Here is a 120,740-nt window from a genome sequence, read left to right as displayed (position 1 = left end):
TGACAAGAAAGGAAAGGACAAGAATGGTTTTGCATTTTGTGGAAAAAAAGGTGGGACACAGCACTGTCGATTAATCCCCATTCCAGGGCGCCTGCATCTTGCAGCATGTGTCTTCCAAACCCTTGAAAGTACGTATATAAGGGGTTATCTGTTTATTGTTACCCATTTATTCTGAAGGCATTTTGACACCTTGACGGGCAGTCTACGGTCTAGAATCACACTAAATGGGTCACAGTAATGTGTATTATTCCCCATTCCATGGGGTTTGCGGACGATCTAGAATGGCACAAACTGTAAAGATGTGTTAAATCACATTAGGGTTTGTTCAATTCAAGGCGGCAAGGCTTCAATACTTGAGTGCCCATTTAAATGCTGCATTTAGTTTGCGGCATATACCGCATCAATTTGTGTTTGAATGTTCAACAGCTTCAAGGAAAAATTTTCAAGTTTTAAGCAATTTAAACAATGAGGGCACTAAGGGAGAAATGGCAACAACAACACCTTGCTAATCTATCTCACATTACCATCTCATAGGGCTTCGAGAGTGAGAAACACATAGGGAGGTTGATTTGCAAGCGGTTGGGGGGGGGGGGGGGTGTCATATGGGGTAAGGAGGAGAGGCGAGGTGGAAATCTGGTACCCTCTTTGACAAAAGCGACAAGAGCAGGGCTGAAGACGGCGGGGTGGTACCCATCACATGACAGGTTACACATAGAAACAAATCACGTTGATTTCACCCATCCCTTATTACCAGTAGGAATCTGAGTGTTCAGTCCGGCATTGGTATAACACTGGAAAGCCATAAATACCACAACCTTAAGGGCTAAAACACCTAAAACACCAGTTCCAAAAGAAGTGCGTAACAAATACTACATGATTAGAAAAACACGTTAATGTAAATAAAATAATATGCCCTGGTTTAGGTATTTAAATGTAAAAATATAGAGAGACCTCTACTGCGTTTGGGACAATATGTCCATGAACAATAGTCGACAAAGTGTGAAATAATCAGGTGAAAATATCCTGATTCTTCATTTTAAATGCTTTATGTAAATTGTTTAGACGTTAGGAAACCGAAGTTGAAGGCGTTTGATGGAGCACCCTTGACATGAATGAAAATTAAATACACTGTATGGGTTAAAGGCGATGGTTTTGGGTATTTAAAGGTAACGATAACTATAATACAAAGCTGTTGATATTTACATACACTGTATGTAATACAACTCGTAAATAACTGCATGAACGATACAGCAATGCAGGACGGTTGTGTCATACAAGTGATGAATTTTTACAAACTCTAGTAGTCAATACTCGTAGACTTAAAAATTCACTAAATTTTCATACGTCAGGATCTGGTTCTGCTTGGCATGTTTTTGATTTTAGTTCTTTGTGGGTTTGACAATGAGAATAGGGAACAAAGCAAGAATCCTGAGTCTAACGGTTACCTTGCCTGTTTGGCACATTTGTCTACATAAGTGTTGTTAAGTGGAAAGCACTCAGCAACAAATGTGGTTGCACTGTCCATGTTGAATGGGTAGATGTCTGTATGACACGGTTGTCTTTTCGGACCTGTCACGTTTCCCTCTCATAAATTTCGCTGCTTGTCGCCACGTGTATTTTCTCGAAGGCTTCTGTCAGATCAGGGAAGTCACAGCGACTGCACTGGTGGGGTGCTCCTGGTTCATTGCATCGTGTTGGCGTGCTAACCGCTTCGGTCACCCACTGGGGCCTCTCATTCTGTTCTGTAATTTGTTACTGTGTCTGTGTGGAACCTGCTCCTGGGGACGAAAAATGTTTTGCGATCACCACCGTTGAAAGAGTCAGGGTGTACGTGAAAACATTTTTTGTTTGATTTTTTTAAACTTTGTCGGGTTTGTAAATGTTGTCTACAGGCATTAACTACTTTATTGTAAAGAGAAACCACGGTCGCTACACACATACACTTTATTTGATACCTTGCGTTCACATTAAATATTTATTGCAGTTAGATTCGATGTTTACCTCTATGTGTTACCCTTGGTATATCGTCTGGCTAGGTCTGGCCGATAACACGTTAGCTCTCCAAGGCAAACTCGTAAAGAATGAGTGTGAAGTATTGGTTTTTTTCCCATCTTGTTGTCACCGATACATGTCGTCTGCAGTAACCACGGTAAGATCATCTAAAAGTTTTTCTATCATATACACAGATGGAAAAAGCTCTGTCAACGCGTTTTAACTGTAAGTGGCATAAAACGCGTCGTAGTTATCACCCACTCCGCCCCAACCCGACGCTAACAGACTTGCCCATGGACGAGGCTACCACTAGGTGACAACTGTACAGGCTTAGGTTTTACTGAGTAAGCTGATGTTAGCAAGTTGGTCACATGGAAACATGTAGCTTCTAAACGTACACCTGCTTCAGGTAAATGGTATATAGACAGGATAAGTGAAACCGAGTTAAAAACCATAATGTTTAAAGTTTGAGAATAGAATATAAAACAGAATAGTTGTTAGGTTTATTTATTTGTTTATTTGATTGGTGTTTTACGCCGTACTCAAGAATATTTCACCTAAACCGACGGCGGCCAGCATTATGGTGGGAGGAAACTGGGCAGAGCCCGGAAGAAACCTACGACCATCCGCAGGTTTGCTGGAAGACCTTCCACGTGCGTTGTTAATTTTAGAAAAAAATACCCAGGATGTTTTGCCTGATTAAATAAAGAAAAGATCTGTTTTAGTTCAACAAGGGATCAACTGTTGAAATCCCAATTAATTAAGGTAATTTGCATTTTGGCAACATGGACATTTAATACTGAAACGGAAGGTGGTGAATTCCCAAGTAAATTCCTGCAGGCATTGTGTTCTTAATTGCCTTGGTTGAAATTTAACCAGTTAAATACAGATTACATAATGACAAGGTACAGTGAACGTCCTCTGGTGTTAACTCGATACCGATTTGCTTTGAATATTTTTTACTATACCAACTTTCATCTCCAGAGTGTTTTTTTTTTGTCTAGGTTTAAGAATGAGGAAAACAAATTCGACGGAAAAAAATGACAAACTCAACAAGTTTGTGGTAGCTAAACAACTGTCTTCGCTTCTTGACCGATTTTTAAAGAGTTGTTCATTGGTTGGATATTACAGTTTACTGTCGTACACACACCTGCTGAATTCAACCCCCCACTTGTAGTGTTACTTTGGAGTAAACGCATCTCCGGAAGGGTATAATACTTGTTGGTAGAGATTCAAAACATCAAAATATCTGGAATGTCAAAACATGTTGACAACCGGTGTTCCTATGTTTATGTGAGAGACAGCTCGTTGGCATTATCCAGTATGGAAATATTTCGTAGACAGTTGTGCTCATCCAGAATGGCACATTTAAAGTTATTTGTCTTTTGTTTTTCAAGCTGATCTTCCAAATGAAACATTTTCAGTAGCACTTTTTGTACACTTTGTTCACGGTTTACGTTTAGTTTAATTTGCGCTGTGCCCAGGTGTTCATTGTGCCTTTGTACATTGTTACCAATTTTGAAACTCAGATTTATTGTAACTACGATAAGTGTTTACTCACACATTGAGTTTAAGAGCAATCCGTTCTTGACAAAAACATTTTTAAAGGTTTTGTTCAAAGTTCAAGATAGCCACCAACCAACGCAACCGACGAAAGAAACAGTTCTGTCGTTCAAATCCACGAAATTACGGTCTAGGGTGTAGCCGGATCTCAAAAGCCGGGTATTCTACACGAAGGTAATAAATAGAACAGACGGTTTCATGGCATCCAAGCCGTCCTATCGGCAGCATTAACCTCATTGTAGATCAGTTTCGAAGTGTGTTTAACAGTCACAAATGTGTTGTTGTTATAATCATTCATATATTTACTCTGTTCCCATTACCCTGAGTTGCAGACGTGGAAAACGGCAGCAGCACAACTCTAATCATTGCAACCCTGAACTTGTCACTGAAGTTGCTCAAGTTGGGTCGATATTTACGTGTAGAGAGCTGTATGTGTTCCCGATTGTCTGAGTATGCTGTTACCTGCTTTAAACCATACATGTACATGCATATAATAAATGTAGTATTAGCTATATTATTGATTTTCAGCAGCCAAACATTCTGAACCTAGTATTAGAGCTGTCCACTTGGAAAGGCTGTTTACTGTTATCTACCTTGATCTCCACAGAGTCAATCGTGTCTGGTTTCATGATCTTTAACTATATACCCCCCTTCCCCGCACCTCCCAAAAAATGCGCGATTTAATTGCAATTTGCGGAAAAAGCTATACTGTAAAAAAAACTTCCACACGGCGATAATATAAGTAGCTAAACCACATACGACTTGTTCGCAATAGGTCGTCAAGTGACTTAATTTACCACAGGACAGCACATATTCGTGGGCTTTCGTGTTCACCTATTTTGAGCCGTAGCAGTTGTCTGTGACGTGACTTTCAAAAATGTGAAAAGCTCCCATTCTCGATTTTTATTTGCAGCTTACAAAAAAACTATACATTACATCAAAGTTGTCATTTTTGTCGTGTTCGACTGAATCGATTTTTTCACAACTTTCTGTTATACACTGTTTCACTTCAGCAAATCAGAAATGTTCTTTTAAACACCGTTTCTATAACCTCGGGTGACGTCATAATTACTTAAATAAGGTGGCGTGCTGGATATTAGACGAAGTTCAATATGTTTTGACGAGTGCGACATCAGTTACCGAAACTGCTATTGTCCTGAAAACCTGTTTCTGACACTGCTATATTGGAAATCGTTCGCACGTTTTAGTATAATATAACATCCATACATGCATTTTATTTTATCTCTTGTAGTATACGATCTCCCGGAAATATGCATATATTTTAGGGTTGGATGCTAGGAAATTCTGTTAAGAGGTACAAGCTGAGACAGCAGTATAAGCTGTATTGCTCTGTAGAGTTTGTTCTAAACGCATCCGTAGGTGAAGCTGTTGCAAAACAAATTATGCTCCACACCCATTGTCCAGCATGCCACTTGTTTTGTTTTGCTTTTTTTTTGGTTGTTTTTTTACTAATATGATGTCACACAAGGCAATGCGTTGTTGGTGTTAAAACCAGGCTTCTTAACATTATGAATATTATATGTGGTGGTATGTATGAGCTTTCGATCGCAACTACGGCCATCATCAGATAAGACACACAACCGTGTTTTTAACGAATATGCTAACTCCATCGTCCTTGCAATAATATAGACGTACAACATGGCAATAAGGTGAAAGGTTTGTGGTGTTACGTGTCATTGACGAAAGGCAATTTTGGTAGTGAGTATGGATGATTTTACAGGCAGCTGAATATATTGTACTGGCGAAAAGACGACTACAATACAGACTTTTCTTACTCCAATTTTCAGAACCTCGTCTTCACAGCAACTCTGTGGAAGATTGGTGTTACAGCCTTAGAGGAATGAGGAATGTGATTTATGGGGACATGTGTTACACCCTAAACATGGAGCCTCTCACGTGGTCGGCTGCAGTCCGTGAGTGTAGAGCCATGGGAGGCCAGCTGTTTAAGCCGGACGATATGGTAAAAGCGGCTGCTATTGGGGTTATGGGTGCGCCTACAAAAGTATGGGCTGGTGCAAGCGAGAGTGGTGGCGAGTTTTACTGGATAGATGGTAAGATACTCGCTCTCTCAAGTGGAAACACATGTACCATGTCCGCGTTGCACGTGTTTATGACACCAGATGCTGAGATGAACGTCCATTTGTGACCTACAGGTGTGTCATCCCTGAATGAGTTTCTATTGCCTATTTCATAAAATGGCGCACTGACCCCAGAGACTCTCACCATCGCGGTCGCTGTTAGTTCACGTTTGAAGATCTTCGAGCAATTTTGGATGGTCGCGGGTTGAAATACTCTTGAGTACGGCATAAAACACCAATCAAATAAATAAATAAATTTAAATACGATTTATTTTTTCAATTTTTTACGCTTTTGTGATAACTGCATGGTTTGATTTCAAAATTTTCTAAGCGGTATTTTGAATTATGTTCTGTGTGTTTTTTCATGATTAAAAGCACAATGGAAAAAACATCAACATAATAATGTGGCCACAGGGTATAAAGATATAAGAACTTTTGCACGTAATAAACACTTTTACAATGACCGGAAATTAAATTCCCAACCGATGAGATTTTTAAGTACTTTACCGCTTAAAGGTTTGATTTATTTATTTGATTGATGTTTTACACTGTACTAACGAATATTTCACTTATACGACGACGACCAGTATCGTGGGAGGAAACCGAGCAAAGCCCAAGGAAAGCCACCACCATCCGCAGGTTGCTGGAAGACCATCTCACGTATGGCTCTGAAGGAAGCCAGCATGAGGCTGAACTCACAACGGCATAATTGGTGAGAGGCTCCTAGGTATTTGTGCCGCGCTGTCGTGCTTACCATCTCTGCCAGGAGGCCCTCCTTAAAATAATATGTATTGCACTTGAAAACTCGGGTGTGATCGAGATGGGTGCGATCGTAAGTCATCCGGCATGAGATGGGTGAAACTGACAATAAAAGTTGTAAATAAGTGTAGTTTTCTGTATGAACTCAAAAATAAGCCTACTTTTAGTCACAAATACTGATATGATAAATATGCATCCACATTTAACTGTCCAACTCCAATGACATATTGTTGTTCTTATTGTCACAATGTGTGTGATTACTGAGTTCTAACAGTGTCTGGGGTCGACCTTGTTGCATACCATTGTATGCCAATCTGTGAGGTCGGCTAATCAATACGACATGAAGGGCATGGATATCTCTAGCTTGTATATCATACCGGATGACACATCAACCCTCGTGATAACCCTATTTTATTTTATCTCATAGTGTGATTCTTGGTTTCCATTGGTCAATGCGCGGTCATGTGATATTCCGCAAAGCAAGATGTACAACTACGACGCACTCCAGCAAAGCGATGTCAGGCTCACAAAGTAATATTTCACGTTCACGAAGCAATAGCCAACGATCTCGTGGTAATATCCAACGATCACGTGCGTTTATTCTCCTGCAGTTACCTCCCCTCGTATGCCTCTCTGACACCTGGCCACAGACCCCCATTAGTTTTCCATAAGCGACAATGTTAACGTTTAGCGCTGTAGCTCAGTCCCAAACATTCCGAGGCCAATAAGCTTTGGTGCATACCTGGCCCAGCCTGTGGGAAAGAAGCTGTAAAAATCTTGACATAGGTTGACCGTCAAAATCTGGACCTTTCCATGCCGGCAGCTGGGAGGGGTGCCTAGCAACGCCAAGGGGACGTCACTCGCAGCCTCATCACCACCTGTCTCCTTGTGTCCTCTCGCCCAGAATTTCAAACTTTCACCATTAAAACTCATACCTGCCCAAAGCTTAGACAATTTCCATCATTTTGATACCAAGCATGCACCTGTACACCAAAAACGGCAGGCTGGCAGCAAAAAAAGACTTTACACCCTAAAATACACAGAACTACAATCGTCCCTACTGAAAAACGGAAGTTGTAATGGGGGTCTGTGTCCACCTGCCTGTTTGAAAGCAAACAAGCTGACGATGGCTAGCTCCCGTATCGATGTACACATTCAGCGACATAATATCAATAAAACATATAGTGCAGTGTTAACGCATTATTCTACGTGTATTAGGTCCTATCCCTGAGCGCACAGTACGTATAGCGTGTATTACACTGCATTGTATTCTTCTGTAGATACTCCTGTGGTTGGCGATCACTGGAAAGCTTTGGAAAACATGTATACAGAGTTCAAAATGTGGTTTGAAGGAACAAAGGCGTTATGCATGACTCTGAAAAATAGATACGAGTTCGCATCTGATGAATGGATATATTGGTGGAAAAAATCAGTTTGTTCGCATGAATACAGCTATATCTGTGAACATGGTAAGATATGTTTTTTAAACTTAGATTTGTCCATATCCTGACATATGAGCACTGGTTGACTTGAAGTCAGATTTTAAAGATTATAAATAAATTTAAAGAAGTTGGGATGTTACTTGAAAATGGAATATACTTCCATTTCAGTAATTTCAGAAATACATGTGCGCATTACTTAGTAATAACGAAAAATTCAATATTGCCACTTCTTGTAAAAAATACGGGTCTATGACGCTTATTCGACCGCTTGTGTACTCGTTAGGCTCAGGCTAACCCCCATTGTATCACTATAAAGTTCTTGAATTCAGCATTAAGCATCTATCACAAAAATAAAACCAAATGTTCACCATTGCCATTTCGAAAACATAGCATACTGTTCGAACAGATCAGCTTTCGAGAAGCATAGTTTCCGTTCACTATTTAAAGGTTGACATTGTCTCCTTCACAGGTCTCTTGTGTGGCTCTCATGGAGGGTCGGTCATATTGTTAGGGTTTTGAATAGGATCCCACTTAGCAAACGTCCAATATTACTCCGTGCATGGATTTTCATTGTCTCGTAGGCATTTCCGCCATTGGATTGCCTTCCTGATAACTGATCGAGCAAAGTGTGACGAGATAGGCCGGGTGGTATTTTGAAAGTAAAAAGTATTCACTTGTAACTTTGTTTTTTTTTCACTGTTTCAATATATAAACGGCCTGCTAATTTTGACACCGAGATGAAAAGCGTCTACCAGCCCTGTCCATTTCTCATGAGTATTTCGCAGATTTAAACTCATGGACAAATTCTAATCACGACCATTAAATCATCCGTATTTTTCGTCATTTAAATACTTTCCCCAGGCTTAGCCCGGTATCCTCCCACCATAACGCTGGCCGCCTTCGTATAAGTGAAATATTCTCGAGTAAGGTGTAAAAAATCAATCAAATAAATAAATAAATCATTTAAATACTGGTTATTGTGTGGTTCTAATCTTTCAGAAATCAACGATACCCTCAAAGGAGTGTCAATCCCGCCAGAGGTTCAAATTAAAACCACACCTGACACAACACGATTGCTAGGTAAAGCACTTTAGTAATTGGCCTCACAACAGAAGAGTTTTCATTCATCAAGACTGCCAGCATGAAGCCGCATTATTTATTCAATGATCATGTGGTTGTGGGGCTGTGATGCCTATACTTTCATCGCTCACCAATGGTCAATAATTCTGAGGCTGTTATAGCAGTCTCACATTGTATGATGAATTCGTTGGAAACCTGGTGTTAAACACCAGTCAGTCAACCGACCACCCGAATGTCGAATCTGCAGAACCCTGAATATGATTCCATCTTCTGCGCTAAAACATGGCATTTATACGACTGGGCGGCTGCTCTGGGAGGCATGACTTCGCACACTGACGGCATACGCCGTCTTCGTATTTGCGACCGGCGTAACGTTACGGCCTCTTTGAGAAACAGTCCGATGTTTCGCTGTCTTTTAGTTGAGCACTTTTTTCAAGCAATAATTACTTTTATGTAGACTTAACAAGTAGTATTTAAACTTTTGTCAGAAAAGTGGTATATTTATTGCAATCGTTTGCTATCGCTCTCTTTTTTGTCTTTCGCAGACATGTCCACATCTTCAGTGTTGGTAAAACCGACTAGTTCATCTAACAAGGCAGTCTATAAGGGTGAGACTTGTCATTTCAGTTTCGAATAGCAAATGTTTTTTTTTGTTTTGGCATATTTCATTATTATTTTCGGACTCATCAGAAAATTTATATAATTTAATTTCAGGTTTAAAAAACATCATTACCCCTTTTTGAAGCAGTAGCCGAGGACGAGCCTTTGACACATCAGTTACCTAGAGTGCTATCAACTTTAACTTAAACATTCTTTTTGACACTGCTATATTTGACATTCCTCTCACGTGTTGATGTAATATAATCTTCATAAATGAATTGTATTTTATCTCTTGTAGTATATGATCTTACAGCAGAGTGGTTTTAGTGTTGGATGTTAGAAAATTCTGTTATAAAAACAGACAGTAGTAGTGTAGATGCGATACTGCGTGGAGTTTGCACTAACTGCAAGTTGATGGAACTATAGAACAACAAACTACTCTCTACGCCTAGTGCCACTGGTTGCAACTTGTTTCTCAATAATTATGACGAGTTCTTAGTGTTGAAAACATTCTTCTGCTGTTTAACATTATGAATTAGAAAAAGTATTCAACAGCATTTTTCTTGCAATAATATAGACGTATTTTTCAATGTGTAGGGCTTGTGCTGTTACGTGTCACTAAAGAAAGGCAATTTTGGTACGGATTTTGATATTAACGAATTTCAGAGAATAAATGAAAACTTGGTAATACGACTATGAAAATAAGGTGGTTTAACTATAGGTTGACAACTGCAATGACAAGCCTATTGCCTCTAAAGCTTGCATTGGGGATCAGTATATTCATACTACATATAAGAATGCTATTAAGAACATGTATTGATATTCTGATGACATTCGCATACATTTACGCCCGAATTTTATTCCAATTTTCAGGTATCAAGCACATTAACATGGTGTTTAGCCCAAAGCTTAAGGCCACACCAGATATGTTACTGAATAACACAGATGAAATACGTTGCGCACAAGCCTGCTCTCATGATAAATGCTGCGAACTTTTCAACTATTTTCCACCTAATACGTGTGCTCTGTATTGTGATAAGAACGCAGCGAAAGCCAAAGGAGCTAACTTTGTCCTTGGTTCAAGCATCTGGGCAGAACATTAGTCTTAACTGTTTTAGCTTTTGGTTTGGGCCAATGCGTATTACATGTACATGTTTTGCTGTCAAAGCGTCTCATGATATCCGTAATGAGATAGTGGAAGATGACACAGAGATTTTCTCCCAAAAGACACGAAACAAGACTGCGGTACGAGCGACACTTGCAGATGTATGAAGAATGCTTTTTAGCCAACGATGAAAACGATTTGACTGAATTACACCACGTTGTATTCAAAAGCTTATGACATACTTTATAGATTGCTGTATTAAACAAATTTAACTTTGGACAATTGTTTAAAAAAAGTCAGTACTATGGAATACAATTTAATGCTTCAGTAGGTATTAATATTATTAATCATTGTCTTATTGTGATAATATACGAGATCTGTCATGGCTTCAAGTTTTTGTTTTGTGTAATTATCTAATAACCGCAAAAGGGCATATTTGTATATAGGCTGAATCTTAGAACATTCCAGATGAATTGGCTATTTTTGTGGTAGTACTTGATAGTCTGATGTCTTAGACACTCGTTGCTGTCTACGCCAATAGGAAGACGTAAACTTACCCACACATTCGTTATTTATGGGTATTAATTTATTTAATTTTTGTCTATGCATGGAAGAAACCGGACTAAATATTTTTATGTTCCGTCCGAACCTGTTACAGGAGGTTTTCATTGTTTTTGCTAAAGTTCAAGTCATTACAGTCTTTAAAGATGTTCATGCATTATTTAAAAACATTCGTGTATATTGTCTGTTTGAATTCAGTATTAATGTACTTATGCACTTGAGATTTACGCAGAGTCAACTGTAGTTGCTCAGGCCCTATTGCTTGTCTTATTGTTTTGTTCTCCTTATCTGGTAATGCGGCACCCCTCGTAATAATTAATGCTCTTCTCACGGACCCAGGTCTATAGACACACTCCACACATATCCATTCGTTTAATCTCTTATAACCTGGTATGAAGTCCCAGACATGCCAGTTAACATATAACGTCTGACAAACATATATCAAAAACTACCCTGACACAACAAATGGGTTGCCATGTGCATGGAAATTGAAGGGCTATAGACTGTCGTCCAGCCCTGTACCTAATCACTAGCTAGCCCAGCAAAACAAACACACTCTATCCCCAACTGATACTCCGTGTTGCGACTTATTCACATGACATTTGACATTTTGTAATAAGGTAGGAATAGTTATACTGTGTAGTAAATGTTGTTTTTATATTAATCTAAATGCCTCCATATATAACCGGATTTAAGGTCAATGATGTCAACATAATGGAATTATTCTTTTATATATATAAATATGTGTACGGTCTCGTGTGAAAGATTTTTATCTGTGCATTTATGGTTAGGGTTATTAGCTGTCTGTAAATGTTATATCCGCCCTTGTCCTTCACAATAAACGTATTACCTATACAACTCTACATAGGGCTTGTTTGGGTTTTTCTCGTATGTCTCAAGCTCATTATTTCTATATTACTTAATTCTTATGTCAGTTTGTTCGATATTTTGGTACGTCTGGCCGTTAACGCAGTTTAACGATCTTTGAAGAGCACTTCCACGAATATTGTCTGCATATCTGTCAGCATTAGGGACAAGTTATATATTTAAGGGTGGGGAAAAACGATCAAAAATGGATAGAAATCCACTCCAATAGCCAGACACCCGACTCGCCTGCTTTAATAATGTGACGTTTACCGATCGTGCTTAAATTTTTTAAATACCAGTTAAACAAATATCTTATATTTGAGACGATATCTTATGTACATAGGCCGAAAACCTGAAATCAACAACAGCATCAATATGAAAGACTACATGGAGTAAGCCTAGAGCATCTCTCAATATGTAGTAGATAGCAGGTGGCAGCATGTAACCTATCACTTCAAAGGCCTGGAAGCGGCTGAAGATGTACATATATACGTGAATTCAAGAGGTTGTCATGCAAGTACTGTCTAGCCTCAGATGATAAATGGGGGTAATTTTATCTACACCAATTTAGTCTACAGACAGGACGAAAAAAAAAATAAAACAACAGAATTTCAAGTTGCAAAAGACTTTACTGCATCGCACTCTAAAAATACATCCATATATATATATATTGGTAAGCCCAATGTTTTTGATCGAGCAGAAAAGCACTTGGAGATTTGAATGAATATAGCACTATTCAGCGAAGAATTTCGTGCATTCTATAAAAACACACGTTGAGAACAAGGAAGATTCTTTTATAAAGAAACAAAAATCCAGAACCAACAGGAATTCATTATCTTTGTTCACTGACTGGCTCTTTGCAATAAAAACGTGATATGTAAAACAAGCAGCCAATATTTCTCAAAATAATTTTACCAAATTATGTTCCTTGCTAGCTCCTACGATTTGCCTTTAGAGGATGGCATATTCACAGCAGTCGTGTATAATAGTGATGTCCAGTCTCAGATTTATATTCGGCTATGACAGAGGCAATGGGCGAGGCATCTCCTGTTGAAACTTTTCCAATCCACTCGCTGTCCTCCACCTTCTGTAATGGATGTTTCCCCAAACTGATGACAACGAAGACCTTCAAAGCTTTCTTTACACTCAGGCTGAATTGTGTGTTCCGTGTCCTGTACAAGTTCTCCGTGCAAAAGGGATACCAATGAGCTGTCACGCCAGCTATTGTAGGATTTGGGAAAGCTCAAATAACTTAGGTTATGAGAAGGGCAGGTTACTGACTGGGGCAAGTAAGAGAGCTCAGAATCTGTCCTGTTTCTGAAAAAAAAAAACATACCCGTCAATGTCCACGAGGGAGTCGCCATGACTGCCGTAGTACTGAAGCCTATGTGTGAATTTCAAACCCTCTCTGACGTTAAAGTCAATCCGAAGGGCGTTGCTGACCATGTTGATTAGATTTATTTATTTATTTATTTGATCGGTGTTTTACGCCGTACTCAAGAATATTTCACTTATACGACTGCGGACAGCATTATGGGCAGCATGAGCTGTACTTGAACTCCCAGCGACCACATTGATGAGAGGCTTCTGGGTCATTCCACGTTTTTAATCTGTTTACGTGGTGACTCGCACATTTCCAGTCGTGATTCTACCTTCACGCAGTCTGGTGCATCTAGCTTTAAATCAACAAAATTATTTCCAGTTTTCAGAATGGAGGATGTAGAAAACGAAAATAAGAGATCACGCTTAAAAATGACGACTTCACAGATCACAGGTTGGGGAATTCGTCAAGTTTCAATGGATGATCAAGAAGCTGCCACTTCGGGTCATCTGGAAAAATACTGATAAATGTGCACAATGTCGGTGAGAAAATAGAACTCGTCATATTTGTGTAGAAGCTGATCAAAATGAATCCGTTGGATTTCCGGTCTTGTGACGAGCGGACCACGTGCAGCTGTGACGAACCTCCAATACAAGCTGTCAATAGCTACGAAGATTCCAGGAGTTCCTGTTTGATTTGTGATCAAGGGGTATACCGGGTCTGTGACCGTCTCCTTTTGTCTAGTCCAGAATGATCTCTCAATGCAGCCAGTTTGTCTGAAAGAATAAGAAATCTTTCATCACACACCAGACATCAGATAATATACATGTAATTAAAGACACACATCACAGAGAATAAAACCAGAGCAGCGACGACAGTGTGATGGCTTGCAAATGGCCACACGTAAGCGATGAAATACGGCCTCTTCTTAATTTTCCTCAGTCAGGGTTTCATTTTAACTATTCATGTAAATATATATAATATAATAGTTGCAAATTACACGCCTCCTAGCACCATGGCTTAAACAGAATTCGCTAAAAAACATCTAATCATTTTAAATGCAATTTACTAGACGTTATCGGCCTAGATTACTGAAATTGTTGTGTTGTCATCACATTTAACATACAATCACATTAAAACAATGCAAAGTGACTAGGCCTCGGATATACTTAGTCCACCAGCAGTATCCTGGTTTATCGAGATATACAATATAATTAAAGGCTCACAACACAGAGAGCATGACCAGATCAGCGACGACATTGCGATAGCTGGCAAATGCTCTCACGTAACCGGTGAAATACGCCCTTTTGTTAGTTTGTCTCAGTCAGCATTTTACTCTAACTGTTTTATGTATAATGTCCATCACAGGCTAATTTTTCTTCGGATGTAAAACAGTGGTCTAGTTGTAATGTATTAAGAAAGTGTTTAGTTTTGTGACGAGCGTAGAATTGTGAGTGTGCTTGGGACAAAATTCAAATATTATCAGGTTCAGGGTTTTCAGTTGACTTCAAATATTATATGCTAACAAATTTTGGCACTTGTTTGTTGAAATGATTGGTTTAACGTAACTGAAAAACGATTCAGGACTGAATACTTTGGCATATTTCATGTCTCACATCCTTTCTTCCCACAAAAGCAAAATGCCGAAGTTTTAAAAAGCATTCTCCCTTGCTCAAAGGTTAACACTATTCGTGTACTGTATTAAATTTTGTAAAACATTTTGAGACATTGAGCAACCCCGGATCCGAGTTGGCTTTCTTCCTCAGATTTCTATCTCGTGCATTTTTCTGATGCATGGCAATCACTCTGCAAGAAGAAAATGAATACATTTTAATTGTAACAATACCTCAGAAAGACTTCACACAAATAACAGATGGTTTCTTATTCGACCGATATAATAAAGTCATCAAGCTCCAGCAAAGTGCGCGTTGCATCTCACAGTGCGTACCATAAAGCAAAATATTTTAGGGATTTTAGGGGCGCTTAGGGATTTCAAAAACAATATTAATTTCTTGAGAAAAAGAAGCTTTCCGTTAGGAAACAGTCGTGTATTATTGATGGCCTAGCTTCCTTTATGTAATTCAGAGTTGCAGTTTTCCGTCAAGCCTTTTTCAAGAGTTCACCACAATCAAATTGGTCACGTAAGAAAAAAAACAACCTTAGTGTACAGAAGTATCTAGGTAAAGGATAGTCTACCTTACTCGTTTGGCACATTTGTCTACATAGGTGTTGTTATTTTTGTTAAGTGGAAAGAGCTCAACAACATATGTGGTCGCACGGTCATGTTGAATGTGCTGACGTCGCCTTGACACGATTATCTTCTCGGGGCTGTCACCTTCCCTCTGATAAATTTCGCCGCTTTTCGCTACATGTATTTTCTCGAAGACTTCTCTCAGATGAGAGATTGGCATCGATGGCATCAGACAGACTTCACGAAACACGATATTCCTTGAGGAATTTGCTGGTGAGGTAGTTGGTTTATCTGCTGCTAATGGCGACGCTTGGAGGTCATAGCTACCATGGCAATCAACGGCCTGGAGTTGACAACATGTTTAAGCATAGTAACTTACCTAAACTAGAGATGGGCAGTATGTTACACAATACTAACATTATTTTGAAAATCGGCTGGAGACACTGGAAAACTGCATTGAAACATAATTCTTGGCTTAATGCAGTTCTTTCGGTGCAAGATATTATTTTCTGTTTATTATTCTGCTTCTATCTGTAAAACAGAAAATTGACAATTCAGTAAAATCGTCTCGGTCTTGGCTTTTGTGATTTCTGTCTGGAGTGACGAATGATGAGAAAGTTGCTCAGGGATTTTGGGACGGAAGGAGAAAGTGGGCAACTGCTACAAACAATTCTCACGAGTTCTTTTATAAGAAACGCGTGTGCTTGTAGGTATGAGTTGCCCGGCTGGAACAGGAAAATTGTGAGACGTAAGGCTATTTATTGTCATCTGTAACATGCCATGCGATTGTCCCCCTGTGTGGCACTGCAATCAGTACGTTATTGTCACCTGCGTCAAACAGTGGCATAACATTAGCTCACATCCACTCCGTCTCACCCCACACATCTTTCTCACCACATGACAAACAGACACTCCCTCACCCCCTACAATCTTCTCAAACAGGCTATCAGCCTCCCTTGATGTTCCTGTGTCTTATACCGGACAGACATGCTAAACATGCAATAAACATACAACTAAAGCATTATGCTGGGGAGAGCAAAATAAAGCAACTTAAGTGGTTTCATCTGCTGTAAAATGAATTTAATTGATTATTTAAATAAGATACAATTTTTTTCACAAATTCTCGTCTTACCCTGTTACTGAGGCAGACAAAACGGCTGATATTCATAGCGTTGTTTCACTAATTCCAATTCTGGTGGTTTCTTAAAACCTTCCGGATTCCTCTCCAGCCCTACGTGGGAAGGTCTATCAGCAGTCTGCGGATGGTTGTGGGTTTCCCCCGGTCTCTGTCTGGTTACATCCCACCATAATGCTGGCCGCCATCGTATAAGTGAAATATTCTTGAGTACGGCGTAAAACACCAATCAAATAAATAAATTAATTAAAACTTACCGGACATTTTCTTGCCATGCATGGATGAACTATGTATCTCTGTGAACATTTGTTAAGTAAGTTCTCGACTCGAGCAAATACGACAGGAACAAATAGAATGACACACAAAACAATCTCTGACATATCGTCAGTGGAATTTATGAACTCCCGCTTTGACACCACATCAATCACAAGATTACCAAACGTGCGGAACAACACATTAAAATGATATGCATATCGTTTATGAAGGTTTTTATTCTGTAGCGTACCAAATTAAATTGTTTATTATCAAAACATCCTGTCAAAATGTCCCACCAGATAACACTGTCATATTCAAAAATAAAACACACATCCGTACACAAACTCTACAATGTGAAAATGTGTTTGGATTTCCAGTTGTATGTAATTTGATACGTGCTCTTCTTGTCGTATACCAGTTGTAGGAAATCTGCAATTAAACTAGAGAAAAGAAGCTTTTCAAGATATAAATTGTCATGTTATAACACCCGATGTCACGATTTCACTGTAGGAAAGACTTTTTCTTTTATACTTGTAAAATGTATTCATTTTTTCCCCCAAATGTCACGGTGAGTCATGTGACTGATATGACAGATCATATAGCCCTACATGGTTTGACGCTGCCTTTGTTTTGCTGCCCTCAACAAATAAAATACTAGCTCCGCTTTCAGATAGAAACAAAAGGTATATTGCTAGGGGCCAAAGACCAAATACTACTACGCATGCGCAAATAATAGCGTGTAAGTTCCATAGAAACTGAGATTCTTCATTCTTTTGATAATTTTGTTTAAACATCGCCTTATATCTTATTAGTGTATTCATACAAGTTGGATGTTGCAGTCTTTTTTCTTTCCAAAAGCCTGTCACAAGCTGAACTGTGTTATGGTCAGACGAATATCGAACATAATATTGTTTGCACCCTACCAGGGGAGTATAAAGCTGGCCACCAAAACCATCTTGACGGACATAATCCCTGTCTAACAGATGTTGGTCCGTCATATTTTATGTGATGACATCTAAATCAGCTGTGATGTGCGAGTCACATTAGGTTTGGGGGGTGGTGCGGTGGTGGTAGAGCGTAGGGGATCGAATGAAGGGGTCAGCCTGCGATGACAGTACAATATAACATGGGTTCTAACACCTCAGGAGACACACCGGACTACATGTTGATCAAGCACATCTCCGCCTTGCTTTCTCACACTCTATCTTATGATGTTTCAAAATAAAAGGCTTCAACATAGAGAATAAAACCAGGACAGCGTCGACGATGCGAAAGCTGGCAAATGACCTCAGTTAACAGGAGAAACCCGGCCTATCTTCAGTTACAGTATATTCTAACTTTTCATGTTCATGCCTAAATAATAATAATTTAGACACGCGCCCAACTGACACCGATCCCAGTGGTTCTGTTTTTACTTCTCCTTCCTTTATATTTAGTGAATTACCATGTGTTCAAGACAGGGGTAGGAAAGTTGGTAACAAATCGTTGCGGTTTTCACATACTTCGTTCTGAGATTTATTAAATGAAGTGTGTGTAAATAACAAAACATATTAATACCTATTGGTATTTTGTGTGTCATTGCCTTTAAATGCCAAAACCATTGTATGTAGCGCATGTTTAATTCTTTCATCCATGTTCAGGATGCGCCATCAACGCCTTCATTTTAAGATTCTTAAATTCCAGAGTGACTATAACAGTCTTGTTGACAAATAATCTCTGGCTACCTGAGTCATAGCTATATCAAATTAGGCTTATCTCAGGTCTCTAAGTGAGATAACCATCCGTGTTTAATTCTTCAGCATGTTGTTTTATAAACACATGCAACATCGCGATTTGAAATCGCGACCTAGAAATCCTCCACGAACTACGAGTTTAAAAGGTGCCACGCCTAAAACATCTTCCATGCATCACTGAAAACTGATGGCAGGTGCTCTCCTCACCCGTTATCCGCTTATTTACTAATCATATTTATATCTTACATATTTCTACTGGTGTTTTACGGTTGTTTCGTAAATTGGCCTTAGGACTGTCGTTCTGGAGCACCCAGTTACGTTTTATGAGTGGTATAGGATTATCCGACCTTATGTTTAGGTTTAGGTGGCGTTAGAGAATGGATAAAGTCCCGTCATTTGCTTTCATGTGTAACCTGTAACGTGATGGGTACCCCGCCCTCAATCCTGTTGTTGTGTCCAAGCAGGCTCCTGCAGTGTCAAGCAGGGTACCAAATTTCCACCTCGCCTATCCTTACCCCAGATGACTCCCTCACCCCCCACAATGCTGTTAGCAGGCTATCAGCCTCCCTGTGCGTTTAATGTTTTGTGTGAAACACTAAAGGGTGTCTTTTCTCGAAGAACATCAAGATGGTAACAATAGATAGATCAACAAAGTGTTGTAGTTGTTAATATGATTTTAAAACTTGTCAAAACCTTCCTTGCACCTGGTAAACTTTGGTGCAGTGATCAATGTGGGATGTGTCGTAAATTGTATGCAGCACAGAATAGCCACTCAAGCATCGAAACCATGTTGGGTTTAACTGAAGAAACCCTATAGCGATCTAATTACATACAATAATTTGTTTTAGTGCAAGTTTTAGTGCTTTCTAATCATGGACACAAATCTGTTGTTACTGTATTAAGTTAGTTTTGTGATGAATTATAACCAGTGTTACAATAACATGTGTTTACTTATAAAAGTCTGACTGTGTTTATTTATTTATTTATACCCTTTTTTTAAATCTTGCGGGTTATTCTCCACAAGTATTAATGAATATGGTCAACACAAAGCTATGTGTACAATGGATACCTAATGACAGTGTCCAGTATAACGAACGCTGACAAATGCCCAAATGTCTGTTACATAGCGTCTGATATGTCTATTTAGGTAATGTCGCTGTAACACAACAAAGATCACAACAATATCAACAACGCTAATCAACTGATTGACAAAAACTCTTGATCACATAGGAGAGTCATATTAAAAAACCAAATGCAAATCCATGGAGAGACTTATTTAAAATGTGTTGATCTCACACTATTTTAGTTTTTACAAGATTGCAGTTGAACTTAAGAAAAGAGATTTACGGTGATTTTTTGTACGACTGAGTTAATATAAGTCTGAAATTCTGTAAAAAGTATGTATTTGTTTTTTATGCTTTCATTCTTATGAACTGAAACTCAAAGTTACAAACTCAAACGATGCGCGGCAACGTGCGGATGGTCGTAGGTTTACACTGGGTTCTACGCGATTTCACCCCAGCATAGTGCTGGCCGCAGTAGTATAAGTGAAATATTCTTGAGTACGGCGTAAAGTACTGATATAAATAAATAAATCGAGCACTGCATGTAGATAGTTGTGATAAAAATAGGTCACCTTTTTAAACAAAACGAGGGGGCCTCCGTGGCTCAGTCGGTTAGCGCGCTAGCGCAGCGTAATGACCCAGAAGCCTCTCACCAATGCGGTCGCTGTGAGTTCAAGTCCAGCTCATGCTGGCTTCCTCTCCGGCCATAAGTGGGAAGGTATTCCAGCAACCTCCGGATGGTCGTGGGTTTCCCCCGGGCTCTGCCCGGTTTCCTCCCACCATAATGCTGGCCGCCGTCGTATAAGTGAAATATTGTTGAGTACGGCGTAAAACACCAATGAAATAAACAAAACGATCCAAAATATTAATGACTACTTTTAGCACCTTCAGCCAAAACAGATGTTTGATACATCATCATATTTTATTCACTTCACTTTTTCTCACATATCAGGCGTATATTTTAAAAGTTGTGTGACTTTTTAATACAACCCGATTATATGATGGGCAATGATTGCCCCACTGTTTACAGAAGGTGATTGAAACCTGACCAGTACCCAAACCTTCAGCACAACCAGATGACAGCGGGAGAATGTGCTTCTCCAGATGCTTTCGAATGTCATATATGGCGTCAGCCTAATGACACTGTACCTAAACAAGTTAAAATAACAAGGTCTTCGAGACAGATAACTGGAAGAGTGAAGAGTTGCTATGTGTTTTAAATTATGTATCAACCGAGACAGACCATCTTCTTTGTAAACATATTCCTACAAGAGTTTAAATTTGGCCCGTTTTTCGGCGTGTCGTGCAGTCACACACGGCACCTCTCCACACCTCGAGTATCGCAAAGGCTGTAAAATGTCTGTATCTATTTTATGCATCTATTTGTGTGAGCACTTCGCACATCAGAGGCTACTGTTTGTGAAATCACTCATGTGCCTCTCACAACTGTTATAAATACGATTATCTCATTTAAGCATTTATGGTAATAAATGGTATTTGAACAACCAGTTTCCCTCAACCAGTCTGAGATTAATTTGTACATTTCAACGTAACTGGTAAATTCGCTCTGATGCAAATATGGTTTAAATCAATAATAATCCGTAAAGGAACAGGCTGTTGCCTAACAGCCATTCCAATGGCTGTTAAAACTCCAGAAACAAAACAGAGGGTTAATTTCTTTTTTTTTTCGCGACGAAATGTCCACGAGGCAGATGGTTTAATGATATCATACGAAGACGCTTGTCCAACAGCAATACTCAGGGCACAACAAATGATCAGTGTAGAAGTTTGGCAAGGATATTTCTATAACGTCCCTACATTTTATGTCACTCTTAATCACCACCAATCTTGGCACCTGCTTCATGCCTCGCCAACCAATGAGCAACACCACGTATTATCAAGGGCAGATTTCTTTTATCTTTAAAATACTAATACAAATACTTGTGCCAGAGTTCTATCCTGCAATTATACTTTAAACTGTACATATATTGGGTAAATTGTGCGGTTTAAAAGGGAATAGTTTGTCTCTCAAGTATTATTTAAACGCGGATGACAAATGCCTCTATACTCTCGAGTAGGGTGTAAGACATCCGTGAATCAGATGCATTAAATAACTGACAAACCAATGTGTTCCACAATGCAGACAAAACAGAAAAACAAACGTTTCACCGAGTAAAAAATTATTTATTATACCACGCAGTAAATGTAAGTATTGCTTCGTTATAAATATAAAGTAAGGAATAGCAAAAGCACTAGAAGATTTAAATAAGTATGTTAAAATTGAGTGTCAAAGATCACCCATTCTAATGATGTCATTTGCTTAGAACACGTATTTAGGCACTCAGAAGCAAATGTAATTTCCTTATGGTTCCCATACACGACCTTGTCCGTGAATCAAAAACCTTACATGTCTCAAAGCAATGTTGTACCTTATATTCTTTGCTCAGCTTTGAGTTTAGAGGATGTCATATTCCAACAATCGTGCGAAAAATGGATTTCCAGTCTCAGACATATATTCGGCTATGACAGTGGCAATGGGCGAAGCATCTCCTGTTGAAACTTTTCCAATCCACTCGCTGCCCTCCACCCTCTGTAATGGATGTTTCCCAAAACCGATTACAACGAAGACATTCAAGGCTTTCTTCACACTCAGGCTGAATGTGTGTTCCGTGTCCTGTACAAGTTCTCCGTGCAAAGGGGATACCAATGAGCTGTCACGCCAGCTATTGTAGGATTTGGGGAAGCTCAAATAACTGAGGTTATCAGAAGGGCACATGAGTACGTATTGGAATAGACAGTCATACGTGTTGGAGTCTCTGGTGGCTCCGTACAGACTGAAGATGTAAGAGCCTTTTCTGGGACAAGCCACGGAGTAAGACAGGTTAGAGTGTGTCCTGATTGTAGGAAAGGCGTACCTGTCAATGTCCAAGAGGGAGTCGCCATTACTGTCGTAGTACTGAAGCGTATGCGTGAACTTTATATCGTCTCTGACGTTAAAGTCAATTCGAATGGTGTTGTTAACCATGTTGACTAGAGGGTCGTGGTGTGAGTTTGTGGACACACCCAGTGTGGACATCAGTGGAGTTGATCCCAGTGTCCACACGGGTGGGTAAGTAGTAGATTTAGGTGACTCCGCATACACACCAACTGGATCGTGCAGAATACGAAGGCAGAAGACACACTCCAATACATCAGATGTGCAGCTATCCCCGGCGTACACGGACAGGTAGTAAGATCCCGGCTGTGGTGGCACAACTGTCAAAATAATCTGACTCCCAACACGGCGCTGAAGCACATGGTTTGTAACCTGTTCACGCGGTGACTCGCACATTTCCAGTCGTGACTCGACCTTCAAATGGTCTAATGCATCTAGTTTTATTTCAACGAAATTATTTTCCGTTTTCAGTAGGGAGGGTGTGACACAAGAAAATTGCAGGCCATGCTTGAAAAATGGTGACTTTACAGACGGCAAATTGGTGAATTCCTCAAAACCCCATGTCTTATCAAGAAGCTGCCACTTTGGGTCATCAGGAAAATGCTGATAAATGTGTTTCTCGGGGTCAGTGAGAAAACAGAACTCGTCATATTTGTGTAGAAGCCGAGATGAACTCTTTTCACTTCCTGTCATGTGACGAGCGGCCCACGTGCAATTGACGAACCTCCACGTACCGTCAACAGCAACAGCGTTCCAGGAGTTCCTGTGTGACTTGTGATCAAGGGGCATGACGGGTCTATGACCGGCCCCTTTTGAGTATCCCACGATGATTTCTGAATGCATTCCTGCTTGTCTGAAAGAATAAGAAACCATTTGTCAGACACAACTTTTCAGGTAATGCATGGAAAGAGCTAATGTAATGAAATGCCCCACTTGTTATTTCAGACGTTTTAAAACTGCCTGACATCAGTAAAATACTGCGTTTGTTTGTTGTTGTTTTTAGAAATTCTATTAAATCCTGCATTTTGTTTTTTTTTCAGCAAATAAAATATCTCAGTGACTGTTCTCACCTGCAGAGATTCTTGAAAAGCTTCTGACATTGAACCCCTCCATGTCCGATGACGTTTGGACCACCCTGTGGTTTTTTACTTGCATTTTTCTGCTCCATGGCAATCATCCATCGGAAGAGAACTCTGACAGACAAAATAGTGAGTCTACATTTGTAACTGAGTGAAAATTTCAATAGAAAAGAAATCAGGCAACTGTAACACGGTCGTTGCTGCTGTAGATTTACTCACCAATCTGTAGTCTTTTGTAAAAGAGACAAGCAATACTAAAAGTTTATTCACCGGATATAATTATGCCCTCACGTAAGCGCAATGTCAATAGTAAATGTCAACATGTGCAATTTTATATGAAGTAAAACATGAATTACACGATTTTAAAACATACCTTGCTTTGTCTAGTTAAGTTTTGCAATTTTCCGTCAAGTCTCTCACCAGCTTGCTGCTGTCAGTGTAGTGATGCTTGGCCACCTGCAGATATGTTATTATTACAAAATTACTTGAAAGTCTGTGGTTTCATAAACAAATCCCATCACCCTAAAGTCACCAGAACGTTTAAGTCAGTATATAGGGCCGAGACAGTTTTCCTATCGTACGTTACACTGAGACCTAAAAACTTGTTCAAAAATTATGAAACGATTTTGCCATGGCAAACACTGCGTTATTTGCTGCAGAAGAGCGGCTCTTGAAAACCAGGTACAGCTTATGTACATTGGGATTTTAACTGGAATGTGACGATTTAAATACACACCTGTATTGCGTGGCTGTCTAGATGCTTAAACTTTGTGACATCTGAATAGAGATCCCTTTTCAGTGTAACAGATGGACGGACAGCAGGCTTAGATAGAGCGGGTTCGACAAGGATTTCCTGAACATTCGATGTCTGTAATAAAATTGCTAGCCGTTACCAAGCAAACACATTATCGATAATCATTTATTTCTTTGATTGGTGTTTTGCGCCAAACTCAAGGATATTTCCCTTATTCGACGCCGGCCAGCAGACCTTCTAATCATAACTTTATAAACCATGTCACCCAGTTTTAAACTATGTTACAAGGCAACATTGTCGATTGCCTCAACTTCTTTTGTTTTTGGTGCTATGTATGGTTGAGGAATATTTTTGTGATATTAGTGCAACAAAAAACGTTAGGATTTAGAATATGGTAAGTCACCAGTTGGTTGTATCACCTGTTTGGAACTTATGTCTTCACAGATGTTTTCGTCTGGGAAGAGCTCAACAACACATGTGGCCGTACTGTCATGCTGAAAGGAATGGCATTGCTTTCTCAAGTTTATCCCCTGCAACTTGTTATACTTCTGCGTGTAAATGTCCGCGTCGACTGCCACTTTGTCAAAGGTTTCAGTCAGATCAGTGGTTGACAGCGATTTCATCGCACTTTCAAGACGGTTTACAGTTTCCGCTGGTGACTCTCTCTGACCGGAAGTTGATTGTGTTAAGGCAAGTGGGGATGCTTGCAGATCATAACTACCATGGCAATCTCCGCTCTAAAAGTAAAAAAACCCCATAAAATATGACTAACATGGCAAAGCCTGGGATGAATACTTGATTAGAAAAAGTAATTGATAATGAATGAAATACCAGTTAGGCAGGTATAACACTTTCACCTAAAGACATACGTGTACTTGCAGACGTTTTTATCCTGATTGATTTTATTGACATTTAACAATGACATGTTGAGAAACAGAAATCAATATTACACTGTATATCTAGCTTTATTTATACTATACATGCGACGTTTCGTTATACATACTAACAGCGTTTTCAAGCGTAATGATCTTGCAGCAATGGGCTCTGTAATGGAGCAGAAATCGGAGTGAATGAGGCTGTATAAGTAGGTTAACATTACAAAATGAAGAAGAGGCTTCAAAGATCCCGTTCTACAGTGATAATTACTCCCAAGTTCTACGGTCAGAAATTTTCACAATCGTCTGTGAGTTTTGAGAGCATTTGTCAGGTAACCAAAAGTATTTTTCACGATTTCATTTCAGTCAGTATGAAACCACTTCATTCATCATATTTCAGCTTTAATTTTCACTCGAAACTAAAAAGTTTGAACCAACGTACCTTAGAAATAATAGGTGAATGACAGCAAAGGTCAACTGATTTCTTTTTGACAGACAAAGCCCGTCTTAGTTGCTTGACTTTAGCTCTGAGTTTTGAGCTCTGAAAAATGGCCTCAGTCACGGCTTTTGGGAAGCTCCTCTTCTGGTCTGGAGTGACGAATGGAGTGAGGAATTGCTCAGGCATTTTGTCGGGGAAGGAAAAAGTGGAAAGGTTACAAAACTTTAAAATCCCTGGAGCCAGGTCAAGAGAAACCCTGTGCTTGTGAGTAAGAGGTGTTTCGGTGGAACTGGAGAATGGGGTGATTTCAAGCCATTTATTGCTATGTGTACCTGTCACGTGGTGTGTTCCCCGTGTGGCATCTCCCCTTGTGTCTTACGTCAGGCAGGGTACTAAACTCTGCCTCTTCTTCGCACCAAACATATCCTTCTCTCCACATGACAAACAGAGAAAGACAACCCCCTCACCCCCGACAATCCTGTTAGCACGTCGTCAGCCACCCTGTGTTCTATAATACCCTGTGCTGGATACAGGAGGGGAGAAGGGGTGGCTTTCTCTTCTGGAAAGCTTTCAAGATGGTAAGGAAAGGTTGATTAACAAGGTGTTCTTTGCTGCAAAGTCTCTGTGGGTAGTGTCATTGTTTAAATAGCTTAAAACTTGTCAAATTCTTGTCTGAACCTGATCAGCATGTCCAAATGAATGAGGGGTACCCGTATACTGAATAAAGTATACAATGGCCCACTTAGTATGGAAACCTTGCTGGGTTGGACATCTTCTGATGTTGTTTAATTGCGTATTATTTATCCAACATATTTGTCGTAAGATAATTCTCTTTCAGAGAAAAGGATTATATTGCTTTCTGATGCTGCAGGTATATCTGCAGTTATGGAGAGAGGTTGTTTGTTTATACTGTATGAGGAGCTCCTCTTCCAAAATTACAATAACATGGGTTAAATTATAAAAGGACGATAGGACACTGGGCTGAAGAGGCAATATGCCCTACGAATACATCGTTTATCAAATAATTTCTGTAAGATAATTTCAGGTTTTCATCGTCAGATAAACCCATTTATAGTCGCGTAGATTCGCCACCAAACAAATACACGTTCATAAGGTGTTATAAAAGTTGTCACTTTCAACAGACAGAGCAGTGTGTGAATATTGCCTTCTGCATGAGGTTTGTCTAGCGTGTGCATTTAAGAACTGTCGTTCTGGAAAAAACAACAATCCCAAGAATATCAACCTAGCTGATCAACATATTGAAATAGTGTGTGTATCTTTTAACGATGCTATTATTATTTAGCTAAGCCGATTAAAGTGTTTATTATCAAAACATCGTGCCACAATGTCCCCGGATAACAGTGTCGCGTTGAAAATTAAGGTACACATCCGTACAAGGTCTACATGGGGTTATCATTTTATTGTGTTCCAATAATTGTTCGAGTTTAGAATGTCAAATAAATCAAATAAAGAAAATTAGAAGCCTATGGGCGTTTAAGTTACATAATTACATAATGTGGAGACACGGCTGTATAAGTTACTGCAATTATTCACTGAAATTCTTCCTGATATTACAGGATATCAAATCCAAGTAAACAGACAATGTTCATCCCACTGTCTGGAGGAAATGACACATGACCAGTATCCAAACCTTCAACATGTCAAGACGACAGAGAGAAGATGGTTTTAGTTCACCTAAGGCATTCGAGTGTCAGGTTTGATGTCTGCAGCATGACACTCTATCCAGACAGTGAAATAAACAATGTCTGCGAGGGATAGGGCTGAACGACCAAACAATGCGTCTAAGTAGCAAATGGTTATGGGACTCCTGTGATATACCATCTTCTGGACATGTACCACCAAAAGAGTGTGGGGCTGTTTTGGTGGAACTCTCGGCAAATAAGAAAATAGTTTTCCTTCAAGAAAAGGTAATAAAAAGTGTCTTTCAGTGGAGCATTAAGTAACAAAAAGAAGAAACATTGCTTGCTAGCATGTATGGAATTACTGAACTTTATTGAATTCCAGAATCTTTTCTTTGACATCCTTTGCCTTTATACCACAAATGTTATTGTACAAGATGTTTTATGCAATCATTTCATTTGAAATGTACATCAGCCTTATGCTCTCTGTGCTCAAGGTCTAATTCTTTTAATATATTATAGGCAGATGAAGACCTTCCGAAAACAGTATTCTTCAGACCAGTTGATACAGCTGGTCTACAGAACTATCTTGACAAAAGTAATCTCTGTCAAACAGATTTAGTTTTGAGACGTTCTGTCTACCCTGTGTACAGTTTAATTGTGTGATAGCATTTTAAACATCTGTGATATCAAAAGACATGCTGGGTCAGGTTGGGAAGGGAGGAGCTGCATGAGGTAATTCTAGGTTTACAGTAAAATATGTCGATGTTGAAACACTGCAAGAGTCACACCATATCAATCACCGACCAATCACATCTCCGCCTTGTTTCCTTACGCGTAAAGAATTTCCAGTGTCTTGCGACATGCACAATATAAGGTACTTCAATGCTTCATGACCTAATTGCGATTGCTCGTGAGTTTTCTAGTTGACAATGTTATTTGTTTACATGAATATTACCACACATTTGACAACTTTCTCAAAACGCCTTTTCTCAGTAATCCGTTTAATATCTTTTATTGTGATGATAAATGTCCGTTTTCTGTTTGTGCAATTGATGTGAATTGGTACATAGACCGACACTATTGTAGTGGGGGTAATTCCAGTTAGTCGAAACTTGGCAATACGCTTCTACACCTCGTATGTAATACACGTTGCTCATTTACTCGTCATTTATGTTGGAGTCATATATGTAATACCTCTATTTAGACATGAAATTCATTCCATTCATGCAACTGATTTGTTAGATTAACAACTGCGTGCGTTTAGATAGTAGTTTGGGAGTCTTATGCTGTTTTCAAGCTAAGGCTAAAAGTTTAATAACTAATATAACGGGAAACCTTACTAACACCTTCTGGTGTGTTGGGACTGGCTGGTCCGAACCCCAAAACCTCCCCCCTTTCCACTTTTTAACACTGGGTAGTGACCAACCTTTACAACTTCATTAACTTGTGTTTTCAGTGTTCCTATCTTTTCTTGTATCAATCTTTTCAGATTAGGAAAGAACCCGGGTATAACTCTTCTGGATGGTGGAGAGGGAATCAGTTACTTTTTACATATTTTGTATCGGATAATTTATCATTTATATCTGAGAGTACAAGATTATTCCTCCTCTTAAGTAAGAAGTTATTGGCTAATGATGTTTGTTTGTTTTTTAAGGACGAGCCGCTCTTTTCCCAGTCTTTCAATGCTATTTGATGAGTTTCAAAATAGACTCATGGACCAATGCGGCGAATAGCTTTGTTGAGGCTTTGTTATAGTCAATTAACATTTTTGTGTGCAACATGGACGTCTTCGGAAGCAAGCACTCATTAGTCCATCAAATCCACCATTAAATAAATACACGTATGATGAAATATGTCACTCGAAAGAAGCAGGGCTGTGTGTGGCATCGCCTTCTCGGCAGGGTTAGTCTAAACTGAGTTTTTAAGTATTGTCATTCTGACACAAACACAATTACAAGAATATCAACCACGCTGATCAACCTATTGAAACAATATGTGTATCAGTGAACGAGGCTTTTGATCTTTAGCAGCCACTTAAGGTGTTTACTATTAAAACATCCTGCCAGATGTCCCTCCTGATAACGGTGTCACATTGAAAATTAAAATACACATCTGTACACAGAATACATGCCATTATCATTTTTTTCCCATTCATTGTTAGAGATTGTAATATACATATTCTGCACAACGTATTTTACTTATCGGAAGTTAAAGGAATATCTTTGATGTCCCTACATTTTACGTCTCTCTTAATCACTGTTACGGTATTGAAAACAGCAACAGAAAACAGACTCAGTGACTCAATATTACAATGTAAACAATGCTTTATATATAAAATGAGACGTACAGTTTTACAGACAGTTCAACAACAACAACATAAAAAAACACACATGAGTATTACCGGTCTTTAATAGTTTCCAGTTCACCTTTGCATCCCAAGGAACGCATTCCAGGAGATCCAACGTAAAGACCATGGGATAAACACACAATTCACACAAGTCACAAATTCTCCCAGTCAGGTACTTCGCTAGGTTAGCGAACGCGAACACAGTACACAGGTTACACAGAACTGGAACAGTCAAGCCTTTGAATGACGTCACACCCGCAGACCACAACACACTGTAAATCCAGGCATGGAGGTATAATCCACTTTAGAACAGTCACAGCTCCCGCAGAAACTCACAAACGAGCCGTTGAGAGACGTAGAGTAATGTCACCTTGTGGCAGAACGAACGTCCTTTGCAAAACTGAAAACTTCAGTTTAGAGTCAGTGACGACCTTGTCGGTAAGATGAGGTCAGCGTGTTAAACAAATTACACAGTCAACACTGTATAATCATAATAATAATCCGAACACCAATAAACGTGACTTCCGCAGAAATTCACATAAACCAGACATCAGTACAACTGTGGTACACAAACGGTGCAGGCATAGAAATCTGTCCTCCCAACGAAACTGGCATCACCAGCTCATATCAATATAATGGACTCGATACGAGAGCGTCGCACACTCTCCTGGCTCCCAGTGGATGCAGCAAAAATACCTCCTCTCTGCACAGAAAACACGGCTTATATACGTTCCAGGTGGATTCAACTATTCTTAAACACAGAATTGATAGCCATTGAAAAAAACGAAGCATTGAACAAGGTGCTTTCTATCCGGTCCGCGCTGTACAAATATAACAGGGCCTGTTATGCTTTCACAAAGGTCCGCAGACTAACAGTACATGAAAACGTTAAATAGTCATACATAACAATCACCACCAATTTTTGTCTTTTGACTACATGCTATATGCGTCTCTAACCCATGAGCAACACCACTTATCACTAAGGCGGCTTTTTTTTCTTTCTACCCCTTTTCAACAAGTTATGACAGAGTTCTATCCTGCAGTTATACATAAAGCTGTACATATGTACGGAAAATTGTACGGTTCAAGAGGGAATAGTTTGTCATTCAATTACTATTTAGACGCGGATGACAAATGTATGTATACTCTCAAGTAAAGCGTAAAACACCCTTCTATCAAATGCATTTAATAACTGACAAACCAATGTCTTCCACCTTGCAGACAAAAGAGAAAAAACAAATGCATCTGCGAACAAAAAATTATTTATTAAACAACACTATGAATGTAAGCATAGCTTCGTTATAAATATAATGTAAGTAACAGCAAAAGTACTAGAGCATTTAAATAAAAACGTTACGGTTCAGGGTAAATGACATCCCATTCTAATGATGTCATCCGCTGAGACACGTAATCAAGCACTGAGGAGCAAATTAATTTCCTCATGGTTCTTATACAAGACCTTGTCTGTCAATCAAAAACTTTGCATGTCTCAAAGCAATGTGTTTGCTGAGCTTTGATTTTAGAGGATATCATATTCCAACAGTCGTTTGAAAAAGGGATTTCCAGTCTCAGACATATATTCGGCTATGACAGTGGCAATGGGCGAAGCATCTCCTGTTAAAACTTTTCCAAACCACTCGCTGTCCTCCACCTTCTGTAATGGATATTTCTCCGAACCGATGACAACGAAGACATTCAAAGCTTTCTTCACACTCAGGCCGAATGTGTATTCCGTGTCCTGTACAAGTTCTCCGTGCAAAGGGGATACCAATGAGCTGTCACGCCAACTGTTGTAAGATTTGGGGAAGCTCAAATAACTGAGGTTATCTGAAGAGCACACGAGTAGGTATTGGAACAGACAGTCATACGTGTTGGAGTCTCTGGTGGCTCCGTACAGACTAAAGATGTAGGAGCCTTTTCTGGGACAAGCCACGGAGTAAGACAGCTCAGAGTGTGTCCTGATTGTAGGAAAGGCGTACCTGTCAATGTCCAAGAGGGAGTCGCCATCACTGTCATAGTACTGAAGCGTATGCGTGAACTTTATATCGTCTCTGACGTTAAAGTCAATTCGAATGGTGTTGTTCACCATGTTGACTAGAGGGTCGTGGTGTGAGTTTGTGGACACACCCAATGTGGACATCAGTGGAGTTGATCCCAGTGTTGACACGGGTGGGTAAGCAGTCGATTTAGGTGACTCCGCATACACACAAACTGGAGCGTGCAGAATACGAAGGCAGAAGACACACTCCAATACATCAGATGTGCAGCTATCCCCGGCGTACACGGACAGGTAGTAAGATCCCGGCTGTGGTGGCACAACTGTCAAAATAATCTGACTCCCAACACGGCGCTGAAGCACATGGTTTTTAACCTGTTCACGCGGTGACTCGCACATTTCCAGTCGTGACTCAACATTCAAATGGTCTAATGCATCTAGTTTTATTTCAACGGAATTATTTTCCGTTTTCAGTAGGGAGGGTGTGACACAAGAAAACTGCAGGCCATGCTTGAAATATGGTGACTTCACAGACGGCAAGTTGGTGAATTCCTCAAAACTCAGTGTCTTATCGAGAAGCTGCCACTTTGGGTCATCAGGAAAATGCTGATAAATGTGTTCCTCGGGGTCAGTGAGAAAATAGAACTCGTCATATTTGTGTAGAAGCCGAGATGAACTCTTTTCACTTCCTGTCATGTGACGAGCGGCCCACGTGCAATTGACGAACCTCCACGTACCGTCAACAGCAACAGCGTTCCAGGAGTTCCTGTGTGACTTGTGATCAAGGGGCATGCCTGGTCTGTGACCGGCCCCTTTTGAGTATCCCACGATGATTTCTGAATGCATTCCTGCTTGTCTGAAAGAATAAGAAACCATTTGTCAAACACAACTTTTCAGGTAATGCATGGAAAGAGCTGATGTAATGAAATGCCCCACTTGTTATTTCAGACGTTTTAAAACTATCTGACATCAGTAAAATACTGATGCGTTTCTTTGTTGTTGTTTTTAGAAATTGTATTAAATCCTGCATTTTGTTTTTCTCAACAAATAAAAAATCTCAGTGACTCTTCTCACCTGCAGAGATTGTTGAAAAGTATCTGACATTGAACCCCTCCATGTCCGATGACGTTTGGACCACCCTGTGGTTTTTTACTTGCATTTTTCTGCTCCATGGCAATCATCCATCGGAAGAGAACTCTGAAAGACAAACTAATGAGACTACATTTTCAAATCAGTGAAAATTTTCTGAGAAAAGCTATCTATCAACGGTCACACTGTCGTTGCTGCTGTAGTTTTACTCCCCAATCTGTAGTCTTTTGTGAAAGACACAACATATAGGAAAAGTTCATTCACCAGATATAATTATGCCCTCACGTAAGCGCAATGTCAATATTAAAGCACAATATGTGCAATGGTATATGAAGTTAAAACATGTATCAGACGATTTCAAAACATACCTTGCTTTGTCTAGTTCAGTTTTGCAATTTTCCGTCAAGTCTCTCACCAGCATGCTGCTGTCAGTGTAGTGATGCCTGGCCACCTGCAGATATGTTATTGTTACAAAAATGATTTAAAAGTCATTGGTTACATAGACAAATCCCATCACCCTAAAGTCATCGTAACCTTTAAGTAAGTATATAGGGTCGAGACAGTTTCTCTATCGAGCAATACACTGAGGCCTGAAAACTTGTTCAAAAATTTGAAACAATTTTGGCGGGGAAACACTGCATTATTTACTCTCGAAGAGGCAGCTCTTGAAAACCAGGTACAGCTTATGTACATGGGGATTTTAACTGGAATGTGACGATTTAAATACACACCTGTATTGCGTGGCTGTCTAGATGCTTAAACTTTGTGACATCTGAATAGAGATCCCTTTTCAGTGTAACAGATGGACGGACAGCAGGCTTCGATAGAGCGGGTTTAACGAGGATTTCCTGAACATTCGATGTCTGTAATAAAAAGGGTAGACGTTACCAAGCAAACACATTATCGATAATCACTTATTTCTTTGATTGATGTTTTTCGTCGAAATCAAGAATATTTCCCTTATACGGCGCAGTTCAGCAGACCTTCTAATCCTAACTTTATAAACCATGTCACCCAGTTTTAAACTATGTTACAAGGCAACATTGTCGATTGCCTCAACTTCTTTTGTTTTTGGTGCTATGTATGGTTGAGGAATATTTTTGTGATATTAGTGCAACAAAAAACGTTAGGATTTAGAATATGGTAAGTCACCAGCTGGTTGTATCACCTGTTTGGAACTTATGTCTTCACAGATGTTTTCGTCTGGGAAGAGCTCAACAACACATGTGGCCGTACTGTCATGCTGAAAGGAATGGCATTGCTTTCTCAAGTTTATCCCCTGCAACTTGTTATACTTCCGCGTGTAAATGTCCGCGTCGACTGCCACTTTGTCAAAGGTTTCAGTCAGATCAGTGGTTGACAGCGATTTCATCGCACTTTCAGGACGGTTTACAGTTTCCGCTGGTGACTCTCTCTGACCGGAAGTTGATTGTGTTAAGGCAAGTGGGGATGCTTGCAGATCATAACTACCATGGCAATCTCCGCTCTAAAAGTAAAAAAACCCCATAAAATATGACTAACATGGCAAAGCCTGGGATGAATACTTGATTAGAAAAAGTAATTGATAATGAATGAAATACCAGTTAGGCAGGTATAACACTTTCACCTAAAGACATACGTGTACTTGCAGACGTTTTTATCCTGATTGATTTTATTGACATTTAACAATGACATGTTGAGAAACAGAAATCAATATTACACTGTATATCTAGCTTTATTTATACTATACATGCGACGTTTCGTTATACATACTAACAGCGTTTTCAAGCGTAATGATCTTGCAGCAATGGGCTCTGTAATGGAGCAGAAATCGGAGTGAATGAGGCTGTATAAGTAGGTTAACATTACAAAATGAAGAAGAGGCTTCAAAGATCCCGTTCTACAGTGATAATTACTCCCAAGTTCTACGGTCAGAAATTATCACAATCGTCTGTGAGTTTTGAGAGCATTTGTCAGGTAACCAAAAGTATTTTTCACGATTTCATTTCAGTCAGTATGAAACCACTTCATTCATCATATTTCAGCTTTAATTTTCACTCGAAACTAAAAAGTTTGAACCAACGTACCTTAGATATAATAGGTGAATGACAGCAAAGGTCAACTGATTTCTTTTTGACAGACAAAGCCCGTCTTAGTTGCTTGACTTTAGCTCTGAGTTTTGAGCTCCGAAAAATGGCCTCAGTCACGGCTTTTGGGAAGCTCCTCTTCTGGTCTGGAGTGACGAATGGAGTGAGGAATTGCTCAGGCATTTTGTCGGGGAAGGAAAAAGTGGAAAGGTTACAAAACTTTAAAATCCCTGGAGCCAGGTCAAGAGAAACCCTGTGCTTGTGAGTAAGAGGTGTTTCGGTGGAACTGGAGAATGGGGTGATTTCAAGCCATTTATTGCTATGTGTACCTGTCACGTGGTGTGTTCCCCGTGTGGCATCTCCCCTTGTGTCTTACGTCAAGCAGGGTACTAAACTCTGCCTCTTCTTCGCACCAAACATATCCTTCTCTCCACATGACAAACAGAGAAAGACAACCCCCTCACCCCCGACAATACTGTAAGCACGTCGTCAGCCACCCTGTGTTCTATAATGCCCTGTGCTGGATACAGGAGGGGAGAAGGGGTGGCTTTCTCTTCTGGAAAGCTTTCAAGATGGTAAGGAAAGGTTGATTAACAAGGTGTTCTTTGCTGCAAAGTCTCTGTGGGTAGTGTCATTGTTTAAATAGCTTAAAACTTGTCAAATTCTTGTCTGAACCTGATCAGCATGTCCAAATGAATGAGGGGTACCCGTATACTGAATAAAGTATACAATGGCCCACTTAGTATGGAAACCTTGCTGGGTTGGACATCTTCTGATGTTATTTAATTGCGTATTATTTATCCAACATATTTGTCGTAAGATAATTCTCTTTCAGAGAAAAGGATTATATTGCTTTCTGATGCTGCAGGTATATCTGCAGTTATGGAGAGAGGTTGTTTGTTTATACTGTATGAGGAGCTCCTCTTCCAAAATTACAATAACATGGGTTAAATTATAAAAGGACGATAGGACACTGGGCTGAAGAGGCAATATGCCCTACGAATACATCGTTTATCAAATAATTTCTGTAAGATAATTTCAGGTTTTCATCGTCAGATAAACCCATTTATAGTCGCGTAGATTCGCCACCAAACAACTACACGTTCATAAGGTGTTATAAAAGTTGTCACTTTCAACAGACAGAGCAGTGTGTGAATATTGCCTTCTGCATGAGGTTTGTCTAGCGTGTGCATTTAAGAACTGTCGTTCTGGAAAAAACAACAATCCCAAGAATATCAACCTAGCTGATCAACATATTGAAATAGTGTGTGTATCTTTTAACGATGCTATTATTATTTAGCTAAGCCGATTAAAGTGTTTATTATCAAAACATCGTGCCACAATGTCCCCGGATAACAGTGTCGCGTTGAAAATTAAGGTACACATCCGTACAAGGTCTACATGGGGTTATCATTTTATTGTGTTCCAATAATTGTTCGAGTTTAGAATGTCAAATAAATCAAATAAAGAAAATTAGAAGCCTATGGGCGTTTAAGTTACATAATTACATAATGTGGAGACACGGCTGTATAAGTTACTGCAATTATTCACTGAAATTCTTCCTGATATTACAGGATATCAAATCCAAGTAAACAGACAATGTTCATCCCACTGTCTGGAGGAAATGACACATGACCAGTATCCAAACCTTCAACATGTCAAGACGACAGAGAGAAAATGGTTTTAGTTCACCTAAGGCATTCGAGTGTCAGGTTTGGTGTCTGCAGCATGACACTCTATCCAGACAGTGAAATAAACAATGTCTGCGAGGGATAGGGCTGAACGACCAAACAATGCGTCTAAGTAGCAAATGGTTATGGGACTCCTGTGATATACCATCTTCTGGACATGTACCACCACAAGAGTGTGGGGCTGTTTTGGTGGAACTCTCGGCAAATAAGAAAATAGTTTTCCTTCAAGAAAAGGTAATAAAAAGTGTCTTTCGGTGGAGCATTAAGTAACAAAAAGAAGAAACATTGCTTGCTAGCATGTATGGAATTACTGAACTTTATTGAATTCCAGAATCTTTTCTTTGACATCCTTTGCCTTTATACCACAAATGTTATTGTACCAGATGTTTTATGCAATCATTTCATTTGAAATGTACATCAGCCTTATGCTCTCTGTGCTCTAGGCCTAATTCATTTAATATATTATAGGCAGATGAAGACCTTCCGAAAACAGTATTCTTCAGACCAGTTGATACAGCTGGTCTACAGAACTATCTTGACAAAAGTAATCTCTGTCAAACAGATTTAGTTTTGAGACGTTCTGTCTACCCTGTGTACAGTTTAATTGTGTGATAGCATTTTAAACATCTGTGATATCAAAAGACATGCTGGGTCAGGTTGGGAAGGGAGGAGCTGCATGAGGTAATTCTAGGTTTACAGTAAAATATGTCGATGTTGAAACACTGCAAGAGTCACACCATATCAATCACCGACCAATCACATCTCCGCCTTGTTTCCTTACGCGTCAAGAATTTCCAGTGTCTTGCGACATGCACAATATAAGGTACTTGAATGCTTCATGACCTAATTGCGATTGCTCGTGAGTTTTCTAGTTGACAATGTTATTTGTTTACATGAATATTACCACACATTTGACAACTTTCTTAAAACGCCTTTTCTCAGTAATCCGTTTAATATCTTTTATTGTGATGATAAATGTCCCTTTTCTGTTTGTGCAATTGATGTGAATTGGTACATAGACCGACACTATTGTAGTGGGGGTAATTCCAGTTAGTCGAAACTTGGCAATACGCTTCTACACCTCGTATGTAATACACGTTGCTCATTTACTCGTCATTTATGTTGGAGTCATATATGTAATACCTCTATTTAGACATGAAATTCATTCCATTCATGCAACTGATTTGTTAAATTAACAACTGCGTGCGTTTAGATAGTAGTTTGGGAGTCTTATGCTGTTTTCAAGCTAAGGCTAAAAGTTTAATAACTAATATAACGGGAAACCTTACTAACACCTGGAACTGAAACTAGCTGGTCCGAAGCCCAAAACCTCCCCCCTTTCCACTTTTTAACACTGGGTAGTGACCAACCTTTACAACTTCATTAACTTGTGTTTTCAGTGTTCCTATCTTTTTTTGTATCAATCTTTTCAGATTAGGAAAGAACCCGATCATAACTCTTCTGGATGGTGGAGAGGGAATCAGTTACTTTTTACATATTTTGTATTGGATAATTCATCATTTATATCTGAGAGTACAAGATTATTCCTCCTCTTAAGTAAGAAGTTATTGGCTAATGATGTTTGTTTGTTTTTTAAGGACGAGCCGCACTTTTCCCAGTCTTTCAATGCTATTTGATGAGTTTCAAAATAGACTCATGGACCAATGCGGCGAATAGCTTTGTTGATTCTTTGTTATAGTCAATTAACATTTTTGTGTGCAACATGGACGTCTTCGGAAGCAAGCACTCATTAGTCCATCAAATCCACCATTAAATAAATACACGTATGATGAAATATGTCACTCGAAAGAAGCAGGGCTGTGTGTGGCATCGCCTTCTCGGCAGGGTTAGTCTAAACTGAGTTTTTAAGTATTGTCATTCTGACACAAACACAATTACAAGAATATCAACCACGCTGATCAACCTATTGAAACAATATGTGTATCAGTGAACGAGGCTTTTGATCTTTAGCAGCCAGTTAAGGTGTTTACTATTAAAACATCCTGCCAGATGTCCCTCCGGATAACGGTGTCACATTCAAAATTACAATACACATCTGTACAGAGAATACATGCCATTATCATTTTTTTCCCATTTATTGTTAGAGATTGTAATATACATATTCTGTACAACGTTATTTTACTTATAGGAAGTTAAAGGAATATCTTTGATGTCCCTACATTTTACGTCTCTCTTAATCACTGTTACGGTATTGAAAACAGCAACAGAAAACAGACTCAGTGACTCAATATTACAATGTAAACAATGCTTTATATATAAAATGAGACGTACAGTTTTACAGACAGTTCAACAACAACAACATAAAAAAACATACACATCAGTATTACCGGTCTTTAATAGTTTCCAGTTCACCTTTGCATCCCAAGGAACGCATTCCAGGAGATCCAACGTAAAGACCATGGGATAAACACACAATTCACACAAGTCACAAATTCTCTCAGTCAGGTACTTCGCTAGGTTATCGAACGCGATCACAGTACACAGGTTACACAGAACTGGAACAGTCAAGCCTTTGAATGACGTCACACCCGCAGAGCACAACACACTGTAAATCCAGGCATGGAGGTATAATCCACTTTAGAACAGTCACAGCTCCCGCAGAAACTCACAAACGAGCCGTTTAGAGACGTAGAGTAATGTCACCTTGTGGCAGAACGAACGTCCTTTGCAAAACTGAAAACTTCAGTTTAGAGTCAGTGACGACCTTGTCGGTCAGGTGAGGTCAGCGTGTTAAACAAATTACACAGTCAACACTGTATAATCATAATAAAGATCCGAACACCAATAAACGTGACTTCCGCAGAAATTCACTTAAACCAGACATCAGTACAACTGTGGTACACAAACGGTGCCGGCATAGAAATCTGTCCTCCCAAACGAAACTGGCATCACCAGCTCATATCAATATAATGGACTCGATACGAGAGCGTCGCACACTCTCCTGGCTCGCAGTGGATGCAGCAAAAATACCTCCTCTCTGTTTTTTTTTTGTTTATTTACTGGTTTTAGGGCCACTTTCATGGCGGATATCGTGGCCCAGCAAATCAGTGTTTTATTTATTTATTTATTTTTTTTAACACATGAATATTTTGGTTACATAGCAGCAGTGCGTTGGTATACTATTTACATATGTACATGAGTCAATTGGTGGGATCAACCTCTTTGTGGTAGCATATTACGGCTTATTGTATAGGTTCAAATGCTGCCATGGTCATTTAACAGAAAGGGGATAAATAGTAAGCTATTTATACTGATTAACGTTATCTTTACATTAGAAATACATAGATCTGCATTAAAGAATTACAATGAGTTGCCTATACAGAAATTTACACAGAGAGAAAACAACAGTAGTGCCTTTATTTATTGGTTAACAGTTTTGTTCTCTTGCTTCCTCCTCAGTGGCGTGGAGTTAAGGAGCTCCCGCCACTTACACCGGACGCCGTCCAGGAAAAACCAGCGCACTGGAAACCTGTGCCTGTAACAGGCGCGACAAGTATAAATGAGGAGCAAGGATGTCACGCCTCATCCACTTAGTTGAAGCAAGAGATAGTCCTATTGTGATGATGTCTTTCATGTTTCTGGTCTTCGTTTCCTGGTTGTTAAGTTTCTTTGGTCCCATGGGTCTTCTTATTGTTTTCCCTGTCTTCTTCTTTAATTGATTTCCTTCTCTATTTCCAATTTTTATTTGTGGCCTCCCATGGCTGCGCAGACAGCACGTTTCATAGACCGGTAGAACAGTTCCTGGCCTAGAGTGTTTAGGTGCACTCCGTCGTTGGTTAGAATTTGCTTTTGTGGTCGGATCAGTCCCCGGTGTCTCCAAAAGGTGGCCAATTGGTTGTTTGTCAGCTTCTTGTTAATTTCATGGATTTTTTGTATTATAAATGTGGACCGAAATTCGCCGAGTTACCTGACGGTAAAGAAGCTGGCTGATGTAGATCCTTGGAATTTGGAATTTCGATTTAAGTGCACCAACATAGTCTAAAATATCAGCGCAAATTGCTGCTACTGATTTGTGAGAGTCCGCATCGTTTCCCCCAATGTGGAGGATAACTAGGTCAGGTTTTGTCTCCTGAAGCAGGCTTTCCAATCTTCCAGAGCATCTAAGTGTCCCAACTCTAGCTCCCCCAATGCCAAAAAAAAAAGAAACCGAATGTCATGGCCTGTTCCAAAGTCGATTCTAGAGTTTGGGATCGAATTTCGAAGGATACTATTCTCCAGCCTATGAACGTAACTGCTGCTTTTTTTTTTTTTTCCCTGTGAAAACAAATAGAGAAAACAAATCTACAAGATAGTTGTATTTTTGATTTGCGAAGGGGTTTTGTTTATGAGATAATGTATATCTTAAGCAAGAAGATATTTGATAAAACAGATACTTAGGAGCAAATTAGTGCATTTGTAAATAAATAGAGAATAAATATCAGCTAATAAGAATAGATAAATAACAACAAATAACAGGGCAGATTAGTTAATGGAGAAATATTATTAATTACTACAGTTAACAACTTTTGTGGTTACATTGTTTTCGTGTGCTATGTTTTTGCAGGTTGGTTTCATGGACGTTTTATCGGCCCTCAAGATCAAGGTATCGCCGATATAGTTGGGGATAAAGTTGTAGGGAGGAATTATGTATCTGTGGAATAAACGGCCCTCAAAATCAAGGTATCGCCGTTGTTAGTATATGTGTTTGGTAATTACGGAAAATGCACCGTTTTAATCAGAGAAGGTGACGTATTGTTGACTAGAGCAGAAACGGCCCTCAGAATCAAGGTATCGCCGTTGTTGGTCAATTATGTTTTATCAGATTCTGCTTTCGTAACCCGTCGATTTGATGTATTCTTTTAGTAAGGAGAATATTTGTGCTCTCAGGTGTGGTTTGGGGTTAAGGATAGTCTGAAGGTCAAGTTCACATTTGTATATTTGCAGGCATTCTGCCAATCGTCTTCGTTCTTTACTATGTTTAATACATTGTAGCAAATAGTGCTCTATGGTTTCATCATGCTCTTGACAGGCTGGGCAAGTTGGTGAAGAATTTTGGATTATAGTTGCTAGATGTGCTTTGAGCCCTGTTTTCCCTAGTCTCAGGCGTGATATGTTTTTGTCATCTTGGTTATTCAATAATTGGAACGAATTTAATTTTGTAATCGTTCCGTTTAATATTTTATAGTGCCACCGTCCGCGGGATTCTTTATCCCATTCCTCTTTCCACTGATTGTTAATTTGGGTATTGATCAATGTATATATTTCATTTTGGCTCAGGGGGACGTCTATATCTTGTTCATATTTTCGTAGTCTCGATTTTGCTGCCTGATCTGCAATTTCATTTCCTCGAATATTAACGTGCGCTGGAACCCATGCTAGAGTCAGGTCGGTTTTTTGTTTCTGTATTTTGTCAGTTAGCGAGATTATTTCTTGTAGGAGATCTGGTCTACTCTCAGATTTGGAGTTCTTCCTCTCTGCACAGAAAACACGGCTTATATACGTTCCAGGTGGATTCAACTATTCTTAAACACAGAATTGATAGCCAATGAAAAAAACGAAGCATTGAACAAGGTGCTTTCGATCCGGTCCGCGCTGTACAAATATAACAGGGCCTGTTATGCTTTCACAAAGGTCCGCAGACTAACAGTACATGAAAACGTTAAAGTCATACATAACAATCACCACCAATTTTTGTCTTTTGACTACATGCTATATGCGTCTCTAACCCATGAGCAACACCACTTATCACTAAGGCGGCTTTTTTTTCTTTCTACCCCTTTTCAACAAGTTATGACAGAGTTCTATCCTGCAGTTATACATAAACCTGTACATATGCACGGAAAATTGTACGGTTCAAGAGGGAATAGTTTGTCACTCAATTACTATTCAGACGCGGATGACAAATGTATATATACTCTCAAGTAAAGCGTAAAACACCCTTCAATCAAATGCATTTAATAACTGACAAACCAATGTGTTCCACCTTGCAGACAAAAGAGAAAAAACAAATGTATCTGGGAGCAAAAAATTATTTATTAAACAACACTATGAATGTAAGCATAGCTTCGTTATAAATATAATGTAAGTAACAGCAAAAGTACTAGAGCATTTAAATAAAAAAGTTACGGTTCAGGGTAAATGACATCCCATTCTAATGATGTCATCCGCTGAGACACGTAATCAAGCACTGAGGAGCAAATTAATTTCCTCATGGTTCTTATACAAGACCTTGTCTGTGAATCAAAAACTTTGCATGTCTCAAAGCAATGTGTTTGCTGAGCTTTGATTTTAGAGGATATCATATTCCAACAGTCGTTTAAAAAAAGGATTTCCAGTCTCAGACATATATTCGGCTATGACAGTGGCAATGGGCGAAGCATCTCCTGTTAAAACTTTTCCAAACCACTCGCTGTCCTCCACCTTCTGTAATGGATATTTCTCCAAACCGATGACAACGAAGACCTTTAAAGCTTTCTTCACACTCAGACCGAATGTGTATTCCGTGTCCTGTACAAGTTCTCCGTGCAAAGGGGATACCAATGAGCTGTCACGCCAACTGTTGTAAGATTTGGGGAAGCTCAAATAACTGAGGTTATCTGAAGAGCACACGAGTAGGTATTGGAACAGACAGTCATACGTGTTGGAGTCTCTGGTGGCTCCGTACAGACTAAAGATGTAAGAGCCTTTTCTGGGACAAGCCACGAAGTAAGACAGGTCAGAGTGTGTCCTGATTGTAGGAAAGGCGTACCTGTCAATGTCCAAGAGGGAGTCGCCATCACTGTCATAGTACTGAAGCGTATGCGTGAACTTTATATCGTCTCTGATGTTAAAGTCAATTAGAATGGTGTTGTTCACCATGTTGACTAGAGGGTCGTGGTGTGAGTTTGTGGACACACCCAGTGTGGACATCAGTGGAGTTGATCCCAGTGTTGACACGGGTGGGTAAGCAGTCGATTTAGGTGACCCCGCATACACACAAACTGGAGCGTGCAGAATACGAAGGCAGAAGACACACTCCAATACATCAGATGTGCAGCTATCCCCGGCGTACACGGACAGGTAGTAAGATCCCGGCTGTGGTGGCACAACTGTCAAAATAATCTGACTCCCAACACGGCGCTGAAGCACATGGTTTTTAACCTGTTCACGCGGTGACTCGCACATTTCCAGTCGTGACTCAACATTCAAATGGTCTAATGCATCTAGTTTTATTTCAACAGAATTATTTTCCGTTTTCAGTAGGGAGGGTGTGACACAAGAAAACTGCAGGCCATGCTTGAAATATGGTGACTTCACAGACGGCAAGTTGGTGAATTCCTCAAAACTCAGTGTCTTATCGAGAAGCTGCCACTTTGGGTCATCAGGAAAATGCTGATAAATGTGTTCCTCGGGGTCAGTGAGAAAATAGAACTCGTCATATTTGTGTAGAAGCCGAGATGAACTCTTTTCACTTCCTGTCATGTGACGAGCGGCCCACGTGCAATTGACGAACCTCCACGTACCGTCAACAGCAACAGCGTTCCAGGAGTTCCTGTGTGACTTGTGATCAAGGGGCATGCCGGGTCTATGACCGGCCCCTTTTGAGTATCCCACAATGATTTCTGAATGCATTCCTGCTTGTCTGAAAGAATAAGAAACCATTTGTCAAACACAACTTTTCAGGTAATGCATGGAAAGAGCTGATGTAATGAAATGCCCCACTTGTTATTTCAGACGTTTTAAAACTATCAGACATCGGTAAAATACTGCGTTTACTTGTTGTTGTTTTTAGAAGTTGTATTAAATCCTGCATTTTGTTTTTCTCAACAAATAAAAAGTCTCAGTGACTCTTCTCACCTGCAGAGATTGTTGAAAAGTATCTGACATTGAACCCCTCCATGTCCGATGACGTTTGGACCACCCTGTGGTTTTTTACTTGCATTTTTCTGCTCCATGGCAATCATCCATTTGAAGAGAACTCTGAAAGACAAAATAATGAGACTACATTTTCAAATCAGTGAAAATTTTCTGAGAAAAGCTATCTATCAACGGTCACACTGTCGTTGCTGTTGTATTTTTACTCGCCAATCTGTAGTCTTTTGTAAAAGACACAACATATAGGAAAAGTTCATTCACCGGATGTCATTATGCCCTCACGTAAGCCCAATGCCAATATTAAAGCACAATATGTGCAATGGTATATGAAGCAAAAACATGTATTACACGATTTTAAAACATACCTTGCTTTGTCTAGTTCAGTTTTGCAATTTTCCGTCAAATCTCTCACCAGCTTGCTGCTGTCAGTGTAGTGATGCCTGGCCACCTGCAGATATGTTATTGTTAAAAAATTACTTGAAAGTCATTGGCTACATAGACAAATCCCATCACCCTAAAGTCATCGTAACGTTTAAGTACGTATATAGGGTCGAGACAGTTTCTCTATCGAGCAATACACTGAAGCCTGAAAACTTGTTCAAAAATTTGAAACAATTTTGGCGGGGAAAACTGCATTATTTACTCTCGAAGAGACAGCTCTTAAAAAACCAGGTACAGCTTATGTACATGGGGATTTTAACTGGAATGTGACGATTTAAATACACACCTGTATTGCGTGGCTGTCTAGATGCTTAAACTTTGTGACATCTGAATAGAGATCCCTTTTCAGTGTAACAGATGGACGGACAGCAGGCTTCGATAGAGCGGGTTCGACAAGGATTTCCTTAACATTCGATGTCTGTAATAAAAAGGGTAGACGTTACCAAGCAAACATATTATCGATAATCACTTATTTCTTTGATTGATGTTTTTCGTCGAAATCAAGAATATTTCCCTTATACGGCCCAGTTCAGCAGACCTTCTAATCCTAACTTTATAAATCATCTCACCCAGTTTTAACCTATGTTACAAGGTAACATTGTCGATTGCCTCAACCTCTTTTGTTTTTGGTGCTATGTATGGTTGAGGAATATTTTTGTGATATTAGTGCAACAAAAAACGTTAGGATTTAGAATATGGTAAGTCACCAGCTGGTTGTATCACCTGTTTGGAACTTATGTCTTCACAGATGTTTTCGTCTGGGAAGAGCTCAACAACACATGTGGCCGTACTGTCATGCTGAAAGGAATGGCATTGCTTTCTCAAGTTTATCCCCTGCAACTTGTTATACTTCCGCGTGTAAATGTCCGCGTCGACTGCCACTTTGTCAAAAGTTACAGTCAGATCAGTGGTTGACAGCGATTTCATCGCACTTTCAAGACGGTTTACAGTTTCCGCTGGTGACTCTCTCTGACCGGAAGTTGATTGTGTTAAGGCAAGTGGGGATGCTTGCAGATCATAACTACCATGGCAATCTCCGCTCTAAAAGTAAAAAAAACCCCATAAAATATGACTAACATGGCAAAGCCTGGGATGAATACTTGATTAGAAAAAGTAATTGATAATGAATGAAATACCAGTTAGGCAGGTATAACACTTTCACCTAAAGACATACGTGTACTTGCAGACGTCTTTATCCTGATTGATTTTATTGACATTTAACATTGACATGTTGAGAAACACAAATCACTATTACACTGTATATCTAGCTTTATTTATACTATACATGCGACGTTTCGTTATACATACTAACATCGTTTTCAAGCGTAATGATCTTGCAGCAATGGGCTCTGTAATGGAGCAGAAATCGGAGTGAATGAGGCTGTGTAAGTAGGTTAACATTAAAAAAATGAAGAAGAGTCTTCAAGGATCCAGTTCTACAGTAATAATTACTCCCAAGTTCTACGGTCAGAAATTTTCACAATCGTCTGTGAGTTTTGAGAGCATTTGTCAGGTAACCAAAAGTATTTTTAACGATTTTATTTGTCAATATGAAACCACTTCATTCATCATATTTCACCTTTAATTATCAAAAGAAAGTAAAAAGTTTGAACCAACGTACCTTAGAAATAATAGGTGAATAACAGCAAAGGTCAACTGATTTCTTTTTGACAGACAAAGCCCGTCTTAGTTGCTTGACTTTAGCTCTGAGTTTTGAGCTCCGAAGAATGGCCTCAGTCACGGCCTTTGGGAAGCTCCTCTTCTGGTCTGGAGTGACGAATGAAGTGAGAAATTGCTCAGGCATTTTGACAGGGAAGGAAAAAGTGGAAAGGTTACAAAGTCCCTGGAGCCAGGTCAAGAGAAACCCCTGTGCTTGTGAGTAAGAGGTGTTTCGTTGGAACTGGAGAATGGGGTGATTTCAAGCCATTTATTGCTATGTGTAACTGTCACGTGGTGTGCCCCCCGTGTGGCATCTCCGTTGTGTCTTACGTCAAGCATGGTACTAAAATCTGCCTCTTCTTCGCACCAAACATATCCTCTCTCCACATGACAAACAGAGAAAGACAACCCCCTCACCCCTGACAATCCTGTTAGCACGTCGTCAGCCACCCTGTGTTCTATAATACCCTGTGCTGGATAAAGGAGGGGAGAAGGAGTGGCTTTCTCTTCTGGAAAGCTTTCAAGATGGTAAGGAAAGGTTGATTAACAAGGTGTTCTTTGCGGCAAAGTCTCTGTGGGTAGTGTCATTGTTTAAATGGCTTAAAACTTGTCAAATTCTTGTCTGAACCTGATTAGCATATCCAAATCAATGAGGGGCACCCCGTATACTGAATAAAGTATACAATGGCCCACTTAGTATGGAAACCTTGCTGGGTTGGACCGTCTTCTGATGTGGTTTAATTACGTATTATTTATCCAACATATTTGTCGTAAGATAATTCTCTTTCAGAGAAAAGGATTATAATGCTTTCTGATGGTGCAGGTATATCTGCAGTTATGGAGAGAGGTTGTTTGTTTATACTGTATGAGGAGCTCCTCTTCCAAAATTACAACAACATGGGTTAAATTATAAATGGACAATAGGACCGCTGGGCTGAAGAGGCTATATGCCCCACGAAGACATCGTTTATCAAATAATTTCTTCAAGAAAATTTCGGGTTTTCAAAATCAGAAAAACACATTTATAGTCCCTTAGATTAGCCTCCAAATAAATACACGTGCATAAGCTGTGTTAAAAGCTGGCACATCCCAGCACACAAAGCAGTGCGTGAATATTGCCTTATCCATGAGGTTTGTCTAACATGTGTATTTAAGAATTGTCGTTCTAAAACAACAACAGTTCCAAGAATATCAACCTAGCTGATCAACCCACTGAAATAATATGTGTATCTTTCAACGATGATTTTAATATTTAGCTTAGCCAATTAAAGTGTTTATTATCAAAAACATCGTGCCACAATGCCCCAGCGGATAACAGTGTTGTATTAAAAGTGAAAATACACATTCGTAAACGGACTACATGGGCTCAACATTTTATTGTTTTCCAGTAATTGTTCGAGTTTTAGAATGTCAAATAAATCAAATAAAGAAAAGTAGAAGCCTATGAACGTTTAAGTTATTACATAATCCGGAGACACGGCAGTATATATTACTGCGATTATTCACTGAAATTCTTCCTGATATTATTTTCCATATCGGAGGAAACAGACAATGTTCATCGCACTGTCTGGAGGAGATGACACATGACCAGTACCCAAACCTTCAACATGTCAAGACGAGAGAGAGAAGATGGTTTCAGCTTACTTGAGACGTTCGAGTGTCAGCTTTGGTGTCTGCAGCATGACACTCTATCCAGACAGTGAAATAAACAATGTCTGCGAGGGATAGGGCTGAACGACCAAACAATTCGTCTCAATAGCAAACAGTTATGGGAATCCTGTGACATATCATCTGCTAAAAATATAACGGGAGGAGAGTGTAGGGCTGTTTTGGGGAGCCTTCAGCGAGTAAGAAACTAGTTTTGCTGGAAGAAAAAGTAATAAAAAGTGTATTTCGGTGGGGCATCAAGTAATAAAAAGAAGAAACACTACTAACATGTATGGAATTAACTGAATTTTATTAAATTCCAGAATCTTTTCTTTGCCTTTCTTTGCCTTTCTCCCACAAATGTTATTGTACCAGATGTTTTATACAATCATTTCATTTGAAATGTACATCAGTTATGCTCTTTATGCTGTAGGCCTAATTCTTTTAACATATTATAGGCAGATGAAAACCTTCCTAAAACAGTATTCTTCAGGCCAGTTGATACAGCTGGTCAACAAAACTATCTTGACAAAAGAATCTCTGCCAAAGAGATTTTTATTTGGGACGTTCTGTCTACCGTCTGTACGGTTTAATTGTGTGATAGCATTTCAAACATCTGTGATATCAAAAGACATGCTGGGTAAGGTGGGGGAGGGAGGAGCTGCATGGGGTAACGCATGGGGTCATTCTAGGTTTACAAAAAATATGTCTATGATGAAACACTGCAAGAGTCACGCCATATCAATCCCCGACCAATCACATCTCCGCCTTGTTTCCTTACGTGTCAAGAACTTCCAGCGCCTTGCGACATGCACAATATAAGGTTCTTGAATGCTTCATGACCTAATTGCGAATTGCTCGTGAGTTGTTTTGTTCACGATGTTATCTGTTTACGTGAATATTACCACACCTTTGACAACTTTCTCAATACTCCTTTTGTCAATAATCCCTTTAACATCTTTTAATGTGTTGATAAATGTCCGTTTCCTGTTTGTGCAATTTATCTGAATTGGTACATAGACCGACACTATTGTAGTGGGGGTAATTCCAGTTAGTCGAAACTTGGCAATACGCTTCTGCACCTCGTATGTAATACACGTTGGTCATTTACTCGTCATTTATGTTGGAGTCATATATGTAATACCTGTATTCAGACATGAAGTTCATTCCATTCATGCAACGGATTTGTTAGATTAACAACTGCGTGACTTTAGATAGTAGTTTGGGAGTCTTATGCTATTTTCAAGCTAAGGCAAAAACTTTTATAACTAAAATAATGAGAAACCTTACTAACACCTTGTGGTGTGTTGGGACTGGCTGGTCCGAAGCCCAAATCCTCCCATCTTTCCACTATTTAGCACTGGGTAGTGACCAACCTTTACAACTTCATTAACTTGTGTTTTCAGTGTTCCTATCTTTTCTTGTATCAATCTTTTCAGATTAGGAAAGAACCCGGATATAACTCTTCTGGATGATGAAGAGGTAATCAATTACTTTTTACATATTTTGTATTGGATAATTCATCATTTATATCTGAGAGTACAAGATTATTCCTCCTCTTAAGTAAGAAGTTATTGGCTAATGATGTTTGTTTGTTTTTTAAGGACGAGCCGCACTTTTCCCAGTGTATCAATACTATTTGATGAGTTTCAAAATAGACTCAAGGACCAATGCGGCGAATAGCCAAAATCTCCCACTGAGGCTTTGTTATTTATAGTCAATTAACTTTTTTGTGTGCAACATGGACGTCTTCAGAAGCAAGCACTCATTAGTCTATCAAATCCACCATTAAATAAATACACGTATGATAAAATATGTCACTCGAAAGAAGCAGGGCTGTGTGTGGCATCGCCTTCTCGGCAGGGTTAGTCTAACCTGTGTGTTTAAGTATTGTCGTTCTGACACAACCACAATTACAAGAATATCAACCACGCTGATCAACCTATTGAAACAATATGTGTATCAGTGAACGAGGCTTTTGATCTTTAGCAGCCAGTTAAGGTGTTTACTATTAAAACATCCTGCCACATGTCCCACCGGATAACCGTGTCACATTGAAAATTAAAATACACATCTGTACACAGAATACATGCCATTATCATTTTTTTTCCCATTCATTGTTAGAGATTGTAATATACACATTCTGTACAACGTATTTTACTTATAGGAAGTCAAAGGAATATCTTTGATGTCCCTACATTTTACGTCTCTCTTAATCACCACCAATTTTTGTCTTTTGACTACATGCTATATGCGTCTCTAACCCATGAGCAACACCATTTATCACTAGGGCGGCTTTTTTTTCTCTTTCTACCCCTTTTCAACAAGTTCTGACAAAGTTCTATCCTGCACTTATACATAAAGATGTACATATGTACGGAAAATTGTACGGTTCAAGAGGGAATAGTTTGTAATTCAATACTATTTAGACGCGGATGACAAATGTATGTATACTCTCAAGTAAAGCGTAAAACATCCTTGTATCAAATGCATTTAATAACTGACAAACCAATGTGTTCCACCTTGCAGACAAAAGAGAAAAAACAAATGTATCTGCGAGCAAAAAATTATTTATTAAACAACACTATGAATGTAAGCATAGCTTCGTTATAAATATAATGTAAGTAACAGCAAAAGTACTTGAGCATTTAAATAAAAACGTTACGGTTCAGTGTAAATGACATCCCATTCTAATGATGTCATCCGCTGACACACGTAATCAAGCACTGAGGAGCAAATTAATTTCCTTATGGTTCTCATACAAGACCTTGTCTGTGAATCAAAAACTTTGCATGTCTCAAAGGAATGTGTTTGCTGAGCTTTGATTTTAGAGGATATCATATTCCAACAGTCGGTGTGAAAAAAGGGATTTCCAGTCTCAGACATATATTCGGCTATGACAGTGGCAATGGGCGAAGCATCTCCTGTTAAAACTTTTCCAAACCACTCGCTGTCCTCCACCTTCTGTAATGGATATTTCTCCAAACCGATTACAACGAAGACCTTTAAAGCTTTCTTCACACTCACGCCGAATGTGTATTCCGTGTCCTGTACAAGTTCTCCGTGCAAAGGGGATAACAATGAGCTGTCACGCCAAGTGTTGTAAGATTTGGGGAAGCTCAAATAACTGAGGTTATCTGAAGAGCACACGAGTAGGTATTGGAATAGACAGTCATACGTGTTGGAGTCTCTGGTGGCTCCGTACAGACTAAAGATGTAAGAGCCTTTTCTGGGACAAGCCACGGAGTACGACAGCTCAGAGTGTGTCCTGATTGTAGGAAAGGCGTACCTGTCAATGTCCAAGAGGGGAGTCGCTATCACTGTCATAGAACTGAAGCGTATGCGTGAACTTTATATCGTCCCTGACGTTAAAGTCAATTCGAATGGTGTTGTTAACCATATTGACTAGAGGGTCGTGGTGTGAGTTTGTGGACACACCCAGTGTGGACATCAGTGAAGTTGATCCCAGTGTTGACACGGGTGGGTAAGTAATAGATTTAGGTGACTCCGCATACACACAAACTGGAGCGTGCAGAATACGAAGGCAGAAGACACACTCCAACACATCAGATGTGCAGCTATCCCCGGCGTACACGGACAGGTAGTAAGATCCCGGCTGTGGTGGCACAACTGTCAAAATAATCTGACTCCCAACACGGCGCTGAAGCACATGGTTTGTAACCTGTTCAAGCGGTGACTCGCACATTTCCAGTCGTGATTCGAATTTCAAATGTTTCTAATGCATCTAGGTATTTCAACGGAATTATTTTTCCGTTTTCAGTAGGGAGGGTGTGACACAAGAAAACTGCAGGCCATGCTTGAAATATGGTGACTTCACAGACGGCAAGTTGGTGAATTCCTCAAAACTCAGTGTCTTATCGAGAAGCTGCCACTTTGGGTCATCAGGAAAATGCTGATAAATGTGTTTCCTCGGGGTCAGTGAGAAAATAGAACTCGTCATATTTGTGTAGAAGCCGAGATGAACTCTTTTCACTTCCTGTCATGTGACGAGCGGCCCACGTGCAATTGACGAACCTCCACGTACCGTCAACAGCAACAGCGTTCCAGGAATTCCTGTGTGACTTGTGATCAAGGGGCATGCCGGGTTTATGACCGGCCCCTTTTGAGTATCCCACGATGATTTCTGAATGCATTCCTGCTTGCCTGAAAGAATAAGAAACCATTTGTCAAACACAACTTTTCAGGTAATGCATGGAAAGAGCTGATGTAATGAAATGCCCAACTTGTTATTTCAGGCGTTTTAAAACTATCAGACATCAGTAAAATACTGCGTTTGTTTGTTGTTGTTTTTAGAAATTGTATTAAATCCTGCATTTTGTTTTTCTCAACAAATAAAAAATCTCAGTGACTCTTCTCACCTGCAGAGATTGTTGAAAAGTATCTGACATTGAACCCCTCCATGTCCGATGACGTTTGGACCACCCTGTGGTTTTTTTACTTGCATTTTTCCTCTCCATGGCAATCATCCATCGGAAGAGAACTCTGAAAGACAAAATAATGAGACTACATTTTCCAATCAGTGAAAATTTTCTGAGAAAAGCTATCTATCAACGGTCACACTGTCGTTGCTGCTGTATTTTTACTCGCCAATCTGTAGTCTTTTGTGAAAGACACAACATATAGGAAAAGTTCATTCACCGGATGTAATTATGCCCTCACGTAAGCGCAATGTCAATATTAAAGCACAATATGTGCAATGGTATATGAGGTAAAAACATGTATTACACGATTTCAAAACATACCTTGCTTTGTCTAGTTCAGTTTTGCAATTTTCCGTCAAGTCTCTCACCAGCATGCTGCTGTCAGTGTAGTGATGCCTGGCCACCTGCAGATATGTTATTGTTAAAAAATTACTTGAAAGTCATTGGTTACATAGACAAATCCCATCACCCTAAAGTCATCGTAACCTTTAAGTACGTATATAGGGTCGAGACAGTTTCTCTATCGAGCAATACACTGAGGCCTGAAAACTTGTTCAAAAATTTGAAACAATTTTGGCGGGGAAACACTGCATCATTTACTCTCGAAGAGGCAGCTCTGAAAACCAGGTACAGCTTATGTACATGGGGATTTTAACTGGAATGTGACGATTTTAAATACACACCTGTATTGCGTGGCTGTCTAGATGCTTAAACTTTGTGACATCTGAATAGAGATCCCTTTTCAGCGTAGCAGATGGACGGACAGCAGGCTTCGATAGAGCGGGTTCGACAAGGATTTCCTTAACATTCGATGTCTGTAATAAAAAGGTTAGACGTTACCAAGTAAACATATTATCGATAATCACTTATTTCTTTGATTGATGTTTTTCGTCGAAATCAAGAATATTTCCCTCATACGGCGCAGTTCAGCAGACCTTCTAATCCTAACTTTATAAATCATCTCACCCAGTTTTAAACTATGTTACAAGGTAACATTGTCGATTGCTTCAACTACTTTTGTTTTTGGTGCTATGTATGGTTGAGGAATATTTTTGTGATATTAGTGCAACAAAAAAACGTTAGGATTTAGAATATGGTAAGTCACCAGCTGGTTGTATCACCTGTTTGGAACTTATGTCTTCATAGATGTTTTCGTCTGGGAAGAGCTCAACAACACATGTGGCCGTACTGTCATGCTGAAAGGAATGGCATTGCTTTCTCAAGTTTATCCCCTGCAACTTGTTATACTTCTGCGTGTAAATGTCCGCGTCGACTGCCACTTTGTCAAAGGTTTCAGTCAGATCAGTGGTTGACAGCGATTTCATCGCACTTTCAAGACGGTTTACAGTTTCCGCTGGTGACTCTCTCTGACCGGAAGTTGATTGTATTAAGGCAAGTGGGGATGCTTGCAGATAATAACTACCATGGCAATCTCCGCTCTAAAAGTAAAAAAAATCCCATAAAATATGACTAACATGGCAAAGTTTGGGATGAATACTTGATTAGAAAAAGTAATTGATAATGAATGAAATACCAGTTAGGCAGGTATAACACTTTCACCTTAAGACATACGTGTACTTGCAGACGTTTTTATCCTGATTGATTTTATTGACATTTAACAATGACATGTTGAGAAACAGAAATTAATATTACACTGTATATCTAGCTTTATTTATACTATACATGCGACGTTTCGTTATACATACTAACAGCGTTTTCAAGCGTAATGATCTTGCAGCAATGGGCTCTGTAATGGAGCAGAAATCGGAGTGAATGAGGCTGTATAAGTAGGTTAACATCACAAAATGAAGAAGAGGCTTCAAAGATCCAGTTCTACAGTGATAATTACTCCCAACGGTCTACGGTCAGAAATTTTCACAATCGTCTGTGAGTTTTGAGAGCATTTGTCAGGTAACCAAAAGTATTTTTCACGATTTCATTTCAGTCAGTATGAAACCACTTCATTCATCACATTTCAGCTTTAATTTTCACTCGAAACTAAAAAGTTTGAACCAACGTACCTTAGAAATAATAGGTGAATGACAGGAAAGGTCAACTGATTTCTTTTTGACAGACAAAGCCCGTCTTAGTTGCTTGACTTTAGCTCTAAGTTTTGAGCTCCGGAAAATGGCCTCAGTCACGGCTTTTGGGAAGCTCCTCTTCTGGTCTGGAGTGACGAATGGAGTGAGAAATTGCTCAGGCATTTTGTCGGGGAAGGAAAAAGTGGAAAGGTTACAAAACTTTAAAATCCCTGGAGCCAGGTCAAGAGAAACTTCGTGCTTGTGAGTAAGAGGTGTTTCGATGGAACTGGAGAATGGGGTGATTTCAAGCCATTTATTGCTATGTGTAACTGTCACGTGGTGTGTCCCCTGTAGGGCATCTCCCGTTGTGTCTTACGTCAAGCATGGTACTAAAATCTGCCTCTTCTTCGCACCAAACATATCCTTCTCTCCACATGACAAACAGAGAAAGACAACCCCCTCACCCCCGACAATCCTGTTAGCACGTCGTCAGCAACCCTGTGTTCTATAATACCCTGTGCTGGATACAGGAGAGGAGAAGGGGTGGCTTTCTCTTCTGGAAAGCTTTCAAGATGGTAAGGAAATGTTGATTAACAAGGTGTTCTTTGCTGCAAAGTCTCTGTGGGTAGTGTCATTGTTTAAATAGCTTAAAACTTGTCAAATTCTTGTCTGAACCTGATTAGCATATCCAAATCAATGAGGGGCACCCCGTATACTGAATAAAGTATACAATGGCCCACTTAGTATGGAAACCTTGCTGGATTGGACAGTCTTCTGATGTGGTTTAATTACGTATTATCTATCCAACATATTTGTCGTAAGATAATTCTCTTTCAGAGAAAAGGATTATAATGTTTCCCAATTCTCCACTTAGGACTGCAATTATGGAGAGAGGTTGTTTGTTTATACTGTATAAGGAGCTCCTCTTTCAAAATCACAACAACATGGGTTAAATTATAAATGGACAATAGGACCGCTGGGCTGAAGAGGCTATATGCCCCACGAAGACATCGTTTATCAAATAAATTCTTCAAGAAAATTTCGGGTTTTCAAACTCAGAAAAACACATTTATAGTGTTACGGTATTGAAAACGGCAACAGAAAACAGACTCAGTGACTCAATATTACAATGTAAACAATGCTTTATATATAAAATGAGATGTACTGTTTTACAGACAGTTCAACAACAACAACAACATACACATCAGTATTACCGGTCTTTACAAGTTTCCAGTTCACCTTTGCATCCCAAGGAATGTATTCCAGGAAATCCAACGTAAAGACCATGGGATAAACACACAATTCACACAAGTCACAAATTGTCCTAGACAGGTACTTCGCCAGGTTAGCGAACACGAACACAGTACACAGGTTACACAGAACTGGAACAGTCAAGCCTTTGAATGACGTCACACCCGCAGAGCACAACACAGGGTAAATACAGGCATGGAGGTATAATCCACTTTAGAACAGTTTCCCGCAGAAACTCACAAACGAGCCGTTCAGAGACGTGGAGTAATGTCACCTTGTGGCAGAACGAACGTCCTTTGCAAAACTGAAAACTTCAGTTTAGAGTCCTTGACGACCTTGTCGGTCAGGTGAGGTCAGCGTGTTAAACAAATTACACAGTCCACACTGTATAATCATAATCAAGATCCGAACACCAATAAACGTGACTTCCGCAGAAATTCACATAAACCAGACATCAGTACTACTGTGGTACACAAACGGTGCCGGCATAAAAATCTGTCCTCCCAAATGAAACTGGCATCACCAGCTCATATAAACATAATGGACTCGATACGAGAGCGTCGCACACTCTCCTGGCTCCCAGTGGATGCAGCAAAAATACCTCCACTCTGCACAGAAAACACGGCTTATATACGTGCCAGGTGGATTCAACTATTCTTAGACACAGAATTAACAGCCAATGAACAGCCAGTTAAATAAACAGAGCATTGAACAAGGTGCTTTCGGCCAGGTCCGCGCTGTACATATATAACAGGGCCTGTTATGCTTATAACATACAACACAAAGGTCCGCAGACTAACAGTACATGAAAACGTTAAATAGTCATACATAACAATAGTCCCTTAGATTGGCCTCCAGATAAATACACGTACATAATGTGTGATAAAAGGTGGCACTCCCAGCACACAAAGCAGTGTTTGAATATTGCCTTTTCCATGAGGTTTGTCTAACATGTGTATTTAAGAATTGTCGTTCTAAAACAACAACAGTTCCAAGAATATCAACCTAGCTGATCAACCCATTGAAATAATATGTGTATCTTTCAACGATGATTTTAATATTTGGCTTAGCCAATTAAAGTGTTTATTATCAAAACATCGTGCCACAATGCCCCACCGGATAACAGTGTTGTATTAAAAGTTAAAATACACATTAGTAAACGGACTACATGGGCTCAACATTTTATTGTTTTCCAGTAATTGTTCGAGTTTAGAATGTCAAGTAAATCAAATAAAGAAAAGTAGAAGCCTATGAACGTTTAAGTTATTACATAATCCGGAGACACGGCAGTATATATTACTCCGATTATTCACTGAAATTCTTCCTGATATTATTTTCCATATCGGAGGAAACAGACAATGTTCATCGCACTGTCTGGAGGAGATGACACATGACCAGTACCCAAACCTTCAACATGTCAAGACGAGAGAGAGAAGATGGTTTCAGCTTACTTGAGACGTTCTAGTGTCAGCTTTGGTGTCTGCAGCATGACACTCTATCCAGACAGTGAAATAAACAATGTCTGCGAGGGATAGGGCTGAACGACCAAACAATTCGTCTCAATAGCAAACAGTTATGGGAATCCTGTGACATATCATCTGCGAAAAATATAACGGGAGGAGAGCGTAGGGCTGTTTTGGGGGAGCCTTCAGCGAGTAAGAAACTAGTTTTGCTGGAAGAAAAAGTAATAAAAAGTGTATTTCGGTGGGGCATCAAGTAATAAAAAGAAGAAACACTACTAACATGTATGGAATTAACTGAATTTTATTAAATTCCAGAATCTTTTCTTTGCCTTTCTTTGCCTTTCTCCCACAAATGTTATTGTACCAGATGTTTTATACAATCATTTCATTTGAAATGTACATCAGCCTTATGCTCTTTATGCTGTAGGCCTAATTCTTTTAACATATTATAGGCAGATGAAAACCTTCCTAAAACAGTATTCTTCAGGCCAGTTGATACAGCTGGGCAACAAAACTATCTTGACAAAAGAATCTCTGCCAAAGAGATTTTTATTTGGGACGTTCTGTCTACCGTCTGTACGGTTTAATTGTGTGATAGCATTTCAAACATCTGTGATATCAAAAGACATGCTGGGTAAGGTGGGGGAGGGAGGAGCTGCATGGGGTAACGCATGGGGTCATTCTAGGTTTACAAAAAATATGTCTATGATGAAACACTGCAAGAGTCACGCCATATCAATCCCCGACCAATCACATCTCCGCCTTGTTTCCTTACGTGTCAAGAACTTCCAGCGCCTTGCGACATGCACAATATAAGGTTCTTGAATGCTTCATGACCTAATTGCGATTGCTCGTGAGTTGTTTTGTTCACGATGTTATCTGTTTACGTGAATATTACCACACCTTTGACAACTTTCTCAATACTCCTTTTGTCAATAATCCCTTTAACATCTTTTAATGTGTTGATAAATGTCCGTTTCCTGTTTGTGCAATTTATCTGAATTGGTACATAGATCGACACTATTGTAGTGGGGGTAATTCCAGTTAGTCGAAACTTGGCAATACGCTTCTGCACCTCGTATGTAATACACGTTGGTCATTTACTCGTCATTTATGTTGGAGTCATATATGTAATACCTGTATTCAGACATGAAGTTCATTCCATTCATGCAACGGATTTGTTAGATTAACAACTGCGTGACTTTAGATAGTAGTTTGGGAGTCTTATGCTATTTTCAAGCTAAGGCAAAAACTTTTATAACTAAAATAATGAGAAACCTTACTAACACCTTGTGGTGTGTTGGGACTGGCTGGTCCGAAGCCCAAATCCTCCCATCTTTCCACTATTTAGCACTGGGTAGTGACCAACCTTTACAACTTCATTAACTTGTGTTTTCAGTGTTCCTATCTTTTCTTGTATCAATCTTTTCAGATTAGGAAAGAACCCGGATATAACTCTTCTGCATGATGAAGAGGTAATCAATTACTTTTTACATATTTTGTATTGGATAATTCATCATTTATATCTGAGAGTACAAGATTATTCCTCCTCTTAAGTAAGAATTTATTGGCTAATGATGTTTGTTTGTTTTTTAAGGACGAGCCGCACTTTTCCCAGTGTATCAATACTATTTGATGAGTTTCAAAATAGACTCAAGGACCAATGCGGCGAATAGCCAAAATCTCCCACTGAGGCTTTGTTATTTATAGTCAATTAACTTTTTTGTGTGCAACATGGACGTCTTCAGAAGCAAGCACTCATTAGTCTATCAAATCCACCATTAAATAAATACACGTATGATAAAATATGTCACTCGAAAGAAGCAGGGCTGTGTGTGGCATCGCCTTCTCGGCAGGGTTAGTCTAACCTGTGTGTTTAAGTATTGTCGTTCTGACACAACCACAATTACAAGAATATCAACCACGCTGATCAACCTATTGAAACAATATGTGTATCAGTGAACGAGGCTTTTGATCTTTAGCAGCCAGTTAAGGTGTTTACTATTAAAACATCCTGCCACATGTCCCACCGGATAACCGTGTCACATTGAAAATTAAAATACACATCTGTACACAGAATACATGCCATTATCATTTTTTTCCCATTCATTGTTAGAGATTGTAATATACACATTCTGTACAACGTATTTTACTTATAGGAAGTCAAAGGAATATCTTTGATGTCCCTACATTTTACGTCTCTCTTAATCACCACCAATTTTTGTCTTTTGACTACATGCTATATGCGTCTCTAACCCATGAGCAACACCATTTATCACTAGGGCGGCTTTTTTTTCTCTTTCTACCCCTTTTCAACAAGTTCTGACAAAGTTCTATCCTGCACTTATACATAAAGATGTACATATGTACGGAAAATTGTACGGTTCAAGAGGGAATAGTTTGTAATTCAATTACTATTTAGACGCGGATGACAAATGTATGTATACTCTCAAGTAAAGCGTAAAACATCCTTGTATCAAATGCATTTAATAACTGACAAACCAATGTGTTCCACCTTGCAGACAAAAGAGAAAAAACAAATGTATCTGCGAGCAAAAAATTATTTATTAAACAACACTATGAATGTAAGCATAGCTTCGTTATAAATATAATGTAAGTAACAGCAAAAGTACTTGAGCATTTAAATAAAAACGTTACGGTTCAGTGTAAATGACATCCCATTCTAATTCCGCTGACACACGTAATCAAGCACTGAGGAGCAAATTAATTTCCTTATGGTTCTCATACAAGACCTTGTCTGTGAATCAAAAACTTTGCATGTCTCAAAGGAATGTGTTTGCTGAGCTTTGATTTTAGAGGATATCATATTCCAACAGTCGTGTGAAAAAGGGATTTCCAGTCTCAGACATATATTCGGCTATGACAGTGGCAATGGGCGAAGCATCTCCTGTTAAAACTTTTCCAAACCACTCGCTGTCCTCCACCTTCTGTAATGGATATTTCTCCAAACCGATTACAACGAAGACCTTTAAAGCTTTCTTCACACTCACGCCGAATGTGTATTCCGTGTCCTGTACAAGTTCTCCGTGCAAAGGGGATAACAATGAGCTGTCACGCCAACTGTTGTAAGATTTGGGGAAGCTCAAATAACTGAGGTTATCTGAAGAGCACACGAGTAGGTATTGGAATAGACAGTCATACGTGTTGGAGTCTCTGGTGGCTCCGTACAGACTAAAGATGTAAGAGCCTTTTCTGGGACAAGCCACGGAGTACGACAGCTCAGAGTGTGTCCTGATTGTAGGAAAGGCGTACCTGTCAATGTCCAAGAGGGAGTCGCTATCACTGTCATAGAACTGAAGCGTATGCGTGAACTTTATATCGTCCCTGACGTTAAAGTCAATTCGAATGGTGTTGTTAACCATATTGACTAGAGGGTCGTGGTGTGAGTTTGTGGACACACCCAGTGTGGACATCAGTGAAGTTGATCCCAGTGTTGACACGGGTGGGTAAGTAATAGATTTAGGTGACTCCGCATACACACAAACTGGAGCGTGCAGAATACGAAGGCAGAAGACACACTCCAACACATCAGATGTGCAGCTATCCCCGGCGTACACGGACAGGTAGTAAGATCCCGGCTGTGGTGGCACAACTGTCAAAATAATCTGACTCCCAACACGGCGCTGAAGCACATGGTTTGTAACCTGTTCAAGCGGTGACTCGCACATTTCCAGTCGTGATTCGAATTTCAAATGTTCTAATGCATCTAGGTTTATTTCAACGGAATTATTTTCCGTTTTCAGTAGGGAGGGTGTGACATAAGAAAACTGCAGGCCATGCTTGAAATATGGTGACTTCACAGACGGCAAGTTGGTGAATTCCTCAAAACTCAGTGTCTTATCGAGAAGCTGCCACTTTGGGTCATCAGGAAAATGCTGATAAATGTGTTCCTCGGGGTCAGTGAGAAAATAGAACTCGTCATATTTGTGTAGAAGCCGAGATGAACTCTTTTCACTTCCTGTCATGTGACGAGCGGCCCACGTGCAATTGACGAACCTCCACGTACCGTCAACAGCAACAGCGTTCCAGGAATTCCTGTGTGACTTGTGATCAAGGGGCATGCCGGGTTTATGACCGGCCCCTTTTGAGTATCCCACGATGATTTCTGAATGCATTCCTGCTTGTCTGAAAGAATAAGAAACCATTTGTCAAACACAACTTTTCAGGTAATGCATGGAAAGAGCTGATGTAATGAAATGCCCCACTTGTTATTTCAGACGTTTTAAAACTATCAGACATCAGTAAAATACTGCGTTTACTTGTTGTTGTTTTTAGAAGTTGTATTAAATCCTGCATTTTGTTTTTCTCAACAAATAAAAAGTCTCAGTGACTCTTCTCACCTGCAGAGATTGTTGAAAAGTATCTGACATTGAACCCCTCCATGTCCGATGACGTTTGGACCACCCTGTGGTTTTTTACTTGCATTTTTCTGCTCCATGGCAATCATCCATTTGAAGAGAACTCTGAAAGACAAAATAATGAGACTACATTTTCCAATCAGTGAAAATTTTCTGAGAAAAGCTATCTATCAACGGTCACACTATCGTTGCTGCTGTTGTTTTACTCGCCAATCTGTAGTCTTTTGTAAAAGACACAACATATAGGAAAAGTTCATTCACCGGATGTCATTATGCCCTCACGTAAGCCCAATGCCAATATTAAAGCACAATATGTGCAATGGTATATGGAGCAAAAACATGTATTACACGATTTCAAAACATACCTTGCTTTGTCTAGTTCAGTTTTGCAATTTTCCGTCAAGTCTCTCACCAGCTTGCTGCTGTCAGTGTAGTGATGCCTGGCCACCTGCAGATATGTTATTTTTAAAAAATTACTTAAAAGTGATTGGTTACATAGACAAATCCCATCACCCTAAAGTCATCGTAACCTTTAGGTACGTATATAGGGTCGAGACAGTTTCTCTATCGAGCAATACACTGAGGCCTGAAAACTTGTTCAAAAATTTGAAACAATTTTGGCCTGAAAAAATGCATTATTTGCTGTCGAAGAGCAGCATTTGAAAACCAGGTACAGCTTATGTACATGGGGATTTTAACTGGAATGTGACGATTTAAATACACACCTGTATTGCGTGGCTGTCTAGATGCTTAAACTTTGTGACATCTGAATAGAGATCCCTTTTCAGTGTAGCAGATGGACGGACAGCAGGCTTCGATAGAGCGGGTTCGGCAAGGATTTCCTTAACATTCGATGTCTGTAATAAAAACGGTAGAGGTTACCAAGCAAACATATTATCGATAATCACTTATTTCTTTGATTGATGTTTTTCGTCGAAATCAAGAATATTTCCCTTATACGGCGCAGTTCAGCAGACCTTCTAATCCTAACTTTATAAATCATCTCACCCAGTTTTAACCTATGTTACAAGGTAACATTGTCGATTGCCTCAACCTCTTTTGTTTTTGGTGCTATGTATGGTTGAGGAATATTTTTGTGATATTAGTGCAACAAAAAACGTTAGGATTTAGAATATGGTAAGTCACCAGCTGGTTGTATCACCTGTTTGGAACTTATGTCTTCACAGATGTTTTCGTCTGGGAAGAGCTCAACAACACATGTGGCGGTACTGTCATGCTGAAAGGAATGGCATTGCTTTCTCAAGTTTATCCCCTGCAACTTGTTATACTTCTGCGTGTAAATGTCCGCGTCGACTGCCACTTTGTCAAAGGTTACAGTCAGATCAGTGGTTGACAGCGATTTCATCGCACTTTCAAGACGGTTTACAGTTTCCGCTGATGACTCTCTCTGACCGGAAGTTGATTGTGTTAAGGCAAGTGTGGATGCTTGCAGATAATAACTACCATGGCAATCTCCGCTCTAAAAGTAAAAAAAAACATAAAATATGACTAACATAGCGAAACCTGGGATAAATACTTGATTAGAAAAAGTAATTGATAATGAATGAAATACCAGTTAGGCAGGTATAACACTTTCACCTTAAGGCATACGTGTACTTGCAGACGTCTTTATCCTGATTGATTTTATTGACATTTAACAATGACATGTTGAGAAACAGAAATCAATATTACACTGTATATCTAGCTTTATTTATACTATACATGCGACGTTTCGTTATACATACTAACAGCGTTTTCAAGCGTAATGATCTTGCAGCAATGGGCTCTGCAATGGAGCAGAAATCGGAGTGAATGAGGCTGTATAAGTAGGTTAACATTACAAAATGAAGAAGAGGCTTCAAAGATCCAGTTCTACGGTGATAATTACTCCCAAGTTCTACGGTCAGAAATTTTCACAATCGTCTGTGAGTTTTGAGAGCATTTGTCAGGTAACCAAAAGTATTTTCTATGATTTCATTTCAGTCAGTATGAAACCACTTCATTCATCATATTTCAGCTTTAATTTTCACTCGAAACTAAAAAGTCTTACGTACCTTAGAAATAATAGGTGAATAACAGGAAAGGTCAACTGATTTCTTTTTGACAGACAAAGCCCGTCTTAGTTGCTTGACTTTAGCTCTAAGTTTTGAGCTCCGAAAAAAGGCCTCAGTCACGGCTTTTGGGAAGCTCCTCTTCTGGTCTGGAGTGACGAATGGAGTGAGAAATTGCTCAGGCATTTTGTCGGGGAAGGAAAAAGTGGAAAGGTTACAAAACTTTAAAATCCCTAGGGCCAGGTCAAGAGAAACCCCGTGCTTGTGAGTAAGAGGTGTTTCGGTGGAACTGGAGAATGGGGTGATTTCAAGCCATTTATTGCTATGTGTAACTGTCACGTGGTGTGTCCCCTGTAGGGCATCTCCCGTTGTGTCTTACGTCAAGCAGGGTACTAAAATCTGCCTCTTCTTCGCACCAAACATATCCTTCTCTCCACATGACAAACAGAGAAAGACAACCCCCTCACCCAAAACAATCCTGTTAGCACGTATTTAGCCACCCTGTGTTCTATAATACCCTGTGCTGGATACAGGAGGGGAGAAGGGGTGGCTTTCTCTTCTGGAAAGCTTTCAAGATGGTAAGGAAAGGTTGATTAACAAGGTGTTCTTTGCGGCAAAGTCTCTGTGGGTAGTGTCATTGTTTAAATAGCTTAAAACTTGTCAAATTCTTGTCTGAACCTGATTAACATATCCAAATCAATGAGGGGCAACCCGTATACTGAATAAAGTATACAATGGCCCACTTAGTATGGAAACCTTGCTGGGTTGGACAGTCTTCTGATGTGGTTTAATTACGTATTATCTATCCAACATATTTGTCGTAAGATAATTCTCTTTCAGAGAAAAGGATTATAATGCTTCCCAATTCTCCACTCAAGACTGCAATTATGGAGAGAGGTTGTTTGTTTATACTGTATAAGGAGCTCCTCTTCCAAAATTACAATGACATTGGTTAAATTATAAATGGACAATAGGACCGCTGGACTGAAGAGGCTATATATGCCCCACGAAGACATCGTTTATCAAATAATTTCTTCAAGAAAATTTCGGGTTTTCAAAATCAGAAAAACACATTCATAGTCCCTTAGATTCGCCTCCAGATAAATACACGTACATAATGTGTGATAAAAGCTGGCACTCCCAGCACACAGAGCAGTGTGTGAATATTGCCTTCTCTATGAGGTTTGTCTATTTAAGAATTGTCGTTCTAAAACAACAACAGTTCCAAGAATATCAACCTAGCTGATCAACCCACTAAAATAATATGTGTATCTTTCAACAATGATTTTAATATTTAGCTTAGCCAATTAAAGTGTTTATTATCAAAACATCGTGCCACAATGCCCCACCGGATAACAGTGTTGTATTAAAAGTTAAAATACACATTCGTAAACGGACTACATGGGCTCAACATTTTATTGTTTTCCAGTAATTGTTCGAGTTTAGAATGTCAAATAAATCAAATAAAGAAAAGTAGAAGCCTATGAACGTTTAAGTTATTACATAATCCGGAGACACGGCAGTATATATTACTGCGATTGTTCACTGAAATTCTTTCTGATATTATTTTTCATATCCGAGGAAACAGACAATGTTCATCGCACTGTCTGGAGGAGATGACACGACCAGTACCCAAACCTTCAACATGTCAAGACGAGAGAGAGAAAATGGTTTCAGCTTACTTGAGACGTTCGAGTATCAGCTTTGGTGTCTGCAGCATGACACTCTATCTAGACAGTGAAATAAACAATGTCTGCGAGGGATAGTGCTGAACGACCAAACAATTCGTCTCAATAGCAAACAGTTATGGGAATCCTGTGACATATCATCTGCTAAAAATATAACGGGAAGAGAGTGTAGGGCTGTTTTGGGGGAGCCTTCAGCGAGTAAGAAACTAGTTTTGCTGGAAGAAAAAGTAATAAAAAGTGTCTTTCGGTGGGGCATCAAGTAATAAAAAGAAGAAACACTACTAACATGTATGGAATTAACTGAATTTTATTAAATTTCAGAATCTTTTCTTTGCCTTTCTTTGCCTTTCTCCCACAAATGTTATTGTACCAGATGTTTTATACAATCATTTCATTTGAAATGTACATCAGCCTTATGCTCTTTATGCTGTAGGCCTAATTCTTTTAACATATTATAGGCAGATGAAAACCTTCCTAAAACAGTATTCTTCAGGCCAGTTGATACAGCTGGTCAACAAAACTATCTTGACAAAAGAATCTCTGCCAAACAGATTTTTATTTGGGACGTTCTGTCTACCCTTTGTACGGTTTAATTGTGTGATAGCATTTCAAACATCTGTGCTATGAAAAGACATGCTGGGTAAGGTGGGGGAGGGAGGAGCTGCATGGGGTAACGCATGGGGTCATTCTAGGTTTACAAAAAATATGTCGATGTTGAAACATTGCAAGAGTCACGCCATATCAATCCCCGACCAATCACATCTCCGCCTTGTTTCCTTACGTGTCAAGAACTTCCAGCGCCTTGCGACATGCACAATATAAGGTACTTGAATGCTTCATGACCTAATTGCGATTGTCTTGTTCACAATGTTATTTGTTTACGTGAATCTTACCGCACATTTGACAACTTTCTCAAAACTCTCTTTGTCAATAATCCCTTTAACATCTTTTAATGTGTTGACAAATGTCCGTTTCCTGTTTGTGCAATTAATCTGAATTGGTACAGGGAGCGACACTATTGTAGTGGGGTAATTCCAGTTAGTCGAAACTTGGCAATGCGCGTCTACATCTCGTATGTAATACACGTTGCACATTTACTCGTCATTTATGTTGGAGTCATATATGTAATACCTGTATTCAGACATGAAATTCACTCCATTCATGCAACGGATTTGTTAGATTAACAACTGCATGTGTTTAGATAGTAGTTTGGGAGTCTTATGCTATTTTCAAGCTAAGGCTAAAAGTTTAATAACTAATATAACGGGAAACCTTACTAACACCTGGAACTGAAACTAGCTGGTTCGAAGCCCAAAACCTCCCCCCTTTCCACTTTTTAACACTGGGTAGTGACCAACCTTTACAACTTCATTAACTTGTGTTTTCAGTGTTCCTATCTTTTCTTGTATCAATCTTTTCAGATTAGGAAAGAACCCGGGTATAACTCTTCTGGATGGTGGAGAGAGAATCAGTTACTTTTTACATATTTTGTATCGGATAATTCATCATTTATATCTGATAGTACAAGATTATTCCTCCTCTTAAGTAAGAAGTTATTGGCTAATGATGTTTGTTTTTTTTTTAAGGACGAGCCGCACTTTTTCCAATCTTTCAATACTATCTGATCAGTTTATAAAAAGAACTCATGGACCAATGCGGCGAATAGCCAAAATCTCCCACTGAGGCTTTGTTATAGTCAATTAACTTTTTTGTGTGCAACATGGACGTCTTCGGAAGCAAGCACTCATTAGTCCATCAAGTCCACCATTAAATAAATACACGTATGATGAAATATGTCGCTCGAAAGAAGCAGGGCTGTGTGTGGCATCGCCTTCTCGGCAGGGTTAGTCTAACCTGAGTTTTTAAGTATTGTCATTCTGACACAAACACAATTACAAGAATATCAACCACGCTGATCAACCTATTGAAACAATATGTGTATCAGTGAACGAGGCTTTTGATCTTTAGCAGCCAGTTAAGGTGTTTACTGTTAAAACATCCTGCCATATGTCCCTCCGGATAACGGTGTCACATTGAAAATTAAAATACACATCTGTACACAGAATACATGCCATTATCATTTTTTTCCCATTCATTATTAGAGATTGTAATATACATATTCTGCACAACGTATTTTACTTATAGGAAGTCAAAGGAATATCTTTGATGTCCCTACATTTTACGTCTCTCTTAATCACTGTTACGGTATTGAAAACAGCAACAGAAAACAGACTCAGTGACTCAATATTACAATGTAAACAATGCTTTATATATAAAATGAGACGTACAGTTTTACAGACAGTTCAACAACAACAACATAAAAAAACACACATGAGTATTACCGGTCTTTACAAGTTTCCAGTTCACCTTTGCATCCCAAGGAACGCATTCCAGGAGATCCAACGTAAAGACCATGGGATAAACACACAATTCACACAAGTCACAAATTCTCCCAGTCAGGTACTTCGCTAGGTTAGCGAACGCGAACACAGTACACAGGTTACACAGAACTGGAACAGTCAAGCCTTTGAATGACGTCACACCCGCAGACCACAACACACTGTAAATCCAGGCATGGAGGTATAATCCACTTTAGAACAGTCACAGCTCCCGCAGAAACTCACAAAGCCGCTGAGAGACGTAGAGTAATGTCACCTTGTGGCAGAACGAACGTCCTTTGCAAAACTGAAAACTTCAGTTTAGAGTCAGTGACGACCTTGTCGGTAAGATGAGGTCAGCGTGTTAAACAAATTACACAGTCAACACTGTATAATCATAATAATAATCCGAACACCAATAAACGTGACTTCCGCAGAAATTCACTTAAACCAGACATCAGTACAACTGTGGTACACAAACGGTGCAGGCATAGAAATCTGTCCTCCCAACGAAACTGGCATCACCAGCTCATATCAATATAATGGACTCGATACGAGAGCGTCGCACACTCTCCTGGCTCCCAGTGGATGCAGCAAAAATACCTCCTCTCTGCACAGAAAACACGGCTTATATACGTTCCAGGTGGATTCAACTATTCTTAAACACAGAATTGATAGCCATTGAAAAAAACGAAGCATTGAACAAGGTGCTTTCTATCCGGTCCGCGCTGTACAAATATAACAGGGCCTGTTATGCTTTCACAAAGGTCCGCAGACTAACAGTACATGAAAACGTTAAATAGTCATACATAACAATCACCACCAATTTTTGTCTTTTGACTACATGCTATATGCGTCTCTAACCCATGAGCAACACCACTTATCACTAAGGCGGCTTTTTTTTCTTTCTACCCCTTTTCAACAAGTTATGACAAAGTTCTATCCTGCAGTTATACATAAAGCTGTACATATTGTTATGTATGACTATTTAACGTCTTCATGTACTGTTAGTCTGCGGACCTTTGTGTTATATGTTATAAGCATAACAGGCCCTGTTATATATGTACAGTGCGGACCTGGCCGAAAGCACCTTGTTCAATGCTCTGTTTATTTAACTGGATGTTCATTGGCTGTTAATTCTGCGTCTAAGAATAGTTGAATCCACCTGGCACGTATATAAGCCGTGTTTTCTGTGCAGAGTGGAGGATTTTTTGCTGTATCCACTGGGAGCCAGGAGAGTGTGAGACGCTCTCGTATAGAGTCCATTATATTTATATGAGCTGGTGATGCCAGTTTCATTTGGGAGGACAGATTTTTATGCCGGCACCGTTTGTGTACCACAGTAGTACTGATGTCTGGTTTATGTGAATTTCTGCGGAAGTCACGTTTATTGGTGTTCGGATCTTTATTATGATTATACAGTGTTGACTGTGTAATTTGTTTAACACGCTGACCTCACCTGACCGACAAGGTCGTCAAGGACTCTAAACTGAAGTTTTCAGTTTTGGCAAAGGACGTTCGTTCTGCCACAAGGTGACATTACTCTACGTCTCTGAACGGCTCGTTTGTGAGCTTCTGCGGGAGCTGTGACTGATCTGAAGTGGATTATACCTCCATGCCTGTATTTACCCTGTGTTGTGCTCTGCGGGTGTGACGTCATTCAAAGGCTTGACTGTTCCAGTTCTGTGTAACCTGTGTACTGTGTTCGTGTTCGCTAACCTGGCGAAGTACCTGTCTAGGACAATTTGTGACTTGTGTGAATTGTGTGTTTATCCCATGGTCTTTACGTTGGATTTCCTGGAATACATTCCTTGGGATGCAAAGGTGAACTGGAAACTTGTAAAGACCGGTAATACTGATGTGTATGTTGTTGTTGTTGTTGTTTAACTGTCTGTAAAACTGTACTTCTCATTCTATATATAAAGCATTGTTTACATTGTAATATTGAGTCACTGAGTCTGTTTTCTGTTGCCGTTTTCAATACCGTAACAATATGTACGGAAAATTGTACGGTTCAAGAGGGAATAGTTTGTAATTCAATTACTATTTAGACGCGGATGACAAATGTATGTATACTCTCAAGTAAAGCGTAAAACACCCTTCAATCAAATGCATTTAATAAGTGACAAACCAATGTGTTCCACCTTGCAGACAAAAGAGAAAAAACAAATGCATCTGCGAACAAAAAATTATTTATTAAACAACACTATGAATGTAAGCATAGCTTCGTTATAAATATAATGTAAGTAACAGCAAAAGTACTAGAGCATTTAAATAAAAACGTTACGGTTCAGGGTAAATGACATCCCATTCTAATGATGTCATCCGCTGAGACACGTAATCAAGCACTGAGGAGCAAATTAATTTCCTCATGGTTCTTATACAAGACCTTGTCTGTCAATCAAAAACTTTGCATGTCTCAAAGGAATGTGTTTGCTGAGCTTTGATTTTAGAGGATATCATATTCCAACAGTCGTTTGAAAAAGGGATTTCCAGTCTCAGACATATATTCGGCTATGACAGTGGCAATGGGCGAAGCATCTCCTGTTAAAACTTTTCCAAACCACTCGCTGTCCTCCACCTTCTGTAATGGATATTTCTCCGAACCGATGACAACGAAGACCTTTAAAGCTTTCTTCACACTCAGGCCGAATGTGTATTCCGTGTCCTGTACAAGTTCTCCGTGCAAAGGGGATACCAATGAGCTGTCACGCCAACTGTTGTAAGATTTGGGGAAGCTCAAATAACTGAGGTTATCTGAAGAGCACACGAGTAGGTATTGGAACAGACAGTCATACGTGTTGGAGTCTCTGGTGGCTCCGTACAGACTAAAGATGTAGGAGCCTTTTCTGGGACAAGCCACGGAGTAAGACAGGTCAGAGTGTGTCCTGATTGTAGGAAAGGCGTACCTGTCAATGTCCAAGAGGGAGTCGCCATCACTGTCATAGTACTGAAGCGTATGCGTGAACTTTATATCGTCTCTGACGTTAAAGTCAATTAGAATGGTGTTGTTCACCATGTTGACTAGAGGGTCGTGGTGTGAGTTTGTGGACACACCCAGTGTGGACATCAGTGGAGTTGATCCCAGTGTTGACACGGGTGGGTAAGCAGTCGATTTAGGTGACTCCGCATACACACAAACTGGAGCGTGCAGAATACGAAGGCAGAAGACACACTCCAACACATCAGATGTGCAGCTATCCCCGGCGTACACGGACAGGTAGTAAGATCCCGGCTGTGGTGGCACAACTGTCAAAATAATCTGGCTCCCAACACGGCGCTGAAGCACATGGTTTTTAACCTGTTCACGCGGTGACTCGCACATTTCCAGTCGTGACTCAACATTCAAATGGTCCAATGAATCTAGTTTTATTTCAACGGAATTATTTTCCGTTTTCAGTAGGGAGGGTGTGACACAAGAAAACTGCAGGCCATGCTTGAAATATGGTGACTTCACAGACGGCAAGTTGGTGAATTCCTCAAAACTCAGTGTCTTATCGAGAAGCTGCCACTTTGGGTCATCAGGAAAATGCTGATAAATGTGTTCCTCGGGGTCAGTGAGAAAATAGAACTCGTCATATTTGTGTAGAAGCCGAGATGAACTCTTTTCACTTCCTGTCATGTGACGAGCGGCCCACGTGCAATTGACGAACCTCCACGTACCGTCAACAGCAACAGCGTTCCAGGAGTTCCTGTGTGACTTGTGATCAAGGGGCATGCCGGGTCTGTGACCGGCCCCTTTTGAGTATCCCACGATGATTTCTGAATGCATTCCGGCTTGTCTGAAAGAATAAGAAACCATTTGTCAAACACAACTTTTCAGGTAATGCATGGAAAGAGCTGATGTAATGAAATGCCCCACTTGTTATTTCAGACGTTTTAAAACTATCTGACATCAGTAAAATACTGATGCGTTTGTTTGTTGTTGTTTTTAGAAATTGTATTAAATCCTGCATTTTGTTTTTCTCAACAAATAAAAAATCTCAGTGACTCTTCTCACCTGCAGAGATTGTTGAAAAGTATCTGACATTGAACCCCTCCATGTCCGATGACGTTTGGACCACCCTGTGGTTTTTTACTTGCATTTTTCTGCTCCATGGCAATCATCCATTTGAAGAGAACTCTGAAAGACAAACTAATGAGACTACATTTTCAAATCAGTGAAAATTTTCTGAGAAAAGCTATCTATCAACGGTCACACTGTCGTTGCTGCTGTAGTTTTACTCCCCAATCTGTAGTCTTTTGTGAAAGACACAACATATAGGAAAAGTTCATTCACCAGATATAATTATGCCCTCACGTAAGCGCAATGTCAATATTAAAGCACAATATGTGCAATGGTATATGAAGTTAAAACATGTATTAGACGATTTCAAAACATACCTTGCTTTGTCTAGTTCAGTTTTGCAATTTTCCGTCAAGTCTCTCACCAGCTTGCTGCTGTCAGTGTAGTGATGCCTGGCCACCTGCAGATATGTTATTGTTACAAAAATGATTTAAAAGTCATTGGTTACATAGACAAATCCCATCACCCTAAAGTCATCGTAACCTTTAAGTAAGTATATAGGGTCGAGACAGTTTCTCTATCGAGCAATACACTAAGGCCTGAAAACTTGTTCAAAAATTTGAAACAATTTTGGCGGGGAAACACTGCATTATTTACTCTCGAAGAGCAGCTCTTGAAAACCAGGTACAGCTTATGTACATGGGGATTTTAACTGGAATGTGACGATTTAAATACACACCTGTATTGCGTGGCTGTCTAGATGCTTAAACTTTGTGACATCTGAATAGAGATCCCTTTTCAGTGTAACAGATGGACGGACAGCAGGCTTCGATAGAGTGGGTTTAACGAGGATTTCCTTAACATTCGATGTCTGTAATAAAAAGGGTAGACGTTACCAAGCAAACACATTATCGATAATCACTTATTTCTTTGATTGATGTTTTTCGTCGAAATCAAGAATATTTCCCTTATACGGCGCAGTTCAGAAGATCTTCTAATCCTAACTTTATAAATCATCTCACCCAGTTTTAAACTATGTTACAAGGTAACATTGTCGATTGCTTCAACTACTTTTGTTTTTGGTGCTATGTATGGTTGAGGAATATTTTTGTGATATTAGTGCAACAAAAAACGTTAGGATTTAGAATATGGTAAGTCACCAGCTGGTTGTATCACCTGTTTGGAACTTATGCTTTCACAGATGTTTTCGTCTGGGAAGAGCTCAACAACACATGTGGCCGTTCTGTCATGCTGAAAGGAATGGCATCGCTTTCTCAAGTTTATCCCCTGCAACTTGTTATACTTCTGCGTGTAAATGTCCGCGTCGACTGCCATTTTGTCAAAGGTTTCAGTCAGATCAGTGGTTGACAGCGATTTCATCGCACTTTCAGGACGGTTTACAGTTTCCGCTGGTGACTCTCTCTGACCGGAAGTTGACTGTGTTAAGGCAAGTGGGGATGCTTGCAGATCATAACTACCATGGCAATCTCCGCTCTAAAAGTAAAAAATAACACATAAAATATGACTAACATAGCGAAACCTGGGATGAATACTTGATTAGAAAAAGTAATTGATAATGAATGAAATACTAGTTAGGCAGGTATAACACTTTCACCTAAAGACATACGTGTACTTGCAGACGTCTTTATCCTGATTGATTTTATTGACATTTAATATTGACATGTTGAGAAACACAAATCAATATTACACTGTATATCTAGCTTTATTTATACTATACATGGGACGTTTCGCTATACATACTAACAGCGTTTTCAAGCGTAATGATCTTGCAGCAATGGGCTTTGTGATGGAGCAGAAATCGGAGTGAATGAGGCTGTATAAGTAGGTTAACATTAAAAAATGAAGAAGAGGCTTCAAAGATCCAGTTCTACAGTGATAATCACAATCGTCTGTGAGTTTTGAGATCATTTGTCAGGTAACCAAAAGTATTTTTGATGATTTCATTTCAGTCGGTATGAAACCACTTCATTCATCATATTTCAGCTTTAATTTTCACTCGAAACTAAAAAGTTTGAACCAACGTACCTTAGAAATAATAGGTGAATAACAGCAAAGGTCAACTGATTTCTTTTTGACAGACAAAGCCCGTCTTAGTTGCTTGACTTTAGCTCTGAGTTTTGAGCTCCGAAAAATGGCCTCAATCACGGCTTTTGGGAAGCTCCTCTTCTGGTCTGGAGTGACGAATGGAGTGAGAAATTGCTCAGGCATTTTGTCGGGGAAGGAAAAAGTGGAAAGGTTACAAAACTTTAAAATCCCTGGAGCCAGGTCAAGAGAAACCCCGTGCTTGTGAGTAAGAGGTGTTTCGGTGGAACTGGAGAATGGGGTGATTTCAAGCCATTTATTGCTATGTGTAACTGTCACGTGGTGTGTCCCCTGTAGGGCATCTCCCGTTGTGTCTTACGTCAAGCATGGTACTAAAATCTGCCTCTTCTTCGCACCAAACATATCCTTCTCTCCACATGACAAACAGAGAAAGACAACCCCCTCACCCCCGACAATCCTGTTAGCACGTATTCAGCCACCCTGTGTTCTATAATACCCTGTGCTGGATACAGGAGGGGAGAAGGGGTGGCTTTCTCTTCTGGAAAGCTTTCAAGATGGTAAGGAAAGGTTGATTAACAAGGTGTTCTTTGCGGCAAAGTCTCTGTGGGTAGTGTCATTGTTTAAATAGCGTAAAACTTGTCAAATTCTTGTCTGAACCTGATTAACATATCCAAATCAATGAGGGGCACCCCGTATACTGAATAAAGTATACAATGGCCCACTTAGTATGGAAACCTTGCTGGGTTGGACCGTCTTCTGATGTGCTTTAATTACGTATTATCTATCCAACATATTTGTCGTAAGATAAATCTCTTTCAGAGAAAAGGATTATAATGCTTCCCAATTCTCCACTCAAGACTGCAATTATGGAGAGAGGTTGTTTGTTTATACTGTATAAGGAGCTCCTCTTCCAAAATTACAATGACATGGGTTAAATTATAAATGGACAATAGGACCGCTGGGCTGAAGAGGCTATATATGCCCCACGAAGACATCGTTTATCAAATAATTTCTTCAAGAAAATTTCGGGTTTTCAAAATCAGAAAAACACATTTATAGTCCCTTAGATTCGCCTCCAGATAAATACACGTACATAATGTGTGATAAAAGCTGGCACTCCCAGCACACAGAGCAGTGTGTGAATATTGCCTTCTCCATGAGGTTTGTCTAACATGTGTATTTAAGAATTGTCGTTCTAAAACAACAACAGTTCCAAGAATATCAACCTAGCTGATCAACCCACTAAAATAATATGTGTATCTTTCAACGATGATTTTAATATTTAGCTTAGCCAATTACAGTGTTTATTATCAAAACATGGTGCCACAATGCCCCACCGGATAACAGTGTTGTATTAAAAGTTAAAATACACATTCGTAAACGGACTACATGGGCTCAACATTTTATTGTTTTCCAGTAATTGTTCGAGTTTAGAATGTCAAGTAAATCAAATAAAGAAAAGTAGAAGCCTATGAACGTTTAAGTTATTACATAATCCAGAGACACGGCAGTATATATTACTGCGATTATTCACTGAAATTCTTCCTGATTTTATTTTTCATATCCGAGGAAACAGACAATGTTCATCGCACTGTCTGGAGGAGATGACACATGACCAGTATCCAAACCTTCAACATGTCAAGACGAGAGAGAGAAGATGGTTTCAGCTTACTTGAGACGTTCTAGTGTCAGCTTTGGTGTCTGCAGCATGACACTCTATCCAGACAGTGAAATAAACAATGTCTGCGAGGGATAGGGCTGAACGACCAAACAATTCGTCTCAATAGCAAACAGTTATGGGAATCCTGTGACATATCATCTGCTAAAAATATAACGGGAGGAGAGTGTAGGGCTGTTTTGGGGGGGAGCCTTCAGCGAGTAAGAAACTAGTTTTCCTTGAAGAAAAAGTAATCAAATGTGTCTTTCGGTGGGGCATCAAGTAATAAAAAGAAGAAACACTACTAACATGTATGGAATTAACTGAATTTTATTAAATTCCAGAATCCTTTCTTTGCCTTTCTTTGCCTTTCTCCCACAAATGTTATTGTACCAGATGTTTTATACAATCATTTCATTTGAAATGTACATCAGCCTTATGCTCTTTATGCTGTAGGCCTAATTCTTTTAACATATTATAGGCAGATGAAAACCTTCCTAAAACAGTATTCTTCAGACCAGTTGATACAGCTGGTCAACAAAACTATCTTGACAAAAGAATCTCTGCCAAACAGATTTTGTTTTGAGACGTTCTGTCTACCCTTTGTACGGTTTAATTGTGTGATAGCATTTCAAACATCTGTGATATCAAAAGACATGCTGGGTAAGGTGGGGGAGGGAGGAGCTGCATGGGGTAACGCATGGGGTCATTCTAGGTTTACAAAAAATATGTCGATGTTGAAACATTGCAAGAGTCACGCCATATCAATCCCCGACCAATCACATCTCCGCCTTGTTCCCTTACGCGTCAAGAACTTCCAGTGTCTTGCGACATGCACAATATAAGGTACTTGAATGCGTTATGACCTAATTGCGATTGCTCATGAGTTTTCTAGTTGACAATGTTATTTGTTTACGTGAATCTTACCACACATTTGACAACTTTCTCAAAACGCCTTTTCTCAGTAATCCGTTAAATATCTTTTATTGTGCTGATAAATGTCCGTTTTCTGTTTGTGCAATTGATGTGAATTGGTACATAGACCGACACTATTGTAGTGGGGGTAATTCCAGTTAGTCGAAACTTGGCAATACGCTTCTACACCTCGTATGTAATACACGTTGCACATTTACTCGTCATTTATGTTGGAGTCATATATGTAATACCTGTATTCAGACATGAAATTCATTCCATTTATGCAACGGATTTGTTAGATTAACAACTGCATGTGTTTAGATAGTAGTTTGGGAGTCTTATGCTATTTTCAAGCTAAGGTAAAATCTTTTATAACTAAAATAACGAGAAACCTTACTAACACCTTGTGATGTGTTGGGACTGGCTGGTCCGAAGCCCAAATCCTCCCATCTTTCCACTATTTAGCACTGGGTAGTGACCAATATTTGCAACTTTATTAACTTGTGTTTTCACTGTTCCTATCCTTTCTGGTACCAATCTTTTCAGATCAGGAAACCACCCTGGGATGTCTCTTCTGGATGGAGGAGAGGGAATCAATTACTTTTTACATATTTTGTATCGGATAATTCATCATTTATATCATTTTTATTCATCATTATTTATTGGCTAATAATGTTTGTTCTGTTAAGGACGAGCAGCACATTTTTACAAATTTTAAATACTATTTGATCAGTTTCAAAATAGACTCATGGACCAATGCGGCAAAAAGGCAAATTCTCCCACTGAGGTTTTGCTATATTCTAATAATTTTTCTGCGTGCAACATGGACGTCTTCAGAAGCAAGAACAAATTGGTCCATTAAATCCGGCATTAAATAAATACACGTATGATGAAATATGTCAGTTAAAAGAAGCAGATCAGTGTGTGGCATCGCCTTCTCGGCAGGGTTAGTCTAACCTGAGTTTTTAAGTATTGTCATTCTGACACAAACACAATTACAAGAATATCAACCACGCTGATCAACCTATTGAAACAATATGTGTATCAGTGAACGAGGCTTTTGATCTTTAGCAGCCAGTTAAGGTGTTTATTATTAAAACATCCTGTCACATGTCCAACCGGATAACGGTGTCACATTCAAAATTAAAATACACATCCGTACACAGATTACATTGCAGTGTCATTTTGTTCATTCCAGTCATTTTTAGAGTTTAAAATATACATTTTATGTACAGTGTATTTTAGTTACAGAAAGTTTTCAATTAAATGAAGAAAATTAGAAGGCTGTGAACGTTTGTTGTCACGAAACCCGCTGACATGGTTGTATAAATCACTACACTGATTCAACATTTCAATTTTTCCTGATATTATTTGTCATGTCCGAGCATACAGAAGATGTTTGTCCCACCGTCTAAAGAAGGTGACACGTGTTTAGTGCCCAAACCTTCAACAGGCCAATGTGGTACATAGAGGATGTCCTCAGTTCGAGTGATAGGTCTCCTGACACTCTATCTAGACGGTGAAATTAACAATGTCTGTGAAGGGTAGGACTGGACGACCAAACTACGTGTCTAAATAGTTGCGAGTAATGCGACTTCTGTGACAGGTCATCTGCTAACAAATATACCGCTACAAAGGTTTAGATATACAACAAAATATGACAGCATGTTTCCTTCCAAGTAAGGCTTTTTTATATTATGGGCAGATAGTTTTTCGAATCAGTTGATGATACAGATTACCAAGGCAATATTCGAATCAGTTGATGATACAGATTACCAAGGCAATATTCGAATCAGTTGATGATACAGATTACCAAGGCAATATTGCTTTGGTAAATATAATCCCTGACAACCAGATGATGCTTTGCCCAGCATGTGTACGGTTTAACTGTGCTACAGCATTTTAATGCAAGAGTTGACGCCATTAATCAGGATTTATAGCACGATACGCAAAAGTCACACCAGATCACTCGCCGACCATTCATAGCTCTTCCTTGTTTCCTTATGCGCCATGACCTTCAAATGTTTTTCTACATGTAGAATACAGTGTAAAAGTGAGGAAGAGATGGTTGTGGAAACCATTCATTGAGGATATTTTTTTAAATCAGGAGCTGCGAGTTTGAACAAAACGACATTAATTATTCATAAAAGTGAGTGATCGCGGAACGTGATCGTTGTATTGGATATAAACCTTAGGATTAAATGGGAGCCGTCGTGGCCCAGGTGGTTGGCGCGCCAGCGCGGCGCAATGACCCAGGTGCCTTTAACCACTGTGGTTTCTGTGAGTTCAGTTTCAGGTGGTTGGTACGCCAGCGCGGCACAACGACCCAGGTGACTTTCCCCACTGTGGTTGGTGTGAGTTCAGTTCCAGGTGGTTGTCGCGCTAGCGCGGCACGATGACCCACGTGCTTTTCACCTCTGTAGTTGCTGTGAGTTCAGTTCCAGGTCATGCACACTGGATATTTATACAATAAATCAATAAATTATATAAATGATGTGATATTCTTTAAGGGCATCGTTTGTACGGTCGAGCTACTCGCTGTTCTTTCTGAAGACGACCAGGTGGAGATGATGTATTATTGGAATTGGTCACACAGACATGTATGCGGGCCAGAAAGATGACGTATCCCTTGAACCAACTACATCGTCAAGGGAATCAAAAGGGAGATAACCCTGACAGACATTGTGACAGACTTTGTGAGTGGCTTGCGCCATATTCTATGGACACGAAGTGTGTGACGTTGTGCTCATACAAGAATATAACTCCTCTATCATCCCATATGTTAAGCTCACAATACTGAGTACCGAATTCCGACTTATGTATAACAAACAACTTGACCATGCAGGTAGAAGCTTTGTATGAGGGGTGAAGTTTGTCAGGGCGATCAGGTAATTGCTACATTTAATGCGAGTACCAACACTCACCGACTCTGGTTTCCTCTACCCGTAAACCCGACTGCAAGCATTTATGTGACGAATTCTTGCACACGGCGTAAAACGTCAATCAATCAATCGGTCAGTCAAACGATAGATCTTTTGTTACATGCCTTGATTTACATTTAACACGACATACCCAATATAGAACGACTGCTGATCGCTAATTTCGGTGCCATGCATTTACAGACGAAAATCTACATCTGTTTGCTGCTCTCAAGTGTTACGTGATCGTTCCCATCGTGACGGAGTTGTGCCATTTCATGAAAAACTATCTTTATGACGCACAGTGCAAATGCTGTCTGTGTGGGTTTTGTACTGCAGCTTGGTCATTAAACTGTACACTAACGAGTCTTAACCCACTTTTGTTCAGGTAGTAAAACGAGTGTATTCTTCACATTTCTCACAACTCGCAGAATCGTGGAGGAACCATGACCAGAACACACCACCCATGGAATAAATACAAATATCAACGTGTAAGAAATCTTGATCAAGTAAAGCATACTTACGTCTAAATGGTCTTTGTTTCTCTGCATAAATATTCCTTTCGCTCTAAAAAAACAAGCTTAATTATAAATGCAAAAAATCTGATGAGAAATACACCCAATGGAAAACACATGTGGCTTCCTGAATATCTGTTCCTCACGTACACGTAATTAGTGTTAATTCATGTGAGAGATTTTAATGTGTTGAAAAAATGGGATAAAATTTTAATTATAAGCGTATCATGAATCAGTGCTCTTTTCATCATAACCGTTTGTTCATGTCTCTCGGATCGATGGCCAGTGTACTGTGTTAATTGTTCATCCATGCTGTTTTCCTGCCTGGATGGTCGTGGGCACCCACCCCTCTCCATGGGCTCTGCCCGGTTTCCTGGCCGGGTAATGGCCGCTGTGGTATAAGTGAAATATTGTCGAGTACGACGTAAAGCCCCAAACAAAAAAATACATAAATAAATAACTGTTCATCGCATCAGTCTCTGTGTATCTTAAAACCTTTAAAGTGTAAATTAAATCCGAAGCATATCGAAGCAAGATATCACTATGATTCATATAAACATAAACACTTATAAATGTATCTCCAAGGAATCCTGAAGCTTCAGAAAACTACCGTTATAAAAGTTTATAGCCCTGCTTCCTATACAATTAACTAGGTGCCTGTTTTTAGCTACGACGAGCTGGGGTGTCTTGCACAAAACAATCGTGGCCTAGATAGACTGTAACTACTACTGAGAAAAATGTTAAAGGAAAAGACCTATAAAAGTCGAATTAGGCATCACTAAATAAACCACTTAAAATTATGGATAAATATACTTTCATTAATTTTTTAATCTTTTTTTTTCTGAAAAGAGTTATAGGCGTTCAGACATTTGAATTATAAGGTGGGCTTAATGGAGCATACTCTAATAAACTCCTTCTACCCTTGAGTAAAAGATTACCTAAAAGGTGTTCTCCAGAATTCTTTTCTTCCAATGAACATCGGGAAGCAAACGTGATGTTACGTCAGAGTTAATAGATGCCCTCAGTATTGCAAATAAGGCCCACCGTAGTATTCAAATATTTGTATGCTTTTCAACACTCTTAAAAATCTGAAAAAATAAAGGAAAGTATTATTATGCATAGCTTTCAATTGTCTGTATGATGAACCTTACTTCATATTTTAGCTTCTTTTACATTAAACATAAATCAACAGCGTGCAGTCGTTTTGTGCAAGTGCATGCGCTCAGGTCTTTGAAAGGACAATTTGGTTATTGCAGCTCTTGATATTATTGGGGATAATTTTTTTCTTTATCGTGATGTACATTTCTGGAAACGGCATAGGGATACATTTTTCTTTTTAACGCGTATGTAGAATCAAGTAAACAAGACACCATTGATAATTATTACATACATGTTGCTGCAATTTGTTAGCAAAATTTTGGGTATCAAAATGGTAACCTGGCACTGAATAATAAAGATAATGCACGAAGTTTTTTGGACATTGCACATCGAAAGATGCAAACTTTATTTATGACTTTATTTATTTTATTTTATTGGAGTTTTACGCCGTACTCAAGAATATTTCATTTACATGTACCTTTTCACGACGGCGGCAAGAATTATATGGTACAAAGCGGGAAAAGCCTGGGGAACACCCACGGCCATCCGCAAGTTGCCGGTGCTATCCTTCAAACTTTTACTTCTATAGTTATTTATTTGTTTATTTGATTAGTGTTTTACGTTGCACTTACGAATATTTCCCTTTTACGACGGCTACCAGCATTATGGTGGGAGGAAATCGGACAGAGCACGGGATAAAGTTGTATAATTAAAAGGACACCATATACACACTAAAAACTGTATCTATACCGTAACGAAACACATAGCTTTAGTGTGTAGCGACCGTAACATACGGTCAAGGGTATATTCCATTTTCTCAAGCAACTAGTCTGACTGAGATCTATGTTATAGCATCTACGACTCTACGTGCTTACACACATGCTGCCTGAATCATTTACCATATCACTATATCTAAGGTTTATTCTAGCAAACAATCCCCCCCCCCTTCCGAAATAATATTTTTGACCATTGGGCATTGAATTTTTGAATCGACATTATATCATCAGTGTGTCAGGGAGTCCAGTTGTTATTTGATTTAAATGCTGTTAAGTTTTTTTTTTTGCGAGAACAAATGTTGTAAGTAGGGAAAGCAAAGGGCTCATCTTTACGAATGCCGAAATTTGTCTTTCCGACCTTCCATCCAGGATATAAACAGTTTCGGACTGGGGCCGTGGTTCGGTTGGTTAACGCGCTATCGCAGCGTAGTGACCCAGGAGTCTCTCACCAATTCGGTCGCTGTGAGTTCAAATCCAGTTCATGCTGACTTCCTCTCCGGCCGAATGTGGGAAGGTCTTGCAGCAACCTGCGGATGTGTCGTGGGTTTCCCCCGGGCTCTGCCTGGTTTCCTCCCAACATAATGCTGATAACCAGGTATTACTTAATTTATACTGTGCCTGACAATTCCCACCTAAAACTATCGGGGCTTCCGTGACCGAGGTGGTTAGCACTGCAAACGCGGCCGAGAAGCCTCTCTCCCATGCCGTCTCTGTGAGTTCAAGTCGATCTGTTGACTACCTTTCCAACCGTAGTGGGACGGTCAGCCAGCAGTCTACGGATGGTCGTGGGTTTCCCCTGGGCTCTGCCCGATTTATTCCCACCATACTGCTGTTTGGCGTTGTATTTGTGAAATATCCTTGAGTACGGCGTGAAATACCAATCAAATAAATAAATCGACAAAGCCAAAAGTATCATAAACTCCCTGTTAGCAGGTTTTGAAATTTTGCAAGTAGAACCACATATGAAGAAAGGGACTGAAAATCACGTGCCTAATAAGGAACAGGGAAGCTTGTATCACAAACGGAACTGGGAAACACATATCAAATAAACAACAGGAAACAATACAGTTAAGGAACTGGTATCTCATTTCAAGATGCCTCATTAGACTTACGAATTGTTAGAGCTATGCAAACCCTCTTAGTTTCACACGCGAGGTGTTTTGACATATACGGTGTAACCCTGTAACAGCATACGCGACTCCAACAACAGGCGAGAGCGGTAGATCCATGGTCAATCCTTCGACGAGTCACAGCTAAGACCATAAAAGAAGAAGTTATAACTTATTCGCTTGGCGTTCAGCATTAAGGGGATAGTGCAACGACTGGCTGACCAGCATAAGTATCATGGCTCAGGCGGTGCGCCGTACTTGCCTTCGGTGAGTCGTCTCAGTGAAGCAGCACTTGATAAAAGAGCGGTGGAAATCAGTCCTGCAGCAAGGGGGCATATTACATGCACTCTAAGGATTCCTTCGTCCCCATATGGCTTAAAAATTGTTAAGAAGGACATTAAACCCCAAGCACTCACTCCAACAATAGGTACATAAGGTGCGTGTTCAATCCCGACCATGGACATGACATTTCTTGGAATGATGCACACCTGACATTTCCCTTTGGGCGATAAATTAAGCAGTCGACAGCAAACGTGGGGCCTCTCACTTCTTCATGCGTTTTCTAAAGGCGCTTGCTTTCGCTTATGCAGGTGCCACACATCCTTGAGTTAATTCGTCTCTATAACTTTTATATCCAAAAAGCTACCGTTTCCTCCACCCGTAAAACTGAACCAATGGGCAAATTCTTCAGGAGGGCATTAAACAACAATGGTATACATTTCTTTTTTTTATTTGATTTGTGTTCTACGCCGTGTTCAAAAATACTTCACATACACGACGACGACCAGTATTAGGTGGGAGAAAACCGGAAAGAACCGAGAAAACTCATGACCATCCACAAGTACAATGACATGAATAAATTTAAACACATTCACAACGCAAGATATATGGATAAATTAACACTCGAGTGTCAGAATTTCAAAGCGGCATGTGGATATTGAGCAGTGAAGTGATCTGTACGCGGTTGTTCGGATGTTAATAGACATCTTGTATGATATAAGCAGCCAATGTTTATAAACAATTTGTGGCCGTCATAAGAAACGGGGTGTTGATGAAAACTTGTCAAATATCATTACCCTTATTTTGGTAATAACAGGAAAAAAGCCCGATAAAAAAACGTTATGTTATCCGAGTGAATGATGCCGCAATAGAGGTCGTGATAAGGCAATCATAACGAGTATATTTAAGGCTAGTATTACGGGGCTGCGTCTAACCGCAACAACCCTAGCTCTGGCTCCCGGTGTGCTACAAGCTGATAACACTGCATCTACTGCGATCTGAAAGACGCAAAAACATAGTGCATCTGAGGGTACTGGAGTACTGAAGGAAATTGATCTGACGTCCACAAGAACATGTGTTCATCCCCAGGGAGATTAGAAAACAGTGCAAGCCAACTTAGAAACCTTATTGTTCCGTTTTTATTTGAACTTTGCTTGTTTGTTTGCCACGGGGTAATTGTCCGTCCTCAGGGGCTCATATTCGTTTTCTATGTTTATACTGTTCACTATTGTTTCTTATTGTTTCTGAAAAATAAGCCGATAGGAGTAACTTTAAGCTAGTATAACGATCGCATGGAAATACATTTATAGAGCTGCAACCGGGTCACACTTAGCGCAATTTCAAATAAAACATTCACAATTTTTTCGGGCTATAACGTGATGAAGTTTATTGCCTCCATCTATGTCATCCATATTGCATTTTGTCCAAAACCTATATAACAGATTTTCCCCCAGAACACTTTTTTTAAGTGTAACCAAACCTTTTGCTAGTGACCTTCAAGCTCAGCCTCTTTTCTTGCAACTCGGTGAAGATGGATATTAAATGGATATCTTATACTTAATTGCAATAATTCCATGCGTTTTACAACACGTATGTCCTAATATTAAGTTGTAAGTTTGAAACTCAAATAAAGAACTGTTTTCGTCGATTTCAAAAATATATATCATGTGTCCACAAAGTACCCAGTTGTCTCTGTGAGGGTGCAATACATTTAGTAATGTTCTTGCTTTGGGACCATGTAACTGGGAAAGAAATGAAAGTAGTGCGGTGCAATTTCCTGAAATGGCATAGATAAGACATTGTCTAATACAAATTTAGATTGAAAACTACTAGGAATATATTCTGTTGCATGCCTGTTTTAGTATAACTACAAAATCAAATACTGGAGGTAGATAATCATGCATTTGGCAAATTAAATTTAGTATGGGGACGAAATAATTAGACGAATAATGTAGCATTCTGTATGTATATAGATATGCAGAAGTTGATAGCATGCATATACAGGGCAATGTCAAGAATACTCAACGATACATGCGCTGTTTGTAACCAGTTCCTGTATAAGGGTACAGCGACATTTCATACCGCGAAAATAGATCAGTAATTTTAAATTCGAAAGTATGTTTTTTTTAGTGTACAACAGCATGCAAATCAAAAAGCTTTTTAGGCACAGGACAGCAGCTTTTACTTTCACGGGATAGTATTTGAGGCGTGAAACGACGAGAATCAGGAACTCGTCTCGTGAAGGGCACAGGCGGTCGGCATAGGTTATTTCGCGACAGCAGCATGTGTTTTCAAAACAACTACATGTACATAGATCAAATGTATATACATACGTTAAGAAGATATCCCACTCTAATTTCCGAAAAGGTGCCTTTTTGTTTTTGTGATGCATAACTGAGATATTGCAATTTGTGATAAAGGAATTGTAGGATACGAGCTGAGATGTAATATCCCATCTTCTGGGAAATTTCAGATTAAAAGATAATTTACAGAGTTACCAAACGCACCAGCGCATGTCTTTTTCGACCCTTCTTTCAAAAGAACTGTTTGCTGTCTTTTCTTTAGGGAATTGACCTCAACTTGTATCGATTTGACTAAGAAATGCACCTTCACCATGTTAAAAATGAATGACTAGGGCTTCAAACCACGTGGACAACATTGCAACCTTATCAAGATGATCGTTTCCGGAGATCCGCTCTTAAAAATACGCTTTCATATGGGAGAGCGACGTCAAGGGAAATAATTGGGTTGGACGCAATGTTGCATATAGTAAAAGCAAGCAAACACCAAAACCGTGCCTGGGCATTTATATTCTTGTCTTTCTGCGAAGTACTTGGAGGGTTTGAGCTATGGCTACATTAGAACTACATATTTCAGTCACTATCAGCATAAACAAACATTTGATGAAGTTATCTGTGTTATTCGTTAATTTCAACGAGTAGATTGAAGCAAAATGCACACCTTTGTTTCAAAGTGGTATCATTAGCATCAAACAAACAACTCAAGTATTCACATTGTCACATTCAAAATTGTTGGGAATAAAGCCATCGTGAGTCACTGTATTCAGTACTGTATAACACGGGCATGGCTCGCCCACACAGAGTCAGAATGGTCGACATCAATGGTTTTCACTAGACTTTCTAATTATAATGAAGAATTCCATGAAAATTTAGCCTCAAAATACACTTATGACTGGCAACAATCCACAGTAACATGTTCATCTTGAAGGAAAAATGTGTATGTATTTAAGATCTTACATCCACCGACAGTATCCTTGTCAAACTTGTTCAACCCACGGGGAGGTGAGGTAGGGGAGCAGGTGTGTGATAATAGGGCCGTTACCTGAGCCTTTGTAGCAAATCAGGCGAGAAAGACTTATGCCTAAACTCACAAACTTGAGCAGAAAAATGTCGTTTACCGTTTGTTTTTCGTGAGTCAGTTTGTATATTGGGATCATCAAAGGTTATCGTGATATTGACACAACTTGAGCCAGTACCCTCACGTAGATAACCTATGTTACCCTCTCAGCAATCAGTCACACCGAATTACCTCCCTTCAAGCACCAAAAAAATTGAGCTATCACTATAATTCGTCTGGAGAAGGATGACTATCATATACAACAGAGAGCTTTAACGAACTGAAATCATTACGAGTTCAGGGAAAATCTATCGGCATTTCCGGGAAGCTGAATGTTTGACTTCATGGGTCATCAGTTGTTTATAGAATATAGTGGTTACCATGACAACAAATAGCCTAGACAGACTGCCAGTCCGACGAGGTTCCATTTTTCGTAGTTTCACGCGTGAAACCTAATCGCGAGTTACGCCACGGGTGTTGTAATGTGACAGTGGAGGTTGTTATGTGGAGGTCCATGAATTCCAACAATTTTTTACTTATATGTGATGCATACATTTTGGTCATATATATGGGTGGAGCCGGAAATCTGAGTTCCCGGCATTCAATAACTTAAAAGAAAAACATCAAATAATATGACCTGAAAACAGACCTAAACAACCACAGACGTGTTTCAGACATGCTTGGTAATTCTATAAATCAAATTTTAATCAGAAATTATTACAATGTCATTGGATGCGCCATGTTTGAGTAACCGGAAACACCAAAGGAGGAGTGGGCAAAATGGACTACGGACCTCAACCAGTAGTCTCACGCTTTGCCGTCGATTATTAAAATATTTGCGCAATGGTTTTTCTGCGGGGTTTTAAAACAGTTAGTATCGTTGTGTATGGTGTAATGTGTAATAAACTTACAGCTTCAAGGTCTTCCAGCAACATGCGGATGGCCGTGGGTTTCCCCCGGGCTCTGCCCGGTTTCCACCCAGCATAACCTTGGCCACCTTCGTATAAGTGAAATATTCTTGAGTACGGCGTAAAACACTAGGCAAATCAATAAATAAATAAAATAAGTGTAAAACGAGAGCAGTAACAACGGCGTGATAAGTGGCAAATCAGGCGTCGAAATCCGGTCTCTTAACAGTTAGCGTTTTATTCGAAATGCATATGTAAATAATTAAAATGTTGTAATTCACACGGCTTTCAGAATTAAGTAAATAAAACACAGTGATGCAATGTTTTAGGCGTCACTGTCTAGAATGATCCCAAGGGTTGTGTTCTTATCACATATTACAAAAAAATAGTACTTCTAATACATCTGAGATACATACAATCAGATACTGGTATAAATAACCCATCAAGCTGACTATGTTTTGTGTTTTGTTAAAATACAATCAGTGGATAACAAAGTTAATGTCACTTACATTTTGCTGTTAATACCGAACATTACTGAATACTCATTAACACTTTTGTATTTAAAAATAGGACGTTTTCTCTGTAGAACTAAAGCACATTTTACGCTTATCACGATCGCATGGAAATGTCCTGTGTACTGCAAAAAATGTTTATCAGTGGATCTTTCATAAATTAAGTAAGAGATTTAGTAAGATTGTCCGGACAAAATGTCTAATCGATTTGAGAGTGTCCGAACACATGTTGTCAGTTGAGGGCTTCAACAGTATTCCGAAAGTTAAACAAATTTAAGCGCACTCCCTACTGGTTTTTAAATTGATTCATTGGTATTTAAGGCTGTTCCCAAGAGCTTATGTGATAGCGATCAAATTCATGGATGGAGAAAACCGGAGTGCCACTGACTTTCATCTGGTACCAGATAAATCGTCTGACTTGGTGTCGCAGCAGAAACGTGCAGAGTGGTGACTTTGAACACGCTACACTCTTATTGTCAAGGGATTGATTTTCGCAGCAATCCAGAGCTTATTATAATCAGCGCGGTCCCGCTAGGCCCATTCCACTTACCCACTCCCTAATGGGACTTACGTCATAATATAAGTATCAACAGAACTGGTCTCTGGTGTACTTGACGCTTTTAAAGAGACATAGTCCGTTAAAAAACAAAAATGTGTATAATTTAAAATCTGGGCTGTGTGCCAAGTCAACAATTGTGACGCAGTTTGTAAGCGTTACCCCTCCCCCCTCCCCCTAAACATTTCCTCCTTTCCAATTCCCCGCTTCTGCTCCTGAATTATTCCTTTTCATGACTTTATATATACATTGTCCATCTTTTTTTGTACCGTCAGTAACACGAATGTCTTCAGCGAAAAGTACTCAGTGAATTCGCTTGGGTCGTTGGGCTAACTGCGAACAGGAAGTCAAAACTGGTCTTAACATTCCTTTAGGAACGGACCAGGCATATGCTTCAGAAGAAAGCGTATATTTTTTGTATACGCATAGTCATTTGTACAAAACCAGCGCAAAGCAAACCTGAGGGGAAACACATTTTGGTAAAGCGAATGCGTCGCAAGTTGTGACCGCTGACAGCTCCCTTTTCTTGATATGTACAAACCAGTCAAAAATGCCCTAGCATCATATACTGAGCACCATTCAAAATTATTAATCCGAAATATAAACCACAAAATGATCTCTTTGTTCTCAGTATAACGGTACAAATACTCAACCAAGCACGCGGTCGCTGTAAGTTCAAGTGCATATATCTCATCATGCACCTTAGCCAGTTGTGCCTGGCAAACCACTGGACTTCTCTAGTTTCAGACTAATAAACTCCCCCCCCCCCCCCTTTCCTTCCCGCCACATCCTTCCACTTTGAAACTGGTTCCGCTGTCCGTGTGAGAAATCCTGTGAGAAACATTCTTTTTTGACATGACGACATACTGATAGTTGTTTATGTTTGTGAGCGTCACGCAGCCTCTGGCCCGTTCGCCACTGCAGTCAGTGTGTCTGTACTAAACCGTATAGACACTTTTTGCCGGTATAAGTGTGGCTTAATTACCCTACAGTGTGATGTGGTTTGTACACAGATTGTTTGTGAGGCAAGACAGACTTTTTACACCGTGTATTTCCAAGGACGAATTTCCGGTTTAATCCGAAATGCAATTTGTGTATGTATATAAGTGTGAGATATATTGCTTTTGCTGACTACCCCGAGCGACCTAGTGCATAAAACAATATGGTACAAACCAACGTCATTGTACGTGGCAGTTGTTTACTTAAAACAGTCCGATAAACAAAATGTTTGCAAACATCATATAACTGGCTGCATTTAAACCAATCGGAGACATTCCTTGTTTAAGTTCATAGAGTTGACAGAGGTGCAAATATTCATACCCAGTGGGGCCTCCGTGGCTCTGTCGGTTAGCGAGTTAGCGCAGCGTAATGAACCAGGAGCCTCTCACCAGTGCAGTCGCTGTGAGTTCAAGTCCAGTTCATGCTGCCTCCCTCTCCCGCCGTACGTAGGAGGGTCTAACAGCAGCCTGCGGATGGTCGTAGGTTTCCCCCAGGCTCTGCCCGGTTTCCTCCCACCATAACACTGACCGCCGTCGTATAAGTGAAATATTCTTGAGTACGGCGTATATCGAGTAACTACATAAATAACAACACACCCAGTATGAGTATATTTACGTTGCCTTGTAGTTATTATGGCGAAGGCATTTTCCTGTGTTTTCTTGAAAAGATTCGTTGACTAAAACTAATGATACTCTCGTAAACGAAAGAGCGAAAACTGTTTAATATAGATACAAGTAACCCCATACCTTCAATGCAGCGGAACCTTTTGTTTTGGTACCCCGTCAAAAGAAATAAATGATATAACATAATTCAACGAACAAAAACTTGTTCAAGGAGCTAATCAAATGCAAATCAAAAATAACAAAGCCAGGAAGAATTGTGAGTGCCCTATTACAGTAGGTAACTATTGCCCATGGATACTGAGTAACTATTTCTACCAGTCAGTCATAGAAGTAGGGTGGATTTTGTCCGGCTCAGCGAGACAAGGGCAAGTCCCGGTTGAGAATGTCGCGCACTTAACGGTATACTACAAATTTCTCACAAGTACAGTATACTGTTTCACGCACATGTCACGGTAAAACTTTACCCCAGGGTCAATTTATTTTAAACAATGTCAAAGCTTTAGCCAGTACAACCTTTGAAAAATACACATAGTACATCCCAATTTCATATCACTATCCGGATAAAAAGTATTTTTTCCGCCTTTTTTCCAATGTGAAAATTCGGATCGGTCATTGGGTCCTTGTATTGGCTAAACCAACCAATTGACGCCATAAGTCGGAAAGAATTACGGGTTGTGATCCGGGAAAATTGAGTACAGTACACTTGGATCAGTGCGAGAAAAAAAAGAGGGTGAGCTGCACTGAAAGACGCCAAATGGAATATAAAGAAAGAAAGTTGTTCCATCTTAACAAAGTATGGGCTCCAGTTCTTGGTGTATATATATATATATATATATATATATATATATATATATATATATATATATATATATATATGTGTGTGTGTGTAATTGACATGCTACATGCAAATTAGTATTTAAACGGGACATTGGTCTCGCGATGCCTCACTGGTATGATACAAAATTAGTCTTGCAGGGTAGTTTTCTTAAAGCAAAAAATTGCAGTCATTGTACTATAGTTAATCTTCTGAACTCATCATGCAAGAAAACCAAAACATACATCTTGTTCTTTTAACTTTTGTTCGGCTATTACAGTGCTGCACCAAGTAATATGGCAAAAAGTACAGATTGTCGTTTAAACCAATAGCTTGAATGAAATGTTCTTTCTTGTATTTTTGGGCCATTTTCTACGTTTATACATCTTGATATTTGATTCGGCTTACAACTCTATCCGTCTGGGGATTGTTATTTTCATTATTATTATTAATAGCCTTCAATAAAAAAAACATTAGAATCTCATAATAGCTAACTAGATACATGTGCATGTACAAATAGCACGCTGTAAATTGAATTGGTTAGTTATTCATGTATTTTTCATAATGGAAATGTAATACAGATCACATCACCTTTGTTGTCTTATTTGAATTCAAGGAATTCAAGGAATGGTGTGAATAATTACTTTTGTTTAGTAGAAACAACTAATTAGCTTATACCTTCCATATACCATATCTTCCCGCAAAGGAATTTCCAAACACGCTAAATTTCACTACATGCATTACCAGACTAAACACGAGCGTCTTCGATCATCACCAAGATATTTGAGCAAACTGTCATTTTATTACCTCGATTCCTCCCATCATAAATGACCGTTTTACAGACATGCATTCGTGACATGTGCAAGGGGGCAGAGCGTCTGTTTTATGGCGTAGGGGTATTTAAGAGTTAAGATAAACGAAATAAAACCCTAACTGAAGTAAACTAAGTTACCACGCATTCGACAAACTGTCATCGCTGATCTGCTTTTACTCTCTAAGTTGTAGTCTTTTATACCGTAAACAGTAAACTCTGGTTCATTTCAGAAACGCTTTAAGCCTGCCATTCTTTTGCAGATAGTTTTCGCTCTGGCTGTTCATATTCTATATGAGAAGTTAGATGTGTTGCCTTCGGCATGGCGTTGCCGAGAGACAGCGCTGTGAATGTTTCTAGATTGACACAAGACAGAAACAGGTCGACAGCGTTCATGTAGGCCTACTTGTATTATGCTGAAAGCTAACTTACGCCACATGGAAGCACACAAAGCTTAGATCTGGAATTGGGACAAAAGCTATAGTTTGCCGTTTAAACTAAATAACAATTTGACTGAAACCCGTCAGCCACATGGCGTTACTAACGATTAGACTACGTGAAGCCAGACTACGTGCCGGGTTACTGTTATATCTGACAGGTATAGATGACAGGTATAAAATGACGGTAGTGCTATATCTGTTCATACAATTACTATTTTGTACCAGTGAAAACTTTAAAACTCTACCCAGCTTTAGTTTGGGCAAAAACAAGGGTACCTTGGGCAGGAATGCCATCTCCTTTATATCATTTTCACCCACGACTTACAGGTTCATTGGTAAGCCCACAAAACACGTAGATCTTTACGGCTAACAATCACGACATATTACCGATAGGTCCAATTTTGTTGCTAAAGGCAATGTTTTGCGAGATACACCTTAACTTTGATAGGGTTATGTCTGCTGTGGTTCAAAATTCTTGTCTGGGGAGTCTACTTGAAATAAGTTAAAGAAGATGCTCGATATCTGTCTTTACCATTTATACACTTCTGACAGGAAGACACCTTTTGTTTACTTGTTTGCAACCCAACACACAAGCCGACAAGAAAATGTTGTTTCTGCAGCATAAACTACGCGTAAGTTTGAGTGAACATTCTCCTCTATGGCTGTGCGCTGAAAGGACAAGACGTAAAGCATGCAACAAACCAATTAGCTTCAGTTCGCCGAGGAAATGCCATAAATACTTGTTAGACCACGGAATGACAGTATGTATCAGGAGAGTGAAAATGAGGCTGTTGTTGAGAGGCAAGACCTATAAATACCAGGTCTGACAAATGCTCACCCGAAACGTAATACTGTCAAAATTAGAATCCTGTCTGCTGACAAAAAAAAATAATGGCTAAGTGGACGAAGACGAATATGACTTGTGTTGATTGCGAAACAGGGCCTTTGTGTTTTCTACTTGCGCCTGTCTATAACAAGGCCTGTGGTATGCCACCAGAGGGCGCTGCGCACACCTATCATCACCAGCGCCTCATAATGTCGGATCGATAACATAGTGCCAGCTGTTGGCACGATAACTCCGCCACCCTGCTGCTGATGACCCTGGAATCTCTTATCACGGCGGTTGGCTTTGAGTTCGACCCCAGCTCATGCCGATTTCCTCTCGGGCCGTACGTGGGAATGACCTTCGGACACGGCCGTTGATTTTTCCCGACCTTTATCAAGCTTCTTTCCGCCATAGGGGTTGGCCATAATGAAATATGCTTAAGAAGGCCCTAAAACATCAATACATAAATAAATAAAATGTGATGACAGCACAACATTTAGGTAAATCTATATGAAATTTAATGAACATTTACTGTAACTAATTAACGTACATTTACTGTAACTAATTAATGTATATTTACTGTAACTAATTAATGTATATTTACTGTAACTAAATAATGTACATTTACTGTAACTAATTAGCATCACTGCATTTTTGCCTTAATTCTACTTAAGCCATGGTGCTAAGAGTATATAGGTTACTACTAAGTGAGCATTTACACAAAGGCTTGGAATATAACAATAATTTAAGTTTAACTAAAAAGAGATTGTATTTACTGGTTACCTGTGACCATTTGTCAACCATCAGAATACTATCTATGCTCTGGATATACTCGTTATTCTGTAAATAGATAAATTCGTTACATGGTTACTCAGTGATAGGATATGGAAATATATGCTGACGCCTTGCATCGTCACCCAATGCCCAGGAGAAAGCGCAGAAAGCAAAAAAAAAAAAACGACTTGAAACACTGAATCACAAGGAACAAACGGTAGCAATTACATGTAATGATCAACATGCTGATGAGTGATGACCCTTTGTGGTTTTTTTTGGTTTTGTTTTGTTTTTGTTGTCTTATGCCAGTGTAGCTAAATATAAACAATAACAACAACATATGAGATAATTAGTCCGAATTTGTTTGGCTTAGGAACCATATGGTATATGATATAGAGTGGGTGAGTGAGTGTTTGGGGTTTAACGTCGTACTCAACAATTTTTTTAATCATATGACGACGAAGGAACTCTTAGGGTAAGCTTACGGTCGGAGGGGAATGTGCCTCCTTGTCGCGGGACAAATTTCTACCGCTGCTTCACTGAGACGACTTACCGAAGTTGGTAAGCCGCCCCGCCCGAGCCATTGTACTTATACGGGTCAACCAGTCGTTGCACTATCCCCTTCATGCTGAACGCCAAGCGAGGAAGTTACAACTTCCTATTTTAAAGTCTTAGATGTGACTCGACCCAGAATTGATCCTGGATTTACCATAACTTCGTCAGCCAATTTATGTTTCTCTCATTGAAATTGTTGGAAAGCCTTTTGAACTGAAAAACTGTTTAATGCTTTAATGTGAAAAGGAATATCAAAAAGTACTTTAGGGTCCAGGAAAATATTTTAAATATAGCAAATGGAACGGTGTGAAAGACTGGATAGCTAGTCTTGCCAAATCCTTTTGTATGAACTAATGACTTTGATAAAGGTAAAAGTTACTAAAGTAAACGTATGTTTGTCCGGTTACCTTGTCGCGAGTGATGCTGCTAGTTACATTGTAACATAGAAAGACAGAATGGTCAAGTTCACATTTCTACGCTTTGAGGCCAAGAAAAAAGAAACAGCGCGAACGTTCTATGCAAACTGTCGAAAAGCGAAAATTATCCGTAAAGTTGTGGGAAATGTATTTATTTGTTTTCGCGCCGTGTTCAAGTATGGACACATACAGGTTAAAGGGTTGCAAGAGAGGAAACACTCTTTGCCGAATGGTATTTGGGAAACCATTGATCTTAAGCCTCATCGTTGAGCATCTTAGTAACCTTGACCGACACCTTCCGTTTGGCACAATTCATTAACTTTAACTCACCTCCCGCGGCAATGTAAGAGGTAAAACACCAGTCCTCACTGTAGCTTACCCCGAACGTTTAACACTCGGGTAGCTGTCGGGTTACTTCCCCAGGCTTAATAAACAAACAATGGCTTTGTTTTTGGAAGCATGTTCGTAAAGGAGGTTATTAGATTCTGTCACAATGTGGAATAAGCGCCATTCATCATCCAGTTTTTCACGGAAGTGACTCAAGTATGGTGACATTGTGCGGGAGAAGGGAACCGGACGGGCTACATTATTGAGGTCAAATGTCGCCAGTTCTCAACACAGGGGAAATGGAAGTTTGTTAACAAGAGCATGCTTCACCTAGAGGACTTGAACTGATCACGAGGTCACTTGTGTTACGCTGTCTGCACTATATGGGCGTGTGGTTGTCCTTGCCTTGCTATCACAGTTAAATCCAAGAACTATAGAAGAAGCTAGTACTAACCGATTTCTGTCGTATGCAAAGTGCTTCACTATGCAGCCAAAAGTTTGTTGATATCTCTGGGATTCGAACTCGTGCCGAAGATTTCACATGGACGTGGTTTATAAATACATGGACTCATAAACTGGGTTAAGTAACGACGATTGGCTTGTCAACCTAGATTAAAAATAGGACAGTTTCTTCTGTTTCCGTCAAGAACACAAAAACAATATTTCTTAATTATCTTCATATTTAATATATAGAAGATGTTAAATGACGCATGTGCAGGATTCTGACACGGTATTATTAACACCAAACCACACGTGGGATGTTCTCCTGGCATTTGCCAAGTTAGTTGTGTCAGTCATAATCGCGAGAACCACAGTCTTGCAGTCAGTTTCCTTTCAGCTGCAGTGCTACACACATCTCTTTTGGAGTTTTTCCTTACAGTTGATTTTTATAGTGTCAGAGTTTTTAGCGGTGTGTGCGGAGCGCCTTTGGTTCAGTAGGACAGCGGCTTGCAGCACGAGCTGGTTACCGAGGACTACTCCATCAGCTGCCGGTACCAGTGGTTAACAGCCTCCCGGCCGAAACACGAGCTCGTCACTTCAGCTGGGACTTTAACAGGCCTACCCTATTGCAAACATGGCAAATAACGTTATCTGGCTGCTCATGCCTATGCTCTTTATGTGGGTAAGTCCTCTTAAAATTGATCGATAATTTGAAGATTAGCGAGACCATCGGAACAGGTAGCACGGCATCTGAAAGCTATAAACTCAGGTAAAAGTTTTATGAACAATATTGCCCGATCAAAACTTTGGAGAGAGTTTAACAGATATCGGTATATCGGTGTAGATTTTTCACGCAGTTTTGAGAACTGAAGGGCACATTCGGTCTTTTGTCCTAACTATTTTCGAACTGTAAACGTGCCGAGCGACTTTGCAACATATATTGTACAGGACGCGCGAAAGGGAGATACAAAACTTGCTTAAATATGGGGGAGTTTGTTTCTCAAGTTGCACGATGTAATTACATCCACAGCGGAATGGGATCAGAAGGTTAGTAATACAGACGTCATAAACATATCAGCTAAATTATACGTAATGATCTTAACGACAGTACACAATATCCCAATTCCTTTCCAAAACAGCGGCCAAAGTTGTTAAAATTTTGAAAAAAAAATTCTTGGCGTTCGTTCGCTTGTTTCTAATGATAAGACACAAGTCGTTCTCTTACGACAGTCACGAAGATTTAATCATTACGTTTTCACCACGGAAATGGGTTTCGAGACAACCAGAATTCTTTCAAAGATTGCAAAGTAGATCAAACGTCGACCAAAAATGATATCGAGGCTCGACAGATAGCAAAATGTACTTTGACAAGAAAAGCATATATGTGTAAAATGAAGCTTGCTACATATGAACAAGAAATGGCACAAACTTCCAGTACTTTTGGGAATAGTTTGTTAATATTTCACGCACATTCTAATTGTGAATTAGATTTCAAACACGTTGCCGTGAAATTATTTCCAGGTTTTACTACAAAATACAGATATGTTTTATTAGCGGCTGAACAGCAACTGTCTGTTTCTAAAACACCATGACGTACCAAAATGGGGGTCGCTTATACCGCCCCATATCCCAGGTTATACTGAATTTGACAATGCCTTGAAACAGAACATCGCAGCTATGAAAAATTACTGCTATACTTCATTCTTCTCTCCAAAATATTCCTCTGTTTAAAGTGAGAAAATATAATACGAATGCACAGAAACTAGGATAGCGTGGGTTTCCCCGAACTTTGCCTGGTCTCCCCCGCGCTCTGCTTGGTTTCGACCCGGGCTGTGCCTGGCTTCCTCCCACCATAATGCTGGCCGCGGTCGTATAAGTGAAATACTCTTGAGTACGGCGTAATACACCAATGAAATAAATATAGTAAATATGATAGAGTGCATTTCCTTCAGATTTTTCCTTACCAGATTTGTGCGTGTAGTATTAACAAAATGTACCTAAAAGAGGGTTAAAGCAACAAATGATATTCTCTTCAGGAAAATGTCTCCAAAATATTCCAGCACATGAGTCTTTTCCGTTGTCTTTACTAGATAAATAATCTAGGATATTTTAGATGTACTGAACATTACAGATAATTGAATAATTTAAGCTCACATATATTTGTTTGACTTTTTAGGCGAAGGGGAACATTTTCAACGATTACATCAGGCAAGCCTATCGAGGTAAGTGCAGACAAGCATGTGAATTGTAAGTGTACTTTTAGCAAGTCATGTATTAACGGGTTTTTCCATGATGTCTGTACCACACAAGGCAAAGACACTGCATACGAAGTTGATATTGACAATGCTCCGTGGATGCACAAAACATGCCATTGGTTTCTCCACTTCTGCAATGAATACCACCTCAGATGACCTGTTCATGTCCCTCAGCTATTCCTTTCTTTGGATATTCGTAAAGCTTCCGTCTTGACCCTGCTAGAAACACTTATTCGTTTGCTCCAATGTTCTTATCACGCACATTGCATACTAGTATATAGGGGATCGACGCAGGCGTTATCATCGTCTGATGGTGTGTCAGCACATGTTTTGCATCTTTTTCGAGTTTTGGACGTCCAGCTTGTGCTTTATCGACTCATCAGCTACATCAACCAACAGTCATGTAAGTGAAGTTGTAAAACGCTGTTTGTGCGGCGCATGTGCAGGCCTGAAAACATGCGTCTGATCCCTATTTAACATTTGTAAAATAGGTGGCGTTTACAAAAATGTCACTTATTCCAAACTTTATATTACAGAATTACAAAAATGAGTAAGCCAAACAAGGGTGGTTTACATAATTGTTTACATTACTATAATTCATTCTTATCATAGGTGTACAATGGAACTAATTATGTACAACGGTTGCCACAGTGGTCGGCTGGAAAACCAGACGAAGATTAATCATGGTGTTTGTCTCGATCAAATAAATGTTTCCCCTACCGGTCTGAATGTCCCGCGGAGAGCACAGCACAACTTAAGGCAAACCTCTTTGACAAAAAGACTCCAGTTGTAACGCCATGGTGCGTTTAGATTGCATCTTCTGATTAAAGCTCTTGAACCACCCAAGCAGAAGTTGTGGCACTTTTCGAGGAAGTTCAGTATTGAATTTTTTAGTTTTGAATTTCAAAGGACAGGCACGAAAAGAAGACATTTTTTGTGTTGAAAGAAAGAGAAAACGACAGTCGATATGTACCTAGCACTAATTATGCACAACACTTATGCAAATTTGTTGAGTATGGCGTAAAACAACAATCAAACACATAAATTAATACAGTTTGACGATGACTGGGAGAGATTTATTCCGCTTGTTTTACACTTCACAGTGTTTCCAGTTGTCATCTAATGTACTATTGTACACTCATCTTGAAACAGGGCACCTCATCCAACAGCCACAAGGCAGCAATATCTAGCATCGGCCAAACTGTCATGCATGTACTCTCCACAGCCTCGGTTTATAATTCGTTCAGAATAGGTTGTAAATGCTTCCTAATGTGAATGCTAAAAGCCCCCAGGGAGCAAAGAAAGCTGCTAGGATCTGTCTTCATAAAAAGAAACAATATTATTAATTTGAATTCAACCCTGGGAACTCTGCATTAAAATGCTGAGGTGTTTAAAAACCGTTATTTTACAGGGAAAGGATTTGAATGGTAATGCATTTTGTGTAGCTTATGTGAGTTTGAGTCATCTGTATTCAATGATATATGTCTCTTACGTAATCGTACATCTGTTTCCCCTGAAGACTTCTTATGGACTCACAGCTGCAGTTCCAATACACGAAAAAAAAGTAAAGGAGCTGCGAATGTTCTCCGGGCTTGATAGAATCGAAGGTCTAACACTAGACTAATATGTGTTCGAGAAACTCCACATGCTTACAGCGGTTTACAGCACCGGCCGTTTTTGTGTACTAATTATACTTTCAACTCCATATGTTAAATTCCACACGAATAGAGGAAGTAATATCTCTATACATATTAATCAGGCTAAGAGTATGTTCCTATGGAAACGTGCTCCTAGCAGTTTATTTTATTACACTGTTATAATTTAATATAATGACTTTGACATGGCTGATATAATTTTCATAATTTTAACCAAGAATTTGCATGTCAAACCGCAATTTGGGGCAGGCCATATGTATCATCTTGACCTCTGGACTGACGCCTGTCAGAAAGGAAGTATCTCGTGAGCGATCACTAAGGTTACAAGTGGCTTAATTTCTTTACTGTATCAGATGTCAAAAGAAGAGACATCAACACATCTCCTAAAGTCTTTATAAAGTTAGTAGACAGATGTCTGATACGAGTTGGTGCATATTTCGTGTAAAACTAAGGGATTGTTTGAATGCACAGGACCGTCCCACATTTAACAGTTCAGCAAATATGAAAACTCATACGGGCAAATATCAACACAAATAACACGATTGTATTTTATGCTCCCATCAAGCAAATGGTTAGCGCTGTTCATATCTGTGTTGAATGAAGACCGAGTTTATTAACACAAACTCTGTAGAACGTCTGTTTCTCAAGAGCGCAAAGGAAGAAAGCCTCGCGTAATACAGGAACCGGACCAATCATGCTCTGTGAACGTTGGCCTTACTTGCGATGTGTGCAAAGCGGAGTTTTTATAGAAACATACTGGAGAACCCCAATTCCCTACGTATCATTGCTAAATAACATCATATGGAGGGTGGACCTTGCTCGATAAAAGTAAACATGTAAGAATTACTTTCAAAAACGCCTACAGAAAAAGTAAACTTTTGGTTTGCACACCAAGAATTAACAGAGACCTATAATTCACATGATTTCGAGTCCGTAACAGTTACAAACAGCCTACACATTCCCTCACTGCATCTGTTATGTACCGCTGATGATACTGTAGATGTCAGGAGTTCAACACAAAATTGGCGAATATGCTTAAGACGCTTGTCTTCCAAGCGCTACGACAAACGAGAAGAAGGTTCACTTGTGAGTTTGGACAGGAAGTCTGTGGATTCCTCTGCTCTCACTGCTTGTGGAATCTTGCTGACAGTAAGCTGTAAGCGAGGCTCGTATGGCCTTTGGAGCAGCCTAGTGTTTGCTGCAGACCACTTTGTGTCCTACCAACCAAGTGTGCATATCTGTACGTTCTTCAGAAATTCCGGACACCCTGCTTTCTTCTCCTCATATAATAATGGAACATCAAGTGGAAATTCTTGAGTTTGGCGTTAAAAATTAATCAAATAACTACATATATAAATAAATAATTAAATCTGTGAATAACACTTTCCCTGAATTATATGGTGATTAAATACTTGCGACAAGTTTACTTTAACGTTAACTGAAAAATTATGTCAAGCATTTGTTGATCCCGAAGGCCTAAACTCTGTGCTAATTGAAAGCAATGTGTGTTCAATTACCGGCCAAACGGCGACTGATGGGTCTTCAATCCACAAGTTGGAAAATTAAATGACAAAGTTGGACAGCTGTGTCGAAGACGATATATACTTGGTTGCTTTGTTCATATATTCTACAGGTGTAGCCTGCACTATGGTAGCCTGTCGCAACCTCGTTTCCTCGGAGATCTAGCCTTGATATCAAGGGTTTCCTCTAGTTTATCCTATATATGTGAAGGCTTGAACCGTATGATGTGAGTGCCTCTTAATCTGTGTTCATTTCTTCGTTTATCCTTCATGAAGTGCGACAGTGTGATCCATGTCTGTTCCATTTATCGTGCATCTTATATGTGCAGTGACTTGGTACCCCATGTTTCGTTCCTGGTTTATACTTTGTGAAGGCTGGACTGTGTTAAGAATACCTGATACGGGGAAAGACTGCTGTGTATTTCTCCAGTTACCCAGCAAATGTCCTGTTCGCCTGTATATATCCAGTCTGAAGGAGTCAGCGTTTTCCGGTTGTGATGGCGAAGGCAATAGCATTTCATGTCTACTCTGTACTATTCTTTTTTTACACTAGCGTTATCAGTTATTCTTTACTTTTACTTATCGTTTCGACCCTGTATCCCCTGGTATACCATGTGGTATGCATTTATCGGTATGACGCCTGCCTGAGAATTTATGAATCATTTTACAAAAGTTTCCAAATTTGACACCGAAACTATCTGGAAGTCATTTATGCAATGTCCTCAGACTTGCTAACTCCATAATTGTAACATGCAATAAAAAATATCTCAAGATTGTGTTTACTGCTGATAAAAAGTTGGAGAAGAGTTTTGAGTGCTGAGTATAATTGGGGTCTGAGCTTTGTTTTTCTGTTTGATTAAATTATGTTTGGTTTCATTTTTTTCTCTCTCTTACAGATGAGGCCAGAATTGAGGACAACATTATTCCCAGAACGAACCTGAACGAACTCAGTAGTTTGCTCACCAAAGGTAAGATTAGGAACCAGGTGTAGGCTAGCAGGTAGAAGTCAAATACCACATCGTTTCAATGACATTTCTTTCTTTTATTTTATTTTTCAACACGTAAAACAAAGAAGTTGCAAACTAAGAAATGGTAGACTTTTCCGGCATAAATGTATGCAGCGTCTAAGACTACCTAAGAGCATGTAAAATGACAGCAGTGAAATGTGACAAAAGGCGAAGTTCTAAACTGAAAAAATGAAGCGAACATGTTCAAATTCCCTATCCAAGAATCGTTTGCCACCCAATAACCGAGAAAGTACCCACTGAACAATGACAAGCATATAGGCAAATCGTATGACAAGTGATCTAAAACAATACAATCGGCGCTCGTGTGAGAATGGGCATATATTCTCAGGTAACCTCCAAGATATAGGCACTTTAATGTGCGGTGTCCTATACGAATTTTAAGTGACGTTCAAAACACCAATACCCGTTTAAAACCTCACAAACAAGGGCTGCCACAAAGTCTACAAAAATACAACTGTATACTGCACGAAAAGCTCATATTAAATGTATTATTCCCAACGCAGTCGATTTAATTATACCGCGATCCACATTCGTTACGTATGTTAGGTACACTGCAACCGGCTTTTCACATTTGTCTGGACTGTTCTTCTACATTTAATCTGAGTGGTTCGTTTCCCGGTATGGGGTCGGATTTATGTACCTCCTCGGATGTATATGGTCTGCGCTCTAGTGTACTTGGTGGGTTATCTCACTTTCATAGAATAACTGATGAGCCTTGACTGTTGGCAACCCCCACAGGGAGGTCACTCCCTATAGAGCCAATGACCTGAAAAAAAAAGCACCGAGTCTCTGTACATCTGAATATGTTAGAATTTTCGCAGACACGATTAGAGGGTAATGTCTCATTTCTAAAGGGGAACACCGCATGGACCGCCTGACTAAGTACGACAGGTCAGTGTTCTTTTCACTGTGTTCCTTTTGAATCAGAATCTCACCCGTCAGCTCCTCTTTGGTTGGTGTACACAGCAGTCACAACCGATTTTCCACAAATTCATATCTCGTGGCTTCAATATGAAGGCAGAGAGATTTAGCCAGGAACACTTAGTTATCTTACATATATTTAGTGGTGGAAGACAAGCTCACCTAGGTTGCCAATATAAATTTGTGTCTTGGTCCATTTGAACATACTTAGACATCAAAGAGGGTTTGGTTCTTATATCTTATTTGGGTAATGAACGGCGCGACTCAGTTTATAACAACCTTCGCATGATCCACCATGCTGTTAATTTAAGCCTGAAGAGATTTTAGTGTCACAAAGACAGGAATGATCTTTTAAGGCATTTGGTGTTTTATGTATGGTGAATATTACAAGTTATATACATATATAACAAGGTGAAATATTTCAATTATAATTCTGCTGATGTGTTATTTAGCTATAAGCATTCATTCATTTCTGACGAAGACGATAGCAGGTTAAATTTCTGTGACGAGGTTGACAGAACATGTCACGTGATCGGCAGATAAACCTGTACATTCTGGAGATAAGCCCAAGATAAGCCCATCTTAGACGTTAGAATGTGAAATGCTGCTCGAGGTGCTCTAAACCCGTCGTGTTTTACACAGTATTTGAAACTCGATACCGAGTAAACAAAGTCACATTGTACAGATACTGTCAGAGTGACAACAAGGCGATGTGGCGAGGTCCACAGTGGCAGAGCCAGTGTCTGCATAAACCATCTTCTGACAAGCCGAGGAGACAAATGCCTTTACACTCGGCTTGATTTCCTAGATTTTGTCGTCAGCTAGAAGAAGATTCGCGAAGATTAGTCATATCTACACCCGAGTCTGGCATAAAAGAAGTCAGTTAAGCAAAGGTCGTTGCACCGGAAGGAAAAATCTGCACCGTTGACATCCCGACCGTTAATTTACACCAACCTGTTGCGTTGCATTAGTTGGTAGGCTCACATTATGAACAACTTTAACTATGACGTTTTCAGAAGTCATTTTCAGAGTTGATAAAAGCGGGTATTTGGCTACATGTATGTACATCTAACCATAGGAATAACAAAGAATATTACGAAAAGAACGACCAAAACAATAACAACAGCTATGACTGAATCGAAAATATTCGTGTATAATATCAGGATGGTGTTCACATTCCCCAAAATATGAATATCAAAAGCGATATAAACGCTATCAAAATCTGTTTTGAAATGTCGGGGGGAGAAGAAATCGGGTTATCGCCGATCTGTCTGAGCTATCTAATGTTCCAGGTAAATAAGTGAAAAGGATTGTGCATGAATACTCAATAGAGAAAGCTGAACGCACTCAAAACTTCCAATGACTAGACAAGAAAGAATCGACTGAGATATGTACATATGGCTCTCTCGTATGCTTAGATTTCTTATTTTATGATATGAAAAACGGGTTTTTGTCAAACAGAAAACGACACGAAAGATCCTTGAGTTGTATTTTCGTTTAACCGTTCACCTACTCCATGCAGGCAGAAAAATACTCATTGAGCGGGTGCCATGCAGAGAAATTTGTAATTTTATTATATATTATATTGCACATGCCCTTTTGAGCTGTTCGAGGTTTAATATCGTATTAATATGAATAGGATATGAGGCCTGAGTTTGTATCAGGATTTTCACAACCGTTATCGAGTCGTTATGAGTAAACTATGTCAGTGACAGATTTGACATTATCCGTCATTCACTTTCCTAGGACATGGCGGAGTCTTGCCAAACTCGGTTCATCAAGAAGAAAAAGAGTGTCGCAAGATTAATTATTTTATGGCCATGTTCATTGATAAGACTGTATGCAACATAGATATCTTTCCATTACATTACATGGGTAAAGCCAAAATTAGGTACATCATGGGTGAAGAAGGAACGTGTTTCAAAGGTTTTGAAGAGACATACAATTCTTGTATTCTCTGCTCTAACTGGCTTACTTAGTCCTTACAAGAGTGTTTTAACAATTGTAATTACTAAATCTTCACTGATGAAGAAAAAAATATCTCGGAAAAAAGTCACATCTGCTTTAATTGTAATTTAGAAAACCTTTCAAGCCTTGACAAAAATAAATACTAACGGTTTGTAAGTTTTATCACACTAAAGCCGGTATACTTATTCCTCGCCTCGCAGTTTGAAAGGCTTTCTCCCTAACATAATTAAACCTGTCTGGAGTTGTCAAGTGTTTGTAAGCCGCTTTATACAACACACCAGCCATTCAGTCGATCAACGACTTATCCTCAACATGAGATGTAGGAATTCCGACAAAGGCATTTCACCTGGCAGATACCGGTTTTATTTTTCTTTTTGTCATTGTTGCCCAACTGAACTGTACTTTGATTGTAATTACGGTCAGTAATCCGTAAGGTACAGTGCATCTGCCGTGTTACCTCAAACAGACATGCTCTAGAGTAGCGTAATGATTCAGGAGTCTCTCACCAATGCAGTCTCTGTGAGCTCAAGTCCAGCTCATGCTGGCTTCCTCTCCGGCAAGGAAAGGTCATCAGCAACTTGCAGATGGTCGTGGGTTCCCCCGGACTCTGCACGGTTTCTACCCACCATAATGCCGTCCGCCGTCGTATAAGTGAAATATTCTTGGGTACGGCGTAAAACACCAAACAAATAAATTAATTAATTTATCAAACAGACATGTGACAGACGTCGTAAATACATTAAAAGAACGAAAACATGAATAGAAGTTACAGTTATCAGACTGGTATCTAAAAACAGTATCTAAAATATGTTCACTTTGCACGCTAAAGATAAAAATGAAACAAATAAAAAAACACTATTTTTAGTGTGTATAGACGATACTTTTCTTGAACTGTATTCAAATAGTCTTTATGTACTATATTGATGTTGCTGGATATCAGTGACCCCACGGCTTTCTTTTTCAATCTTTTTTCCTATACTTTTATGGTCTTTTTTATTATTTCCCCCTTTGTATATGTAAAAACATCCATTATACTTCGCATTTCACAAACATAATGCTAAGAGGGGAACGAAAAACATTCCTGTGATGTCGTCGGCACAAATAGTATAGTATAAATATGGTTATGAGGTCCAACTTAGAATTCAGGTATCTACATGTATTTAAATTTTCTTTTAGTACGTGTTTAAAATAAAGGTGAATATATTTTTCGATTTTATTTTCAGTGATGCATTTTTCTGATGATATTATGCGATTTCTTTTCTTTGTCTTTCCTTAAAATTGTCTTTATAACATTGAAACCACATCAAGAGAAAAAATAGTTCGCCGTTTTGTTGATGAAGTGTCATTGTGCTTTTCCGTCTTTGTGATTTGCAGGATGTGGAGGCATTGATGCCGACATTGTCTTTGTGCTGGACAACTCCGCCAGTATCTGGGCTCCGGACTTCAAGAAACAGACGGCCTTCGTCAGGGATTTCGTCAGTGTCTTCAACATCGGCCCAAAGAGCGTGCGCGTGGCGGTCATAACATTCGGTGACAGGGTCTACAGTCGACACAGCTTCCTTCTGTGGAAATACAAGAACGAGAAGGACGTCAAATCTGCCGTCATGGATATACCCTACATGGCCGGTGTACAAACGCGCACGGACAAGGCCCTGGAGTACCTAAAGAAAGTTGTCTTCCGGAAGATGAGAAAGGGGGTGGAGCATATTGTCATAGTGATGACGGACGGTGACTCTCTCTATCCAATGAGAACGCACCGTTCCGCTCGTTACCTGAAGCACATTGGCGTCACGCTGTACGCTATTGGCGTCGGATTCAGCGTCTCTCTTAAGGAACTCAAATCCATAGCTTCTAGCGCTGAGGGGATTTTCCGGGTGGACAACTTCGATGCCTTACAGAATATCAAGAAACAGCTAGGAGTACAGATCTGTCCAGGTAAGAGGAATGATAACAGAATTAGCACGAAACCATGTGTTTGTCTTAATGCCAAAAACGGGAATCAGAGAAAATCTTGGACCGTTGCCATGTGATGTTTTCATCAGATCATATTTTGGCTGCAAAAGGCAGATTTGATGATAGAAGAAAACATTCGTTAGAACCATTATGAAAGCTTTCCTTAACGGATCAAAAAATACATACATACATACATACATACATACATACATACATACATACATACATACATACATACATACATACATACATACATACATAGTGACTGATGTTGAAATTAACAATACATGATATCTCAGCAATAATAACCCTTATATCATTTTTGCAAAAGTGATATGCATAGCTGTTGTACTGTACAACTGCTGAGCACTGTGCAGTTGTGAGTCACACAGTACCGTGCGGCAGTCGGACAGTACCTTACGGCTTATGTGCGGTGCCCCAAGGTTCAAAACTGCGTACCGTAGTACCGTGCAGTATCCGCGCAGTTAGGTCTGAGATCTGTTTCATTCTCCCCACCTGTGCTTTCAGGAATAAAGATCTGTACTCCTCAATCCAGTCACTAACCTGGAACTCGGTCCTTTCGACTGTGCTTTCCTCAACATATCAAGACTATACGCTAAAAAAACACGTTTCCTTTAATTATACAGTAATTCTGACTGAATATCACCTAGTTACACAATAATGTTACAATTAACACAAACGCATCTGTCGCATCGAAAGCTAGCCAAAGTTTCCCAACCTCCAATTTCGACACGAGTCGGATGCAGTCAGCATCGTACGGAAAAAGATACACTCGTGGAAAGGTTCGTTTGAAACGAAAAGCATTGTACCATTAATAGGGCGACAGACAACTTTGATTAGGAGTCTGAACAAAAAATTTTATTAAATAAATAACAAAAGGAACGATTGTGATAAAAGAAGGTGGTCTTAACTTTCAGAAGAACCCGCCCAGTCTACCCTAGCAGCGGATTCACGCGATTTAAAAATGGCGGTTTGTGAAGTTCCGCTGCTGCTGAGTAGGTGCACCAGTTATGCTTGTGCTAATTACGTCGTTGTGGTCTTCATTATTACCAAATAATAATATGAGATGATATAAATTGAGAATTACTGGTTTTCTTCGTGTTAGGATTTCACACTTTGAGGACAGCGCAGGTAACATGACCGAGTTCAAGGCGGGTGAATGCAACGATTCAGTTGGATCAGTGTGTAAGCTATAAGCTTAGAACATGGCCAACCGATCTGAGCTATACCGTTCAGTATACCGTTCAATATACCGTTAATACCAAGGTATGCTTGTACAGTAAGCTTTACTGTGTGGCAATAATATAACAGTATGAACACATTTCGAAGCGCACCCACAGTGCGATCTCTATATAGATCTCGCCTTGTTGTGGACAGCACATGATCTCAAGTTCTGCTCAAGGGCAAGGCAGTATGAAATATTAACCCAAAGTTCTTCTGCACCTGATGTCAAATTCCCTTAGTTTTTAGCGTCTTCTTTGTTTACATCTTACTCAAGCTAATCTAGCTTTCGTCTAATAAAAAGACAATAAACAGGTTTAAAACAAGTAATCGTCCCTAGTAAGACAAATAAAAAAGTATAATTTGCCTCTATTTTAACAGCTGTAACACATTTTGACACATTACATGAATTAAGTTTGATTTATGAGTAACTGTCCTTGAATGAACGTTGATGGAGAGAAAGCTGGTCTTAGTGCATGGGCACCCAAGACATGATGCAATGTAAACAGCAAATTTAAAAGTTAGTCCTAGTACATTAATAAAATTACATTTTGAAAAGCTTAGTACATATTTAGTTTTCGATACAGTTAGTGGTTAATGCGTCGAAGGTAATTAAGATGTTTAGTAGATATCTATATTATCGAGTACTCAATCACTGTTAATCCATTTGGCTCACACACAGGCAAAACAAAAAAAGCCAATTCCAGCGATTCTTTAGAGATTTTGTTTAATCATGTCTTTAAACGCTTCCACTGAAATTTTTTATGCCCCTTGCCAATGGAAACTTTCCACTGATAAGTCCACACCGACGATTACATCATTACAGTAATTGGTACGTACGACTACTCTTACTTCTCTATCGCTAACATATTCCATAATGCTGGCTGCCCCGGTCAACTATCTGAACTATTTTTGTCAATCATATTTCCATAACTGAAAAAATTTCAGTTGCTCTACTCACCTATGCTGTATTAATTGTTTCCCCAAAGTACGAGCACATCGCGATAAATATAACCCGACCCGTAAAAGCTAAGTAGGACGTGGGATATATATAGCAAATGTGTTTAACCTGTTCGTTGAGGGGAAAAGCTATTTGTCCGTCTGCAAATCACCTTTTCCGCTGTAAATAGATCATTGGACGGGTCCTTACCGATGTTCCGGTCCTTCAGTTAGCATGCCATGATTTCGTACAGCACGTGCTCGGCTTTACTTCCTACTGGTTTGTGATAATAACACGTGGCTGATGACCTCATCAAATCCCGCCTGGAGACAGACATGATGAGGTCATCATCATAGATACCGGAAGTACGCTCAAGAATATGCCAAGTTTTTGTTTAGTCAGTGCTCTGGTACTTGAAGGGGAAATTCAATCGTTTAAATTAGAGCTGAAAACGGAGAAGACATCATGTTAAACGTTAACGGCAAAATGATGATTTGTCTGTAGATATCAGTTGTACATTTTTTCATTAAATACTACTTGACTATTGAAGATAGATCAACAGAAATGACGTTTAATAGTCCATATTAAAGATCTACAGACCTGTATTGTATGCTGTAACGGACTGAATACATATGTGTGCGCACTAGAAATAGCCCGTATCGGCTACTTAAGTGTAAACCACAGGAGCACATTGGTTCTCCGTATGTAGTGAAAAGTCACATTTCCCAGAATACGCGCATGTCAAATAATCACGTGATGTAGCTTTTCTCCACAACATAATAAAATCCAACCAAGCATGACCAGCATTTGTTTTTCAACGATTCTGGTGGAATTTTGGTGATAGCATTTTTTCACCCATGGTAACGTCCAGATTCAGGGAGAGAACACCTGCACAAACGTTCATTTTCAATCCTTTGTTACTCATACATATCTTAAGTGGGTATAAAATAACAGTACGAACATTTAATAGTGCATGGTCAACCAGTATTATCTGTGTGTTAGTATAATCCATGAGGTGTTCCAGCACTCTTCAACTCTTGTGCACATAGGAGGTACAACCTTTTTTCAAACTGCGCATGCGTTATTAAGTGCGGGAAAGGAGATGTAGAAGGATTACTTAAAAATCTCATCAAAAAGAACATTGTATTCGTTGCGACGATCACAACTAGAAAACTGTCAGACTTACACTGTTTATTCAAACACAAGTTGATTCAAAGGCATAATTTACCCATTCCATTGCACCCACGTCTACACCAACTATCATAGACAAATATTTTCTTACATACATTCAAAATTTGGCCGATTTCACCTGACGATTAGTTATCTAAGCGAACTGTGTAATGCTTTGTACTTCATGCCGGTGGTGTGCTGGATATCTCACAATGAAATGACGTCCAAGATGTTTAGAATATTTATTACAAGTATAAAACCTATAACACAAAAGCATTTAAGTCTCGTTTCATTGTTAAACATCTCTCAACGATTTTTTTTGTATTCTAATTCAAGAATGCTCTATAAGTTGCTCCGACGACCTAAACGAAGTTTTTAGACATAACATCCAGCTAAAGGCGCATTTTCCGAATAGTCTATTCGCCCTGTCGAATTCTCTCCACAGCTTTTAACTCTCAGCACCCATCACTGATAGATTTACGAGGTACATGTAGTCAGTTATGGGACATACGAGTAACTTGATTGTCAGTGACAGCTGCATGTTTGCTTGTTTATTTTTTCTGTCTCCAAATGTACAGCGTCGTCTGGGAACGAGTTTGACGAACTCCCAAAGGTAACAACGGTCAAACAGAAAGTAACCACAACTACGACTACCCGTAGGCCCACAACGACGATCCCGACGACTGGTATGTCGCTGTGTAGGCCTCATCCTCCCTGGCTGGGGGATACACTGCTCTGTGTGTTTGCCGATCACTCTGTCTTAACATACGCACACCGATTGGGGTGTTGTCAGCACACGATTATCGCACATTAATCTTTCCTTGCACAATTAGTCTTGATTCGCCTCAGAGCTTTGCTGTGAATTTCGACGTGCGTTTCCACCAACAGTGCCAATGTACCACTGGTTTCAGTCAGCTCTGCAACTGCGTGCATTAAAATTGAACGTGTCATTAATACGAAGTTACAAAGGAAATATAAACCGACTGACGGATCTAACGTATACTTATGAACACGCACTCAGCATGCTTAGAATTTTTGTTCGAAATTGTACAATCAGTTGCGCTGCTCTAAGGACCTAAAGTTTTTGAATGTGATATAAATGTTGAAAACACGGAGTCAGCGTGTCAAGGCTATGCATTTCTTTTTTATCCTGATGTGTCTTGTACATGTGTTTTTGATTATTTAGTACTATACTCCAGAACGATCTTTTTATGTGACATGAAGGTATATGTTGTGCAAACATTATGCTTTTTATCCTTTGCGTCTCAACCAGTAATCAAAAAGTTGCATAGCCATTACAGCTAATTGCGGGTAATAGCAACATTTCTATACATTTCGTAACCTAGCGGTCAGTGTGCTTGCTTTTAAATACTAAGTTATGTGAGACATAGGTTCAGTTTGTCTCACACTCTCGGGCAAAAAATTTTTGACGCTTCCTTGCATCATACCACTGTGTTTGAGACGAAAAAGCGATTAACAATATTAGCCTGTGTGGCCTTTCATTCACGATGGTCGCTGGAGACGACTTTTCTTTCTTCAATAGCGCATGTTACAAGTGGTAGAGTCTGCAAATAATTCGCCACTGGCTGGTGGTTTATTCTCGAACCACTGGTTTTCTGAAGAGCTTCTTATAATCGAAAACTTCTCGAGCATTCCGTAAACAAGAATCAAACAAAATGAAATGGAATTCAAATTCAGTGCATTTGAATGTTGCGGCCATGAAATATGATCAAACTACTATGTGCCCGTGCATGTTAAGCATAAGGCGACATCTGGCCTCTGTCATGGGGTTTGCTCAACTGCTGGCCTTGGGATATAACGACTGTGTGACAACACGTAGAGATTATTTCTGTTATATATGCGTACTGTGTACCTGTATCTAGAACAAAATTGACAAGAGTGCTCTGTGTTGTACTGGAGAGGTCTCTGTGTGATGTGTATTGTCTGTTGGGTGACGGTCTATATGGATGTTGAATGGGTTATGTACTTTGTATGGCAGTCTCTAACAGTGTTCATTGGCATTGTGTGTGGGTGTGGGTGTGGGGGTGTTTTGCATGACGGCCAATAACACTGTCGTGTGGGTTATGTACTTCATATGGCAGTCATTAAAAATTTTCAGACGGCCTGTAGCAATGCTGATTGGGTTGTTTATTTTGTGTGACGGCCTGTAGCAATGCTGAGTGGGTTGTTTATTTTGTGTGAGGGCCTATGGCAATGCTGAGTGGGTTGTGTGCAGGCCTATAACAATGCTTAGTGGGTTAAGTATTTCGTGTGACAGCCTATAACAATGCTGAGTGGGCTGTGTATTTTGTGTGACGGTTTATAACAATGTTGAGTTGGTTGTGTACTTTGTATGATAGCCTACAACAATGATAAATGGGGCATTCAGGCTGTATGATAGTCTATAACAATGTATAACGTGTTGTCCAGTGTATGTTACAGCTGTAAGTGCGATTGTGAAGCGTTGTTTTGTATAACAGTCTATAATGGTGTTAAGTGGATTGTGTACTTTGTATGACAATGTACAGCGATGTTGTGTGGGGAGTGTATTTTGTATGACACTGTATGGCGATGTTGTGTGGGGTGTGTATTTTGTATGACAGTGTATGGCGATGTTGTGTGGGGTGTGTATTTGTATGACAGTGTATGGCGATGTTGTGTGGGGTGTGTATTTTGTATGGCAGTGTATAGTGATGTTGTGCTGAGTGTGTATTTTGTCTGACAGTATGTAGCGAGGTTGCGTGGGTGTAGACATTGTATGACAATGTTGAGTGGGATGTGTGTTTTCTGTGAGAGCCTATAACAATGCTGAGCAGAGTTCCATTGAGGCCTATGACGGCCTGCAACAATGTTGATTGCGGTGTTTATCATGTGTGATGGCCTTTTTCAGTGTTGAGCTGGATGTGTGTTCTGTGTGACAGTCTATATCAAATGTTGAATGGGATGTGTATTTTGTATGACAGACAATAACAATGTTGATTGTATTGTGTATCGTGTGTGACAGTCTGTAACAATGTTGAGTGAAGTGTGTACCTTGTTTGACAGCCTATAACAATGTTGATTGGGTTGTGCATCGTGTGTGACAATCTATAACAATGTTGTGTGAGGTATGTACATTGTGTGACAGCCTATAACAATGTGGATTGGGTTGTGTCTCGTGTGTGACAGTCTATAACAATGTTAAGTGAGGTGTGTACTTTATGTGACAGCCCATAACAATGCTGAATGCGTTGTACATTTTGTGTGACGCTCTATGACAATGCTGACTGAGGTATGTACTATGTAACAACTTATAGGCCTACCAATGCTGACTGCGGTGTGTATTCTGTGCGAGAGTATATAACAATGCTGAGTGGGGTATGTATTTTGTATGACAGACTATAACCATGTGGATTGGAGTGTGTGTTTTTGTGACAGTCTTTAGCGATGTTGAGTGGGTTGTGTAAGTTGTAATGTGATGTAATGATTGGAGTTTTACGTCGTACTTTAGAATTTTTCAGTCTTGTGGCACGTCCATTCCCTGCCCAAAGTTGTTGCCGCCACTGAATCATCATGCCGGAGACACCAGGCATGATACTCCCACCCAGTCACATCATACTGACAGCGGGCCAACCAGTCTTGTTTCCTTGCTTTAATCTCTCAGTGCTGAGGGTCCAGCAAGGCAGCAGCAAGTGCCATTTTTAAAGTCTTTGGTATGATCGCGGGGTCTCCCGACTTCAAGGCAGACAACCATTAGACTCTAACCAGGTCACCGAAGCGGTCGGCATATTTTCTATGATCGTCCATAACAATACTGTCTGAATTATGTTGCTTGTGCGTCAGTCTATAACAATGTCGATTGGTGTGTGTATTTTATGTGACAATGAGTAACAATGTTAAAGGCTATATAAGGTGCCTGTGTTTGTGTTATCCCATATTGTAATGTACTTGGGTACTTTGGTATTTCCTGTCTGTCACAGCACTAAGTTTATCCACTACGTTTGTGCAACTACACAGTATTATACAAGCCCGGGTGTATCCTGTAGCGCTTAAGAAGGTATACAGAATGTGTTACACTACTCTTTGTGCTATCTTCAGTCCTATTCGTTAAGACTTCAGGACGAATGATGTATTAACTTTGTCTTCCTCACCACCGTGTCCTCCACACCCTAATCAGCATTCCACAGTTACCTGCCAAACAGGCGTAAGTGCTACCTTAATCATGCGTCCTTGTAACAAGGAACAGGTATGTCAGGAGTTTCTTCGGAGCTCTGTTTGTTTCCCAGATTCTCTATTACCGCTATTCTTCATTTATAACGACTTCCATTTCTCTTACAAAGGTATATTCAGACGAACGGAATGATGTTAATTTTCTCTTTTTTCTTTGCTGGGTTTCAGTGCCAACGACACCAGTGCCCACAATTCCCCGTAAGTATGTAAGTTTGTGGATTATTGCATGGCGGAAAATACAAAAGGTGGGCAGTTTTCGTTTCCATACAAATTTTGATGTTTAACGTCATACAGGCGGATAGGATCTTTTAATTTGTTGTACACATTTTGCTTGTGGTCATGAATTCCATTTTCTACAGACAAGGAAATAAGCAATTTGGTCAAAGCGGCTAAACTTTTCCCATGGTTCACCAAACTTGTTTTACTAGAGCTTTCTAACAAAGCAAGCAATGAGTCGATTGCATAATGCTCCACGGGTTTGCTGGTTGGGTGACATTGATCTTTTAATCCTATACAGAATGTTAAGAATTATTCATTTATTTCCCCTTCTGTACTTACATTTCAGCTTGTGGGCTGGCGGATCCGGCCGACATTAACTTCGTTTGCGACGCCGTCCAGATGGACGCAGCGACGAATCGAGACGTTAAGGAGATCGTGAAAGGCTTGGTGATGACGGAGGAGATGCAACACGAAGGCATGCAGGTTGCGTTAATCACCAGCGAGTGTCCAGAATTGCCCAGCGTCCCTTTCTCCGAATACCAGAGCGACAACGTGACAAAGTTCCCAGAGGTGTTTGATGACGTCCATTACCAGACGTACGGTGACCTAATCGAGATTCTCGAGAATGACGGCTTCTCTGAGAGCAGGGGAGGGCGTGAGTCCGCCAGGCATGTCGGCGTAGTCATTCTCTCACAAGAGCCCGATGACGCCGAGGACGTCATCATCAAGGCGGACAAGGCGAAGCGCAGCGGTGTCGAGCTCTTCGCTGTGGGATTGAACAAGAAGGTCAGAAGAATGGTGCTGGAGCAAATCGCCAGTGAACCCAAGAGAGATCATGTGATCATGATTGGTAGCCGAGGAGAGGTGGCAGAGGTCGGACCTAGAATAGCGAAGACATTGTGTCCACGTAAGTAATCCACGCATCAACTCGGGTATTCCCTAAACGGATTATTATTAAAAAGAAGTATTAAGTTAAGGTAGTGCTCCTGCTGCGTCTTTTGAACCGTGGACTGGAGTTGCTTACTTAGGTACTACACGTTCTCTTATCCATAGTCCAGTAAAAAATGGACGCGGTATGCATTGAAAGGGTATGCTCAGAACTGCTCTTGGGCTGGTTGTTCAAAAGTGTAATAAAAGTTCAGCCAGACTTGAACATCGACCTAATAAAGAAGTAACGACACTTTAGTCCAGACTAAAGTTAATACCGGGCTTAACTGTTAATACACTTTGAACAACAGCTGTTTTAGACCTGATCCTGGGAGATGTTTTATATAGGGTGTCTAATGGTAAACCGTGTGCATTGGAGTAACAAAAAAATCGTCACGGGGACGCCGGTTTCCTCCATCAGTACGCACAGCTATCTACTGATAAACTGCGGCGTACCACGTTAGTTAATATAGCAACATTATCTGATGATACATTTTAGCCTTCTGGATAAATTCATTTATAATAAACAAATGATTATGGCTTTTTGCAGTAGTTTAGGTCAATGTTATTTTTATGAGGTAGTGAGAGTGCTTGGGGCTTAAATATGCGAATAAGAACCGGTCGAATTCCAAAATGTTATAATTAAAACAAAAATGACGTAAAAAGTCACGTCACTCCCACGATTACACCTAAATTGGTGAAGACACAAAACGGTTTGGTAAATTCTCTACCGATAATTGATTAATTATATTGCCTCATAGAAGTTACAAAGGAAATTATTTATAGCGGCAGTTGGTATTAAAGATTTGTGTTTGTGGATATAAAGTCTTGATGAAAGTGCTTTCAATGGCTTTCAATAGAAGACACTACTCCTTGACCCATGAAATAATGGTCTGTTCGAATTCCTTTCAACTGACTCGTCGCGAGAGTGGTCAGTTGTCCATCAATACTTGGATCGGTTCTCCTCCTGTGCTGTCATACATGTTTAATGTGAAGCTAAAACATTTAACTTGTATATTTATGGCCTGTGCCTAGTTGTGTTCTGTTTACTTGGCTACGAAAGCTGATACATGTGAGTTCCCCTGTAATTTGTCCTACCTACACTTGCCCATCTGTTTTATGTCTGACGTATTTTCCGGTTGTGATCATACGCCCAGCTTTAATTTGATACCCTTTATTTTATTTCTCCCCAGCTGTTTAGTTGCCGCGCTGAAAAAGGAGATAAAAATACATTTGTTACATAAGAAATTTGGATATTTTGCCAAAAACTTTACTTTTTCGAATCATGCTATGACATATGTGTTGCATTAAGTTGACAGGACGTCAAAAGAGAAATTGGAGGAATGTGTAAGTTGTGTTCATATAAAATGCAGGGTAAGCTGTTCACCACATGACGATATAGTAATTAAGAAAACTTAAGGTATAGGTAATTCCGGATGACTGGGGTTACGGAAAGACATGTTTTTTTATTCCACGGCGGACAAAACCTACGTCAGGTATTTAAACTGTGCAGAAAATTGTTCAATTTCCACTTTTTCAGATGGCAGTAATGAAGTCATTCAAAAATCCTGACTGGGGAAAAAGTGAATACTTAAATGTTCCTATGGGCCACCTTCATGCTATTTTGGTGCAGTATCGTCGAGTTTGCAAACCGCATTGTACACGCTTTGAGCTTATAGCACCCATTACTGGCTTTTCATCGCCCTGGCAAACTTCCTTTGCTTCTCATAACACGTTCAGCGGAGAAAGCCAACTTCATTTTTTATCAAAGGCCTTGGCAATTAAAGACGTCTGCGTCAAACGATACCTTCTTATATTCATATAACTTTGTACCATTGCCCTTTCAAATCGTAACTTTACCACAAGCAGTTCCCAGGAGTGAATATGCAGTATCTAAATGTGTTTTAATTTTTCTCCAACGAAAGATTAGGCCCTTATAATTATGATTTTGTTTTTATAAATGAGGCATGGTTAGTGTTAAACGTAATTGCACACCTCCGCACAGACTCGTTAAGGCCACACTCTGTCGGGTAGACGATTTGTATAATTGATGGGTACGAATTTTAAAGTATGACATGGACCCCACTGGTTGAAGAATGTTACCTACACGTACCTTGTTAGTAACAATCCGTTTTGTTTCGGGCACAGAAGTACAAATTATGGCGCGTGTGTTTGTATTGAACTTGTGTAAGTCTGAAACTACCGCATGGGGCGAGATGAATCCTGTTCAGTTATTGGCAACAATTACTCAAGAAAAATTTAACAAGCTTTGTGACATATACGTAGCTACCACTTGGTGAACACTCGCACCTATTGTACCTTGGAAAATGATGTTAATTGCTAATGTAAATAGAATATAGATATAGAAAGATTTAAGTTTAGATCAAAGGTCAAATGTGAATGGCATTTTCTACCTGAATTTTGGTCTAATATGGTAATTTTAGTAAGTGGAATAAATGTTTGCCAAAACCATTAAAAAACACTGAACTATAACGCCTTCAAATCGTGGATATGGAACATTTGGGGTAAAAAAACCGTTCTGCGACTGTGTCATGAATTCTACAAATCGTCCACCTGTCATCACATGGAAATAAAAGTAACACTTTAACATCTTTACTTGGGCCTTCTATTGCCACTGCGCTCTTCTATCTCCAACTATACATCACATACTCTATCGCAAGGATTGGCCATTGGCTATTGCTGTTGTTGTTTCTTTCCTCCCGCTGTTTTTTGTTTGTTTACTCTGTTCATTTTTACAGTGATGTAGACCCGACATTATCAATTTCGGGCCAATATGCCTGTTACTGATCTGTAATCGTGAATCTAAATGTTGTGTGTTTGTTCTGAAATTGGTTTTCGTTGAGTGTTCTTCTCCAGTTATTTTTGTTTTATGCACAATCGTCTAATTATAACATTGTAATGTTAAAATTTAAATTTTTTTTATGTTATTAGCATATTTATCAGTGTACCTAATGATACCATGGAGGTACATATAACTATACCTCCATGATTATACTCGTACTTGTTAATCTACTAGAGTCATATACCGATTACAACATTTATTATCGTTTTTCAGGCGCAAGACTTGAGTTCCTGAATTAAAATCCTGAAGCACCTACCAGTGCTAACAAAAGCCACCTGACAATGGATCTTACCACTATCAACGGCATATTCAGAACGAGGCTCATGGGATTCTATTACCACTCGTGCGTCTCTCTACGTGTTTTCACTGTAGCCTATATTACATAACCAATGTACTAGTTCGGTGACAAACTTCTTCAAGACGATATCAATGAAAGTGGCATTAAGAATTAAAGGACAGTACCGTGGATTTACCCAGAACGAGGCCAGTATCAGTAGAGGCCCATGAAAATTATGTTAAGTCACCCATGGGTAAAAGGATGATTGGTTTTGTGCCCTGTCACTGACATATAATGTATGTATATAAACATATGGCGAAGCAGTTTTTTTAGTTCATTTTCCTTGCTGTATATGTTTGCTTCTGTCTTTCGTACATGACGCCTAATGAGTAATAATAGATGTGGCCAATTCATATACAATGCTGCTGAATTGTGTACCTCTATATATGACGAATTCAAATTCTATATCCACAACGTAAACATAAAAAAAGTCTGCCATGGCAATCATTTGCCATTGGTTTCGGGTAACTTTTTGCCCACAGCGAACTCAAAGATGCCAGGCATCGCATAGCAGCGCTTTATTTGACACAATCCAGGGCTTAAATTGTTCATTAAATCCTGACGTAGGCGACAAGCCTTGCAGACGACAATCCGAGGTCTGTAGATGTTATATTCCGGTAACGGATTCTCTACGGAAGTTCACGTCAAAAACGTTTAGATGTACCGATTATCTCTGAGTGAGAGAGTCGTATAGAGCTGCCACCTGGTGGACAAATGTGATACGAAGATATACGTTTGCAGGCTTGTGACCTGTCTAAAAGAATTTATTGAATGCATATTTTTATTCTACATAAAAGCGCTTTTGTTATATGTTTATACTTTATTACCTCTTGTACAAATGTTGAACAAGACGATGTAATCAAAATAAAAGAAATTCTCGTATAAGAGAGACGTCTATAGTTTGTTTTAACGGGCTTCCGTTGCATTTTCTGCCAAGGGGCGGCGTTCTCCTGAAAATCCCTGATTTTCCAACAAAGAAAGTTTTCACTCAGATCATCAACTTTAGGTAGACCTTTGTAGAAAGTTTAACAAATATCCGAGGAAACACATTTCTAAATCAAATACCGCGTCGTCGCATACAGAAGGTAAACCAAATCGGGATGAGACTGGGGTTAACATTACCGTTATATGATGTAATTAACATTACGTTTTGTGTCTCAAAACGATTGTTAGAAGACTATACATAACTCATTCGCATAAATTTGCTTTCGCCGCAGACGATTCTCCCATGACTGATGAGGGCGAGTATTTACAACCTTCCAAGTGATCTTTCGGATGTTTTAAGAGGTATTTCAGGTGCCTGGCTGAGGCTGATTTTCTCTGGACTTTGAATGGTTTCCTGCGAGTAATATTCTTGAATAGGGCGCTAAGCTACCATTAAATACTAAAGAAACGAATTCTTACAGGCCTGAGATCAATTAATAATAACCAATGATATCCATGGCCGAGTGGTTCGCGTGCCGGCACGGCACACTATTAAGGAGTCTCTCACCAATGCGGTTGGCCTAAGTTCAAGTCCAACTCATGCTGGTTTCCTGTCCGGTCGTATGTAGGTCTTCAGATCTCAGTACTGCATAGAACACTAATCATACAAATAAATAAATAAACGAAATAAAGAAAATCGATTAGTTAATTAATTTACCAAATGGATATCAGAGTTTGACGGCCGAATCAACAGAGAAAATAGCCCGTGTTATAGTGTTTGGTTCTTACATACGAGAGTGTGGGCGCATTACCTTATGGCCTGTCATTCAGTTCGTGTTCGGAATGTGTAACATATTAGTGTAGAATGGTTGATATTAGGCGTAAATATGTTTTACATTGAATTTTTACGACACAGGATGTGGTAAAATTGGCCAAGTAAGTAGTTAAATTCTTCTGC

At 39.6% G+C, this 120,740-nt stretch overlaps 5 protein-coding genes across 8 annotated transcripts; 1 reads left to right on the top strand and 4 right to left on the bottom strand.

Annotated features, from left to right (window-relative positions):
* Positions 1-22,222: 22,222 nt before the first annotated feature.
* On the bottom strand, positions 22,223-26,035 carry LOC135476925 (kyphoscoliosis peptidase-like). Its single transcript, XM_064757071.1, has 4 exons — positions 25,853-26,035; positions 25,082-25,272; positions 23,773-23,895; positions 22,223-23,555 (listed from the first exon to the last, which is right to left on the bottom strand). Exons 1-4 carry the CDS (start codon positions 26,033-26,035, stop codon positions 22,223-22,225), a joined length of 1,830 nt encoding a protein of 609 aa, XP_064613141.1.
* A 5,323-nt stretch (positions 26,036-31,358) lies between these two features.
* On the bottom strand, positions 31,359-35,173 carry LOC135476924 (hillarin-like). Its single transcript, XM_064757070.1, has 6 exons — positions 34,991-35,173; positions 34,093-34,410; positions 33,656-33,787; positions 33,293-33,375; positions 32,910-33,032; positions 31,359-32,691 (listed from the first exon to the last, which is right to left on the bottom strand). The coding sequence occupies exons 1-6, from the start codon at positions 35,171-35,173 to the stop codon at positions 31,359-31,361; spliced, it is 2,172 nt and encodes a 723-aa protein (XP_064613140.1).
* A 25,099-nt stretch (positions 35,174-60,272) lies between these two features.
* Positions 60,273-64,075, bottom strand: LOC135476923 (kyphoscoliosis peptidase-like). Its single transcript, XM_064757068.1, has 6 exons — positions 63,893-64,075; positions 63,001-63,318; positions 62,564-62,695; positions 62,204-62,286; positions 61,821-61,943; positions 60,273-61,605 (listed from the first exon to the last, which is right to left on the bottom strand). The coding sequence occupies exons 1-6, from the start codon at positions 64,073-64,075 to the stop codon at positions 60,273-60,275; spliced, it is 2,172 nt and encodes a 723-aa protein (XP_064613138.1).
* Positions 64,076-70,404: 6,329 nt separating this feature from the next.
* Positions 70,405-74,190, bottom strand: LOC135476922 (kyphoscoliosis peptidase-like). Its single transcript, XM_064757067.1, has 5 exons — positions 74,008-74,190; positions 73,138-73,455; positions 72,339-72,421; positions 71,956-72,078; positions 70,405-71,737 (listed from the first exon to the last, which is right to left on the bottom strand). Exons 1-5 carry the CDS (start codon positions 74,188-74,190, stop codon positions 70,405-70,407), a joined length of 2,040 nt encoding a protein of 679 aa, XP_064613137.1.
* Positions 74,191-96,042: 21,852 nt separating this feature from the next.
* Positions 96,043-119,745, top strand: LOC135476676 (von Willebrand factor-like). 4 transcript variants are annotated; one of them, XR_010445121.1, is made up of 9 exons: positions 96,043-96,333; positions 97,828-97,873; positions 101,978-102,049; positions 106,373-106,933; positions 110,882-110,989; positions 114,681-114,710; positions 115,078-115,638; positions 117,199-117,285; positions 118,735-119,745. XR_010445121.1 is itself a non-coding variant. In XM_064756780.1 (9 exons), the coding sequence occupies exons 1-8, from the start codon at positions 96,286-96,288 to the stop codon at positions 117,228-117,230; spliced, it is 1,458 nt and encodes a 485-aa protein (XP_064612850.1). In that variant the 5' UTR covers positions 96,043-96,285; the 3' UTR covers positions 117,231-117,241; positions 118,735-119,745. The 4 variants fall into 4 exon arrangements, 3 of the variants coding, with proteins under 3 accessions (XP_064612850.1, XP_064612852.1, XP_064612851.1); XM_064756780.1 differs by having other exon boundaries at positions 117,199-117,241; XM_064756782.1 differs by lacking the exon at positions 110,882-110,989 and having other exon boundaries at positions 96,044-96,333; positions 117,199-117,241.
* The last annotated feature ends 995 nt before the right edge of the window (positions 119,746-120,740 follow it).

Source organism: Liolophura sinensis, chromosome 10 (genome assembly GCF_032854445.1).
Source record: "Liolophura sinensis isolate JHLJ2023 chromosome 10, CUHK_Ljap_v2, whole genome shotgun sequence".
Taxonomy (NCBI): domain Eukaryota; kingdom Metazoa; phylum Mollusca; class Polyplacophora; order Chitonida; family Chitonidae; genus Liolophura; species Liolophura sinensis.
This window is presented reverse-complemented; position numbering and strand designations above follow the sequence as displayed.

What these genes read in the sequence shown, in the direction of transcription:
- LOC135476676 (XM_064756780.1), top strand. Translation starts at nt 96,286, where the DNA reads ATGGCAAATAACGTTATCTGGCTGCTCATGCCTATGCTCTTTATGTGG. An exon ending in TGCCTATGCTCTTTATGTGG is followed by an intron (nt 96,334 to 97,827) that starts GTAAGTCCTCTT and finishes TTGACTTTTTAG; the next exon opens with GCGAAGGGGAACATTTTCAA. An exon ending in AACGACGATCCCGACGACTG is followed by an intron (nt 110,990 to 114,680) that starts GTATGTCGCTGT and finishes GCTGGGTTTCAG; the next exon opens with TGCCAACGACACCAGTGCCC.
- LOC135476924 (XM_064757070.1), bottom strand. Translation starts at nt 35,173, where the DNA reads ATGCCTGAGCAATTCCTCACTCCATTCGTCACTCCAGACCAGAAGAGG. An exon ending in AAGACATAAGTTCCAAACAG is followed by an intron (nt 33,788 to 34,092) that starts GTGATACAACCA and finishes TTTTTATTACAG; the next exon opens with ACATCGAATGTTCAGGAAAT. An exon ending in TAGACAGCCACGCAATACAG is followed by an intron (nt 33,376 to 33,655) that starts GTGTGTATTTAA and finishes ACATATCTGCAG; the next exon opens with GTGGCCAGGCATCACTACAC.
- LOC135476925 (XM_064757071.1), bottom strand. Translation starts at nt 26,035, where the DNA reads ATGCCTGAGCAATTCCTCACTCCATTCGTCACTCCAGACCAGAAGAGG. An exon ending in ATTCACCTATTATTTCTAAG is followed by an intron (nt 25,273 to 25,852) that starts GTACGTTGGTTC and finishes TTTTACTTTTAG; the next exon opens with AGCGGAGATTGCCATGGTAG. An exon ending in GCGGACATTTACACGCAGAA is followed by an intron (nt 23,896 to 25,081) that starts GTATAACAAGTT and finishes TTTGTCTGTCAG; the next exon opens with AGTTCTCTTCCGATGGATGA.
- LOC135476922 (XM_064757067.1), bottom strand. Translation starts at nt 74,190, where the DNA reads ATGCCTGAGCAATTTCTCACTCCATTCGTCACTCCAGACCAGAAGAGG. An exon ending in ATTCACCTATTATTTCTAAG is followed by an intron (nt 73,456 to 74,007) that starts GTACGTTGGTTC and finishes TTTTACTTTTAG; the next exon opens with AGCGGAGATTGCCATGGTAG. An exon ending in AAAGCATAAGTTCCAAACAG is followed by an intron (nt 72,422 to 73,137) that starts GTGATACAACCA and finishes ACATATCTGCAG; the next exon opens with GTGGCCAGGCATCACTACAC.
- LOC135476923 (XM_064757068.1), bottom strand. Translation starts at nt 64,075, where the DNA reads ATGCCTGAGCAATTTCTCACTCCATTCGTCACTCCAGACCAGAAGAGG. An exon ending in TAGACAGCCACGCAATACAG is followed by an intron (nt 62,287 to 62,563) that starts GTGTGTATTTAA and finishes ACATATCTGCAG; the next exon opens with GTGGCCAGGCATCACTACAC. An exon ending in ACTGAACTAGACAAAGCAAG is followed by an intron (nt 61,944 to 62,203) that starts GTATGTTTTGAA and finishes TTTGTCTTTCAG; the next exon opens with AGTTCTCTTCAAATGGATGA.